At 45.2% G+C, this 140,039-nt stretch overlaps 1 protein-coding gene across 1 annotated transcript; it reads right to left on the minus strand.

The window, feature by feature from the left end:
- Positions 1-24,873: 24,873 nt before the first annotated feature.
- Positions 24,874-67,962, minus strand: LOC126519615 (chymosin-like). Its single transcript, XM_050168985.3, has 8 exons — positions 67,691-67,962; positions 44,951-45,050; positions 42,481-42,598; positions 37,981-38,162; positions 33,356-33,609; positions 32,834-32,972; positions 30,873-30,968; positions 24,874-25,150 (listed from the first exon to the last, which is right to left on the minus strand). Exons 1-8 carry the CDS (start codon positions 67,747-67,749, stop codon positions 24,992-24,994), a joined length of 1,107 nt encoding a protein of 368 aa, XP_050024942.3. The 5' UTR covers positions 67,750-67,962; the 3' UTR covers positions 24,874-24,991.
- Between the last annotated feature and the right edge of the window lie 72,077 nt (positions 67,963-140,039).

The raw sequence follows: 140,039 nt of genomic DNA on the forward strand, positions 1-140,039 counted from the left end.
CATAGCTTTCATGTCTCAATCTTGTATATGAGTACCACTGGTATCTTCGCAGTGAAAGGAAGTCACATTATTACCAGACTTATGGTGGGAAGCCATGTTTCTCTAGTTTAATGTTTTCTTTCTTGTGCTCCTATATCCTTGAGTTTTTTTTAAATAACGTGTGCTTGAAATAAGTACTCTATATTGCTCCTAAATTTATGCTGCACCAGAGCCCGTGTTATGTTACATTTATTGAACACATTGCAGTGCTGTAGATTATCAAAGGAAGAAAAAATGCTGTAAGTTTGCATTTTAGCCTTCTGTACAACAAGAATTAAGAACCTATCAATTACATCCACAAGTAGAAAAGAACTACGAGAAACGGGGCATAAAGACAGAGATACATTAAAATAGCAGGATTTGATGGTGAGAATTCTAAGAGAAAGGAACTAATAAAGACTAGGTACTAAAGACACACATGAATTATAATAACAGAAGTATTTGCAAAGAATTTTAAAGACAAATAGAATGGCTGTTCAAATCACTCCACCCCAACAATCATCCATGGTTTAATGAGTGACCACACCTGGTAATGCTGTTTTGATGGATGGATTCTGAGGTACAGCTGTGAAATAGGTGGAACATGTAGAGGGGTCACCAAGTGTTGCGCGCTGGTTGCACAGCAGGTTGCCTTGATCTCCGGACTCACTCGACACTGATGCGTCGAGCCTGGTTGTACGTCATTCGCAAGACGTCTGGCCCGAGTGTGTGGCATCGCATGGGTAAAATTTCGAGGCAGCCTGAAAAACACAGATCCATATATATAAGCACCAAAATATTCTGCACCATAGGGCAAATCTGAAGTTTGCCATTTGCACATAGCAGATGATGAAAACAGACACAGTCACCAGACTCAAGGTATATAAATGGGCAAAAGTGTAAATGATTGTGAAGAGCTCCTTATAGGATGGAATCCTTCATTTTCTCTTTTGTGGATCAATAATAGTATCTTAACATAAAGTCAAGTGTACATGACCCTCCCTATTTCTTTTTGAAAACTGAGGGCCCTTCAATATACAACAAATGTCAATTTCACGCAATACTTAAAGCAAAAAAAATTTTACTGGCGTAAACACTATGTCAAATTGTGTGTAACACATCAAACTATGCATGATAAATGGTATAGCCAAAAAAATTGGTTTTCAATAAGAGGGCCAAATTTTTAACGACAATGAAGAGAGGCCTTACACCACAAACTTAGATGCTTATTAGCCACTTCTCAGTTTATTATGGCTGAATAAAAATGGACAAAATGGCTTATTAACTTTATTTTCACAGAAGTGATGTACAGCAAAAGCTGCAAATTTATGTAATCCACGTGTTTAGGACTTGTGCTGTGTGCAAGAACTGGTTTCAAAAGGATACATTATGCAGCAGTGCAGAGGAGGATGAACTTGGAAAAGAAGTCAGTTTTGGTGTACGTTTATCGGCCTACTTACCATTGAGGCAGCCCTAGTAAATTTATGCCAAATACCATGTATGAGAGTACATTGTATTGTTTTTAAATTGGTAAAGCTTTATCAAAGTAGTTTTTGTTTTAAGCAAGAAAAGATATTGTACAAGTGGTCTCTTGTAGTTTCAAAATTTGCATCGTGTTTCGTCTAATACACATAGCCTCTTGGCGGCTAAGACAAAATGCATGGACTTCAGCATCCCTGCTCAGATAGCAGGGAGTCTAAACTGCTTCAAGGTTACTTCTTTTATTGCTGAGTGGCTGCAAGCCACTACACTCAAAAAGACGCCGCTAATTACAGGTATTTACCTGAATCTTTCTGTCGGCTTCCAGCCTGCTTGGCATCATCACTAAGGCTGCTAACCCTCTAGTGGACGTAGTCTGGACATGGTGGTGGCAGGACTCAGTGGCAGAGGCCGCCAAAGACTCCCAACTCCCTAGTGAACATAGTCAGGACAGGGTGGTGGTAGGACGCAGGGGTAGGGGCCGCCAGAGTGTACCTGCAACAAATTTGCACAAATGTTGTTAGTCCTACCATGTCACGATTTACAATAAAAATTGAGCTGCCTGTGTAACATGCCACCAATACAAATAAAGGCAAACAGTTAGGTCCTACGACACAACTAGAACCCCGACAAAAAAGAAACGGTACTTATCTTTATGAAAATCCAAACAATGAAAAAAAATGTGCAACCGATTTGCACATGGAAGCTCGGTTGAAACCTGAGCTCATACCATCAAGTGATCTGCTAGTCAACTGCAAGCCTGCCACCTCAAGATGTCATTGTAACTTTTTTCCATGCATTATTTTAAGCTTCATTAATACAAGTTCAAAATCTCTTAATATAAGTAAATCACCAAGCTAATTCAATTAACGAATTCCAGTGGTCGTTAATGCAACGAAGTGCAATCTCAGAATGAAGCTGGCCAAATTGGGCAGTGAAAAATAACAATGTGGTTCTCTACATCTTGTTTTTCTGGCTTTCGCTCTAGCATTGGAATATGCAAGAATTTTGACATTCCTGATATTTCACCCTGCTAATTTTTATTCCATAATGCATAATACTTCAGCAAGAGCAATAATGCTTTCTTTTAACCGTAAATAGTGATAGAGCGAGAAAATTCACTAGAGCCAACGTATTGAGAAGAAAAATCTCCTTCTCTTTATCGAAACATTGGCTCCAGCGATGCTCCTTGATTTACGGCTCTTCATCATTTCAAGTCTCTGTCTTCCTGTGTACCTCTGTACTTTCAATGTTATGTCAATGAAATCGTAATAACGGATCATTAGTAAATGTAGCTGATGAGAAACTTGGGCTGGTTGGTAGATAATGACAGAGTAACTGCGCAACATAGAGATACGCACAAAGCAGGCATGTCTCCCCTTTGGGCGATTGCTCCGTCTCAATGTAAAACTATTACCTTTTGCACAACAATACTAAAATGCATAAAGACAGGAAAGTGGACAGTGAGATATGCGATAGGGCCTGCTACGATTTGTCTCACCCATAACGTGCTGGATAAGATGGCGACTTTTGGCTGTTGCCATCTCTTGAATACCTAAAATAAAATACATTTCAAAATTATAAAAATACACAGGACAACAGCAGTAGCCGAGGACATAACGCATTGTTTAGTACAAGAAGGTAAACTAATCTGTGATACACGGCAGGCGATATTTACTTTATTAAGTTAGTAGAAAATACACCACACTTCATTTCATTCAATGCTGTTAGCGTTTCTTGGTACAAGAAAAAAGGTATTTCTGCATGGTAGCAGTAAAATAATAAATAGCCTTCTACTTTTACAAAATATGCTGCAGCGACTAAGACAACTACAGCTGTACAAACTTAAAATTGTTGTATGCACATCACAATAGCCAAGCCAGGATAAACTTGGGTTCATATGCAGCTCACTGGAAGGTAATATTTGCAATCAACTCATTTCTGCTTGACAAATATACGCACTAACATAAAACTACAAATAAAAGGACCCTTTCTTCATAAAACACCGGACTCAATATAGAAAATCCAGTAGCAATATTACAAATTCACCACATAACATACCCAGGTTTTGTAAGCCTAGTAGGATTTACTATATGAACGTTACAGCAAATTCATGCTTTCAAATATTTACAGCCGTGAAAATAAAGATTACGTAAAAAATAATACATTATATATATGCTTAGATTGTTAGCTGATGTGTTTTCTACTGACAGCCAAATGCACAGAAAATATTTTTCTGTTTCAGCGCTTTTAAAGCGCTGTGTCTGTTCCTTGTGCATGCAGCCGCTTTACCGCTCTGAAAATATCTGTGCTGCCACATTGCCTAACACTGCCATACAGCGTTGTAGCGCTTTTATTATTCGCGGTAATATACCTAAAGCGCTAGTAAATCTTCAGAATACACAAGCTATCTTTTCAACTATACCTGTCTTCGCCAGCGAAAGTCACACTGGTGCTAGTATGGTATCTGCACTTCAAGTTACGCAGTACTTGATATTCTACGGATTTTTCGATGCGACAGGCCACTCGTCACTAGAGTCGTTAAGAACGGTGTTTCTCCTGGCAGTACAGCCTTGCAATAATTTCAGATGCTCTCCTGAGGCTTCCGTCTGCCAGTAGTATTTTCGCATACATACGCGCACGCATGCCTAAGAAACGTCTGTGAACTGCCTAGAGAAACGTGGCGCAAAATGTAGCCATACCAGATGACACAGTACGCGCCGTTTGTAAACTCGGAACAAAAGCTGATATGCCTACCTGAGACGTTAAGAGAAATATGGCACAGGTGACTCCCCGCTGGTAGTCTTTCGTATGCGTCTGGTCGTCTCTGTCCGTTGCGATCTCCCCTATCACAATGAAATATGCAGTGCAAACCGCAACACTTGGGTGCTTGTGACGGTCCGGCAAGCTGCACATGCTCGATGTCGGCAAAGACGAAATCAGCGAGACGCTGCTGCTGGCGGCAGTCCCCCTGGTCGCAATCACACAGCACTGAAAGAAGTTCCCACCGTAACGTGCCGCAACGCCTGGTTGCAGTCGCGCCTAACGCAGCGCTTTCAGAACCACTCATCAACAACGCACTCGTGCATGAGGAAACGCAACTGCAAAATGGCGTCATGCTATAGACGGCTTCGGCTTTGGATAATTTTGTACGCGCACAACTGCGCAACATCCTAGTTTCGGTTTCCTTTCCTTGCGTTGAAATAAAAACTGTTTTGCTCGCTGATAATGTTGCGTCACGTAAGTAATCTTCATGGAATGAAACAGCCATGAATTTAACATGCGTCTTGAAGTACCCGCTACGTTCACTTCGCAGAAGCACAGTTTGCTCGTCCGAGTGTGGTTGTGCTTGAAATATCTATCGTTGGGCTGTCGGAGCGTACTCGAAGTGTGAAGACGCGGCGTAATTGTCCTTAATTTGCTTAGCTGCAACGGTGCGCCTGCTCTTGATTTCTGTCGAGTGCAGTTTGCTCTGATGTAAGGTAAAGCTACAAAGCCACCCATGTTACTGAATGATCTAGTGCACCTGAAGCTGCCAGAACTCCGGCATTTCCTCAACAAGTTCTTGCGACTGTGTGCCGTTGTCACGAAATGCGAGCGTAGTCCTTTGGTGGAGATTTAGCAACACATTTTCTAGAAATATCGTTCACCGCTCTATCACCACATGGAGAAGCAGAGTGGTTGGTCCTTAGTAAAATTTCCTATTTATTGCCAATTTTGCGATAGCAATTATATGGACACCACCACCGAAATATATCTGTCGGTGTTGCCGTGAGCTTATGTATGAAGTCAAGTGCGATAAGATCCTCTCCTGCGCCGTTGGCTGTGCGCGTTAAATGAAGTGTACGAGGGTGAGCCGAGCCGATCTTCTACTGTGGCAGAGATGTATAGTGCCTGGATGGGTGCCCCAAGTATCTGTAGGTGGTCACGTGATAGAACGCACGCAAGCCGGGGAAATGTGGCGCTGGTTTAGCACGCTTCTCCTTTGGCCATTGCTCTAGCCCGATCTGGCGCCACTCTCCCTCTGTCATGGAGATAATTTCTGATGGGTGCAAAGCTCGGGGGCGCTTAGATAGCGCCATTTCAACTTTCGGAGACGCTTAGAAGGACGAGGTAGCAGAAGCGTTCTGTCCGCTCTGTTAGCGCCCTTCAACACGCCGACGCTGTGACAGCGAGTGTTCGCGGTCATTTGAGTGAGATCTGTTCATGTTCCCACGTGCGCGCGTGACCCCGTGCTTGCTAATTTAAGGAGTAAGCGAATGTTTACTACACTTTATTCAGGCGATGAAACTACGAACCTTGGTTCGTGCAGTTAGTTGTTCGTGCAGTCGTTCATGCAGCATTGGGGGGAAACTGGTACATTTTTGTTTTTATATTTCTAGGGTGGTTCAAAAGCAGTGCTGCGTACGCTAATGTTTGTTTGTGGTCGCGGAACGCAACGCACTGCGGTAGCCCAGTGGCTTTGGTGTTGCGCTGCTGAGCTCGAGGTCACGCGTCCAATCACAACCGCTGCAGTTGCATTCCAACGGGGCCAGAATGCAAAAACGCTCGTACATCGTGCATTTCGTGCACGTTAAATAACCCGAGCCGCTGAAAATAAATCTGCAGTTCTTGATTACCGTGCGCATCATAACAATATCTTGATTTTGGAACCTAAATCCTCAAAATTTAAGTTTACGTTGCGGAATTACATTTACAATCGACACTGGTCAGTGCACCTACTGAACTTGTTATCTCGTTGCTGTGCTCTCTTTAGTAGCCAATACTATTTTTTTTAATATTTGCTTATGGTCAGAATCCAGTGTGACAAATCCGGGTCTTCCTTAGCATAGGAAACCAGCTATGGCTTAAGCGTGTGAGATATTAACAAACATGGTCAAGGAAAATCGATATTTAGAGTTCGATGTCATTGCAAAACATGACAAGGACGAAAGAATGATACACCGAATTACAACCAGGACAGGAACCCGAGGGCCTGCCTAAACCGAAGACGTTATCTGGTATTTTTTCTCCTGCATTTTAATCTTTCTCTCGCCAGACTCATCTCGAATATCAGAGGAGTCGCGATCTTGCACGAAGACTCTTCGCGTGCTATTGAGAGTTAAACGACCCGTACATAAATGTTGACTCTTGTTTTGTGACTCTACCCGCGCGAAAATGGGTCTTCGGAAGAAAAAAGAGAGTCAAGTTGCCGTGACTCACTTTTTACTCTCTTTTGTCTTAAAGTGTGAGAAATTCCGGGAGGGTGTCGCAAAGAAAGCTACGCCTTAAAAAGAGTAGATTTATAATGCAAAGAAAGTGGCATTATAAGAAAGAAACATGAAGGAATATTCCATAAATGAAAGGATGAGCATGAGGGCGCCGACATTAGGCATTACGGGCGTTTTTTTTTTTTTTTTACTCCACAATAAAACGGTGCAACCTTGGCCGAATCGGTTAACGGCGCAACGTCGCGCCGCGTCTTTGTAGCGTTTTGGTATGAGTAACGGGCTCGGGAATGAGTGGCGATCGCGCAGACGGGGAGGGGGGGGGGGGGTAATTTAATGCAGCGTCCCACAGCGTTAGCTGCCACGAGGCAAGTAAGGGACATACTGATACGTTCCCCGCTCGTGACGGAAGGATGAAAGACATTATTTTATTAGCCAAACGGGAGCAAGCGCGAAGACAAATGGTTTAGCTCTTGCTATATGTGGGAACGTGACCTACATCAACTTCCCACATAGCAGGAGCTGACCGACCGATCTGACTGAAGAGCCGCTGCGTGTTCTATAGAAAGAAAAAATTACTTGAAATAATCACGAACACATACTCTAAGGTCTGACGGTATTTGTACGAAATTATTGTACACTGTGTATTGATCGTCTCACTATGCATATTGTTTCCAATATGATTGTTGCTTTTTGTTAACAATCCGATTTTTATTATGTACAGTGCTTGCTAACTGTCGTGTTTGCTGCCATGAAGTGTGAGGAGACGGCGTCAATCAGGCTGGCTTTGACGCACCTATTAGGCCGCCTTCCTCACCACACCGCGTACATGCCTTGCACATGTTGCGGGAAATAAAGGCAAACTCAAACGTGACAATCGGGCCAATCGAACGCCTTTATAAATGAAGCGCTTGGTGGCTCCGAAATCCTTTGCTATACAGGTCACAACGCGCACACCAGCCGGGAAAGAGCTTCGTTGTGGAGGCTCTCCAGTGTATCTTGCATCGCCAATACAGAAGCAGGCTTATTGTGCCTGCAGCGTGAGTACCGAATACACTTCTGGTTCCAGTTCACCGCCATTAGAGCCAAACAATACACCCACAAGTATATACGCCATCGCTCAAAACCGCTGCAGTCACTCTGGCAATCTTTGTAGGCTTCTGCCAAATAGTTCCTCATGGTCTGATTAACGATAAAATTGGAAAACTCTTGGTGAGGCGGTTCGTTTCCAATGAAAGCCTCTTTACTCAATATCTAAAATGCGAATCCTTTAACGAACACAAACGTGATGCGAAGGACATATTTGGCAAGAACACAGCTCTGGAGAGCCGAAAGAAGTCGCAACGCCGGCGCCGACGCTCTCAGTTGCAAGCAAAACAACAACAAAAAAAACTTGGGGGACGCCTGAACATTTGCTCTTTTACTAGATGTCTGCGCAATGGCTCGTGCTCCCAACGGAACGGGCCAGTCTTCTGTGATATCAATGGTTCGTGGGCTAAGGGGCTGAACACAGTCAGAAAGACAAGCGAACGGAATTTTGGTTTATCTGCCGTATAATAGCGTGCGTGTGGCCGTTACAAGCAACAATACACATGAACACATAGCCAACCTGGAAAAAATTAAAGATGCCTTCGCGGCGCGTCACTAATCGTCCGTGGCTACGCACTAGAGTTCGTCGACTATGAGCGTCCGTTGTCACTCAGCCGGCGACCCACCCACCGGTAGTCCCACAGCGACTAAGTTTTCCTCATGAATATTTTGCCCACTTTTGTCCAGCAGACATCATCGAGGTTGTCGAGCAGTCCTCTGACGCCCCAGTGCAATATTTGTGCATCCATGTTTAATTTTGTTGCTGTGCTATGTGTTTAAGAAAGAGGAGTTAGCTTACAGAGCCCTTCCGGGCAACGCGAGGTTTTTCTCTTTTGCAGCGGACAAGAGATACGCGCCGCTTCTTCGCTGCTAAGGGCGCCGTCTGGATGGGTGTTGGGCGCATTGCCTCTTCAGAGGCTCTGGACACGCGCTCTTGCAAGTGGTGTATATTACGAGAAGGCCTTGTCTCAGGGGACGAGAGCTTTGAGGCTACCAAAACGGAGGTCAATGGCCCCTTCTGAGACGGCAGTGCAGCGCTACCTGCAGCCCACCCCCCCTTCCCGGGGGAGGGGGGGGGGCGGATGGCGTCATTGCCAGCCCATTGTGTGTGGGCCACAGAGACGCCATAGGCCGTAGTGGCGCTGCCCCCTTGGGCAAAGGTGTTATTTGGCAGGTAAGCTACACGCCTGCCTGCTTCTTTCAACGATATGTTTCCCTTGACTTTGAACGTTACTGTTTCTTTTTCCTTGTTCAGGATAGGCAGGACTGTGAGTATGCGGCGTGCTCCCCATCACAGTTCACGCAGTGTGGAGTTTTCTCGCAATTGTCACATGGGTGCTCATGGGTACTGGATTTAGCAAAGTCTGGCGGCCTCGGTAGTTCTGTGAATTGAAGTCAAATCATTGGCAATTACAGCCACGGATAGGATTGGGGATGTACGCTCTGACCAGGAGACTTACTCAGCTTCAACAGTCTTACACAAGATACTTGACGCCAAAGTTAAAATCACGTGCTTTGTTTCGATCTACTTTCCACCATGCCTCATGCTAATTCTCTTGACATTGATCACATTTTTATTACTCCTGCCCTCCAGTAGGGCAGCTTCAGTCAGCTCCACGAGATTAGCTTGCGAAATGGCTCCACGGGTGGTGTTCATAGTGCGGTACGGTCTGGCTCACTAGGAAGTTCACGAATGAGACTAGATTATACAGCTTTTCGAGTTGTTCCTTTTCGCGAAGTTCTAGAGGATCACCACTTGCCAACGTGGACATTTTATAACTTTGGAAAACAGCTTCAGTTAGTGTTTTTGCAACCAGACAATTTGAGATCATTCTCGGTGCCTTTTTTTTCTTTCTTCTCTTAATGTATTACATGAAATCGTATATAATTGTCAATCTTTCGACCAAAACTTCGAAGCCTCGTTTCTGAGAGCGATCACGAAGTTGGGGGAACTTGCTATACGTAACGGTAAATTGTTCGTGAGCAACGCCAGCCACCTAGTATGGAGCCCAAGGGGACACTGCAGGACCTGGAAAGGATAGGTCCTGCAAATACATGCTGCACGCCACCACTATAACCAAATGTGGTATAACCAAGGTTGGCTGCCCACACAAGGTAATCTCGATTCGCCCAGAAATTCTGAAGCGGGAAGGGAATAGAATACAGGAGAGATGAAAAAAAACGGGAGAGAAAGGCAAACATTGAAGAGGAGGACAGGAAAAGAAGGCGGCCGATTTCCTCCAGGTGGGTCAATCTGGAGGAGCCGTCTATGTGAAGCAGAGGCCGAAGAGGAGTGTTGCCTCCGCCGGGGGGCCTTAAAGGTCGTAACACTCGGCATCGGCGCATCGCCCAGTATCGCCCTTTCGCCAGACGCGGCTGAGCCGCGCACGGGTGCACGCGAGATGGTCCCATCCTCATGTGCTTTAGCACGTAGTGTCGCCACGCACCAAACGGCCGCTTACAAAGATGCCCATGCGGGGGTCGCCTGCACAGATGACATTGCAGTTACAGCTACATATACTATTTATACAGGGTACACAACTATACAAAGGAAGCGTAAATAAGAGAGAACACTCGCCTAAACATAGCGTCACATTGAACCACAAATATATTCACTGGCTCATCTTCATTTAGAGCACTCAGTTTATAATTGCAGTTAATACATAGGTGAGCTTTGAGAGTTTTACATGAATTCATAGCAATGGGTTCACCCAGATTTTGAACTGAGTAGGACGTGCATGTGTCCTTAGTACCAACACGCATCCGTTATTTCGGTGTCAAGCTAAAATCAAAACTACATTGAAATAATCCACGAATATCACAGATTCATCGCAACTAACACAACACTTTTCCTTCCTGTAGTTTTCTTTTGTAACGAAGACATAAACATAATCTAGTTAAAAGCCAAGCCCTCCACCCTAAAATATACGGCAACAGCGCCTCAACAGACTACAACAAAGAGACAACCGCTGGAACTCCAGCAGTGCAGAGTTCCCGGAGCTGGGCACATCGGCCACCAGCTCGAGCAGTGTCAGTGCGGCCAGCTCCCCCAGGCGCAGCAGCTCCAAGCGAACACTACAAAATACGTCGCGCTCGCGTTCTCGCTCTCGCTCCCACTCGGTCAAGCGCGGTAGCTATGCCGACGCGGTAAGCAGCTCGAGTGACTCGGGTGGTGCGAGAAGCTTGGACTCGTCGGCCGAAGCCGTTGGCGCTTATGTGTCTGTTTTCCGTGCCGCGAGTATCACTTTCATGCATTTGTTGCATGAGAGTAGTAGCTGCAACACGCTGCCTGGGCAGAATACAATAAAAGCAATTTTCATACTTTCATACCTACGCAATGTGACGTAACTAAATTTCCAGCGTTTTATTCGGAGCGCAAATATCCAGTATAGTTTAGTAGGAAACTCAAATTATATCTTAGCTTACTAGGCGTGAACAAGTGAAAGTCGCATTCCTTTTTGAATTGTTCGCCCAAACCGCACCGCCCGCAGATGCGTCATCGGGTATTTGACAGTAGTTTCGCTACGTGAGTTCTTTTATGCGCAAATATTGCCCGCTTAAGTGTCCTATTAATTTATGCCGACGCTCGTTCATATTAATTTTAAGCGATTACTGTCCCGACTACCGGACGATGGCAAACTTGTGAGGAGCAGCAAACGCGGGAAATTCAAAGTGGCGTGGCTGCAAGTTCCTGTTTTTACGTTTCTTGCATTCAAAGCCAACAGACACAGTATCAATGATTTATTTCCATTTCTGCTGTACTTGATCAATCTAATGTGACAATTGTATTTGCTCTTTAATGTTCTCCATTTATTGTGTATTCAGCTTGGTTGCCACAAAATGCTTGAATTTTTTTTTTTTCAGTATCCAAGTGACGGAATATTTCACTCATGGCCGTGTGTGAAACACACAAGATGACAAAACTGATAGCAAAATGATGAGATGGTTTCTTTTATAGCCTTTGGACTCAACTTTTGGTGAGGATGTCGATCGACCTTGAGCCTGGTAACAGCACACCGGACATGACCAAAGGGCAGCCTGTCAGTTGAGTGCCCCCGAATGAAGCATCAACATCGGAAAATGAAGCAGAGCCAGGTAGGGGCAATTTTCACTTTGGAACAGAATGCTTAAAGCTGCGTCTTTTTAAAGAACTAAATAACATATTTACAAAACAATCTTTTCTCTTTCTGCAGCCTACATAGAATTGTTTTTTGTTTGTTATACAGATCTTCAGAAAGCAGTTCTTCTGAACCCTTTTTGCATGCACAAATAAATAAAGAGTGCACTTTCTGAAGAAATTGATGCACTGAAATGTGCATTCGGCACACGCAGAGATGCAAAATAAACAACAACCTTAAAGCGGTAAAAAAACAGGTTTGAAAGTTCTAACATCCTAACCCGCCTTCGCCTACGGAACTAAATATAACAGCAACAGAGGTGCATGCAGAGAAGTGTTTGTAAATGTTTGCAAGAGATGGAGATTGTCTAAGAAATTGTTTTTATTTACTCGAAGCTTCTTGGTGGCATGGCAGCGCAGTAGGAGCTCAAGATGATGTACTGCTCCTAATAAAGCACCTTTACATTTTAAAATTAAATTAAGGGCTTTCACATTCCAAAGTCACAACCTGAAGTTTTGGGAACCTGGCCTTCTTTAATGTACACCTGAATCTAAGTGCATAAGCGTTATTGCATTTTACCCCCATTGGATTGCAGCTGTCATGACCTAGATTGAAGCTGTGACCAGCATGACTGAGCAGCATGGCATCATAGTAACTCGGCTATAACACCAGGTCAGAATGAGAAATACTGCTTAGAACTACGAACTTCTTGGCTCACAAGCACTTTGCATTAAGTTAAAGGAGTATGGAGTACTGACAGCGACCGTTTATGTACCAATTTCTTTTTAGGCTGTAGACTCCATTATTAGGGTGCGAAGCTTCAATTAGTCAAAACCAGCCTAAATTACAGACCGAGCTCAAAACACGCACCACGTATAGCTGGATTTGGACATGAAAAGGGAGTCAATTCATGTCGCCGAAAATGAAGGTGGCACTCACACTATTTCATGCATTTTGCCTAAAACATAGTGAATAATGATTAATTTCTAAAATATTCTTCTCAAAAAGTGTTTTAGAGAGTTTTAGTTTAGGGGACGCAAGGCGTTGGGGCCGGTAGCGTTTGGGTGCGTTTGCGTTTGCGTACGCAAGCAGAAACACGCTATAGGTTAGCGGCCCCAAACGCAAGCCGCAGTGAGCTCGCATGCGCTCGCACCGCCATAAACGTCTGATCTTTGCTTCGTTATCATTTTTTAAAGCATGAAATCAAGCATATGAAGTTAAGCACATAAAACTATTCTTATTAACTGCAGTTAACAGAGAGGTTTAGCGTGTCCGGTATTCGGGTAAACGCAGGCGGAGCAGGTTGGGGCGTTGGGGCGGAGCCGTAAACGTGAGCGGCCTGCATGGTGCAGCCACCTGGTGGCGCAAAGCTAAAACACAAAAACAGCTAATATTGCAGTAACCAAGTGTATATTACGCTGCTGCGGGTGTAAATGTTTGGCAGCAACACGATTACGCCCGTGCGAAAATTTACGCCAGCAGCTAAGTAGAATAGACTTGGGTACAGTAATATTAGCTGTTTGTGTCCGTTTGAGCTTTGCATCACCAGGTGGATGCACCATGGAGGCCACTCCCGTTTACTCCCCCGCCCCAACGCCCCAACCTGCTCCGCCTGCGTTTACCCGAATACCGGACACGGTAAACCTCTCTGATATATATAAAAACGATGTCTGTCGACACTTGGCGAATGATTTATCACATTATCTACCCGCTAGCTACTCTTAAGTTCTCGTACGCCGCGAGGGTCACGTAGGTAACATGACCGCGTAGGGGCAGCGATGTTTTCGGCCGCCCCAAGGACGCAAGTAGACGTAGCGGTCTGCGCATGCGCAGTGCCGTCGCCCCTAGTTCTTGCGTACGCAAGCCGCTTGCGTCCTCTAAACTAAAGCTCTTTTTTCTAGCATGAAAGAAGGAGCCAAATGGGGTTCAGGTGAACGAGTGGTTAGTTGCACAGCACTTCTTGCATATATTCACAGGCTTCTTCTTTAAAGCTTGAAAAAATATTTTTATTGCACCTGTTGAGCAGTAGAAAGCTGGATTGGGAGTATTTCAGTATGCTTTACAATTTTCACACTGACACTTTTACTTTGAATATAATATTTGAGCAGTTAAATATTCGTTAATAACTAATTACCTAATTAGGAAGAATGCAAAAATTGGTTTCACTTGCTAAAAACGATGGCAAACGACATTACCTTGGTTCTGTCCAGCTACGTGGCACTTGTAGATATATAAAGCTTGCACAAGTCAGACAGACCACCTCGTACGTACAAGGTATATATAGAAGCGGGTAAGTTGTGTGAGGCAGCCATGTGTAGCGAATCATGAGAAAGCCATGTTTCTATGACTTAAGGGCACGAGAAGATTTACATGCTCCATACCTTGTATCAATGTGTTCAAGGCCTGTTCGTAGTTTAGCTGCTACAGAAACAATATTTCTCCACATGTAAGGTCATATACATCTTTCTAGTATATTGCCTCGTGTTTCCAAAATAAACCATCCTCGCGCTTGCTTCATTATGTCTTCATTTGTTGCTGTGCAAAACTTTTAACATGCAACTGCACAAATTTTCATCTAGTTCATATATTCTCGTTGTTTGGTGGCTTTATTTCTGAACAAGTTGTTTTGTTTAAACCCTGTTGCACACAGCAGTACACAGCATTGCTGTCTAGAGCGGGAATTGTTTTTTTTTCAGATTTACATTAATACACCTTGCCTGGGCAATGTAAGGCTTTCTACGTAACACGGCCCTACAATAATGTTTTACATTCCATACCAGCATCATGCAAAGACTACTTACTTACCAGATGAGAATATATATATGTGTTGGAAGTAACAACTGGAAGAAGCCAGCAGATAGTGAGGCCAAGGAAAGCATACAGGAACATGTTTTAAGTTTTTCATATGAAGTATAGAAATGAAAAATTCTAGGGAAATGAAAGTGGATGAAAAGACATCCACCTGTGGGTGGGGAACGGACCCATAGAGAGAGAGAGAGAGAGAGAGAGAAAGCAAGGACAGGAAAGGCAGGGAGGTCAACCAGAAGAGTATCCGGTTTGCTACCCTACACTGGGGGTGGGGGAAAGGGGAATAGAAAAGGAGAAAGGGATAGAGTGAGCACTGAGTACGTGTGGGCGGGACACTATGCACAGGGACACTACAACCGGTCTCTTAAGCCGGTGTACCTCAAGTATTGCAGTAATGCACGATTCGCTTTTCGTGCCAGTGACGGGTGGGGCCACGGTCCGAGTATCTTTGACTCGGTGAAAGGTCGTAAGTCCAGTCGGTGCAAAGTTTCCCGCAGAGGGAGGCGTTGTACATCGTAGCGGAGGCAGGTACACAATAGGTGCTCGATGGTCTCCTCGCACCCACAGGAATCGCACATCGGGCTCTCGGCCATTCCCAAACGAAAGGAATATGAGTTTGTGAACGCTACTCCCAGCCACAAGCGGTACAGCAAGGTTGCTTCACCGCGGGAAAGGCTAGATGACACTTGTAGCCGTAGCGTGGGGTCCAGTTTATATAATCGGCAGTTGAAGGCACCTGAACTCCAGAGATCTTGCGACTTTTTGCGTGCATGTAGGCGAAGTTCCCTGGCAGCGTCCGACCTCGCCAAAGGTATTGAACGCGTCTGGGTATCTTCGTGGGCAGACCGGGCAGCCTTGTCTGCTAGGTTGTTGCCGACAATGCCACAGTGAGCAGGAATCCATTGAAATGTAATGGTGTGCCCTCTTTCCAGAGCATGGCGGTGCACTTCCCTGATGTCAGATATCATCTGCTCGTATATTCTGTGACGTAATGCAGACTTGATGCTGTGAAGGGCTGCCTTAGGGTCACAAAATACGACTCACAAAACGAACCCATAACGTTCATATTACGCATGTGATATACGAACCACTCTGGTACTACGGCCGCGTTCGAGCGTCAACAATCTGAGGGGCCATTGTGAACGGTTGAATGCTGCCTTGGTAGCACAGTGGTTAGTGCATCGCATGCCTAATGCAAAGGTTGTAAGTTCTTTCTCCACCCATGGCTGTTTTCTTACCATTTTCATTTGGCTTTATCATTTCTACATTTAAATAGAAGATTACAAATAAGTTTCCACGTGCCTTCCCTGGCATCTCCCAGCTGTGATTAAGAAAAATTTTGACCCTCAGTTCCCTTTCTTCTCGTTTGGAAGAACAGGAGCTTCATTTTAAATATAATGAGTCCACCTTGTACAGCATCTCAATGTGGTGGTCTCAAAGAAATCTTATCACAGCATGAGTGATAAGATAAGTGGTTTTTGTTAAGATGATGATATAGCATGGGACCTAATTAGTAGTCTTTGTGTACAGAGATCTGACTAGTATAATAAATAGGAGGATTTTAAGAAGCACTTCTAACATGGTGTGATCATGTGTTTAAAAAGAACTGTAATCTAACATGATTTCATGCATAACTGTTGCCCCTGAAAAATATGTAGATCATATGCGTTGGCATTGTTTTTAGGGAGCACCAATACTGCGTTGATTGAAGTAGCCTCGTGGAACATGAAGCATCGCTTCTTGCTGAGTCAAGGAAATATTTGCATATTTGAGGTGCATGTGTCACATGTTCGCATGCTGTTTAAAGGCTGCTAATAAGAAAATTACTTCACTAGCCTTCCAGAGATTGCTGAGATTGCTTCAGTAGTCTATGCTACTCGATCATAAACAATTTACCAGAGTGAACTTTCATCACAGTTGGGTTGGCTTTGTAATGTTTATGCGAAATACCACAGTTGCCTACTAGACGTGTGACTGCACTAAAACTTGGAATTAATGACCAGTACGTAAGATCGTACCACCATGGAAATGATGGGAAGCACATGGATTTGTCTTATCTTCGTGCTTGTGAATTCAGACGTTCGTGTGGCTTTGTATATTATACGCTATATACATGTTATTGTCGTAATTTTCAGCGCAGTCTATACTCTTCGAAGTGCAGAAGACGCCGCCAACACGCATAATTGCTATGAATTGCAACGATTGAGCTTGTCCAGGTGGCCAAATCGAAACGCGCCAAGCGTCTCAAGGCACCGGTATGCCAGCGATAAATTCATCAGGGCGTTGCACTCGCTTGTCGTGACATGCCTCCGTGGCTTAATGATTTCAATATCAGACTTCTGTTCTAGAGTTCCTGTGTTCGAATCCTGTTGTCGAACGATTTCAATTATGTTTATTTATTTATTACACAGTATATTGTTGAAACTGGCTAGTTTACAAAGTCACAAAGCCGTTTTAAGTCAAACAGACGAAGTTTAGGCAAATCCATATACTTCCCATAATTCCCATGCTGGTACAACCGTTCTTGTTTCATCTCCTGTAGACACCAGCGTCAGAGTTCCCTCTAGTAATTATTGTATGAAACTCTATGATTTCTGCACCTCGCTTGTGCAGAAGTGGCACCACACTTGCTGCACAAACATGCGCTACCTTTCGGCCAAGTCCAGGGAATGCTGTGAACTCGCCCTGTACAAAACCTGCACTAAGTAAAACAAATCACAATTTGCAGTTGCTGCCATGTTGAACTGGTGGAACGAGTAGTGAAATGCAGCACCTCCTGAACTAGTTCAGAAAGTGCAACTTAATCGAGTGGAGATTATATAGTAACAGAAGTTGAGTGATACTGCATTACATTCACAAAATATACTTCATGATACCTTTCCCTTTATTTCTTCACTTATTAAGAATCCCTTTTGCATTGTTGGACAAAACTACAGAATTCCAACGTATTTTCTAGCATTCACTTGTAGCAAACCATGTCAAAACTTGTTCTAGTTTCTGGATTGCCGCTTTACCCGTTAACCCCCAAGTTAATTCCGGAAAAATGTAGCAAATTTTCCAAATTTTTACGTACTAATTTTTTCGGTGTCATTCTCATTCTAAAAATATATTACTTCATTGGTTTCTGTTTAGAAATAATACAAAAATAAAAGCTGCTCATGAGGGCAGCTTTCCCTCAATGCCGACTGTACCTCATCTTTGACAATAAGAGCAGCATAACGTCGGGCAGAAAGAGTGCAACTCGTCATTGGCGATATTGGTACTACCTCCAGTCACTAGTACAGCTCGGGATCAAGGGTTAAAGGTTGCGAATTCATTGCTGTCCCATTTTAATTCTGCAGCGGTTACACTTGTGTGTGGAGTCTACACTTGTGTGGAGTATATTTATATGTTTTTCGTTTCAATAAAAATTTAGTTGAAAGTAAGTGCTCGTCCTGTCTACTTCTAGTCTGTGTCCGTGTCACTTTGGGCTACAATGCAATATCATGTTACCGCACCAACTCGCCCAACTTTCTATCCTTTTGTTCACATAGACACACTCAGACTTGTTCTTCTTATGTGGCGGGTTATTTTCGTACTTTATGATAAGATGCAGTGCTTTTCGAATGAAAACATGTGATAGTCCGTAGTGAGGTTATTTTTAAAAAACTTTTCTGCTGAAAATTTATTTGAACAAGCCTGTGCCATTATTCAGTGCTTATGTCTTTGTATTGGTATGGTTTTACTCGTTATCTTCCTTTTTACATTTAAAATGTGCAAACATTATTATGTAACCATTTCTCTTTAATGAAATTATAAATGCTTTTCTTCTGACATTCCGTCACAAATTTTACGATGATATTGTTCAGTTCAACCTTAGACTAGCTGATTGTTATTCGGGTAGCTTAAGTTACCATGCCTGTGGGATAGTCAGTGCAAGCGCTTGATGAAAAATAAACTAAAGTATTGGGTATAAGCAGTTCACTGGCAGTAAATGGAGCATACATAAATTTCCTGAAATAGTGCATGCTTATATATTAAACAGCACGAACAGTTACACATGCAGTTTTGTTCGTAAATGCTGAAACATTATTCTAAGTGGAATCGCTTTGTTGCACTTTGTTCTTCGGCTTTCAGTGCTACCTTTAGGTCATTATATATGTGAAAGTACTAGTAGAAGCATCCCGCGGAGATAAATGACAACTTTTCTGAATAGAGGTATTAAATATGCGCTTAAAACGGCAAAAAACTGCTTGACAGGCAAACGTATGCTTCTGTAGTACTACACTGGTTACCGTCGCCAATCCATGCATTGCTTGTGCTCTATTGCCTTCAACATGAGCTACAAAAACGAGCTGTGGTGGCTTTCCCTCCTGGTCAAGCTGGTGTTGATGTGAAAATTTTTTACCAAGATGGTTTTTAATTATTTCAGAAATGCATGTAACATCATGCTTTTGGTTGTGTGCGGTTTCCATGGAGTAATAAGTACTGGTGCACCAAGATGCGGGAGATCCTGTGCCCTTTGTGCAGCGTGCGTTGTTATTGCACTCTGCATCCTGCCGGCAGTGTACTATCACTGCAGAGGAAGATGACGAAAAGCATAGGGTGTGTGCATTGCTGCGGTCGTGAAACCAATTTCTTTCCTGAAAGGGTCACACTTTATATATACTACCACATGACAGACCAGAATCGGGATATGACGCCTCACACATTCTGGCTCATACTCAACAAGTTAGTATCATAGCTAAGGCTAGGCAGCATTCACAACAGCTAGTCTGTCCATTAACTACATGGCTGTGGTGAACGCTAAAATACTTGCAGGGATAACACCCTTTTGGAAGGGTGTTGTCCATGCTACACCCATATTGAAAGGGTGGTGTCTGTTTTACACCCATAGGCAAGGTGACGTCATATTACCTTTTCCTTTGCGGGGTGTTAATTTACACCTCTTTGCTTGGAGTGTAGGAATACACCCAAAAAAGGCGTGACCCACGGGGCAAGTCATTTACACCCTTAAGGGTGGTAAAATTTTTAGACTGTACAAAAGCACCGCAGGCGAGAGCGTTCTTCTATGCACCTCTGTCTGATGGTGGCACTTGTGCTTATCGCCAACAAAACAACAAAGCGAAATTTCACCTTTGCGGACACAAACGCGATTTCACAGCCCATGTTGGCCGACTTCACGCTGACTAGGCCGTAAACTGCACACAGCCGTAAACTGCACAGATCGAAGTACGTTCCAGCACTTTTTTCCAGCACGGGAAAGGCCGGACTCTCCGAGCGCAGCTCGTTTCGCTGACGCACGCGTCACGTGATGCGCTATCCCCTTCACAAATCCCTGCTCCTTCCCGTCGTGTGAATCCGCTTTTAAAGGGCCCCTCACTAGGTATGGCAATCTGGGCTGACAAGCGCTGTGCTTAGAATCTGCGATAACGATCGTGTCTGCTAAGTATCACGTCGCTACGCGCCACGGAAAGAGCAAAAAATTCAAACCAAACGACGTTTGCCCTTCTCCTCGAAGGCGCCGCGCTCCCGGCCGGAGATGTGACGTATATGCGCAAGTGCGTCTACGTATATGTCTGTGCTGTGACGTCGCTCGTAGCGAACACGTCACTTCAAGAATTATTCATGGCAACATCAGTTTGTTAAGTTTAGAGAAATAATAACACAGAAATGTTTAGAGAAATAATAACATAAACAAACTGAATGTCCGTGTGTATTTGCTTTACTTTGAACCGTAGCACGAGAAAAGTGCTTCCGTGTCGTCTGCTTGTTCCCACACCCGCCGTGGTTGCTTATTGGCTATGGTGTTGGGCTGCTAAGCGCGACGTAGCGGGATCGAGTCCCGGTCGTAGCGGCCGCATTTCGATGGGGGCGGAATGCGGAAACAGCCGTGTACTTAGATTTAGGTGCACGTTAAAGAACCCCAGATGGTCCAAATTTCCGGAGCTCCCCTCTACGGAGTGCCTCATAATCAGAAAGTGCTTTGGCACGTAAAACCCCATAATTTTTTTGCTTGTTCCCACGTCATGCAGTCACGGGCGCTGAAAACGAAACTATGGCATTTTCTACCGTGTTCCACGTGTGATAACGCTCTGTGATCAGCTCAGTGCTCGTGTAGCACTGACTTATACAATTAGTCAGGTGTTCTCGGCCACAGCTGCGCGAAACGAGACAAAGTTTACCTCGCGCAAGACACCCTCGTCGGAAGTGCCCCGCGCAACAAAAAAGCGAAGGAAAGATGAAGGCGGGGCACGTGACGCATGTGTATTGCAGAACGCGGGGAAGGAAATTCACTGGCACAGGCTAGACGGAGCATGTTCATAGGGTTAAGCAGCGTAACTCGGACAAAGGATGAATGATGTAAATGATACGAGCGCAATATGGCGGTCCTTGTCCGTATCGTCCATTTCCTTTGTCCTCCGCCCGGGTTGCGCTGCCCACACCTAGAAACGTGTTCAATTAAGGCTCATTCACACCGGCTACTGTCATCGGTCACGTGACCAAGCGGCCGCAAATCGATTAGTCGCAAATGGCCGCAAACGTTCGCTTTTCTCAAAAAGTTACCGTTAAGGGTCAGTCGCTCATTGATCCATTTTTCACTCGCGTGACACTGGTCGAAACACTGCTAATTCAATCAGCGGCGCGCCAAAAGTTAAGTTATCATGTGTTTTAATCGGCGTCCTACCGCGTCGCACCACATACAAAGTCCGCGCCACCATGGCAGACTACAGGAATGCAATTAGTGTCTTTCCTCGTAGTGCTGGGGCGCAGCATTTCCAGCAACGTTTCAAATGTACGCGGTAGCCCTCGCAGGAAGCGGAGCAGCACCAAGAGAAAGCTTAAAAATTATGCTTTGGCTCCCACGCAACGGGAACTAGAAATTACAACTTATTTTAGATATTCCTCCTGAGGACGTAATGCGCGCCGAGTTCGGGCAGGAGGCGAGATGCGTGGTCGGCCACTCGTAGTGAACGGGGCCGCGGGCGCACCCACCAGTGTCGCTTTTGCGTCGGAGGCATCCGCGCTGCCACCACGCACGGCAGAGTACATCAGCACAGTGACGACGTCTTATTGCTCGCTCGAATCAGAATCTGTGACTGTTGCCTGAACGCGAAAGCAGCGAAGTGCGCGCGAACTGCGTAGATCCCTAGAGGAGGAGGAGGAGGAAAAACGTTTATTTAGCTCTAGAAAATTCTATGAATTTCGCGGAGTCAGATGGTGTCTTCCATCTTGTTGGCAATGGCCGTCTGCCCCTAGTCCAGGGCTCCGCTGGATGCCGCTGCCAGCTGGGCCCGTCGGATCAGCCCTAGTTGGACGTCCTGACGGTCGCTGGAGAGCATTCCTTCCCATTGCTCCGCACTCGGGTTTGGTATTATTGGTGCCGCATTTGTTTTCTGGCAGGCCCACGTTATATGGTAGAGCGTGGGTGTGTCCTGGCACCATGGGCATTTGTCACTGTATTGTGTGGGTTGTATTTTGCTGAGGGTGTTTAAGTTCGGATATGCACCCGTCTGTAGCAGCCTCCAAGCTACGGAGTCCTCTCTAGTGAGAGACCTATGCGGTGAGGGGTACCGCTTCCTGCTGCCCTTATAGTGATTCAGGATAGCCGAGTATTCTCTGGGGACTGGCTCGGTTTCCTCGAGGTCATTGGCGGGTGCTCGGTATGCAGTGTATCCTCGGGCTACCCTGTCGACCTCACGGTTGCCTTCCACGTCCGTGTGACCCGGCGTCCACATTATCGTGTGTCTAATTGGTTGTTCTTTTTCTGGGTTTTTTGTGTGGGGATCTTCTGAGCGGAGTATGCGGAGCGCTCTGTGACCTATTCTGCCGAACATGTAGTTTCGGCATGCTGTTTGGGAGTCGGTTAGTATTGTTAAGGGTTCTCGCTGACAACGATAAGCTACGGGATTGCGACTTGCAGGTCGTGGTCACCCGGGCTTGCCGGTGCCAGCATTTGTCCATATACGTTTCCCTGTGATTGGTCGCCTTCAGTCGCTTTTCGCAAATGGTCGCGCGACCTCATGAAGTCACGGGTGGGACTCAGCCTTTACGAACTCGCCCGTCTTGCTGCGAGGCTAGAAGGGGCAAGTGACGGGTGTCTGTATTAGCGGCGAAACTCGGCTCCCAAAATCATGGGTTCGCGGCAATGAAATATTTGTATCTCGGCTATTAGTTAGCCACTCTTAACAGTTCTTACGGTAGAACACTCCATAGAGGGCATCTAACACATTCCTGCCTAAAATTTAAATTTTGTGTGTGGCCTGCTGAGGAAACCTTTGAGGGGTGTCCACATGGGGTAGAAAACCCGGCTTTCGGCGCGGAGAGTGCGCGTTACGTAACATCGACGTCACAGTTTTAGGATATGACGTGCTGCCGCCGCGTATCCCCGGGGAGAGGGGAACTTCTGTCCGGACTGAACAAAAGATCCGCGCTTGGCGGGAGAGGAAGCGGAATTTTGTGCTGTGTTCAGAAGACATTTACCAATTTGGCTGCTGAATAGGGTTGCAACGGTATCACAAGTTCTTCCTTGAAGAGGTTGGCAGTCCCATCACAATTGCAAAGGTTCCACGTGTGGCAGGGCGACGGTTAAGTTAAGTGACGATGCCCTTCAAGTTTTTCTTTTTTTTTTTTTGCGGGGGGGGGGGGGGGTGGGGGGTTGCGGCAGGTTTATCATTTTCCGTGTATTGGGGACACTACATATGAAGCGTGCAACAAAGTGTATATGAAGCAAGGAAGAGTGCTGTCGAGAGAAGAAGCCGCCAGACTAGTCTGCCAACACTGATCTCTCTCCCCGGTAGCCTCGCCCGTGCGAGCGGGGCACGTCTACGGGGAATTTGTCGCGCCGGCTGACGTCGCTCCACCCACATCACCCTTAAAAATTTCCCTCTTACGTATACTCCTTTATAGACGCTGTGCCGTTTTGGTGTGCTGAAGGGAATTCCTCCCTCACGTAGGCGCTGTTACTTTTGCAGAATGGCACGATGCATCACGATCAGGCCCAGCACTCGGCTTTCTTAAGAGTGAATGGTCTCGAACATAAACCTGGCGCCATAAAAATCCCTTCAAACCACCTGGAGTCTACGTAGAAATATGCCACCTACATGTACCGCCTGGCTATTGAATGCGTGCGTCCAACGCATGCAAGATGAGCTCATTGGCGCAACTCGTCGAGACATCATGTGCGCATTGCTGGGAAAATTTAATTACCGCTGTCGCTGCCAGGTGAATTTTAGAAAAAAAGTTTTTTTGCACCGAGGGTCACTGATCACAATTTTTTTCGGGAAGTTATGCGTGTGTGGCCTACAGATTGTTATATAATGGCAAGCTTAACGATTCCTATTATTCTGCTAGTTGTTTCCCCGATAGGTAAGGGTTTCACACTTTCTGTTGATTTTTTTTCTGATAGGCGTTCCATCAGATTTAGCATAGGTGACGTTCCATAATCTGTTCAGGCTGCCTTCTATCTTCTCTTTTAGATCGAAGCCAAAATTATTGACGTCGCTATAACGAACTGCAAGCGTATTCGTTTGAAATTTTGGAATGCACTTTTTGGAAAAGTTATTACATCGCGTGTAAAGCTTTATGTGCCTGGTAAGAGCGTTTTAGGTCCGCGATAACCCGCGTCCCGGGATGCCGGCGATTGGTAGCATAGGCTGAATACGTCGTCGGAACGCATGCATGAGTGGGAGAGAAACCGAGTCAAGCTGTATCGCGTAATGCGACGTTTTCGGATGCTCAACATCTGAAACAAAAGTGACATTGCACAATGTGACCGCGCGTGCCCCACTGGAGCTAGAAGGATAAAATTGATTTTTAGGACAGATGAAACATGTGTAAACTTGATACGCGGCCTCCAAATACCACGCCTTGTAGGACGGTCGGCCTGTGGGGTGCGTTGTGGGCGGATAAGTCCACACGCTAACGAAACGTCATGTGTAAAGTTTGGTACGATTTTGTGGTACCTCGCCGTCAGCGCCACGGCAGCGTGATCATTAAATTTGCGTGAAAAGTTTCAGTGGTTCAGATGACTATTTTTTTCACGGCCTGCCACACGCATGTTAAAATGGACGACCTCTGCTTCATGATCTTAGAAGAAAGGTTTAAGAACAGTTCATGCGAACCGCTGTAATCTGTTTTAAGACAAATATTCTCAAACAGACCACGACAAAATAAACGTTTTTATTCGAGGGCGCCATATTCTGAGCAGCTCGCCATTTTCTTGGATACAAATGCCTACTTGGTAAGTTATGAAATCAAGTTATTATTTGAGGGCTATAGGCGAAGTGGTGCTTAGTTGCTTGGTTTCCGGATGTGTCCAATGGCGATTTCCTTTTGGTGCTCGAATCCTCCTTGCTCGAAGAACATATATACAGAGCGAAGGTAGTTCTGCCCCACAAGCCAGACTCCTTCTTGTCCTACAACGAAACCGCTGTAGCACACAGTGCCAACCTGCGATAACCATGCGAAGTTGTACGGAGTCAGACACATCGGTTAAGCCTCTTGTGTTGAGTGTTACATATACTATAGCTTCTTCTTGGAAAATTCTCCACCTCTGGTCTTCAGTATACATTATCCCAAATTGTGAATGGTTGTTAATGGCAACAGAATTATACAAAGCCGTGATATAGAAAACAATATGGGAACTCTTCTTGAATGAGCACGGAGATTTTCTGCTGTTTTCCATTTTTTTTCTTTTTCTTACACTATTTTGTCAGTAAGAGTAGTATGACTCCCAAAAAGAACACGAATACACTCGATGCCACTGTGCTTGTGGGTCTGCTTTTCCTTCCGTCTTTCTCTTTTAGCCAAATCTAGCTTGTTGATCTCCACCAATTTATGTCCATTTAATTATGTTCGGTACGGTTCAAGCGTTCCAGAGAGGTGCGGATGACAACAATACTTGATGAAGTCAGAGGGGTAAAAAATATCCAGTTGTTTAATATGGGTGGCTGCAAATAAATGGACAAATTTTGCAAATATGTACGACACACTACTTATAACGCTGTGGTCTGGCAAAATGTAGAAGCGTACCGCCCTTATCTACAGTACGCCTAGGTTGTATACAGAAAAAATAATAGATAACATTTATAAAGTTTTCGACAACATTCTTCTCATTCAGCACTCAGACCTGTCCTTTCAATTATTAGTACAATGAACGAGAAGAAAAGAAACCAAGCGCTCGATATTTCTATTAGTCATATCACAAGAAGCCACAAAACAAAGCCACCAGGGACAGCGTAGGAGAAATTACATGTACTTCGTAATTGAAGTAAAGAAATGATAAAGAAATGGAAATGAAAGTTGATGAAAAAAGGACTGGCCGCAGAAGGGGCACGAACACATGACTTCGCATTACGCCTGCGATGCTCTTACCAACTGAGTGACCGTGGCGCTGTTTTCCCAATACGATGTACTGGGAAGACACTACGATAACATTCAATGCATTACTGGATCTGATAAAAGAAACTTGCACGACGGTGCATTTAGGCATGTTGCGATTCATTGCAGATGCTGAGAACTCGTGGTGTAGTTCACCCCTTTACCGAGATGCGTTGCACGTTACAAGCCAGGTCGTTATCATCAGCCTGGCTATGCCCACTGTAGGAAAAAGGCCTCTCCCATACTGCTCCAACTACCCCGGTCATGTACTAATTCTGGCCATGTTGTCCCTGCAAACTTCTTAATCTCATCCGCCCACCTAACTTCCTGCCGCCCCCTGCTACGCTTCCTTTCCTTGGAATCTTGTCCGTAACCCTTAAATACCATCGGTTATCTTCCCTCCTCATTACATGTCCTGCCCATTTCTTTTTCTTGATTTCAACTAAGATGTCATTAACTCGCGTTTGTTACCTCACCCAATCTGCTCTTTCCTTATCCCTTAACCTAACACTCATCATTCTTCTATCCATAGCTCGTTGCGTCGTCCTCAATTTAAGTAGAACCCTTTTCGTATGCCTCCAGGTTACTGCCCCGTACGTCAGTACTGGTAAGACAAAGCTCTTATGCATTTTTCTCTTGACGGATAATGGCAACCTGGCAGTCCATTGCCTATACAGTATTTACTAAGGTAATTGCAAATAGAATCAGGAACACCTTGGACTTCTGTCAACCAAAGGACCAGGCAGGATTCCGTAAAGGCTACTCAACAATAGACCATATTCACACTATCAATCAGGTGATAGAAAAATGTGCGGAATATAACCAACCTTTATATATAGCTTTCATTGATTACGAGAAAGCGTTTGATTCAGTCTAAACCTCAGCAGTCATGGAGGCATTGCGTAATCAGGGTGTAGACGAGCCGTATGTAAAAATACTGAAAGATATCTATAGCGGCTCCACAGCCACTGTAGTCCTCCATAAAGAAAGCAACAAAATCCCAATAAAGAAAGGCGTCAGGCAGGGAGATACGATCTCTCCGATGTTATTCACAGTATGTTTATAGGAGGTATTCAGAGACCTGGATTGGGAAGAATTGGGGATAACAGTTAATGGAGAATACCTTAGTAACTTCTGATTCGCTGATGATATTGCCTTGCTTAGTAACTCAGGGGACCAACTGCAATGCATGCTCACTGACCTCGAGAGGCAAAGCCGAAGGGTGGGTCTAAAAATTAATCTGCAGTAAACTAAAGTAATGTTTAAGAGTCTCGGAAGGGAACAGCAGTTTACAATAGGTAGTGACGCACTGGAAGTGGTAAAGGAATACAGGAATAAAGGGAGTGGTAAAGGAATATACTTAGGACAGGTAGTGACTGCAGATCCGGATCATGAGACTGAAATAATCAGAAGAATAAAAATGGGCTGGGGTGCGTTTGGCAGGCATTCTCAGATCATGAACAGCAGGTTGCCATTATCCCTCAAGGGAAAAGTTTATAACAGCTGTGTCTTAGCAGTACTCACGTACGGTACAGAAACCTGGAGGCTTACGAAAAGGCTTCTACTTAAATTGAGGACGACGCAACGAGCTATGGAAAGAATGATTGGTATAACGTTAAGGGATAAGAAAAGAGCAGATTGGGTGAGGGAACAAACGCGAGTTAATGATATCTTAGTTGAAATCAAGAAAACGAAATGGGCATGGGCAGGACACGTAATGAGGAGGGAAGATAACCGATGGTCATTAAGAGCTACGGATTGGATTCCAAGGGAAGGAAAGCGTAGCAGAGGGCGGCAGAAAGTTAGGTGGGCGGATGAGATTAAGAAGTTTGCAGGGACAACATGGCCACAATTAGTACATGACCGGGGTACTTGGAGAAGTATGGGAGAGGCCTTTGCCCTGCAGTGGGCATAACCAGGCTGATGATGATGATGATGGCAACCTGCTGTTCATGATCTGAGAATGCCTCCAAAACGCACCCCAGCCCATTCTTATTCCTCTGATTATTTCAGCCTCATAGTCCGAATCCGCGGTCACCACCTGCGCTAAGTAGATGCAATCCCTTACCACTTCCAGTGCCTCGCTACATATTGTAAATTGTTGTTCTCTTCCGAGACTGTTAAACATTACTTTAGTTTCCTGCAGATTAATTTTTAGAACCACCCTTCTGCTTTGCCTCTCCGGGCCAGTTAGCATGCATTGCAATTGGTCCCCTGAGTTACTAAGCAAGGCAATATCATCAGCGAATCGCAAGTTACTAAGGTATTCTCCATTAACTCTTATCCCCAATGCTTCCCAATTGAAGTCTCTGAATACCTTATGTAAACATGCTGTGAATAGCATTGGAGATATCGTATCTCCCTGCTTGACGCCCTTCTTTATGGAGGACTACGGAGGCTGTGGAGCCGCATTAGATATTGTTCAGTATTTTTACATACGGCTCGTCTACACCCTGATACCGTAATGTCTTCATGACAGCTGAGGTTTCGACTGAATCAAACGCTTTCTCGTAATCAATGAACGCTATATATAGGGGTTGGTTATATTCCGCACATTTCTCTATCACCTGATTGATAGTGTGAATATGCTCTATTGTTGAGTAGCCTTTACAAAATCCTGCCTAGTCCTTTGGTTGACAGAAGTCTAAGGTGTGCCTGATTCTATTTACGATTACCTTAGTAAATACTTTGTAGGCAACGGACAGTAAGCTGATCGGCCTATAATTTTTCAAGTCTTTGGCGTCCCCTTTCTTACAGATTAGGATTATGTTACCGTTCTTCCAAGATCCCGCTAAGCTGGAAGTCATGAGGCATTGCGTATACAGGGTAACCAGTTTTTCTAGACCAATCTGCCCACCATCCATCAAAATATCTGCTGTTACCTGGTCCTCCCCAGCTGCCTTCCACCTTTGCATAGCTTCCAATGCTTACTTTACTTGTTCCGGCGTTACTTGTGGAATGTCAAATCCCTCTAGACTATTCCCTCTTCCATTATCGTCGTGGGTGCCACTGGTACTGTATAAATCTCTGTAGAACTCCTCAGCCACTTGAACTATCTCATCCATATTAGTAATGATATTGCCGGCTTTGTCTCTTAACGCTTACATCTGCTTCTTGCCTATTCCTCGTTTCTTGTTCACTGCTTTTAGGCTTCCTCCGTTCCTGAGAGCGTGTTCAATTCTATCCATATTATACTTCCTTATGTCAGCTGTCTTACGCTTACTGGCTAAATTGGAAAGTTGCGCCAGTTCTATTCTAGCTGTTGGGTTAGATGCTTTCATACTTTGGCGTTTCTTAATCAGATCTTTCGTCTCCTGCGATTGCTTACAGGTTACGGAGTTACTACCGACTTCTATTGAACACTCCTTAATGATGCCCATAAGACTGTCGTTCATTGCTTCAGCATTAAGGTCATCTTTCTTAGTTAAAGCAGAATACCTGTTCTGTAGCTTGATCCGGAATTCCTCTATTTTCCCTCTTACCGCTAACTCATTGATCGGCTTCTTATGTACCAGCTGATTCCGTTCGCTCCTCAAGTCTAGGCAAATTCGCTATCTTACCATCCAATGGTCACTCCAGCGCACCTTGCCGAGCACGCCCACATCTTATATAATGCCAGGGTTAGCGCAGAGTAGGAAGTCTATATCATTTCTAGTCTCGCCGTTCGGGCTCCTGCACGTCCACTTTCGGCTAACGGGCTTGCGGAATAAGGGATTCAGTACCCGCATATTATTCTGTTCCGGAAGCTCTACTAATAACTCTCCCCTGCTATTCCTAGAACCTATGCGATATTCTCCCACTGCCTTGCCTCCAGTCTGCTTCTTGCCTACCCTCGCATTGAAGTCGCTCATCAGTAGTGTGCATTTTGTTTTGACTTTACTCATCGCCAATGCCACGTCTTCATAGAAGCTTTCGACTTCCTGGTCATCGTGACTGAATGTGGGGGCGTATACCTGTACGACCTTCAATTTGTACCTCTTATTAAATGTCACAACAAGACCTGCCACCCTCTCGTCAATGCTATAGAATTCCGCTATGTTACCAGCTTTATCCTCATTAATCAGGAATCCGACTCCTAGTTCTCGTCTCTCCGCTAAACCCCGGTAGCACAGGACGTGCCCGCTTGTTAGCACTGTATATGCTTCTTTCGTCCTCCTAACCTCACTGAGTCCGATTATATCCCAAACCAGGTACGCAATGACAAAATTAGGAGGGCGCCACAGATATTTAGCGAAAGAAAACTGCGCACTGTGCTGTGTCGACTTGTTTTCTGAACAAGAAAACGTCTATATCTCCGTGCACGACGCTTGTGGGGCGCGTATTTCTTGAGAGACAGTTTGTGTCCATATAATATGTGGGCACTTTTCCTTAAAATAAGAACAGAAAGGAGCACATACATACAATCACCATCAAATACTGTCACCACGCAGCTCTCCCCAGCATAGGGTAACAAACCGGATCTACCCATCTGGTTAACCTCCCTGCCTTCCCTCTTTCTTTTTTCTCTCTCTGTCTCTTTTCTTTAAAATAATTTCTTTTTTTTCATGCATTTAGATTGCCAAATCTAAATTGTGCGCAAAGATTTCTAAATTGGAACTTGCACGTAGCGTACTAATACGCTCGTCTTTTTTTTTTCTTATTGGTGGAAAATAAGTTGAAACAGCTTGACTGGCGAAGACGTGGGGGTGCGCATATTCATCAGTTCTAGTTTGTGGCTATTTCAAGAAATAAACAGACAAAAAGTTATAGTTACAACAACAAACCCTAAAGCAACAAATTAACAAGTTACTACCTTAACAACGTAGTCCTCGGGACCCAGTTTCATCCAAGCACCGATATCAAGTCCGATAATAGGCAGCTCTGGAACTCTATCGCAGTCTACTGTGTACTGTAATGAAAAAGAAGAAAAATAAAAAAAAGTCGAATTACATTTGTCGCAGCGCCGCGCACAGGAAGCTAACTTTGTTGTTCATCTTACGCCATACCGCTATTCACCAATGCGGTTAGATCCTATTCTAGGTAAACTCCCTAGAATTTCTGCTTTCTTTTAGGTAGCGACATCTACATCCTCTCCCGACCCCTTTCACTCGCAGCCGGCGTCAGGCGCCATGTTCTTCCTTACCTCCAGAAGCGGAGTCTCCGCCGCATTTACCGACGCGTCGCCACTGCGGCCCAAATCGTGTACGCGCGTTATAGGAACTGAAGATGCTATGTGCTGCATCGGAAAACTGCGCTTCGCGTCAATCAAAGGTGCCAAAAGCCGGCTGCAGGAGATATATGGATATGAAAATCTTAAATGTGGAAAAACTGAGGCGCTTACTAGGAAGTGCGCACAGCCGAAAATGCAAAACGCTGTGATGCGTGTCACCGGGTTCGATGCACTGCAACACGGCGTTTTGCAGACTGGTCGCACCAACCACGGGATATCCTTCGCACAGGGAAAAAACACTAAAAGATAAACGCGCACTAAACATTGCTCAATATGATGGGTCACCAGCCTGTCCTGAAGTTCGCTCGCAGCAGCGTTAGCAAGTCACTGCGGGAGGGGAACAGCGTTAGGAAGAACATGGCTGCCCGACATGACCGCCACCCAATGAGATTCGTCGGCGGCGCTTCGAAGCTTCACGCTACAATAAAGAAAGCAAAAATATCTGGGGACTCTAACTGTAGGCGGAGATAATGATCTGCTCCATGTGCGTTCACGGGCGCGAGCCCGTGCTAACCAATCACGTGATTTATTCAAAAAGAGCCGCTGAAGGCTTAAAATCAACACTGACTTAGCCATCGTTAACGACCCAATAAGATATGCACTTGTCTTTAGACTTGTTTTTATAGATGTCTTCCAGATTTTTTTTTGCCGGTAGCTGTGTTTCTATTTTTTTGCCGCGGGAAAGAACATGACCGGGCAGTGCGTGTCAAGCGTTATATTTGTTGCCCCTAAGGTGACAAGCAATGGTTATTTAACTAAGAGAATCTAGAGAGAGAAATTTAAGCCCATACACCTAAACGCTGATGACCGACAAAACTGACGTTTACTTCGTTGTCCTAGATTATGTTACTCTTCCCGGCTTCTCTGTGCAGCCATGACCGAGCGTGGCTTTATGGTGCACTACCGATTCGGATACCTTTGTCAAGCATGCAAATGTGATTTCGCAACAGATAATTTCAGAGTTTTATACTGCCGAAAAGCAAACTTGTGTCATTAACCAAATAGCGCATAACAATATCTTGCTGTTGCACCAAAGACAATGAAGTAAAGCACATTGGCAGAGAGTAGCAGGTATATCTGCGCTAAATCAACGTGTCCGGGTCGATACGTAATCATTCCCGTATTTAAATAAGTATTTGCTTTAGTGTACTGTTTCGTTTGTATGTACTACCTAATTCTTGTGCCGAGTCATCAAGTTCATACTTCAATGGTATCCTTCTTTCTGGCTCACTGGCAGTAAATCTTAATTTTGAAGGATATGTCTTTTCTCTGCAATATAATAGCTGCAATTACGCATATTCGTTGGCGCTATCAAATACGATATTCTGCATGTTTCATTTGACATTCCTTCATGCTTGTGACCGGGTTGAAATTTCTTGCAGTGATTAATTACGATATTCTGTGTTGCTTAGTCATAGTCAAGTCAAGCGAATGGCTTTAAATTTATCTTATGGACTTGCACTGACATGATGCCTAATACCATTTGCTTTTTTATTGCCCATTTTCATGGTGAATCTAATAATTATACTGCACGACATACGAACCTCGCCTTGACCGCTTCGTGTTGCTCCAAGGGCCTGGTGGATATCATTAATGTATTTCTCTGGCCCATAGATGAATGGCAGGGCGGAAGCAGGCTTGGCAGTGAATTTCTCCCATATAGACTTCCCTCCGATTGTTATGCTGAGTATGAGATGCAAGGCACAAGTGATTCAGGAAGGGGTTCCATAGAAGGTGAAAACTGAGGAGCTATGAATAATTAAAGCGCTGGATGTCACCTTTAATGGCACTGATTAAGATCAGTAGAACTTATTGCCCATCTTAGACGCCCCATACCTTTAGCTCCCTTTACTTTTGCACAGTTTATTTGCCTAAGCTGGGATGGTATGCATCTTCTGTAGCCTCAAGCATTACCTGAAGGGCAATAATTTAATATTTAATTTAATATTATCTCACACATGCACAAAGGAAATTGCAAGAAATTGGTATAACAATAAATGACCCTGGTAGAGCAATTTCTGCAATGACGTAGCGCGCACACAGTATGGCACCACGCACGTACTTACTAGTACATGGGAATGGACCAGTCTTGTCCAGGAAGACGCACCAAAGCTAGACTTCCTTGATAATGAGCCCGGTCATAGTCCCCAAACTTAATCTCTCCATCTGCGCCGTCGCGTGTCTTATAAAGGTAAATGGCGAATAGAGGCATATACAGCAGGTGTCGCTGGTTCATCGTGTCGAAGACGGACCAGTGCTCAGGAAGTTGCGGCTCAGTTCCAAGCCCTACGACACCATCAAACGGTAGACCGTTGTATATCTGTAATATGGAGCCAGAAGTGCAATAAAAGATTAGCATCCTTCCGCCTCTTGTGCGTCTGTGACCCCAATTACTGCAATATGGATGCTGCGCCGACTCCCGCCAGTGCTCACGAATGTGTGCATAACGCATGTACACAAACTCCTCAAGTTTTAGCACACAAAGACTACAAGACGCCCAAAGCGACAGCGGCACAGTTCCCACACGAGCACACGGCTGGCGACGGCTTCATTACAACGTGGACACGAGGCAGGAAAATCACAGCGAAACGCCTACATACGGAAGCAAACTCTCTCGCGACCTCTGAATTGCTTGTTCTATTACCGTCGTTTGTTATTTTACGGGAACTTGGCAAAACAGACTATGGCCGCACATGCCAAACCTCTGAAATAAACCCACGGACTTAGAAATATCAATACAGAAAGGCAGACGTCACTGTAAATTGTTTATTGAAGTATCCGCTACTTTCACCAGGCACGGAACCTTTGTAGATGTTTCCGAATGTATTTACGTAGGCCTTTGGACTCCTTGATTACGCATTGCCTCTGACTGCTCATACCTCTCCTAACTAAAATAATTTTTCGTAATCTAAGAAAGTAATATCGAAAAGTTTATTGTACTGCGCAGACTTCTCGATTACCTGAGTGGCGGCGTAGATGTGATTTATTGTTGAGTATCCCTTCCGGATGCCAGCCCGTTCTCATGGTTGATCGAATTCATGTGTTGCCCTTATGCTAGTGGAAAGTATCTTAGTGAATATTTTATGCAACACTGAAAACAAGGTAGTGGGCGCGTAGTCCTACAATTCTCTAAAGTCTCCCTTCTTATGGATTAGTTTCATGCTGGCATTCTTCTAGTTCTCTGCTACACTTGAAGTCATGAGTCATTGCGCATACGGGTCGCAAGCTTTCCCAGTAATAGCTCTCCTCCATCTTCGATGAAATATTCAATCTGTGTTATTCACTCTGCTGCTGACGCTTTTCCCTTAGTCATGTCTTGCAAGGTCCTTCTAATTTTAACACTAGTTATAGAAGGAGTCTCAGTATCCTGTTCATCACTCCTTTGAATGAAGGTATCGTGGCTACTCTACAGATCTACAGGTACAGGTCAGTATGGAATTTTTCTGGTTTTATTATATCATCGAAATTGCTTATGACGTTATCTTGCTTATCGTTCAGTGCATTCATCTTGCTTTGTCCTATTTCAAGTTTTCTTATCACTGATTTCACGCTGCTGCCAATATTGACTGCTTCCTCAAACGTTCCTGCGTTATCAGTTTGAATATTCCTTACTTTCTTCTCGTTGACCAGTTTCAACAGTTCGGCGAACTATATTGGGTCTCATGAGTTGGTCAATTTTATGCTTTGTTGTTTCTTTATTACGTCATTCGTTACTTCGGAGAGTGCACCTACTGGTCGCCTTGTTGCTCTACCTTACACCTCAATTTCTGTTTATAAAATCAGTCTATTTACGGTTTCATTAATTAGCTCTTACAGTCTTCATCATCCTGTTCTAAAACTGCACATATGTTTACGAACACCAGCCTGAAGTGGTCTGCTTTTGCCCTTACTACGTTTAGGTAGGTCTTTTTCTTCTCGACTAATATTGCTGTTTATCTCTTTATACTGAGAAACATTCTAGTCCTCACTAACCTATGGTAACTGCTTGTTTCTCCACTAGTGCTTGGCCAGGTCGACATCCTTTTACTGCGCTTCCTGAAGAAGCTATTCATTATTCGGAGTATATTCCTATCTCTTAATTCTACCAACCTCTCGCACAGTGTACCTAGAATATACGAGGTATTTCCCAATGCTTGTTCCCCAGCTTGCTTTTTCATGAGTTTTGCATTCATGTCGCCCATGATTACAGTATTCTAAGTTTGCACGCTTTTTCAAGGCTCAGTGAAAGTCTTCATAAAACTTCCATTTCTTCATCATCATGACTAGAGGTTGCAACGTAAGCTCCTGGCAATACTTTTATACTGCACCTGCTATTCAGCTTTATAACGATGACTACTACCCTCTATTTATTGTTCTATAATTAATCAATGTTGCCTGCTGTGTTCTTATGGATTACAATCCCAGACCAATTTCCCTTCGTATCTTTAAAATCTCTGTTGCAGAGAACACGGCGGTTAGTCACTACTGTATAAGCCTCACCAGTTCTAACCTCATTAGGGCCGATAATATCCCAAGGAATGCCTGATAATTACTCAAACAGCCCTGCTAAGCCAGCCTCACTCGAGAAGGGTTACGTGTTAAACGTTACCATGGTTTCCAGTAGCAGTCTGTCTGAATACAGAGATCCTTAGCACCCTCTACCGCACCACAGGTCTGACCGCCGCATTGGTCGGGTGCTAAGAAGCTGCCAGGGACTGACGGCCATGGGTTAATTGGCGGAGTCATGAGGGAGCCATTGGCCGAATTCTGCACCAGGGACGCCGATTCTTGTTCGGGTGAGGGAGTGCCTTTGTTGAACCTTGGTTGAAGCTAATTTGGTTGCACCTGGACTAGTATAGCCCCATTGGCTCTCGACAATTTTGTTGCCGGTGTCAGGCGCTGCTGCAAGCCTGAAAATACAGTGCACTGGAGCAGAATTCGGACTTATGACCTTCAGATTAGGGGCACGCTGTTCTACCTCTGTTCGCCGCCACCATGATTAGACCAAGGTTTTACTAAAAGGAGGGCTCCGCTTCTTCGACATTGTGATAATGCTTCCAAAGCAGCAGGCCTGCCGGAGATATAACACCAGGTCAGAGAAAATACTGCTGTCATTCTCGTCGACTCACTCGAAGGTCGTTACGTGAGGCATACAAATTGCTGCTCTTAATAATGCCCTAGTCCCTCCATGCCTGCATCACACACAACGCAGTTTTTATTGAAGCAGGATTTGCAGAGCGTTTTCTTGGCAACCCGGCAGACGCGCTAGAGAGAAAAAAGGGGAGAGGTGCACCTAATTTAAATTTTTTTTAATTATGGGGTTTTACGTGCCAAAGCCACTTTCTGATTATGAGGCACGCCGTAGCGGGGGACTCCGGAAATTTCGACCACCTGGAGTTCTTTAACGTGTACCTAAATCTAAGTACACGGGTGTTTTCGCATTTCGCCCCCTTCGAAATGCGGCCGCCGTGGCCGGGATTCGATCCCGCGACCTCGTGCTGAGCAGTCTAACACCATAGCCACTGAGCAAACACGGCAGGTAGAGGTGCATCTAGACAGAAGACAAGAAGCCCGCTGTTTTGATTCCATGTGTGCACAAGGTGTCCTTCAAGCCTAAGAGGACGGCTGGCCGCGCAGGGGTGCATGTGGTTTATTTCACATCCAACAAATAGAATAATGTACATAATAGCAGATAGGGATGTCCCAAAAGCCAAATTATGCATCAAGATATGCCGGAATCTGTACGACGCCTGCACTACAGGAGTCGTACATCCCTCGTCTAGGACAGCCCTTTAGCGTGCGGCCAGTTTTACATCGCACAACATCGGGTGCTGCTCCGAGAGGCTGCGGCAGCACGAAAATTATTTAATATCTATCGCCAGCAACCGCTCTAATCGTTTGAAAAAATGTGGTTGCCTTCGTGGTTTGAGTACACATTGCGACCCTGCAAAAGTACACATGGAAACGGACAATGTAAATCTGTGAAGCCTGCAGGATTGCCGCGAAAGGGCAGATTATGTAAGCGAAAATTCAATCAGTTTGTTAGTAAGCAGATTGAGCACATAGACTGCCTACGTTTGAAGGCGAGCCCTGGCAAACCATAGGATTTATCTTGCATTGCGTCATAACAGCCTCCTCCTGCTAGGACAGAACTTTTTAGCGCTAATGGCGCAATAAACATTGGCGCAAGGGATCGCTGTCACGTTGTTGCTTCTCCTTCATTCCGTTGCGCTGCTTCAGACTGCTACTACGTGTCAGCTACCCCGAGCAACAATCTTAGTTCTACATCACTATAGCCACTTAGTCCCTGCAACCGCTTAATAGGCGGCTTTATACATGTTCACTTGGAGAAACCGGTACCTTAAATTAAGTCTTGAGCTCGGGATACAATGTCGCTATGCCAGTCGTAAACTGAAATGACCCTCCATGAAATATAATCATGTAATGATGGCCCAAAGTACTAGGCACCAACTACATGTGAAGGAACCCCAGATGGTAAAAAATAAATTTGGGGTTCCCCGCTGTGGCATGCCACATAATCATATTGCCTATCTGGCACGTAAACCTAAGAAACAAAATTGAACTAAATTCTTAGGCTGAAATATTTTTTCAAGCGTTTTTCGGCCGTCAGAGATGTCAATATCTATTTCTGCCCAGACTATTGAAGTGGCCGACCCAGAGGGAAATAGTTCGTTCCAAAAGAATAACAAACCTTAGGGTCGATGACGGTTGCTTCAACGAAAAGTTGGTCCGTGAGCTTGATACCACCGATTTCAATGGTCTCACGCGCCGCCGTTCCTTTGATGCCGTTGCCAGCGAAAGACGGGACCTCAACCCATATTCCGTAGTGAGAGTACGAAGAGGACTTTCGGTTGTCGTACAGCTTGCGATCGCCTAAATTTGGGGGTAAGGGAAGCTCGTTGAAGCATTGCATTAAGAGAATGTTTATCAAAATGTTCATAACAAATTTTAATAATGCTGCATCACAAAATATTGTCAAGTCACCGTCAAAACAGAGTAGCAAACGTGTGAGTGACGAAACCAACCTTTACTAGGCGAAGTTGTGCTCGCAAAAGCAGCTTACACTCAAAGCACAATGACAGCAGCGGACACATTCAGCGATTGCCAGAATCTGATCAGCGGGTCAAACGCGTCGGCTTTTATACATGACTCATCGAATTTTCCGTAGTAATCACTGGTGCCCGCAAGTCATCCAGAACGTTCTACACAATTCGCGTCGCGCATGCATGCAATCAGATTACACAAGGTTCGGCAACAACAGGCCGTGGTAGAACCACCGATAACATTCGAGAAACTTTGTGGACATGTACGCATGTCCCGCGCTGAGCGATACGAATCGTTAGACAGTGAAACGTGGTTGCTTGATAAAGATAAAGAAGTACACGTGTCCATTCCCCCTCTGAAGTAACATCGTACCCGTGCTACAAAGAAACACAAATGCTAAAACAAAACCACCCATAACCAAAAACGACCGATAATGACAAAATAAAAAAGAAATTAAGTCCTTAAGTTCTTCAGCGGGCGTAGGAAGTCTTAAAAGCATTACGTGGATGACTTGAAGTCGTGCGCACCACCACTGTGATTGCGAAATGCCGTCTCGCACGACCTCATAGTCCAGTGCGCCAATGCGTCGGATGATCTTGTAGGGTCTGAAATAGAGGCGTAACAGTTTCTCGCTGAGTCCTACTCAGCGTTTAGGTGTCCAGACCCAAACACGGTCGCTGGGCAGATACTCGATGCCGTGGTACCGAGGATTGTAGTGTCAGATGTGGGTCCTCTGCTGGTTTTTGATGCGCAGGCGGGCGACCTGTCAGGCTCCTTTGGCGCGCTGGTGATAGGCGACGACATCAAGATTCTCTTGGTCAGTGACGTGTGACAGCATAATTTCAGGAGTCGTAGTCGGGTTCCGGTCGTAAACAAGCCTGAACGGAGTGACCTGCGTTTATTTCACTGCCGCGTTGTAAGCGAAGGTTACGTAGGCCAGTGCGGCATTCCGCCTCTTGTGCTCGACGTCGACTAATATGAACGCACTAGTACCTCCACCAGATGTCCCATGGTAGTGACCGTCATTCGCAGTTTTGCTACTGTGTTTTGGACGGTCTGGTGGAGGTACTACTGCGTTGATGCACCAAAAGCCCCACCAAAGCTGTGATGCAAGCGTGAACTTCGAAGACAACACGAACGTGGCCAAGGAGCAGCGAGCTAGCCGAAGGAGCAACGAGCTAGCCACTTTCGGAGTATACTTCTATTCGTGTCGACATTATTGATGCCATTGTTATCATATGGAAGAGAAAAAGAGTTCATTATCGGTTTTGCTAACGATATCGTCCCGGAGGCGGTTCCATTATTGCGTTGTTCTTACAAAGAACACACTAGAAAAAGTGTGTGTTTTGAACGGGTATTCTAATATTTTCGGGAGTTATCTCGACGAAGCGAGACGTACGTCGGTTCTGAGAGGTATTGGTGGGAAATAATGACTTTATTATTATAATAGGTACTATGAAGAAATTTAAGCCGAAGTTGCTTTCTTTTTATTGTTAAGGGCTCTCCATCCCAACGTACTTTTTATTTCGGAAATACTGGAAAACGAATTATACTTATTACTTACAAATCTAGCACCTTGATTTTGCACTTTTCCCATTCTTTCAATTAGGTACTGCTGATGAGAGTCCCAAATAACACAATCATATTCTAGAATGTATCTTACATACAAACAGTAAAGGGCTTGTTTTACGGTTGATGAAGCCGGCTTAAAGTTCCTTCATACAGAATATACCATGTTACTTGTCCTTGTCACTAAAACCTCTAAGTGCTTATTCCACTTAAGGCCGCCAGAATCATTGAATTGGTTATGGCGTAGCTTGTTTCTAATTTATGGATACGGTTGGTGAATGCTATGCAGCAACATCTGCGGACGTTCAGGCTCATTTTCCTCGCGAAGTTGTGCGCAAGTCTCTCTGCAATCTTTCAGCATCTCTCCGCGATTTAATCGCAGAGGTGATACCTTCAACGATGCTATTAATGGAAATTGAGAACAACAGCGGTCTGAATAGGCTGCCTTGTGGCTCACCAGAGGTCACGGTTACCGCAGATCATTTTGAGGCGTTAAGAACTACACTTCATTGCCAACCGTGCTAGTAATTTTTTATCCAAATAATAACTTTAAGGTTTACTTTTGCAGAAAGCATCGCAAATTCTAATAGGCTATGTGGTACGGTGTTGAAAACTTTACGGAAACCGTGAAACATTGCATCTGCATGGGAATTAGTGTCTATAGAATGTAAAGCGTAATGTTCAAATTCGACTAGCCACGTAATGCATTAAGGACACTTGATTTCCTAGCCACGTAAGGACACTCGATTTCCTAACCAGATGATATTCCGGGTTGATCGAAAGCCTCCTGCAGAAGCTAAAACACGGGCAAAAGGGCAGGAGCCAAAGAAAAACATGAATACGCACGTAGTTAGTCAGTTAAATGGGGGTTTAATGGCGCAAAAGCGGCTAAGGCTATGCTGCGCCAAGCACGTAATACCGCATGTAATACCGCACGTATATACGCACGTAATACTGTACGTACATAAGCTGTCGCACAATGTAAAGAAGGTCGCAGTCAGATACAATATGCGCATTGTGTTTTCCACTCCGTGCAAAGTGGCGAAGATTTGCCCTTTGATGGCAAATAAGCTGCCGGGTACATGCTTGAAGAAGCCCGCCACACTGATTGTGTTAGTGATGTGGTTTACAATATTTCCCCACGCTGGGGCAGGGTGTAAATTGGGTAAGCCAAACGATGCTTCTACGATCGTACGAGAGAACACCGGTTTGCGGTTAACAGCAACATGGGTGGGCACTTGGGAGACTACTGCAAGCGCTGTGGTTGTGTGCCAGTCCTGGACCAAACGATCTTTCTAAGGAAAGCAAGAAACCACACTAAAATCGAGGTAATCGATGCGTTATTAAGAAAAAGAGAAGGCAATAAGTTCGTTAGCACGTCATCACTAGCAGTAACGAACAATCGCATGTAATTATTGAAAGGTAGCCTGTAATCACCGCAAAGATTAGAACGTGCAGCTGCTCCATTTGGTTTTCTACTCGGTTTGCGCCTGTAATTCACATGCGACTGCTTTGGTAGTTAAGTTCAGATCACTGCAGTTACGTTGTTATCCACTCTGGTAATCACAGCCTTAAGAGTGGATGTTAGCTCCTACCACCCTTATTAGCTGATTTTTTACTGTGATTATTTTGCACCTTGGTTTCATGTATGAAATCGCGTGGTTTCTGGCGAATAAACAGTTGGAAGTTGGTACCCCTACATCTTGTGTTTGTCGCATTGCATCTTCGTCTGCTTAGCGCCGCACCTGTTGTCCTTAAGTCAGGGGTGTATCGACAGGAACAGGATCCCTAATGGACACGTATACGGAATGCAATGTCTCGACACTAATCACCTGCCTCGTCCGACAGCGTCATAATGCAGTTTGGCATGAACCCCCGGCGAGTAGCGGCAGGCTTTGATCTCACGGCCGAGTTGCGTGATTGGAAGGTAACTTCAGCGCTCGCCGTGGTTCCGACCAACAGCACATGACAGACGAAACGCGCCTGTCGCATCGTTCTCTGTTCTAAACAGGCGCGCACATTTCTGCCCAGACATTATAGAGGGAAACTTGGGAGTGCATCCCGGTCAATACACGCATTATGCACGGTGCGTTATGGCGGTTGCAATAGAGCGTGTCGTTACATTGTCTCAACGGCAACTGCAGTAACGTCGCCATTCATCGGGAGATGGGTTCCGCCAGTTTTTTTGCTTATCAAGGTGCAAACATTTTCCCGAGTGCGCACAATATTGTGCACAAACAATTTATTCGCATCTGCTAGCTACCGAGAGTTGCTGTATTAAGAAAAGAAATATCCGTGGTAACCACAACTGCTGCAGAATGACTGTTAGAGGAAGCAGCATTGCTCATTGTATGATCTCGAGCTCCGGAACGAAGCTAGCTCTTTCTTTCGAAAATGTATTTTGTTGAAGAAGATTCAAGCAGTGCGAGCGCCGCCAATTCATAAAGCTCCCTAAGCGTACTTGTACAGTTCAGCTACAACCGGTCGTATGTGAAAGAACGTAGCCATTATAAAAAAAAGCAATGACAAAATATTTGTTTAGGCGTATTGTTTTAACGCTGCAGCAGAATATACTTACCACATTGTGCCTTGCTGCAGCCAACTGAAGGCAGCCATGTAACATTCGAATTGGTGTCGAAGACAACATTGAAGGTTTGCGGTGGTGTGCCGATACTGATGACACCGTAGTATTGATTCTGTAAAGTGTGGCAAAAGAACTTTTCAATTATTTATGTGAACACAATATTAAACTCTAAATGGATTATACATTGCCTTCGCGTTAGTCTCCTTTGATCATATATTACAAGTTTGAAGATTTTGATAAAATTTAACGTTTGCGATGATTCTGTGCCCAAAACTACTGGGAAACCTTCGACGATATTGCAATATAACTTGCGGATGAGTCGCGATTTCTTCAGAAACACAATTTATGCACCCCATGAATATCATGGACAGGAAAATCCTTCATAATATTATGCGACACTTTGTGAGTGCTTTTAAACTCAATACAAGGACATAATGTGACATTCCTGCTTTACTCCCGAACGAAATTGCGCTAACTTCTTTCACTGAGGGTTTTCGCACATTGCAGTTTTGAATCTTCCTCCCAACTCCAGAATGTTTTCTCGTCAAATTTCCCATTTTTGAGAGCAGTTCCTGTACCACCGCAATAACATGTTTGATGGTCACAAGTGCCTCTTTTGGATAGCCCCCAACATGCATGCCGAAATCTACGCTGGTTTTGACGCCGACCTTCGCAGCGCTCACGCCGCCGGGCTACAGACGTACGCCTGCCTGCGTCCAAGATACTACTGGTGCGGAACCTATGACTTCGTGTGCAAGTTCGTGTTCGTACCACTTGCCAATAATGGAAGGCTCCACGCGACGCGCTACCGCCGGACGTCTGCGTGGACGTTGCACTGGTCGTACTTCAGACCAGGTCGGCGTTGACCTCTATGCACGGCTTCCTGCCACCGCTCCTCAGAGCAGGAGATTCTCCGTTATCCTCAGCCAGCTCACGCGCCACGCCGAGAGTGCAGCTCTAACCGCACCAACAGCGAGAGAAGTTGCTTTCTTCATGCCATGCAACTTAGTTTTTCGGCAGGATGTTCCCCCTGAACTTTTGAGCTACAAAGAGCGTATGTTCTTGTCCTATGGTATTCAAGCATTGAACGTCAACCGTATGCAAGCCCTGTACGTCAACCACATATTTCATGGCACGTCAACCATGCACCATCAATAAACTAGGTGTTCACCGGAACGCTTCAATCCACACACTTGACAATGTGCACCGCATCAGACCAGACAAACTGGCAAACCGTCCTCCCTTTCGTTACATACGTGTACAACCCCCCCCCCCCCCCCCCCCCCTACGCAAGCGACCAGCCGCTCCTTGCTTTTTTCGTATTGTGCGAAGGCGAGCAATCGTGCCTACTGGATACTTTGCTTCCGTACACGCCTGACTCCACATCATTGCACACCTATTGCTGTGGCTCCTAGTAAGCCCAGTTCTGTGCACATCTCACCCGTTCATTAACGAGAGACAACAATGGTCGACAAGAGCTGTGACACGACGGTGACCGGCCTCCTCCTGCTTCTCTACGTGCGCCCGCGCTTGGCTTTGTGTTTAACCGGACAGTGCTCCGCTTTCTAGTAAACTGCTTGGCAGATATTGAGGGCCTTACCACATAGTCACCCGCTCTTCGCCCGTCAAATAGGAGGTCCAGCCTATGACACCAAGCCCACATCTACTTCGTGGAGGACGAAAGATTCTCCTCGTAAGTCGCCTTAAGCCGGACTACGACCCAGTTATACTAACTACGCGTTGATCCAACAGGATTTATTTATTTATTTATTTATTTATTTATTTATTTATTTATTTATTTATTTATTTATTTATTTATTCATATACCCTAAAGGCCCATTCGGGCATTACATAGGGGGGGGGGAGCCAGTTAGAATTACAAACGTGTAAAAAAAAGAACATTGGTAAGATACAGTGACATAATTATATACAGAATGAAGAACATACGCAAGTAAGCACTCAACACAGAAATATTCACACATTTAGAAAAAGCTTCAACTTGTTAACAAAAAAATCATGGTTAATGGCAGATACAACGTCCGTCGGTAGTTTATTCCAATGATTTATTGCCAAAAGTAATGGTGAATGACGGTACAGATTAGTGCGAGCAAAAAGGTGTTGCACATTAAATGGGTGATCAAAACGCTGAAAAATAGTATGAGCTGCATTGATGTAAGATTCGAGGAACGGGGATCTATTATGATAAAGCGCGCGAAATTGTGATAACAGTGTTATAACAATGATGGCTCCCCTTTTCCCCGTGTGCCAGTGTAGAGAAGAAAGTGGCGGAACCCGCTTTGGTGGGCGCTACGCGCAACGATGAAGCTCGTGCTCGCTTGGATTCAGACTGGCTTGTGAGGTCCTTTCACCAATTTGTAATGTAATCCGCATGTAATCCGTGTAATACAAGAAACAAAGTAAGTCTCAATAGCGCGTGAGTGAAGTGCACTTTATGTATACTCACATTGCTGATTTTGAGAGGTACAGTCATGACGGCACCAGGGTTCCATTGGTTCGCGCTGTAGTTATGGCCACTGATTATTACTTCGTTGCTCTGTCGTGGCCTGGGGACGAAGGCAAATATTATACAAATGATGTTATGTCTTTACAGAGTTTATCGCAGGCGATGTGAAGCGGAATCGTAGAATAAAAAGGTTTAGTTATTTATTATTTACTTCATTATGTAGCGATTTCTAACGTTTGTTTGCGATTGTAGCTTCTGAGAAATGACAGCTTGCGGTTAAACATGGTGAAAGAAGAAAATTGGCACGACGAGCACAAAGGTGAGATAAAGCACCCAAAAGAACATTTGTACCACCTCACGTAATCACATATACGTATCACGAGGTTGGGATTGGATGGTGCTCTTACTCACGAGAAACTGCTAGATATAAAAATGTGTGTGCCTGTGTGTGTGTGTGTCCCGGGACATATGGCTGGGCGAATAGATAAGAACGAAGAAGAGGTCAGGCGGTTGCAAGGAACGATCGGCACCCGTGTCGTGAATCAAAACGGCGTAATTGGTTCCGCAAACATTTCAGTGTTGCAGAATGATGGCTGAGGTGGGAGAGCGAATGTTACGTAGTGTGAAGGGAGCGAAATTTTAAGTCTGATTAGATGCATACTCGAAATCTGCAGCCGTCAGCATTACAAGCTGCTAAAGAAGCTTCTTCGAGACTTTTCATGTTGTGCGCTCCCGACCTTTCATATAACTGAGAACGTCAATGTCGGCACACAAGACAAAGCAGTAAAAACTTTGACGAGACGTCTCGTAATAATCTTGGTATTTGGAACACGTACAAGGAACCTTTAAACTACAAGCGCTGATAGTGTCGGAAGGGTGCACACAAGCATCACGGTGTTTCTTGTTCCGGAAACTCATGGCAATTTCTCGTAGATTTCGGAAATTTCTATGGCAGTGGATATGCGTTGTTTTCTTCCCAATCGTTCAGATTGCAGCAACGCTGTGGAGACGTGAAGCTACTGCAGTCGTCTCGATCTCTCAACCCATGTGAACACTGCACCAGAGCAGTGTGTGCCGGGTGCGTTTGCGACTTTGTAATGCCTGTACATGAGATAGATGATAGTGGTATGTCCCAATATGGACATTTCAATTATTTTTTCTGGCAGTGTTGTGGAATGGAGTATGCTTACCAAGCCAGCGTTTATTATGCTTTGCATTTCAGCCCGGTTATTCTTAGTCTCATGCGGTGTCTCCCGCAAGTAAGACGAACCACAAGACTTCCTCAGCATTGTAATAACAGGCTCATGGAATTTATTCCTTGCAAATAAATCACCGGGCACGGTGTACTAAGCTCCGTTATCGTGCTATCGTAGGCTTTCCGTAGGAGCGGGTGAAAGATGCTGTGCATAAGAAGAACGCGCGGCTGGATTAATAAAGGGGTTCGAAGACGGGCAATCATGAATCGAATGCATTGACGTAAGCAAGATAGTTTTCACGTGCGTCATTTCCGGTGGCTTCCGCGACCGCGTTCGCCATTACTGGGCACCACACGATCTGGAAAGGAAGCTAAGCACGTACTGCGTTCGCGTGATAGCACATTTCTTGTTCGTGCGCAATGGGTTCTATACGTGCATATTTGGTTGCGGAAAGAGAATCAGCTCTGATGGGAGCTGCAAAGAACCGGACGTAGGTATGAATTCTTCGCGCGAAGTTTGCTCACTTGCCAATCAGAAAAAAACGAGAATTCTCTCCGAAAAGCGCCGGAGTCTCTGAGTCGCCCGGATAAATTGGAAAGATTAGAATAGCCTTGACAACGTCCGTGTCTGCTTTCACCCTTTCATTGAAGGTTAAGGAAGAAGAATATCAATACAACATGGAAAAATAGATGCTTTATTATTATTATACTAGCCGATATCGACAAGCCGTGCAGTGGATTACGCTGCACGCCTACAGTTTTCGACAACTGTTTGCTTACGCTGCTCGGTCCTTCCACTGCCCTTACTGTGTGGTTTTGTAAACATGTTGTCTGTGTGTCCTAAACGTGTACCGGAAAGGCAAAATATAATGCTGCTTGGAATCAGGCTCTTCTAAGTTGCGTAGGTTTTATGATTTCATTGCTAGGCTTTGTGTTGCCGGGGTAAATGGTTTTGACACCTAAACGTTCACTTGTTTATGCGAATGCGAGAAATAAATTCAAACGGTCCCTGGAACGGTTCGGGCAGATATTGTAGAAGCGTAGGGTATAGCTACACTAAAACATGAGCCCCAAAATTTAGGTGTAGTATCTCATATCAAGAGAGCTACGGGTGATTTTACCAGTTACCCTTCTCCCTAGTCATGCTTTTCATCCTCAACTCCTTCGCCGAGTGATCGGGGCTAAGCTCTGTCTTCCTTGGCTCTGCGTCATGATGTGACGGCGTGTCGTCTGCTTCCGGTTGTCTAGGAGCGAGCGCACGAAGCCTCTCCGCCCTCTCCGCTCGCCGCTTGGTCATTGATCCCCAGCGCGAGCTATCGAAGCAGCTGACGCTTCGAGTGTTCTGTCGCAGCGACGAACGTGCCCTTTATTTCGGGAATCACCGACGAGTTGGCCGTTTGGACGGATGGTAGGAGCAGAGATGTGGGCGGTTGAAAACAAAACGGTTGAAAATTACGGAAAATAGCAGGCTCTTTTTAAAACCCAAATAAAATTGAAATATAAGCAACAGAGCTTCCACGCAGAATTCTGTTTCGACGCGACACCTTTCGACGTATCTAAAGGTTTGGTCAAAAAAAAAAAGAGCTTGGGAGTCGGCGAAGCCGCTGGATCCATCCGCGTGATCGCAAAAACTTTTCTTCAACGAACCCTTGAGCCTCGTCGCCTGTCGCGTACTGCAGATTCGCCCTCCTTCTGCGACATGTGAACGAAACTGGCCCGAGTTGGGAAATGCGCACGCCAACCAACGCGACAGGCTCGCACGTGATGGCATGCAAAAACTTATGTACGTGCACTCAGACCTCAGTGTCCGGAAGGCTTCGTCCGCTAGACAGCGAAGCGTTGACGTGTCAAGCGGGAATGCATCGGACACAGATTGATACAAATGTCAGTCTTGACGCTTTTATGTGAAACCAATGCCTCGACGTGAAATCGTGCCTAGAATTTCAAACGTGAAGCTCTGCTCGGAATTTCGCGATGCCACATTGTACCAATTATATCCTTTGCAGTGTTAGAAAAATAAATGTGTCGGGTATTTTTATCGTCTTTTTAAAATGTTTCCTATTTTACTGAAAGAAATATATGAAAGCAACCAGTATTTTTAACACCCGTCAAAATTTCATGAAATTATAAATCTCTATGGTGGAGATGTAAACTAAAGCCCCTCCATACTACTACTGCTGTGATGAAAGAACTTTAGCGTAGACGTACATGCTTGTGCGACCTGATCGGCCACATGGTGCCTCAGAGCTTAACCAGCCAAAATGAGAGCTAATATTGTTGTAACCACGAATAAAACATTTTAAACATTTAAGAACATTTTCTTCACAATTAGGCTGCAGCTTAAAGCTCACAGAAGCAGCCAAAGTAGAATACACTTGGTTACTGCTACCTCCGCTCATCCCTCATAACGCGCAGTCTACTTGCGCTTCCGTTTACCCGAATATCGCAAACTTTGCAGTCTATTGTCCTAGTAATCATTCGGCGTGAACGGACGGTCGAGAAGGCGTAGGTACCGGGGCCGACCGGACACCGCCAGCCCCATGCGCTGCAGCTACTCAGTTCGCCTGTTTCCCTGCAGAGGGAAACGGTGTCGCAGCTTGATGTGTCGTCGATCGCTACATTTGCAGCCCACAACCTAACGAGGGTGATTGATCTATGATGCTCGTGAAGCAAAGCTTGAGACTAACGCTGTTCGCACAGCTGGAGTGAACGTGGAGGACGTTGTAACACAACGAGGCGGCACTTTCTGTGTGCCGGAAGAGCTTGAGTGTAACAAATTGGATTGGTTTCTACGCTGTCTGTTGCTCACTTATTGTGCACATAAATTAACCAATATTCGAATTATTGCGAAGAACAGTTGTCCATACTAATGTTGGGAACATGATCGATGACGCGACCTGAGTAGCCAATCAAGTAGATCACCCGAATGACGTCAGTGGGGCCAAACGCGTCAATTGGCATGGTGCGGCTGAAAACTCAGCGGAGTGTTTCCGCAGCGATCGGTAGCAATGCACAGTTTTAGAGCTTTGTAATAAATTACGTGCTTCACGCGGAGCGCTTAAACTTGTCCCATAACGATCAGAACGACCTACCCTAAGGACTCAGTACGTTTGTACAAGTTCATCAAGATCGTTTCAGGGTAACCTTAGTGTCTGTTGGCTTGGTTAGTATATTGGTGGGTAGATAGCCATATCAATCAAGCACGAAAAATAGGGTAGGTGACAAAGGTTGCCCCACCATTAGATTTATTGCTCAGTTGGACACAAACTCAACCGAGAAGCTACTCCCGCCCATGTGGCGAATCGACTGCACGTGAGGGTAGCCGTAGAATAGAACCGATATACTTGAGCTCTTGTTTTCACTTGCTGGTTCGCAATAAATCATTAGTTGTTAAATCGCCGCGCTGTGTAGGGAGACAAGATCCGATTGTAGCCACACTGCTACATTATTCTTAACTCAGTCGCTTCTGATGTAGTTGTGAGCATTCTGACTTTATCGGTCTTCCTCTGGCTACATGGCTAGGCAGCACATTGAAAAGTCCTCGTAATAAATTATGTACAGTTGCATTGTGCGTGGCCTTAACTTCGCACCAACAGTGGCATCTGCGCCAACTCTTAGCCGGGAAGGGTCGACGCTGTCGCATATTTGCGTCCTGGGTATTTAGCTTGCGCGCGTAGAATCTAGAAACCCACCAAAATGCGACGACCAACAATCGCAAGACTTGAGTTTCAGCTTCAGTATATTCTTTAAATGCATTGAATTGGTAAGAGACACTATACAGACGAGGGTCCCAAAGTCAGACTGCAACGGGACTCTGGGTTAATAATAACATAGAAGAGATGTAATAAAGAAGAGCAAGGTAACTAAAAGAAAAACACTCAATCGCGAAAATACAACATAGAAAATAAAAGTAACGAAAACAAATTGTCCGTATACAAGCCTATAATGCATAAAAAATTTCAATACATACACATGGCAAATGTAGTATAATAAATGACGTAAACTTAGATATACATATAAAACAGCTTAAGGGTATGACTAAATGTATGAAAGGATGAAGATGTAATGCTGATGTATAAAACATAGTTTTATAGCAGCGAATTATGATGTCATTTTTCCACAGAATGAACCACAGGTAGAAGAAAATTTGAGTTATGTGCAAACTTGGTATTATTTTATTGATGAGATGCTTGTAATCAATGAATTTGTATGAGAGCTGTTTGGTAAGTAACTTAATAAACATAATTATTATATAACAGTTGAACAGTTTCGTTACTAGGATGCTATTTTCACGAAGTAATAAGGCAGCACTCGTGACAAACCCACTCTTAGTGATAATGCTTGTTGCTTGGTTTTGTAAGTGCTGTATAGACGAGATATGACAGTTATATGTGTTTCCCCAGGAAACAATGCCGTAATGAATGTGACTGTGAATGAAGGCAAAGTGTAATGCTAATAATGCATCTTTGGATAAATATGCTCTTGATTTGATTAATGCTCTAATACCGGAGGTACACTTTTGCCTAATGAAGGCAACGTGTTCAGGAAACTTTACGTTGGAATCCAATTTGATGCCCAAAAATGATACACAGTCGGAGACGGGAATGTGATGACCATCAAGAGTTATCTCAGGCAAGCCAGGTAGTATTCTTTGGTTAGAACGGAAAATCATGAATTGAGTTTTATAAGGATCGATAATGAAATGATTGGAAGAACACCATGCAACAATATGGTCAAGCTCATTGTTTCGTTTAAGGATTAAGGCTTTTAAACAATTGTCACGCAACGAGGTTATAGTATCGTCTGTGCATCTGCGTATAGTATATAATATGCCGATTTAAGACGCGTGGGTAAATCATTAATATTATTGATAATAATTGGGGACCTAGTATGGTGCCTTGTATTACACCTTGGTTAATAACTTTAGAATCAGAATAAGCACCTCAAAAGAAACTGTTTGTTCTCTATCATGCAGGTAACGTTTTAGGAGTTTTAGTACTAGACCGGTAAATCCCAGGGCTTGTAGTTTAGTAAAACGTATGTTATTATTAATTGTATGAAAAGCTTTAGTGAAGTCGAAGAATACCGAACCAACGAAGTTGTCCGTACCAATCCAGTGACGAATGTAGTCGGTTGGAGATAATAAAGCTAAGTTAGTCGAACTGGCAGCGCGAAAACCGAATTGAGAAGATTACAAAAAATTAATTTTGTAAGCAAATATTTAGGCCCTCACAAATGAAGAATGTAAAACTTGTTGCACCACTTATTTCTGATACACTTTGTATTATAATTAATGATATTTTTAAATGTGGTGTTTTGCCCACTTCGCTTAAAAGGGCTAAGAATATTCCTGTACATCAGAAAAATGATAAAACGGAGGTATTTAACTATCGTCCTATTTCTATTCTATCGCCGATTAGTAAAGTGTTAGCTCAATTGGTAGAGCATCGCACGCGAAATGCGAATGTTGTGGGCTCGGTTCCCACCTGCGGCAGGTTGTTTTCTCATCCAATTTAATTTCCATTAATTTATCGTTTTTTATTTCATTTATTAAGCACAAGTAATATCCTATTTGTTGTCCTTGGTGTCAGTGTTTGTTGGCTTCTTATGATATCACTAATAAAAATCGGGCCCCTCAGTTAACCCCTTTTCTTACAGTTTTTAATAAGGTATTATTGCGTGCAGGTCTGATTACTTTCTTGAGTATTCTCACAGCTTCTATGACGTGGTATATTTTTCAAAGGTTAAATGGACAAGCTTCAAAAATGCACGTTTTAATCTGAGTATCACGGCATTTCTTATATAAAAAATTATGCCTGCGTTTTACTGGAGTTGTCAAACTATGCATAAGTATACCCCGAAATTTGAGCGGGCCCATATCCAAGTCTCAGTTGGCCGACCCTCACATTTCACTTCCCTCACCCTAAAAATTTCCAGTTCACCCACCTCCAAATTTAGGTTAACTCACCCTCAAAATTCAAATTAGCCCACCTCCAAATTTAGGTTAGTCTAGCTCAAATTTCAACATGGCCAAGCACCAATTTCAGGTTGGCCAACCCTTTCTTCTAGCTTTCCCATACATTGTCAATTGGGCGCTATGTATCTTATGGATAATGTTTCCGATGATCTTTATCTTCTTGGTTTCAGTTGTTCGTTATCGCTTATATGGCTGCCAATCGTCTACATTTACACTATTATAACGATTAAAGTCTTCACAAATTACCCATTTTTCTGAAGATGTACTGCTTCAAACGTTACGCGTCACGGACAAATTTTCCTGTAGTATTCTCCGAAGAATGTTTATGCTGTAGCAAAAAGTATGCACTGCGGCTCCGGGAAGAAAAACTGCGTTGACATCGTGCGCAACGAAAGAAGACACGACATCCGCGGTGCGAAAGCTTGAGAATAAATACCTTCGATGCAGTGTATTACTTTCAAGCATCGTAGTTACCTCACAAAGACGCCAGGAAGGCGGTCCGTCGAAGTTTACGCGACCAATCCGGTGCATCAATATCTATATTCGCTCCACATCATGCGTGTCAGTCAGCAGCGTAAAAAAAAAAGCCTTTTTCCTTCTCTGAAGCGATTAAGACAACTGTAGTCACAGCGAATTATCGCACAGATTAAAAACAGCACCAAGCAAGCGCGCTGTTCTTACCGACGCGCTGACGACGGAAGTTATCGTCGCCGTATAAACCACGTGCACTACGGAGCGTATTCATTCATTTGCATCGAAAATGGCGCCGGAAATGTTCTGAAAGCGCGCGCTTTTCTCTCGAATAGAAAATCAAACAAAATGGAAAGCGCGCGCTGTCACGTGACAATGGTAGTCCAATCGGAGAAGTGGTTTGTCGAGAGAAAGGAAAGGTTGGTGCTATCGTCTGCAACCCTTGCAGAAACATTGCTCACAGCGGCGGCGGCTGTCGCGGGTAAGGGGGAAAGGCGGAGAGCTCGCGCAGTGGCGGAAAAAATTCAAGGAATGATTCTACTTTTAAAAATTGAGGGGTTTTAGTAATGACGGCCGAAGGGGCGAACGGCGGACGCGACGTCACATGTAAAATACGCATAAAAGGGTAATAGTAGAACCCACACCGAAATACTCCCTTTATATATACTGGGTGCCCTAACTAACACAGGCGAAGATAGCCAAAAAAGGACCTGTAGTAGGCTAGGGCATCAGAACGATGTTGTGTTTAGCGGTCGCTCTGTGTAAACTGCGCAATCCTATTTTGTAATATTGTGTAGCTTACTAGTCAAAACTACACTCTAAATAAGTCCAGGCTAACGTCATGCGAAACTTCGATTTCAGGGGTGTTACACACGCAGATGTAGTGTCGACATTTTTCTGCCACGTGATATAATCAATAACGCGCTAGACACACTTCCCCCTAAGCTTGAGAGCAATCACTCTATGCGAATATCTGTACTGCTCCGGTGGCCCCACACTATGGTCCAAGCGTGAGGAACGCCACACACAAACATAGGTTCTCGCTAACGTGCGCATTTGTTTTCAAGACATGGTGTTAGTCGATTTCAGACAGCTTAGGCATATCTGGGATCTGGATCTCTTGTAAGCACTTCTAGAAAGGAACAGTCGGTTACAAGATTTGTAGACGCCGTAATAGCATAATAACGGTATAAAATGAGATGTTGGGAACCGAAACCTCGTAGCAATAGCCAGTAACTAAGGGTATGATAAAGAACGTGTGTAAGTAGCGGTGAACATGGTTCGAAGAGAGCGTCTGTGTTACTGATGCCGCCAAGTGTAATCTAACTTCACTACCACTCTATGCGCCGGATAACGAGGAGTGCCCTCCCTTCCGCCCATACAGTTACTATAACCAACTAACCCAGGGAGCACACGAAGTCTTGAAAACTTCGTATTAAGGGATTCAACGTGTGAAACGGATTTTTGACCAAAATCGACGCATCAAAGGAGTTCGAAACAAGATAGCTTAAAAACGAGGGGTGAATACGTTTTGATAACGTTGGAAGCCAGACAGCTTAAAAATGAGGGGTGAATATGTTCTGAAAACGACCTCACATGACTGGCTCTATCTCTTCAATTATCAAACCTACCGGGTACATTTTCGACAGCGCCGTTTTTGGCAGGAGAATTCCTCGCTTGTCAAACAGCACTCGTCTTGTCAATTGCTCCTCTATTCGACCTACATCAGAATAAGTGCGGCAAGAAAAATTATTTTTTTTTTGTGGTATTAACCTCACGTCAGAAGAGACGAAGGATTGCAAATGAAGTTTGCATCCCAACGGGAAGTGTTTTGGACCAGGAGGAAGTGGAGCGTGAGTACAGAAACATCGAAGCCGCCTTTACGGCAATGGTAGCCGGCCGAGCCTTCAGCAGGAAGAAAGATCTGTATGACTACCGCTTCCTTGCAGTGTTTTTGGCATATCAAAGGTTTCATCACTAAATGTGACAACGAGCTCCTGGAAAATGAGCAGCGTCACATGCAAATGCTTCAAAATTCCCGCTGGACAAGGCAGCTTTGCCGTGTTTCCTCTTATTCACAATGCAGTGATGTGAATACCTTAGCGCTGAACTGATCTTTTTTTAACTGCTGAGGCACGAGTGCTGCACAGTTTTCGTGCGTAGAAAGCTAGCATTTTGTGTCCAATCGTCTGAATAGTGAGAACTGCGGTTTTATTATAAACAGTAGCTTCATTTTATTTCCTCCTTGTGGAATATAAAGAAGAGAACGCAGTAAACGTTTTCAGTATTCTAGCATGTACAAGTTCACACTGCTTTGCATAGGTACGTATGCAGTAAACCATTATATATATATATATATATATATATATATATATATATATATATATATATATATATATATAATGTGTGTGTGCACATGTTTTATTCCATGTGAAATTTTAGGTGATATCTTATGCATATGCAATATAGTAACCATACATTATTCATCAAATAACGCGCTTCCCCCTGGGACCCATGAACAACTTGGAGCTTGGCTCCAGCGCGCTAAATCATGAAAGTCACATGCAGCACAAATAAAAATATCGCGTTAATAAGCGAACATCACATTTGGTACCAATGGAGGGACACATCGGTACAGTCGTTTCTAGTAACGGTGCTTCGTAGGAAGTGTGGCAACGAATTCTATACTGTGAGCAGGATGTACATAAAAAATTTGCAGAAACCATCGTCGATGATTGTTAAGGCAAGCGATTAGTCCGAGCGAGCGAACAAAACAACGCGAGAGAAAGCGAGCGAGAGGAGAGCGAAATATAGTTAACGTGAGAGCGAACGTACGAACGCGCGAGCGTCTTCCTTGCAAATCAACAGTCCGACGACCGACCACCCACTAACGAACAACTACGAAAACATCCGACGGAGAAGAGACAGAAAGCTATTCGCTTTATTATTTCTGAAACTCGTCGTTATGGGCTCGCCACACTTGGGCGCAGAGCGTGGTGTGATCGCACTTTTATAGAAGCGCCAATTGTTTTTTACCATGCTGTAACCACAATGACGCGGCACTGAAAGCGGAAAGCGTCCGAAATAAGAGAGGAAACTGAAAGGCCTTGCGGATCGCCCACTGTGGCAACTTCCAGCTCGCCACTCTTGCTGCAGGTGGAGTGGCGAAAGAACAACGGTAGAGCGCGCGGCGTCTGGCTCTGCGCAACATGATTCACGGGTCGAGAACTACAAAAGCGCAATGAGCACGACACACAAGACGCGCATACCAAGGCGACACGCCACGGCGCGTCAGCCTCTTTAGCGGCTTCTACAATATTCAACAACCCATTAACGCGATCCATCCATGCGCAAGGTGGCGATACCGTCGTCCCATCATGTGACCAAGTCGACCACGTGATTCGTGATGCCGGGCAGCCGGGCGAGCCGGGCATAGTTGCGTCACCACACTCGCATTGCGCTGTGGTTTGTTTGCGGCTGTTCTGAATGTGCTGCCGCGGCCCTTTGTCATGTAAGTGTTGCAGTGTTTTGCTGTCAAGAAAACGATATTCTGTGATTAGTTTGGGTGATGCGATATGTTTGTGTGGTTTTAATTTGGAAATCAGTAGTCTTTTAAATTGGCATGTGACCAAGGCGGCCACGTTGTTCGTGAAGCCGGGCATAGTTGCGTTATCGCACTCGCATGGCACTATAGTCTGTTTGCGATGTTCTGAATGCGCTGCCGCTGCCCTTTGTCATGTAAGTGTTGCAGTGTTTTGCCGCCAAGAAAACGATATTCTGTGATTAGTTTGGGTTGTGCGATATGTTTGTGTGGTTTTAATTTGGAAATCAGTAGTGTTTTCAATTGGAGGGTGCCAAGTGGAGGGCACTAATCAGCTCTTCAATTTCATTGTCATATTATGTGAGGCGTCTTTTCACTGACGCTGCAATTAAGGCGTTAAGGGCAGTATAAGGACGAAAGTTAGATGGACGAAATCGTGCCTGTGTTTCCCTACCGTCGAGATCGGCCGCTTTGCGTGATCCTAACAAGAAAGCATTTTGCAGAATGCGAAGAAAGGCGGCAAAATTGCTGTCTCTGCGCACCTTGCCGATCTCCACAATAGAGCCGTCATCGCGGTATTTTAGTCTCCCGTTTAGCAAGAGTGTTGTAGACATGAGAAATGGTACAAACGGGCTTTTTTTTTTAATGATTCAGTACGGTAAGAGGTGAGGTCAAGTGCCCGCCCTATTTTCTTCCCTCGCGCTACAGCGCACTGACAGGATCTTGCGTGCACCATACCGTGCTTTTATCGTTTGCGCTTTAGGTTCCTGATTGTGTTTTCGCCCCCTTGACCCACGAGATGGGTATTTCATGGTCTTACGGGGGACTTGTTTCCAATATATGAAACGGCCAAATTCGATTTTATTTGACGCCTCAAATGGTAGTAATGTATTAAGCCCCTTGTAGCTTTGTGCTTTTTATTAATTTTTCTACTTGGTCAATGGATACAGCATGTACGCTGCATAACTCGCGTGTGGATACTGCGTACGTGAGTGGGGTATGCCCTTGGTATAAAATAACTTGTATGCTTTAGGTAGCACGATTGTTTGGAGTTTGGGACATGTGTCGAATGTACGCTGTGCGCCCGTCGCGCTTTACTTAGTCGGCCGCCTGCCGAGTTCGTGAGGGTCCCATGTGTGCGCATGGAGTTTGCAAAGCGCTCGCGCGTTTTTTTTTTTTCGATTTGTGTTCTGTTCGCGCACTTCACACAACAGGGCATGCCGCAGTTCTTTGTCCTTGTGTAACACATTTTCCTGGCGTACATCTGTGATTTATTTGATACCGGTTTCACACGGGGCCCTTTTGACCGCGATCCACTCCGTTACAAATTAAATTTCTCGGTCGTGATTAGCTCCTTTGAGCAAGCTGCGCGAGTGAGCCAATCGCATCGATAACTTCGATCCGGATCGGGCTTGATCGCGATCGAGAGTGGCCGTGTGATACCGGTATAACACGTGGCTCCCACATAGGGAACACTTTAAATTCAATGCTACTGAGTGAAGAGCAAGTGCATATATATGTCAGTGGTGGTATGTGGGCAAGTCTTTCTGATGAAGTCAATGCTTGTGCATTCAAAACATTTCAACTACCAGCGTAGTGCATCAATGTGTCTACTTCGACAAAATGGAGCACCACTGCAGATATCTGAGCATACCTATCCAGGGCAGCAAGTGTGTCTACATTGAAACCACTACCAGCATGTGCGGCTGTTCTATTTCCAGCGGGACTGAATAATAATCAGCAGTGTGCTCTCAAGCTGTTCATCTCTGAAGCTCTGCCTGGACTGCGAGCCAATATTTTTGGACGTGAAAGTGGGGATGAATTGGTAAACATCAGTGCAACTGTGCCTGGACTCCGTGGCAAATATTTTTGAATATGAAAGTGTGGGCGAACTGGCAAAGAATTTCCTCTGGGCTACATGTGTTAAACCTTTTTCTCATTCAGAGTGTTTTTTTACTTTAGGAGACTGGAGATGTGCGCAAAGTGTGACATGTCAGTGTGCTAATTAATGTATTTGCTGGTTTGCAAATTATTCGTCGCAACTTTGTTTTTGCCAGAGTGGTACAACTTTGCCTCTTCTACAGGGCTTTTTAGATAAACCAATTACTATTTATTATGACCATTGCTTCCTTTGTTACACAAATGCCGCTTACAGTGCATTCCAGTTTATTTCCATGTTTATGTAAGTTTCTAATATAAGGGTTGCATATTCATTTCTCACGTTCTGGAGTGGCAAGATGCAGCATTACTGTCTCATTGTTCGCTGTACTACAGTACTGCTCACTTGTTGCACTGAATCTCCCGTTTCGGTATTCTATACTAATTTCACTTTATTGCTTTTTTGTTGTATGGTTCTTTTTCTCGTCATTACATTCTTTCATATATCCGCAAGGCAATATTTCCAATTTTGCAATGTTCCCATTTTTTATTTTTGTCACAGGATTGTTTTATGACGGTATGCGGTGGTATTTCTTTTTGTGCTGTTTTCAAGCTTCTAGCTGTTGGGTAACATTCCTTGGAGGCAGTTACCATCCTTTCAACTCTGCAAGGATACAACCTTGCATCCTTGCAAGAGTTGCGAATGCAACTCTTGCATATTTCAGTCTACTTCTATTCGCTCCGATGTCACTTCTGGATAACTCTAGTCTATCTAATAGCACGTGCTCTTTACTATGATAAATAAGAAACGTTAGTACTCTCCATGTTCTTCTGTTCATTTTTGTATGTGTACTTAGAATTTTGCTTATGTACTAGTGAATGTTCACTTTTGAGTTCATTACGAATCCTTTCTGTGACTTTTGTCATTGTTGATATGCTTTTACTGCTATTTCATTTCTCACACATTTTGCTCTAACCTTACATAAGCATTACATTTTAATAAAGTGTAACTCTTGGCATGAAAGGTTTGGTCTGGCCGCCTGCAGAGACGTGACGATTTGTTCTTTGCAGGATGTAATTCCCATTCTGGTTGTAAGCATCGTAGCTTACTAAAGGCGGCGTTAAGGATTCATTATTCCTAACAGGCTCATTTTCTTGTGACTTGGCAGAGGATGCGCCGGCCATGCGGGGCACAGTGCTTGGTACTGCGCCATGGCTCTTTCCGTCAACACCGACGCTTCTACTCATCTGGGGCGCGATTGGAGATCGTTGTTTGAAACGCCCGATCAGTTTCGCCTCACGCGATTGGCCTAGGCCATGCCGACGCGTGCGCTGACGTCGTCGGCGCGGCATAGGCCAGTCGCGTGAGGCGAAACTGAACGCGCGTTTTGAACAACGATGTCCGATCGCGTCCCTGGCACTCGCGAAAATTCGCTTCAGATGATCGTAAAACTTTCAAGACCACTTCTAGACCAGCTTTTTGATAAAGTCCCAGAAACGTTTAGAAATTGGTTACGAATATTTTTGGCAAAGGGAATACTTGTGTCTTTCCCAATCCTATTTCTAGACCAGCTTTCCGTATACCTCCTGCAGACCTGTTCTAGATCGTCTCAAGAGAGTAGTTAAGTCGGACATTAGCAGACATATACGACGTTTTCCCACCGAAGTTCTCTCATTCGTGTCTTCTTTAACCCGTTTTTATCGTCTTGCATAAACGCTACGAAAACGTTACGTATCTGTTTTGTGCTACCTGGGATAGAGGAAAAGCTCCACATAGCGCCCCTGCATTGAAATCGGTAACCTGGTAACCGCAAGGCCACCGCCAAGTTACTCCTCTGTGCACACGCCCAGGCGCAGGCGACGACATGCAACATAGACGAGACGCGGATTGTTATGAGTCAAAAGGCCAAGGGCATTAATTAGACGTTTGCCACGAGGCAAGCCCACCCATACCTCAGCGCCTATCCAGAAGTCAGCGCCAGCTTCTGTAGACACCAACTGCTGATGGGTCCAAAAATAGGCCCTCTACCGCTACCTGCCAGCCTGAACTAATGATCAAAAGGCCCAACGTCGAATGCTACCGTGGGAATGGCTTCTACCTTGGATCTCCCAGGTTGCTGTACGGTCGCATATTCCGTATCATCGCAGGCGGGAGTGCGGCGGAACGGTGCGATGTAATGTGTGGGCTATTGCGACCAATTTTAATATTGTGAGTGCCCGCGATATAATCACCAAATTTCCTAGTCGAGTCCCCTAAGGAAGACCACGTTATTAAAAGCGGATACCTTTCGTGCAGCGGGTTGACGTGTCGTGATGTAAACTCACATGTCTAACAGGCTCCTGCATGGAGTGTGTCTCCGTAACAGGAGCCGTGTAAATAATGTCAAATAAACCCCTTTTCCCTCCTTCTTACTACATGACGTACTTGTTGATGGGCTTGCTAGATTCCAGGCCCAAATGACGCCACGTCGACACGGAACAAACTGGTTGACAGCGGTGAGATGAGTAAGGCAGTCCTCACGATCTGGAATCGATGGACCTGCGAACCTTTGCAAGCTTAAGTTAAACTGCTGACGGAACAGCCGCATCTGCGCATCGGGGTTCAGGAGATCTATTCTTCGTGGCTCAGGGAGACACAGCCGTCGCTGTAGTGGGGTGTAGTCTTGGACAACTCGAGGCAACTTTAAGGAAGACCAGCAGAAAGAAAGCAGTCTTCACGATCTGGTATCGGTGGACCTGTGAACGTGGCTCCGGGAGACACGAACTTCGCAAGCTCGAGGTAAACTGCGGACGGAGGCGCAACTCGTGGGGATCGGGGATCAGTAGATCTCCTTTTCGTTGCTCACAGACGCAACCGTTGCAATGGTGTCTTGCAGGTTTTGAGGAAACTGGAAGGTAGAGCAGCAGAAGGTAGTTCCACGGTCTGGGATCGGCGGACTTGGGTACATGGCTCCAAGAGGCACGACCTTCGCAGGGTCGAGGGTGTGTGAGTGTTTGAGCGACTACGTTTTACTGGACAAGGACAGGGTTGAATCGGGCAAATTAGTTGTGATTGATCGCCATCGGGTGTGGGGTCAATACTGAGGAAGTTGTCGTAAACTCTCGGAAAAGTATGGATGTCCACGTGTTAAAGAAAGAGGAACTGTTCCTTTGGGCAGCAGAGCTAGGTACGGATATTAACCATTAGTTGAGGAAGCCCGAAACTTGTACGCCGATTGAAAAGTTGGTTTCGATGAAGGCGACTTCACGGATGCCTGCGAAAAGATATGTCGCGAGAGGGAAAAAAAACTGTGCAAGAGAAAGAGCGGCAGGAAGATATGGAACAAATACAGGCAGAAATTGAGCTCGTGAAAATAAGACGAGAGCAAGCGAAATAAGCGCGCATGGCGGATGTGGCGTCGCCACAAATGGGAAGCGTGGTCAATTTTCAACGGATTTGTGATAACCGCAGCATTTCACCAGGACACATGGCTGGAGAGGCTGCTTGATTCGCTGCCGGGAGAAGCCAGACAAGTGGTAACACTACTGAGTGCAGCTGAGGCAGGCATGTACAGTTCAACGAAGTCAAGTTTGCTCGCAAAACACAGGCTCTCAGTAGAAAATCAAGAAAGCAGCTGACAGATGGAATAGCACACTGTGGTATAAAGTTTGTAAACAGGGATAAGGTACCTCAGAAAGGCTGGCTCGTCATCATCGGCATGTTAGCTTTAAAGGCCTAGTGCAGCGACATCACGTGCGAGTGTTGTCGCTGATGGCTGGTTATAAGGGGAAAGACTTTAGAGGTAATGAGCGCTGTCATCCGACGTCCGTGAGCTTCGTTCCCAAGACGAAGGGACAAGAGCGGGAGAGTGGGAAGGCCTTCCCACTCCGCCTTCCACTCCGCCTTTGCTTCCCCGCCTTGCAGTGCATTTCGAGTGCAGTGCCAAAAAGGCAGGTGGACAGTACATAAGGTATCGGGGGCCTGCAGCGAGGGAAATGGCCTACGTGCCCTTTGAATTCCCTGCGTGACAAGTTTTACAAGAGCTTGAGGACAGCGCTCGCGTCGAGTACGGTTTAAAGGGATGGCGCATCCGTACGCTATTCAGAACGAATTACGGTGGCAAAGGTTCTGGAAACAACAGTCTGGTCGTTTCTTTATTTTTTATAGTTTGGATAGATGTTTTGAGATCTCCGAGACTAATAAGCAAGTTTTAAGCTTTGATCAGACTGTTTGTTTTAGAAACTCACAGATATTCTGAAAGAGTATCAAGGCTTGCGCGCTCATAAAATTTGACACTTTGCTTTTTCAATATGTAGTTCTTTCTTTTTAGCAGATTGGCTTCATTTTTGTTAGATACGCTTGCCGCGCGAAGCCTTGGTTCGATTGGAACCTGTACTAGCGCGTCTTGAGAATCAGCTCACTTTTCGAAGTGGACGCAACAGTTTTTTTTAGAAGAAGAACGCTTTATTTAGCGGGTGAGTTGTTAACCCGCACAACTTGGAGAGTGCTTTTACTGTACCTTTAAGGCCCGCCTAGCTCGGACACCAAGAAGCAAAGTGTTGATGTGTGTCTTGCACATCTATTCGTCAGACAGCAGCGTTTTAGTATGGCTTTGAGCGGGCGTGGCAGTAATAGAAATAAGCTCGAATCTTCGTGTAGATTAAAGCACACAATTTACGGAACAATTCTTGTTGTGTTTTTTAGTGCGGGTCCTTTGTGGAAAAGAGAAAAGAAATGCTAGTGCGTGAGTCGCACAGAGGTGGAAGATTCGCGGAACGTTATTCAGAATATGCGGATAGTTTTGTGAAGAAGGATTTGTCTTCACGGACTGTGCTTGTCTCGCCAGACTTTTGCAGAGAATGCATTATCTGGTGTGACGTCAGCAACCGTGGTCTAGGTGTCGTCTTTGCCCAATTTAGCGGACGTGGTGCAGAGCATCCCGTGATGTACATCAGTCGAAAACTGACCCCGCTAGAACTGGCGTTTAGCATGTCGGTGAATGAGTGTTTGTGCATGGTATGGACCATTCAAAATCTAGGGTGCTATATCCAAGGCACGAAATTCACGGTCGAGAGCGACCATTACCCTCTTGCATGGCTGAAGCAAATGCGAGGAAAGAAAACGGGAGACTGCTGAGATGGAGTCTCATTTGGAGGAATACAACTTCGAGGTGAAGTATAGGAAAAGGAGGCAGAATGAAAAGCCAGAGGGTCTGAGGCGGGGATTTTAAGCAACGAACTCAGGGTATTTTTTCAGCATGTTTTGTGCGTATTGCTAGCGAAGTTATTGAGATAGTCAACTTATTTCTGTCACACCGAGGGCTGACCACGACAATAACAAGAGCGAGAAAGTGACAGAGCGATGGGTAGACCTTGAAAAACGATGCGGAGATCATAGCTCCCTGTCCAGTGCCCGGAAAACTAACCGGTGCAGTGTCGGGAGGGACAGGTACTGGTGCACGAACTGTTATAATCCCTCCTCAGCGCCTGTCAAACATGTTAGCGGTGTATCTGGGAGGCTTGCGCTTATTGGCTTTGCGTGACGCGGGAGCTTTCGAGCGAGCGCAGCAAGGAGTTTCTCTCAAACACGCTTGATGAAGTTCTCCGAGGTTGCAACACAGTGGACAAGACAACCTCCGGCTACCAACTCCAAACTAATGCTCTGACAGAGCGATTTCATCCCAGGCTTAGTGATATGCTATCCATGTACATCTAACCTGGCCATCGTAACTGGGATGCCATTCTCTCCTTTGTGACATTTGCTTACAACACCGCTGTCCAGCGCACCCGAGCTTACTCTCCGTACTTTTTGGCCTACAGCTGGCATCCAAGCTCCGCCCTCGACATTTCTTTCTTTTCTGGCACTGTCAACACTTATTCATTTGCGACCAATTTATGTTTCATCTTGCCCAATGTGGCCACCATGCTTGCATAAACGCCGGGGCCAGCCAAGAACGCCGCAAGAGTCGTTACGATGCCAACCACCGTGTTGTTTTCTACCTCCCTGACGACGACGTACTGCTTTATGTTGTAGTTCGGGAAAGGGAAAACCGAAAGCCAGTGTCACTAGAGACATCATTCTTCTGCAATAATTAATGTTACTTTATTTATCTATAACGGAGACTAAAGCTCTCATTTAATGCTTTTGACATCGAAACAGGGCAAACGTTCATAGCGTGATAGGCTCCAAATTCACTGCTTTAGGCTCCGATGCATAGGCTAAATAATAACTTCTGCTGTGCATTTGAGGATCAATTATGTTTTAAGGAACACTGACCAACCAAGTTCCTGTTTTGTTCTGTTCGTCTTTATTATCCAATAAAACAGCGTATGGCAAGTTGCGAAGGCTCCAAGACTTATTTGAAATCTAGTACATCTACACACCACGGAAAAAGTTGCAGAAGCTGTGACAAACAAACACCACCTCAATATTTTCGGGGTTATTGTAGGGTCTTTTTTTTTTACTAAATATTAGCTTCTAAGCAAAAAATGAGTGCTGAACGTCCTCCGAAGTTAGCGGCGCTTAGTTGTTCTTCGAAACGTTCATCGATGCAATGCCCTCTGAAAATGCTGAATTTTCATCATTCAGAACTTCTGACAGCCCTTTCAGTACCTGAAACTTGGGATTCTGATCCGACACCGCTTGAATCTTTGACCTCACACTGTGAGCAACAGGTCCATTTGGCGATGTAACTGAGCCTTTCTTAAACGTCCGAAATGAGATCCACATTACAGGTGAATGTTGCGCCCGAGCATTGAAGCTTCTCGATATGTCACGTAAAAATGTGAAGAGAGCGCTCTAGGTGCACTAAGACACCTTCAATATACCGGCGCGTTGAACTTCAGCCTGTGTCACTGCGGCCTCAGCTCTACTGCAATAGTGTTAATAGCGTCTGTTACGCCAGAAAAGTATTTGTGGTAATAATCGGCGTGCATTAGCCATCTTCCCAGGCAGGGGACGACATTCAAAAGCAAAATAAAGCTAGAACAAAACAGGGGAAAAAGCATATTTAGGGTATGAAAATCCAGCATATGCACCAAAATCAAGATAGGGATTTATCGGCACAATAAATGTTCCGCCAACGTGTTTCTAGACAGAATTATTTGTGTTTATAAGCTATATAAGTACAACAAACACGTAAGAAAAAATAAGCATTTTGCCTTAGGTTCCTGTATCCCACACTAAAGTTCTCCATCCTGTAATGAGCAGCAAGGATTGAACTACCAATCGACAGCCCTCCCAATGAATGTCGGGAATTCCTGATGAACGCCGACTGTCCTTAATTATATTTGGCGGGGCTCTCATCAGGCCCCATTGAAAAAAAAATTTGGAGGACGCTTAAGCTTCGCCTTCAAGAGTGGAACGCGATAGCATTATCGCACCCCGTTCCCACCGCCTACTCAAACGCGCTCCGCCAGCCAAACGTCGCGATCGGCACAGATAGCCGGGCCCCGACGCGCCATGACGGCGGACGCAATCATGGGGCGAGTGGCGCGCCACGTATCGGGGCAGCGCCGTACATTGCGAGGAGAGGTCTTCTGTGTTTTCCGCAAGATGGCTCTGCGCGCGCGCAGAGCGCAGAAGAAATGTAGCGGAAAGGTACTTCGCTACTCGTGAAACTGCGACTTCTGTAAGTTACGTGGTCATAATTACCGATATATACCACAGTATAACTTTCTACGGCACGTTTCTAAGGCAACACCGCGTTCACTAGAGGCGATTTTGTCCCGTTTTGAAGGAGCGAACTCGTGGCTGTGTGGTAGCGTTTCACACTCCGGAGACCCTGGTTCGATTCCCACCAGCGATGTTATTTATCAAATGCCTTCTGGTATTTATCGTTCACGGCCAACGCCGCCGACGCCGACGACACCGGCTTTTCTGCGACACGAGCTCCTTAACGCTGTCGCGTTAATATCGGTTGACATGTCGAAAGCTTTGGACGCTACGTCGATGTGCCCGTTGCCATGCTGCCAGGAGGCAAGCTTCACTGCCAACATAAATACTGTCTTTTTTGCCTCGACAAGCGTTTGCATGCTACATTCTTTTCCTACCTTCTCACGTACCACACCTGACAGACTGCGTCAAATTTACGTCACGAGCCCTGCCTCCTTTTCTTTTTCTTTTCATCCACGTGACACTTGCAGTGGCGGTTGAGCTGTTGTGCATTGGATAACTTGGTAAGTCACGTGCCATAATTGTTGGCGCTGCAGGCAATGCTTCTGACAAAGAGGGTTTTTCATTTGTCCATAATTTCCGAGTAGAACGCACAGCTCCTTCTAGAGAAAGGGGTTACAGTCTTTCATATAAAGTTGCATCGTATATCTTACCGTGAAGCTAGCGGTTTGATCCTGCGCAGGCAGCATTGTCAGGGTGTGGTGCAAGCACCAAGCTTCTCTGTTAGCTTACAATACGCCGACCTGGTGAAAGGCCATTTTCAAAGAAGTAGGAGAAATTAAAAAAATAAACCGATTTCATAGTTAAATCCAACAGCTCCACGTTCTGCATAATAAGAAGTTAGAAGTTGTATGCCAGGCAAGTGAAGTGAAGGCAATTTAGATCAACATTTCTTTGGCACAAAAATGGAAGAATGATAGGGGAAGCACTAACAGATGCTAAGCTAGTGCTCGAGTGGCCTCTTGCCCCATCAGTTTGCACAAGCAATAGGCATAGAAAAACACATTTGAGTAACTAGCAAAATGTATAATCTCAGATTTTAAATAATCAAGTAACAAAGAAACTAAACGAAAAGCACATCATATAAAATAATCAGAAATCTATTAGCAACTTTTCTGCTGTAATAAGCCACTGTAGACTACCATAAACTTCAGAACACAGAACATTAGCGTAGAGAAATCGCAATGCACATCATATAACATAATAAGAAACCTCACTACAAGGGCAAAACCTTTCTCTATAAACACGCCTAAAAAGGCATAACAAATATGTCTGTTTGAAGAGCACAGGCTGTTCTGGAATTGTCCTCCATTTCGCGTACGATAAGTTATGCCAATATCATCATTTTCCACGTCATCGACAAGAGTAGCTATACGCAATTTTAACCTGTTTCTTAATTAAACGCCGTGTTCTTGAAAAGCTCGTCAGCCACCTGCTTCTGTTTCCGAATGTATACGGAATGTCGGATGGTTCTGTGAAGGCACCTTTGTTTTTTGCTTTTTGTTTTTTTATTGCCATAAAGACTTGCCCTTAAGGCACCTAATGTAAGGAAGGTTTTTGTTCCGGGTGCTTAAGACTCTTCATGCATTTTATTGTAGATGCAAGTCATAGGAATTATGCCATATTTTAAAAATGGGTCTTTTGTTTGCGCATTGTGTTTTACATTCGCTATATGACGTAGTGTCATTTTCTGTAGAATCTTCTCAACGTTCCTACATTATTTGAAATACTCCTACAGGAAACAGTTCCCCATATAAGAGTGCAATATTTAATCGGAGGTGCAAGCAGAGCGTTATGAAGAAATAATTTAATCTTGTCTGTCAGAACACGACGAAGCCAATAAAAGCACACCACACGTTCGTGATAGATCAAGGAGCTCATGCAAGAACCTTCAGCGTGCTCAACGTTTCTTTGGCCGCATTCACGAGAAATGCGTACGTGATTCAAAAGCACAACAGTTCTGTGGTTTCACGAAACCCATCAAATTATAAAACAAATCTTCGATTGAAAGTTAAGCAACTTACCTCGTATCACCGGATGCCGCACCGAAGAGCGCGAGGAACGTTACGGCATAGAAATTCATTGCGTCAATGACAAGCTGCTCCGAGATCTCGTTGATTTCTTTTCACGGAGAGTGTACTTTCTTGTGCGAAGTTGTTGAGCCTCTGTGTGCAAGTATGAGCGCGCGAAGGTGGCGCGCTATTGGGCAGACGCTGACCAGGCGCTTAGGTCTGCGTAGATAGCACTGGCTTCGTTCGCAGCTTGGAAAAAGTGGACGGCAGGGCGGCACGGAAGATCGTACCTAACGGCAACAGCTCCACAACAGCAAGGTGTTGACTACGCGCTTTTATGCTTCTCGTGGCCCAATGTATAAATGACGGTTGACGTCATTTCCTACAGCGGAGGGGTCAACAAGGCGCTGTTTTTAGACACATACCGAAGTCAACGGCATAGTGTGCGGATCACGACATGACAGGTGTCAGGAATGGAGTAGACAGGATTACATTTGGCGATGTAATAAAAAGGGCACGTCTATTCACCTGTAGCACCTGTGACCTCAGGCATGCATTATTTCACCCTACTTCTGTGAAAACAATAAAACAAAATTGACTTAAAATCCTTTGCCATCAGGCTCGACTAAGAAGAGTAGATAGCAATCCGTAAAACTGGATAAAGTATTGATAAGGATATACTAAGAATATACTAGGGCAGCAGTGTGTTATTTAAGTAACGTTTCTTAGAGTCAGTATTGGTCCTTACGAGAATTCCGTTGCTTCAACTACATGTGACGTACAGTGAATATTCCGAGGCTTCCTTGCCCTTGCTACCTGGAACGCGCGCCATCGGCGGTATCCCTCCCCTTTGATAAAGCAGTCGCTTGCTAAGGTCGCCTTTGAGCGTAAATACAACGCAGTGACTAATATAGAACGACAGACGCAGTGCGACAACGAAGGCATGACGATACTGACATAACAATGCTTGAAATTAGGTATTTCTTTATTTATCAATACTGCGGTATTGAACGCTGTGTTGAGCACACAGTTATTTGCGTAGCAGAGTCATGTGCAATTTTTGCTATGTCGTCGATTACCTTATTCGTCTTATCCTGAGCGGTGACGTGGAGCTTAGCGCCGACCCTAGGCGACCGGCGTCGAAAACTGGCAAACCTGACGAATCCCAAGGAAGCGTATTTAACGCCCTTGAGCTGGCAATGTCTAGTTGTGACAACCCTTCTCTTGTGAAGGTTCTTTGCAATTGAGTTGCTTCTCAAAAAAATATGTCGCGAGACATATCTGAAAGCAAAAATGCTGTGAATACACGTTTCGATGCCTTGGAATTACTTGTGGCTGCTCTCAAAACCTCATGTTCGAAGTCACTGTCGGATCAAGACTCTGATTAGCTTCGTTCTCAGGCGGTTTGCCTGAAGCGCACTGTTGCCGAACTAACTGCTAAATATGACGTCTCAAAACCGTTCACGAAGAAATCCCATAATCCTTCATGGCATACAGAGGATACCAACGAGAATCTTAACACCAAGGTTGCGAACGTTTTCAGTAGGCTTTCCCTTGACTGTCCGCCTATTGGACGCTTCCGTAGGTTAGGCAGAATGCGGCCTGGGCTTTCTCCCCTATCATTTTGGGAATGTTTGACTTCAGCGACAAGCGAGTGATGCTGAAAAACGCTTATACGCCGGAAAATTCCGGCCTGAAACTTTCCGAAGATTTTTCATCCAGAGTGCGCGCAGTACGTAAAAAGCTGCGGGTCGCTTTGGTTAAACAGCGGAACGACGGCTCATATAATAAAATGAGGTTCGATAATTTATTTAGAGGTAACGTTCACTACAACTGGGACAGTGCCTCAAATAGTTTATTACTATCTCCTGGTTTTGATTCTAGCGCAATATTTCCGAAACTATTATCTTCACTAGGTTGACAATCTGATCACTCTGCCACAGATCTTCCGTTTCTGTAAGAAGCATAACTAAAAATTTTCGCAGTTACTCTCGCTAGTTTCATCATGTTCGTCTCATGTTATATGCATCACAGAAACATGGCATCATGAAGATATTCACGACTCATAATTCACGTCTCCTGGTTACATTGCTGTCCGGTATGACCATCAGAATAAGAAAGGCTGTGGTGCTGCCTTGCTTTTACATTCAGATTTAAACTTTCCATATCCACCAAGCCCTCCCAATGTAGAATCTATTTCGTGCAAGTTACTAATGCATAAGCAGAATTTAACAATTGGTTATATTTATAGCTCCCCCCTCCCCTGATAGCCCTACTGACTTGTTCGATAATACTCCGCATTTTATACATGGCCATAGCCTTGAGAGTTCTAAATTAATCGTTCTTGGTGAGATTACCGTTCCCGCATTCACTGGCCTTCCCTTACATATTCCGTCCCTATTGCCTATATTTGTAGTTTTAATAACGTTTTCTTAGTCCCATAACCTGATACAATAAGTTTATAAGGATACGCGGCAGAACTCCATACTTCACTTAGTGTTTATCAGTGACAGCCTTGTTCACTTACGTTTTTAATATTATATCCTGGAATGAATTTCAGATCATAACGCAGTTCTCATACACATTAACTGTCCTATCCCACATGAACTCTTTAGCTATTCCACATTTCGAAATTTTAACAAGGCTGACGATATGTCTATGACTGATACTTTGGCAAATAACTTTGAACATTTTTTGTTACTCAGTACCGGATGTCATGTTGACAGTCTTGTTCATTGTTTAGAGACATTAGTGAAATCTTGCACTAGTAATTACGTTCCTTTAAAAAAAAGATATATGATAAAATTCCTTGGAATAACCGGGATATCTTGCACATGTCACGCCGTGTAGGTAGACCACGTAAATCAAAACATTCTAATCCTGCGCTTTGTGTTCTTTTTGAAAGAAGCCAACGAGGAATTTTTGACTCGTACTAAAAATGCTAAAGATTTCTATTTTTCAGTGCAACTACCTACACTCTTAAATCAAATCCTCACAGATTCCGGCATCAATTTTACCTAGCCCAACGTGCAGTACCTTTTTGAAGATTAATGACGCTATTACTAACGACCCCACCGTAGTTTCGAATGCTTTTAACTAGTAGTTCCAATCTGGTTTCACCCTCGATAGCCATGTAGTTCCAAAGTTTAGTTATCATGCAGAAGTTAATAAATTAGGCAATATGGTAATAAGTTTTGATCGTCTCTTAAATCTAATCTTGAAGCTCCATACTAAAGAGTGTACGGGTTCAGGTGGTATCCCAAATTACTTCTTTGTAAGGTACTCCCTAATCTAATGTATATATTTCCCACTCCTGCTATAGCCCTATATTAGACTGTAGTATATGTAAATAAATAAGTAAATAGATAAATAAATAAATAAATAAAGACCTGGGCAGGTGGCTTTACATATTTTTACAGTGACAAATGGAGGCAGAAATGAAATACATTCAGGCAAAGGCTTCAACAACACATATACATAGCAGAAAATTGTTCAGCAATATTATCACGCGCAAGATCTTAGCACAATATCAATTTCAATACAGGATTTACAAGCACCGAATCTGGCTCGACACGCACAGACAAAATAAAAGCACTAATTATTGAATGTGCACCTCAAACAGTAACAATGAATTCTGCGTTACTCCACTATCACCGAAGTTGTTCCAGTCGGTTATGATTCTAGAAAAATAGTAATATTTGTAACAGTTAGTTCTTGCTAATAATGATTTTAATGACAGAGAACGTCACATGCGTGTAGCGTAACCACTGGAATAACTAATTATTTGCAAAGTGTCAATATTGTAGTGCCCATTCACCTACAAGAAGAAAAATTTCAAGCGACAAATACCATTCCTATGTGTAACTAACGGTAAACCGCTTCTTGTTAGAAGGACTGTGATTGACGTATGTTCATAGGAATTATGGATAAATCTCACTGTTTCTTTTAACCTGTTACAATTTGTAAATGTTAGTTTTAGTGAAGGGCTCCAAGATTATCACAACGTATTCTAAGAGTGGTCACACAACAGCTTCATAAGCAAGTAGGCAAGTCTCAGGAGTAGGACGCCGTAATGGCCGCCTTAAAAAGAACTATTTACTAAGAACATTAGCGGAGGGGTTATCAATGCGTCTACTCCAAGAAATGTAATAAAAAATTCAGTGGCCCAGATGCTTGTAGCATGCGACTCCGGAAAGTGGATGATCAGTAATACCATGCTGGTAACGGCTGATGACGATGGTATAGCGACATCATGACGATCATACGTTCAGAACAATGGGATGACAATAAGTGTATGACGACTATTCATGACGACGACGACATGACGAAACCCAGGTGACGAAGCTGGAATGATGGCCATGGCAAGACGACGATGGCATAACAACTGTATGAGATGGATGCACGACAGTGGCTGTATGACGACGGCTCAATGCCGGCGATGCCATAACATGAGTGGCATAACCACGAATGAATGGCGACAACCTAATTATGATAGAGCCACGAATAAGCAACGTCGTCGATGGAACCACAAATGCGGTATGACGGTGATGGCATGATGACAATGCGGCACCATTTCTGAAATGATAATGGTGGTAAAACGACAGTGTGACGATGACGTCATGACGACAATCACGTGACGAATAGGGCACGAAGTTAGATGACAATTTATGGATTTCATTGGTGCACGGGCCACGTATGGCCAAAGAGCGCCATTGAACCGACAATGACTTAATTCTCAATGGTAAAACGTGACAAATGTCCGAGTTCTGAAACTGAATAGCGTATCACAGATGTAACTTGATTGTAGAGGGGCTTAAAATTAAGTTGCTGAAAAGTGCGCAAAATATACAGGTGTTAAAATACTGACAACGACTAATGATGCATCCTATTAGCATAAAACTCCTATTACAAAGAAATGATGATCAAACGTGTGAGTAAAGGTAGCCCTCCTGCCTCACCAGTGAGCCTTTCAACGCAGGTGCTGGGAGGGAGGTTCTTTCGAGAAATGCAATCGCAAAAGTGGCCTCAAATGAGAGGATGTGCTACGCATACCTTGGGCTGATAACATGCAATGTGCCACTAGCTCCTAAAAACGTTAAAATTAGCTTATTTCCAAAGAGTCGAGAAATATTAATGGGTGGAAGGCAATGTGTTTTTTACATGCCAGGGTAAAGTTTTTTTTTTTTCGAGCTTCTACTTCTCGACACTACGAAAACGTGCACGACCATTAGCGTCTCGCCACATTTATCTCAGACAGCAGGATCATTACCGGTCACAAGGTAGGAGCGGGTGCGGTAGGTGTGGCTTATTCCAAGACGGCAGAAAACAACCTTAGTTTATCGTGTTTGCAATATTAGTGGCCAATTTACGATGCTTGGCTTAATAACTTAGAGTTTAATGATTCAACACTGTCCCAGGGAAGTTGCCGATGGTCCCTCACTTTCTTACTAAGGAAGGGATTTAAAGCCATGAAAGCGGCAGTTATAGAATAATTTAGCCAATTTTCGTATTTACTGATGTGGCTATACATTTGGCAAGTTATTACCGTTGATGGATTGTGGACAGGTACCCAGCATATTATATGTTGCTGAGATACGTATAAAGCGCAATAGGCATTGAGTGAAGTTCAGTAACGACAGGATTTTTATTCTTTAGAAAAATTTAGTTTTGACGATGCTTAATAAACCTGTACGGTTCATTCTCTCCTCTAGTTTTATTTCTTTGACGTGTCTAACAGCCGACAATAGCATGTAGGCTTCCGCCATAAAGGTGCTTGTTTCCTGATACAAGCAACCGGATCAGTGTGAGTATCAGTGACAGTGACAGTATCACTGACAGTATCAGTGACAGTGAGCAGTGACAGTATCAGTGTAATAAAATTCTTGGCACAAGTACATTGACTGAAGTTCTAGGAAATGCGTTTTTATTCGTATTTATAGGGCGTTCTTTGTAAATTTTACGAACGGCGTGTCACAATCTATGAGTTGCCACAGCCACGTTGGTACCAGGATGGCTGGAGCCATAAGTGGGCTTTCAATAAGTGGAACAGTTATTGCACTGCTGAGGCTTCTCGCACGCAGTGAAGAGAGTTCTCCGACTGTTGGACGACTGTGAAAAATTGTGGCACTGGTCATATCATTTACCGTTTTGTTACAAGGATGTTCACTGCTAAAGTGTGCCTTCAGGGAAAAAATAACACTGGACAACGAGCTTTGCAGCTTGAGTGACCACTCATTGAATTCTACATTGAGACTTTGTACCAGGCTAGTCCGGAAAGCTCCTTTGGCCAGCGGTATGGGTAAACGATGAACAAGATTAAGCATTTTAGGACACTCATTGTAGTAGACTGATACGCCACAGTACAGTAGTCTAAAAGCGATCTTATCAAAGTTTTCTAGAGGTTCATTAAGCATCTACTCTCAATACCCCAATTTGTGTGCGAGACAATGACGCCCAAGAATTTGCGTTCTCTGTTCACAGGGATGTGCCGTACTGGCAGTGCGGTAGTTAGATCAGTGAGCAGTCGTCTTCTTGAAAGGAGGACGCAGGAGCTTCTATGTGGATTGGCCTTGAACCCAATTCAGGGGCTCAAGCTCCGAAACATCTTTGCGCTTCTCTACTTAACAGCCCGTTTTCCCAATCATTCTGCACAGCAAATCTCAGTGACTATCCATCTTAGCCATCTGTAAACTTTCTAGCGATGGATCCCATTACCCTCGAGCCAGCAGGCATCCAAGCCAGAATTTCCAAGATAAAGCGGTCATCGTCGTGTGGCATTGGTGGTATTAATTCTGGGTTCCTCCAGAACCCTGCAGAGTACAGCTCCATCATACTTACCCTTATTTTTTACTAGATCACATAAAGACAGTGCCCTACCCATTGACTGGAAAACCGGTAAAGTGATACCGCTTTTTAAATAGGGGAAATCACATAACCCACTCAATTACAGACCTATTTTTTAAACTCGGTAACTTGCAAAATCGTTGAACATATAATTTTCACTCACCTTGCAAATTTGCTTGAATTTAATAATTTTTTTAGTTGTTGTCAACGCGGGTTCAGGAAGTCATATTCTTGTGAAGCACAACTACTAACATTTACTAATTACTTGCATGGGTTTTTGGATTCGGGTTTTGCGACGGACTATCTTTTTAGACTTTCTAAAGCTTTTAATAAAGTTAATCAGCAGCTGATTGTCTTCTAATCTTTCTAAATCCTTCTAAATATTGACCCTTTAATATTCAAATGGATTTGTAGCTTTTTTTCTAGTCGTTCTCAGTATGTAACTATTTGTGACAATTACTCACCAGAGGTGCAAGTGCAATCGGGTGTACCTCAAGGCTCAGTGTTGGTGCCTCTACTTTTCCTGATTTATAATAATGACCTGCCTAATCAAATCACCAATTATGTTTGTTTATTTGCCGATGATTGCGTAATTTACAGGAAGGTAACTAATGATTCTGGCATGGTTACACTACAATGATATTTGAATAACGTAACAACCTGGGGCTCTCGCTGGCATATGAATCTTAACGCCTCAAAATGCAAGTTCATGAGAATATCACGTCACCAAGTAACTTCCCCTGATTACTACGTTAACAACATGTCACTCGAATCACTATCATGTTATAATTACCTCGGAGTGCACATTACAAATCACCTATCATAGATGCGACTTATTGAACATATTACATCCAAAGCTAATCGCTTGCCGGGCTACCTGAAGCGCAATTTCCCGCTGGCACCTCCTTCTCTAAAGCAACAGCTATACGTTACCTACATTCTACCTAATCTAGAATACGCATCATAAATATGGGACCCTCATCAATAAACACTAATTAACACCTTAGAAGCTGTACAGAATCGTTCCGTTCGTTTTAATCTTAATAATTACCAGCGAACAGCAAGCGTAACTAGCATGAAAGGTGCCCTGAATATATATCCCCTCACTAAACGCAGAAAAATCGCTCGCCTTTCTTTGTTCCAATAAATATACCACTCAATTCCTACGCTTAAATCACGCTATATCAAACCAACCTCTTTTGCTTCTGCACGCTTGGACCATAGTAATAAAGTGAACATCCCATCCCACAGAACGTCTAACTACGGTAACTCGTTTCATCCAAAAACATGCCAGGGATGGAATCACCTACCGGATACACTAGTCTGTATTACAAACACCGACGACTTCCGTAAGCACTTACTAACCTTATCTAGTATACCTTCACTTTAACATTTACATATATATAATATATACATATGTATATTATATTACATATAATATACATATATTATTTCCATTGTAGTACCTACCTAATCTACTAACATTACACTTTTTGCAATTATTTATATATATATCGGTATGTGCATCATTGTCTCACTATAACTTTAATTGTGTACACCACGCATTTATATTTAGTCTGTATTATACGTCTGTATATTGTGTATGTATTTTTATGATATGCTTATGTGTCGCTCTAACTTGGGTTATTTTCACATTGTACTACGCACTGTTACCTGATTATTGTGCTTTCTTTTTCTGTATAGTTATCTGCATCTATTAGCCCCTCTCCTCTTTAATGCTTTATGTAAGGCCTTAGGGTACTATAAATAAATAATTAAATAAATAAATAAGTGAACCCATTTTCGTCTGTCCATTTGGATATTTTCTTCAGCGCGAACTTAACTTGCCTCTCGAAGATTGCAAGGCTATAGGCTTTAAAACCTATATCTACGTCGTCTACGTAAATTGAATAGAAAGCGGCTGGAGGTAGCGAATAGAACATTTTTCCGCTTCAATATAACAAGCGTACAGCTCAGGACGCCTCCCTGAGGTATTATTTTATTTATTTATTTATTTATACATACTGCAGCACAATTTGCGCTATAGCAGGAGTGGGTTAAGAAAAGGTACAAAAAGTACATCGGAGTATACAGCGGTAAACACAAGTGAACACTTTTAAAGAGCACTGATGAAATGAAAATACACAAATAAACACAAGTGAACACTTCTACAAAAGAGCACTGACGAAAGAAAATGAAAGAAAAATACAGAAGAAGTTATACAAATGCTGCCAGGCATGGGTGAGCACGATTATGCCTCTGGGATGGCGATACCCCAGTTTCTTCCTTGAATGCACATGAGATTGTGTTGCCTATTTTTAAGCGGGAAGTACGTTGACAGAGCTGGCTCGCAATAACATTTAGTATGTTTCCCCCTCAATCCCGTTAGTAATAGCTCTCTGAGGACTCTATAGCACCACGTGGTGTCTCAAGCCTTTTCCATGTCAAAAAATAATTATAAAAAGAGCTGTTTACGAACAAAGGCATCATGAGTAGCCTCGACATAGCCTCAGCAGGCATGAGGTGTTTGGTTGTTGACCGACCTTCTCTTAATCAGCATTGGCGCAGATCAAGCATTTTGTTTGATACTGTAAAAAGAGATGATTTACCACTTTGTTTTTTGAACAACTTGCAGAGACAACTTGTTAGCGCTATCGGGTGATCGGTTGTTACTGAGCCGGAATCGTAACCCTATTTCAACACAGGCACCACAATATCTTATTTCAAAGAGGGTGGAAGATGTCCGGAGAGCATGAAAGAGTGCGAGTAGGGTGATTTCTCTTTCTCGGTGAAAGTGTTTAATCATCTCGTGCATAACTTTGTCGGGACCCGGAGGAGAGTTATGACATGTGTTTTGGCAGCGCAGAAAGGATAGTTAAAAGGTTCGTTTGGGCTACATTTACGGTCGAGTGATTTCCGTTCCTTTGTTTCTTTGAATTTAAAAAAAAAACACTAGTAATAAAGCATAGAGCTAGAAATCCACACAAAGTGGCCACAAAGAGCGTCGGCCTGGTCCTTCAGACTGTTTCTTTGTTCATTTACCAAGGGAAGCGGATGGATTTGCTGCCCCTTCAGCCTACGCAGCTCATGCCAGACACTCACTACCTGTGTGTAAGAATTATTACCGCACATAAACCTTACACACCTTGCGCTCTTTGCTCGCCTTCGCGTCCTCCTTCCTGCGATTTATTACATTTAAAAACAGTAAGGTTCTCCGCACTATGATATCGACGGAGAATGCCCCGCGCTTTCTGTTTCTCACGCGTTTGTCCACAGTCATCAATCCACCAAGGAACTATTCTTTTTCATAAGTGGCTACTTCTCTATGGAATGCCTTTTCATGCTGCGTCTACTATAAACGCGGTAAAATACGCTTCGACGTCGTCAGTGCCATGTGTACTCAAAAAAATCGTGTGATCAATAACTTAGTTTTTTAAAATAATCCGAGTCAGCCGATGAAAATTTCCAGCAAGGATGATTTCGAAGGCATTCGTGTTGCTGTATCAGCTTTAGCGGCATAAGGAAGTGATCGCTTCCAAAGGGATTTTTTTTTTCAGAGGAATTTTTCTTTATACTTTATTCTAAGTATATAAAGATGGTCGCAGAGCTGATTGCTAAATCTATGGAGGCCTAACAATTATCTTGCATTTTATAGCACGCAGGCTCTTTTTTTTTTTTTTTTTTTTTTTTAGAGACACGCACCAGAGGATGCAAGAATGTTTTCTATGAGGCGGTCTCTGGTGTCGTACTGGTGGTCTCCCCATATTGTGTGATGAGCATTAACGGTGCCGGTGATCATGTATTGTTCTGGGAGCTGGTGAATGAGACTGCAAAATTGGGTTTTAGCGAGTTCATAATTGGGTGGCATAGAAATGGCGCAAGTTGTTATGACCTTTGAAAATAATACTGCTCGCAGGTACACGGCCTAAAGAGGCGTTTGAGAAGCTATATCTTGGCAAGCGACAGACTTGTCGACAATAATTGCCCCCCCCCCCCCCCCCCCCCAGACGAGGCAACAGCGTTGTCGTGGACTTTGTAAAATATTGCGTACTGCCAGGGAAAATTCACTTGTCTCGAATTTAAATGTCTCTCCAGGAAATCTAACACCTTTGGCTCATATCAAGATAATAATTCAGTTGTGTCGTCTGGATTACGGATGAGTGTCCTGGCATTTCATTCTGCATACCCATTGTAGTGTTGTGAAATAAGTATTCTGTGAGTTAAGGAGAAATGCAAATTTATATTCCTGTGTCCTTGTCTGTGCGCATGGTCTTTTGTTTTTATTTTTGGCGCTGGCCAGAAAACTACGCTGCTATTTCGCCACCTGCGGCACCGATGTAGTATTTATTGCCTCCCGGGAGGGCTGGATACCCGCCCGTTGCAGTTGCCTAGTTCGTATTTCACGCCTCGGCTGGTTCATCAGTGGCCGAGCTAGTTTGCTGGGTCGATGGAGTAATGCTGGGGAAAGCACAAGAAGCTGCTAAGCTAGTGCTTGAGTGGCCTCTTGCCCCATTAATTTAGAGAAACAAAGACAATGAAAAATAAATTTTGGTGACTGCCAAAGAAATATTTATTTACACATTTTAAATGGTCAAGTAAAGAAAGAATAGAAACACGAAGCACATGTAAAATACACAAAAGCCTGTAAGCTACTGTTCTGCTATAGTAAACCAGTATAGACTACCATGAAATTTATCCCACAGAACAGTAGCCTTGGGAAAACGCAAAGCACATTATATAAAATACTCAGAAACCTCATTACAGAAGCAATAAACGTGTCTAAACAAATCTAAAAAGATATATAAATATTTCCATTCGATGTAATATTCTTTCCATATTTAGCAGCCTTAGTGTGTCTAAGAGCAGCAGCTGTGTTGCAATTGTCTCCCATTCTTTGGAGGATAAGTATTTTATGGCAGTATTTTCATTTTCGAGGTAAGCTAAAAGTGTAGCTATACGCAATTTTAACCTTTCTTCGGGAAGCTATTCTGGAAACGGGAGTGAGTCAAGTACTTCTATTTCTGAGTGTATGAAACGTCGGATGATTCTGCTGCGAAACATAATGTAATCAAGATCTTTTTTCCAGTTCCTTATGCTGTTCATGTATTTTATAACTACATTCAAGTCATATAATATGTTCAAGGAATGATGCCCTGTTTTAAAAATGTTTTTTTTTTTTTTTGTTTGCGCATCGTGTTTTACATTCGCTATATGACGTAGTGTCATTTTCTGTAGAAATGTCTGAATGTTCCTAGATTTTTGGGAATGGTACTAATGAAACAGCTCCACATGTAAGAGTACATTGCTTATTGGGAGGTGCAAGCGGAGCTTTATAAAGAAATAATTGAATCCTGCCCGTCAGAACATGACGAAGCCAATAAGCACAGCACACGATAGTGACAAATCAAGTTTCTCACACTAGAACCTTCGGCGTGCTCGACGTTCGTTTGGCCGTATTGACGAGAAATACGCATGTGATTGAAAGGCACAAAAGTTATGTGGCTTCATGAAATGCATTAAATTATAAAAAACCTTCCATTTAAGGTTAGCAAGTTATCTTATACCACCGGATGGCCCGCTAAAGAGCGCGAAAAACAGTACGGCTTAGAAATTCGTTAGGTCAATGACAAGCTGCTCCGAGATCGGATTGATTTCGTTTCACGGAGAGTGTACTTGCTTGTGCAGAGAGATTCAGCCTCTGCGTGCAAGTATGAGCTCTCGATGGTGGCGCGCTATTGGGCAGACGCTGACCAGGCGCTTAGGTCTGCGTAGATACCACTGGGTTCGTCAGCAGTTTGAAAAAAGCGGGAAGGAGGGCGGCGCAGATTACACCTAACGGCAACAGCTCCACGACAGCAGAGCATTGACGTCGCACTTTTATGCTTCTCGCGGCCCAGTGTATAAATGGCGATTGACCTCATTTCCTGCAGTGGAGGTGGTCAGCAAGGGGCTCTTTTTAGACATATAGGAATGTCAACGGCCTAATATGCGGATAACAACATGACAGGTGTCAGGAACGGAATAAACAGAATGACATTTTGCGATGCGATGAAACACTGCATGTCTGTTTACCTGTAGCGGCAGTCACCATACTTCTGCGAACACGATAAAAATTAGACTTGAACTCATTTGCTACCAGGTTCGACTAAATTGAGTAGATATCAATCCGTAGAACGGGATCACTACTGGCAAGAGTATCGGTACGTGTGGAAAGACACAGACGAAAGGGGCTATTTATAGGCTATATACACTGGAGCCAGGCCGCCAGGCCGACACTCACTCGCTCCAAGGGCACCGACCAACTTCATCGTCGTTCTCGCGGCGGCTCGTCTATTTATATCGTAATACTACCCCCCCCCCCCCCCCCCCCCCCTGCGGCGGCAAAAGCGCCGTCACGGTGCTGTTAAATATCCGAGGCGCGTGGAGAGTTGTAGGGCTTGAGTCAGGCGACGTGGACAATGTCTGTGGTTGTCACAGTGGAGGACGTAGCGAGCGTGGCTAGAACGATTTCATAGGTGACATCGGTCACTTTGCGGAGCACGCCATATGGACCTCTGCAACAAGAAAGCAGTTTTTCACAAAGGCTAACGTTACGCGATGGTGACCAAAGCAACACAAGGGTGCTGGACACGAAATGGACATCACGGTGACGGAGGTCGTAGCATTGCTTCTGTTTGTCTTGAGACACTTGTAGACGAGCGCGCGCAAGTTGGCGAGCATGGTCAGCATGGGCGATTGCATCATGGGCATAATCGCTAGTTGAAGATCTGGCAGACGGAAGCACAGTGTCCAGTGGTAGCGTCGGTTCGCGGCCATACAAGAGGTAAAACGGGGAAGAGCCAGCAGTTTCGAGACGGGAAGAGTTGTACGCAAAGGTAAAGTAAGGTAGTTCCAGGTCCCAGTAACGGTGGTCGTCTAGTCCTCAGTATTTGGATAGCATCTCTGTAAGGGTGTGGTTCAAACGCTCAGTGAGGCCGTTCGTTTGGAGGTGGTAGCGGGTGGTAAATTTAGGCTGTACTGAGCAGGCGTGCATAATGTCATCGATGACGCTGGCCAAACACGTACGGCCACGGTCTGTTAGCGATTGACGCGAAGCACCATGAATCAAAATAATATCATGCATGAGGAAGTCCGCAACATCAGTTGCGCAACTGGTCGGAAGAGCACGGGTTACGGCGTAGCCTCGCTTAGTAGCCGCGACTGCAACCCACTTGTTCCGGGGTCCAAGAGGCATCGGAGAATGTTCCAGGTCTTGGACATTCCTATCTGCCTTTCCATCAAGTCGCACGTGGCTTCCCATTTTTCTTGGTTTAACCTATTTGCATATATGCCAATTTCCTTGTTTAATTCCACAATTCTCTTCCTTAATTTCCGATTATGTTTTTGCTTTTTCCATCTTTTCAGCATGCTACCTTTCTCTATAGAGCAAAAGCTTTGACTACAGTTGGGACAACCAGGGTACACACCCGTCTAAATCCTACTGAGGAAGCCCCGCAACGGGAAAGATCCCCTCTCCAACATTCTGAGAATAGCTAACTGACCTCTACTGAGCTCCGGCTGAGGACGAGGGAAATCACTCCGGCGAAGATGGTATTGTTTTGTAATTTCATTAAACGTGATAGGTGGATCGTTCTGCTGAGTCCCTTCCTGCCCTTCGTTCTGCACTTCTCGCACACGGTCGCGGCCAGCTCGTTGAGGCTTGGGAAGCCCTCGAGAACGTTTGTCCCCATGTGTGCGAGGAACTATATAACGCCTTTTTCTATTTGCTCCTATTGGCAAACGTAATTATCTGAGCTGCCGTACCGCCACAAGATTGACAACGAAATAGAGCACGCTTCGCGTGGATTAGTGGCGTCACCACGCAAAAAAAAAAGAGAAGACCGCGATGAAGCTCGTGCCAGCGGAAACTTACACTGTTCTTGGTACACATTCGCAAGAGAGAGTATGGAAACATTGACGTCACTGGTCCACTATTTCCTATATCTTTTGGTAGTGCCATAGTGAGCCACCCGCCGTGACAAAGTACTGCTGGCTCTAGCACCCAAGGCAATTTTGCTTAGAGAATAACTTTTTGTTTAGCAAGTAATATAAATTTGGCTCTTCAATTCCCGAATTGCAATGTTTCCTCTATATTTGCTAATAAGGCAGTTATTTAGCTTATCCTGATTAATTATCGGTCATATTTTGCACGATACCGTGTTCCTCGTGGTCACGAAGAAGCATAACCGATAGAATATCAGAAAATAACCTCACAAAATTCACCCTTTTATCATATTCTGTGCAGCTGAAACACCACACTGTATTGGTGACATGATGTCACAAAACAACAAAATTATACACAGACGGTCAGCTGGGACTAGGAGACAGTGATATTATCCAACACCACGAAACTGATAAAAAATTATACAAACAATACAACACTGCAAAGTGGCGCACTGTCTACATACTGATGACAGAAATCATTCAGCGAATTAAATTTTTTAGCCCGCATATTCGTGCAATTATTATGTAGGATGTTGATAAAGCTGCTGCCGATAATTCTACGGAACTACACATAGGGTACATGAGCTCGTGCGGCTGGTTACCGGAGCATTGTTTAGCATTTACGCCTTGTCCGGCCGGACTCGCCGTGGTTGCTCCGTGTCTAGGGTGTTGGGCTACTGAGCACGAGGTCGTGGGATCGAATCCTGGCCACGACGGCCGCATTTCGATGGGGGCGATATGCGAAAACACCTGCGTACTTAGATTTAGGTGCACGTTAAGGAACCCCAGGTGGTCGAAATTTACGGAGTCCTCCACTACTGCGGGCCTTATAATCGGAAATGGGCTTTGGCACGTCACACCAATTATTTAGTCTTTTAGTGAGGCCGGCGGTAACAGGGGGAAGCGGTCATCACACATATGTGACACCCCCCCCCCCCCCCCACGTTACTACACCGATGGCTGTTGTTCCCAGAAAACTTATTTTATCATCGCATACCTATCTTATCGTACTGTTGATCGGCAGTATCGCAGATCGGCAGTGATCGGTTACGGCAGGTAGTGACGGTGGGTCCGGATCATGAGACGGAAACAATTAGAAGAATAAGAATGGGCTGGGGTGCGTTTGGCAGGCATTCTCAGATCATGAAGAGCAGGTTGCCATTATCCCTCAAGAGAAAAGTGTTTAATAGCTGTGTCTTACCAGTACTCACCTACGGGGCAGAAGAAACCTGGAGGCTTACGAAAAGGGTTCTGCTTAAATTGAGGACGACGCAACGAGCTATGGAAAGAAGAATGATGGGTGTAACGTTAAGGGATAAGAAAAGAGCAGATTGGGTGAGGGAACAAACGCGAGTTAATGACATCTTAGCGGAAATCAAGAAAAAGAAATGGACATGGGCAGGACATGTAATGAGGAGGAAAGATAACCGATGGTCATTAAGGGTTGCGGACTGGATTCCAAGGGAAGGGAAGCGTAGCAGGGGGCGGCAGAAAGTTAGGTGGGCGGATGAAATTAAGCAGTTTGCAGGGACGACATGGCCACAATTAGTACATGACCGGGGTGGTTGGAGAAGTATGGGAGAGGCCTTTGCCCTGCAGTGGGCGTAACCAGGCTGATGATGATGGCTGTTGATATCCATATGGTAGGCATCCTATTGTGTTAAGGAAAAACATGATCATGTTGCTTCTTACCGCACATAGGAATTTAATTTGAAGTTAGAAGTTAATTGTTTTAGGCAATACAATCGTACTGCTCAATATGAAGCCTAAAAGTAAAGCCAGTCTCCTGACTCGTGGAACAACCTTCCCGCTTGAATAACATCTATTGGTGATAGTGCCTGTTTTCGCAATTCACTAACCAGTATATTGTGCTAATATTATATGTTCTTTTTTCATTATTATTATTACTCACTGGATGTTGTTGTTTTCTATAGTTTCTATTTTTTACCCACACCCCTCTGTATTTGCCTTGGCTTTCAGGGTGGCATACATACGTTAAATAACTTTCCAGATGTGGTAGGTGATGGCCCCTATATGCGTCTTTAATAAAAGCAAGCGAAAATGTATAGTTTTGGGTCATCACGTACCAAAGCATAGCCACAATGCTTTACTTGTGCAGAAAACGCGGTTGTTTCGCAGATGGCGACGGTTGTTTTCCTTACGCAATCTCCCCTTTGTTCCACTGCACATTCAGCTTCTATGACGAGCCGTGTCATGTCGACAGTCGCTGACCAGATCGCCGCAACACAGCACTCCAGATTTGGTTTTTTTTTTCAAGAGTGCTCTTGAAATAATATATTTTCTATTTATACTTCTTATAACCTAGCAATACGTTAATCATGCGCTAAGTCATCGTTCTTATAATCACATTTTATTGGACAACATAACTACAAGCACGGGCATGTCTGTATGTTACGTAAAAAAAGAACTTTTGTGCCTTGTAGCAAGAAATGCACCTATAACGCAAAAACCTCCCTGAAATCAGAGAGGCCTCTCTAATTGTGTCACAGAGAGGAAATAAATTTTGTTTGCTTTAAAAACAAACTATTGGTTTTATAGCATAAACATTTTTGGTGCGCACCCTAGCAAAATCTGTTCGTCACGCGAAATGTCTAATGCTTTGTGTCTCCACAAAAATGCCTAGGTTGCTAAGTTAGCACGTTTAATTGTTATAATGTTGTAAATCTAGATGACTGGTAGCTTGATAAGCAATAAGGAACATTTGAAAACAATTACCAGCTCCACATCTATGCCAAAGTTGCTATGATAGTATGTAAGCTACTCCTTTATAACCAACTTAGTAGAAGTAAAATTTAGTTGCAGGTAGACTTTCTACGGGATATAAAGCTGGATATATTTCGTTTCGAGTTCCTCGAAGCGATCTCGACACCTCAGGCCTGATGGTGTGGGAGTCACAGCTGTCTAGAGACCCGAACGCTTTTGCGCACGTCTCCCGCAGGCTCCCAGATGTAGATATCCTTAAACGAGTACTGAACATTGAGATGTGCTTAGTGGTTGCTCTCATGACTAATGATAATGAGCTTGACAACCAGCTGCCTAAGATTTAGTATGCTGCCGAGAAGAACAAAATGGCTATTCTTATTGGGTTGTTCTGGGGGACGCGTCTAAGACTTTCGGCTATCCTCAATGCGCACACAGGATACTTTGTAAATGTAGCTGTTCACATCATTATACATCGGCCACCTCAGCATGCTGACATTAATATCGCGAGTGACGTCTTCGTAAGTACCTTTGATATCACGTAACAAAGTAGCAAAGAGGCGTTCAAAGCTTCCTTTTTCTGCGTGTCGGTTACTCTGGGTACAATGTGATGGTGTATGTGCAACTAGAAACCTGAGTCTGTACGTGTCTGGCTGAGTCTCTGTATGTGTTCACTCATGAAGCGTTGCAAAGGTTTGGGGAGATATGATAAGAGTTGAGCGGCACGGACAGAGCAAGCAGGCTACTACTCCTACGCTGGAGAACCACGCTGCCCTGCTCTGATTGCCCCTCCCGAACTTCAATTCTTTCTGAGGTGAACATTCATCCAAATAAGGAATGCATCAACTAGGCGAAGAGGTGCAGTGTCTGCATTAATTGCCACTGTTAGCGTGTTGCCTGAATTCGTGTAGTATGAATGCGTAGCTGCGGAGATAAAAAACGCGCTTGACTAAATCTGCCGTGCCATGTTTGCCCTAGTCGATGTATATAAAAGCACAGTTTGGCTAGCTGCTGCCATTGAGGATCAACATATTGTGTCCTTCGTATGGTGCAATAGTTTCTTTTTGGGGGGGATGCGGTACGTGACGGTGGGCAGTCACTGTGTATTTAAGCTGTTGCTTTGCACGAGTGTTTAACTTCGACCGCTGGATCTGCTGGCTAGGCTGGTAGCCGTGGAAGGGTCTGCGAAAGATCATACTCCTTGTGGATACCGGGTGGGTTTGTTATAGCTGAAGATGGAGTAACAAATTGAGGGCGGCAGTAAGACGTGGGTAATTTGGTGTCATTTAAAAATGGCGATCACCCACAGGAGTCAGAAGGTGGAGTATATGGGCCCCCAATGTTCTAGCGATACCTTTTCCGGTGAAATTCCCTTTATCACGTTTCTAGTGGAAGCGATGCTTCTTGCGCGTTATCAATGGGACCAGCGGGCTGTGAATGGTGGAGGACAAGATTGGCACAGAATCGAGCGCAAAGCGTTTGTTCGTTGGTAATAACTTTATTGAATTGTCCTGCAGGATTATGGCCACCCAGGCTCAGGTCACCCATCACGGGAGGTCAAGTTCTTGTCTCAACGCCACCTCGTGGGCCTGCTGGGCCGCCCAGACTTGGTCGCCGAAGTCGGATCTTCGAAGAGCGGCGGCCCACTTCAGCGATAGGGTCTCGGAGTTCAACTAGTTCTTGCGTTGGGCATTACGCTTCCGTTGCATGTGTTTGAGGGTAGCTGTGTCCTGCTTGCATATCTTCTATGTGTCTTCTTTATGCAATTCAGGGAACATCCGTTTGAGTTTAAATGGGTCCGAAATGTATTTGTTTGTAGTTGGCTTAGGGCCAACTACAAACTTGTGCCTTGTTTAGGTCTTTGTGTGGTGGTGGGAATGTTCTTCTGGCTTGGTATATTTTTGTGATGTCGTTGTAACTGGTGAGTCTGTCTCGTTTGGCTCGGGGGTCCACCGGAGAGGCTGGTAGGGCGCTGTCCGTCCTCTTTCGCGTTCTGCGGTGAGCTGCCTCGTTGAGGTTCGGGGATGCCCGGTCGCCCGTATTGGCGTGGGGACCACATCAATACTGGTATAAGAATTGCGTCACCGTGAGTGCCTGCTTTGAGATGACGAGGGGTACTCATATTGCTACACTAACGCTCGCGCGCTCTATTATGCTGCACGTTCACACCATCATAATTTTGTCGGCAGCAAGAACACCCAGCAGGTGTGGCATGTCAGTTTTAATGCAACACTTTCTTCGCGCCTTTACAAAAGACTACGGTAGGTAGGTTCCAGTCTCGCCTAGCATGGAGACTGTTCAATAAAACAGAAAATTTTTACAGAGGTGAGATTAGAACGATCATCTGTTAGCTTACAGCCGGATGCTCTACCGATGAAGTCATATACGCCGACATACACTGAGCCAATATTTCTAAGGGCCAAACAATGAAATCTTCCTTACCTCAGTAAAGAAGCCTTCATTGCGATGAGGCTACCGTATGTCACTCTGAAAGCTTCCCTACTGAGGGGCCCTCGGTGAAGGCTTCCTTGGTGCTTCCTCGGCATAAGGTAGGTCCAAAGCTACCTTCATGCGTCCCTACGCCGCTCCTGACCCTGAACGAGCGCGTCACCTCACTGGTTAACCACGTGGCGTTTGCTTGCGCATGCGCGCTGTCGCCTACATGCGGAGAAGTGCGAGCACAGTACGTCTTGCCAGGCATGTTCGTTTCAGTCACGCGCTCGGCATGAAAGCGTTGATAGGCGGTGCATGACGCCGACGTGCCAGCGTTGATGGAGCACATCAAGTTTTGCACTGGAATGCGCTACTTTTTTAACTTTAGTAAACAAAACTAGAAGAAAGCGTCCACGCTTCTCTATATTAGCTCTTCAATTTAAAGATTGTGCGACGATACAACATTTTTTTTTTATAGTAAAATGGTGTTCGCGTAAAGATTTTAAGAGATAATCTCGAACCCAGGCATGCGGCAACCGCTCCTTACGTGAGGACGGGTGAAGGGAGCTTTCAGAGTATGCTTGCTTCCTCCATCGATCCTTCGCTGTAAGTAGGGCTCACGTAAGGTTAGGAAGTGCTCGAAGGAAAGGAACGTTTCATTGTTTGGGCCTAAATGTTATGCTTCGCACAGCACTGACTCCCCCTGTGAAAGGAGTCAGCGCATCTTTCTCATTAGTTTTCAATGTTCAATTCGTAGCAACTATGATACAGGGAACGCTTGACTAAGTGCTGCCCGTCAGCCGCTATACAATTCTTAAACCATTATTGTCCCAATTATCACTAGCAATATCGGCGGTGTTTGATTGAATCAGAAGTTCGATGGCATTCCAGATATTGCAGCGGAACATTCCTACACGTGTCATGACAATTTACCTATGACTAGTGCCTTCACTAAGACAAGTGAATCGAAGATAATTGTGCCAGAAGTGCGATCTTATATTCCCACTCAGAATCTCATTCTTCGAGTCTTTCCCTCTACACTTTCGTTGTAGGTATGGCGTTGCGTGCGTTTATTCAGAGCTTCTATCTTATTCGACGTAGTTGATGGGGGCGAAATGCGAAGACACTCGTATAGTTAGATTTAGGTACACGTTAAAGAAACCCAGGGGGTCTAAATTTCCCCCCACTACGGCGTGCCTCATAATCAGATCGTGGTTCAGGCACGTAAAACCCTATAATTAATTAATTAACATTACTTAAGGATGTTTTTGGCAGTCGCACAACTCTTGAGTACAAGTAATTGTCAGGAATTGAGACCGAGGTCTTTATATTAGTAGCTTTTTTGGCCTTCGATATTTGCGACTACATTACGGCTATATTATAAAGGCGGAACGTCAACATGGTAGGCGATATGGAGAACAGACAAATCCCGTATATATAACTGCCAAATAATTTTAAATAATAATCTTCCTTCACGCACGTGCAAACCATGACAGGAGAATACATTGAGAAGTAACTGCAAGCACTCTATATGTCATGCCCAAAGGTGTACCTGGCCCAGTGACCAGTAAATGTGACGTAATAGTGCGAGTAGCTTCGGCCATAGCGTGCTAACAGACGACGACACAGAGACAGTGTGCTCAATTCTTGTGCCGTGCCTTTTGGTTCAAGGTGCAAAACCAACTTGTCCATGGATCCATCTTAATACTTCAGCACACCTCAATTTGCAGGTGCTGCAGTAGCCAGTGAATACGAATAGCAAAGTCGCTAGAGAAATAATTGGGGGAAGCTTAACGAAATCAACAGGTCAAAATCAAAAGCCGTCCACGACGGAGTCTCTCGTACATGCTGTACGATGTTCGGACGCTAAGAATGTTTGCCGACTGAACAAAGCTTGCCGCGGAGTGCTTCCGACGATTACCCTAGTTTGTTTACTCCCTAGCATCAAAAAAAGAAAGAAAGAAAGAAGCCGTGGATGCCTATTGGCAGGCGTATCGAATGACCAGAATCAATCGTCGCTTGTCGCGACTAAAGGCTCTTAAGATAAGTCATCTCCAGTCGACAAGCGGGTACGCCTTCTCAAGAAGACTGATAGCGCCAGCGGGACAAGTATTGTAGCGAAGTTCAGGGCACAGGGATTGCTTTTAATTATTTTATTTTTGTTATGTTGGCGTCATCCCTACGTGATCGCGAGACGTTTTAAATTTTTAAGGTCAGTACGCCACGTGGTGGCACTCATGCGAACTAAACCCTGGTGTCCAGAAAAGCTGGATACGCGCCAACGCGCACTCAAGCCCTGTCGGGCACAAAGCGAACGCTGCTGCATACGCACTACAGCTGCATGTAGCTGCAGTCTGCTACGTAGCGTAGGTAACACGGCCGCCGCGTGGTGCCGTGACGAGTTTGCTCGCGGACCGCACTACGGTTCGATGAGGCAACCGCGTTTGTCTCGTCGTAGGCGCCAAAATCTGTCGGAGTGACGTCTACGTGAACATGCAGAAACAAATTTGAAGTGTGCGCCACGGTGACGCTCTGTAGGTGGAGGATAGTGAGCGAGCCGCTGCCGTAGCCTTCTCAGTACAAGGCATTGAAGAGGCAGCGGGAGCACAGCGAAGGGGATCGCAGACAATATTTGCTAGCCAATGACTCCGCTTCTGCTGAGCGCATTGAAGTAATTTTTGCTGCAAAGTACATCTGAGATAGTCCATAGTAAGGTACGACTTTAGAAAACGTGAGAGGCCCCGCCCACATGATCGAAGCGCGGCAGCCCATTGCCTCCCCAACTATAGAAATGCAACCGCCCAAAAAATCGCGTTTCTAAAACGCGTAATTCTTGGCATAAATAAGACTTTTGAATCTTGCTGACTGGTTTCCTAGAGCTCTCGTGATAGAAATGCTACAGCACATGCCAGATCGCGAGGAAGAAACAACCCCGTGATTTCTAAAATGTCTGCTTTTCAGCTTCGTTGCAAGGAAAAAAGTACAAAGAGCAGCAATGCACTTTTGCACTGGTTTATATGTTCATGTAACATTTGCTACTCGTATTCCGAGCTTAAAATGAATCCATTGCTATTTTGCAAGTACTTAAGGAAAACAAAGCATTGATCGAAACCATTACAAACTTGGGGCGAGAAGACGATTTAGGCAGGGAAAGTACAGAAATGCTTCATTCACCGTTTGAAATAAATACACGGATGCTTGTCTCTTGGTTCGAAACAGCGTAAGATTCAAATTTTGTGGTTTTGTTTTTTCACAAACTTATTTACTAGAATGAATTAGGCACTCTTTTTATTTTCGTTCGCTTTCACGCTTTCATTTTTGCATGCCTACAATCTCGCGACTTGTCGCGCGGCGTTCCGTGTGAGTTTAGCGCCATGAAGCACAGCGAGGTGACATCAGAATGCTATCCTTTGTTCCCGAAAGAACCTTATGTCACCTCGATGCCCACCACTAAGGAGTCTCGGGAAGGAGAACAAGAGCGGCCACATCCTGAACAGCGATTCTCGCAACATAATCTTCCACTGCTGTATTGGCGTAACATGGAGCCTGAACGTAGCGTGGAGGCCATGAGCAAGTTTCCCGCCGAGATGCTCGGTGTCAGCGAAAGCACCATGTTCAGGCTGAGGAGGGAAATCCAAGCTTCGCCGATTTCGGATGGCAAACTGTCGACGCACTCGAGGAAGCGCCCACGAAATGCGGAGAAAAGAAGACGCAGCACGAAGTATAACGGCTTCACGTTGTGCGCGCTCAGGTCAGGTGCGCACGATTTCTTTCGCCGCAACGAGATACCGACGGTCGAGCACATAACTAATGAGTTGTCTAACCGTATGGATCTCTCATCACTAAAGGAGTGTACTGTGTGTCACACAGTACACTGCTTCAGACTGCACTTGAGCACACTGTGTGTTGAAGTGCAGTCTGCACTTCAAAGCGCAGCCATGTCGTAGCGGTTATTCATATTATTTATCTGATTGGGCAAGTAACGCAAATGCAAGCATTATTGCTAGCGCTGCAATAAGCTGCTGGCATTTTTTTTTCATTTCTTACGTCGAAAAATGCTGAGCAATGTTGAAAGTGTTTTCTTCAGGCACATTGTTCATTGCACAAGCCGTAGCAAAGTGACGGCCATATTCAGACAATGAAATTGGTGAAATAATAAATGGTGAATGTTAGAAAAGCTCTCAGTGCACTCCTGTACTGGGCTCCATTCACTGAAAGATGCCTTTGTGATGTTGAAAGCGTCAGACAGAAAATGACACTTCACTACACATTGTAATCTGTTACACTACACACTACACAGTGTAACCACCATTTGAGATGGCCAGCGAAACCGTCTGTTTACTAAGACTGGAAACATGAAAAAGGCAGAACATGGTCAGGTGTTGATTCACAATATAGCAACCTTTCACGTGCAGTTTTTGCGAGCTGCCACATGCACTGATGGATTAACACGTGAGCAGAAGTAAGCGGCGAAGTTACTGTGCAAACCACGTGATGCTTTTAACATAAGGTAAACGTAAACTATTGTGATGCCATAGCTGATAGAACTTTCTTTCGTGCGAGTTGGCTAATCAAATTGGGGCAACGATACAAGAAGCAAGGGCAGGATAGAGGAGAAAGTACAGCGAGAAGACAGATTGAGAAAAGAAGGTAAACGAGAGGAGGAAAGCCTTAATTAGTTCCAAGAGGCCAGCTCGGCTATTCACAGGAATTGGTACTTGAAATGAGACGAGTCAATGAAATTGTGAGAAAGAAAAACGTAGCTGAGTGAAAGCATACAAAAACAAACGCAAACATAAGAAAGGACAGGAATAACAATAAACACAAACACGCACACAAGCACGCACATATTCACTACAGTTGCACACTAACGCGAAATCGAAAACTAAAAACTTCAGATATAAAAGAAAATTGGTGGAAATAAAGAAATACGCCCAAACATGCAAGGAAGCAAGCACACTCATATACAGACATATGGGGGTAGAGGTATTCGGAACAGTTTATAAGCTGCTGTGTCTACCTTGTATGTTTTTTTTTCTTTACAGCAAAGCTGTATATAGTACTTTCCGGCGGTGGTCAATGTCCGTCGGTCTACGCGTCGCATCGACACGAATAAATTTTCGTCTCCAGTTTGTCGCGTATACTTTGTAGCTCACAATCTGATGTAGGTACCTTCGAAAACTTTGCGCAGAAATTGGCCGCTAAGAGGACTTTATCATTACACCGAGCTTCATTTACTTGTCATAATTAGTTAGTTCGCAGTGAAGTTGTAAACCCCACAAAATTCCCCGTGTGCTGTCAATACATGGCCGTCTACGGAGCGAGTATGCTTACAGAAAACGGCTGCACCTCTTGTTATGTAGCAACTATCCCGAAACAAATTATGTGACAATTAGCGGCTAAGACGACTGTAGCATTACGGTGAGCTTCATCTTATTTTCGTGATTGCGTAGCTCACAGTGAAGTTATAAACATTGTCAGCCATGCGGCGCTGCTTGCACACCCCACTACTTCATAAATGAATAAGAATAAATCACTCCCCAGTTAAAATATGTATTCTGCGTGTGTGTCCTTCAATATTAATAATAATAATAATAATAATAATAATAATGATAATAATAATAATAATAATACCTATTTATTCATAGATGTGTCGATTGAAGTAAAAAACAGCACAGCTTCGCTGTTCGTCTTCACAGATTGGAAGGGCTGATGAATTTTTTCGCACCGTTTGCCTTACATTGTCATAGGAATATTTAGTACCAACATATCAGGACAATCTAAAAGCAGGAAACAGCTGTTTTGTCGAAAAGCATATCGAGCGCTACAGCACACCTCATACCTGATCGTGTCACAGCAGGCATTCTACAGCTGGTGCGTGCCGTGAGCAAAGAGTAAGCCCAAAGCAGCACAGTGTCGCCAATTTATGCCAAGATCTCTTGTAAAGGCACCAGATTAAAGGTCATAATTTTATACAACTTTGTACTGAGGCTAACTATAAAGAAACAAACACTGCGAGCAAACATCTAACCGTTACTAATTCAATGACATTCGCTCAACCGCCGCGTGTTGGTCACTGCTTCTTCGCATTGGTGGTTAGAATTCAATCGACGGTGCTACAGAACGCTCAAACTACGCTGCTAGGCGCTCGGCTATCTTATAACACTGCTGCCAGCGATCGTTCGTGCTGAGCTGCCAGCAACGAATATTTGCGTTCGAGGATGCTCTCGCAAATCGTTTTTATTGAGGTACTCGTAGGTTTGTTTCATTCGGGTACGCTCTTCTCATTGCTCGTGAGAATGGTTTTGCTCCATCACTTCACCGCGTCCAACGAAAAACACAGCAGCACAGTGCACGAACACACCCGCCGCTAACAGCAGCTACCAGACATTTTCTAACTTACCTCGTCGTAACTTCACTTTGGAACAAATCAAAACACATTGAATAAGCCCCCTGGTTGTTTTGTTTGCAGTGATGTGTCGCTGCTGGGTCCTGTTTTCACCCGAAGAATAGCGCAGCTTCCCTGATGCTCGCTGCAATCGCTGCCTGATCAGAGCTGAGACCATACGCACGCGGCTCAAATGGAGCATTGTAAGCGAGCAGTAATATTTCCGCCATGAGAGACCACCACAAACAGTTTTGGAATTCACTCTGACGAGGGGTCGACGCACAGAACTGACGCAAGAACCCAAATGGGTTGAGCTGGACTTGTTTTTGTTTTTTCGACCCAATTTCGCGACGCAGGGCTTTATGGCACGTTCGGCGTCTGTACACTACTTGCGTAGTGTACAGACGCCGTAAATTCGTGTAGTGTACACTACTTGACCACCGCGCCACCAGAACGCGATACAGAGACATCTGCGTACAATACGCTCATCTCCAAGCAAGCGCGGGATATAACAAATGTCCCGGCAACACGAAACTTTACTCGCGGCTAATTATCTGTGGCTGTGAAAGGAAAGCTGCGCGGCCGGAGGTTCTGCACATGTGTTGCCGCGCCAAGTACTCCGCCAGTGTTTCACAGTGCTTTTGGTGGCTCGGAATAGACCCTGAATCGCGCATCTTCCCCGCCCATACTGCGCCATTGCAGCAGCTCATTGGCGCTGCGGGAAGCCACAGTCCCGATCATTGGCAACCGGAAGCCTACGCTTAAAACGCTCTAACCCTCGCGGTTTACCACAATGCTACACCTTGCTTCCACGGGTGACGCTGCATGCACCAGCGGCCGCGCACTCGCATTGTCGCCTTTCAATCAGTGATCACTGCACGCTGACCTTGTCTACTTTAGCCCCGGCATTTGGTCGACACTTTTCTTTATTTTCGATTACGCATATGGAAATTAGAACTAATTGGTTCTACACGGTCGGCTGCATGCCCTTCTGTTGGCGTTTGTTCAACGGTTCCTCAGTTGAACAGGTGCTCGCGTGATTTTTGGATGGAAATAAATCTGGCGCGGAGCTTTCTAGCTAATCTGTCATAGCGTCATATACTGTCATAGCGATATGTCCCGTTGTCTTCTCTTGTGTTCTGTGTGTTATTCTTTGGCACCTTAAATAGTTATAATAAATTGATACCAACTTTCTCAACAAGATATTCCCTTACTCGGTCACAGCTTGCTTGGCAACTGGCAGCCATATTTATTTGGGCTTGATGACAGCGCTTTGTTGAAGCAATCTACAAGATTACTCGTTATGTATTTGGTGCCATGCATAGCATGCAAAATGCAAACGTTGCGGACACAGCCGCTGTGACTATGAAGAGTTCTTGCACGATACAGAGCCAACCGCCCCGTAGGGGAAGTTCTGGTTTGTTGGTTGATCTTCTGCAAATTTTTCCAAGCCTCTTCACGTCGTCTGGAATATATGTAGGTAAGCTGTCCGTTGCTTTCTGCAGTCTTCTTTTTCTAAAGGCGCGCTTTCTTAATTTTCTAAGTACAGATGCGAATAATTTTTTCAATGTGATATCATTGTATCTCTCGTGCTTATGTATTCAAATGCAGGTACACATTTACAAAGCAAATGTCATACGGAAAGACGTCCCAAATAAAAACCATCTGGAAGACCTCCTGTCAGAACATCTATCAAATATCACACGTGTAAGATGGCAGCTAAGCTTAAAGCAGCAGAAATATACAAATCAACATTTTAGAGACAATTAAACACATGAGGTAGTTTAATATTACAGGACAATGAGCAAGGTGTCGTTGATGGATTAGGCATTTGAGTACAATGAATTTAAAGAAATTAGTACCATAATAGTTGTATAAAAACATGAGTACATGAAAACACAGCAAATATACATATAGGGTGATTATACAGGAACAGTCATTTTCTAGTAACAATGAGAGATACACAAGTATTACTTTAAATCGGGTAATGTACCTTGTCATCTAAAACTGTTTTTTAAGCCGTCAGAAGAACCATTACGATGGGAATGATGTAATGGTCAATGGGAGAAAATTCCAAGTGAAATGGCTCAGAAGAGGGCTGTCAATTCAGCTTTGTTTGTGTTTACTTTTCGTAGTAAAAAGTTGGTGAAAAGCAGGTGTTCGTATTTTATAGTTGCGTTAAGGTTAATACCTCAGCGGAAATGTCACCATTATAGCAACGAAATAAAGAAAGACCTAGCTTAAGTTTAAATGTGCACGTAGTTGGTAAATTTTCAAGATTGAGATAGACGGGTGGTGCGGATTCCATGTGCGGACTATGAGCAATTATACGAACTGCCCTGTTCTCAAGTTGGATGGATGTTGACAGGAATGTCTGGTACATGTTACCCCATAATGAAACACAGTAGATGAGGTTAATAAAAGCGTAGTAAAGCGATCTCTATATATGTTGCTGGAAGCAAAGCATCGTTCGAATGAGTAAACAGATGCAACCTTATTATTAACAGATTTTACGCGAGCTTAAATCTGAGCTGAGGATCTAGTACAACGCCAGGGACTGTGACAGAATTTGATAAGCCAATCGCGCAACTGTTTACGCATGAATCAGGAATTATTGTAGAAGTTTTATTGGACGATTTAAATAAGATAAAGCTTGTTTTAACGGGGTTAATTTTCAGCGTTGTTCTTACACCATGAGGTTACATTCGCAACTTCAGCGTTTAGAATTGTTGGTAAACAGGAATCTTTTTTTTTTTTTGCCAAAGCGGATGAAATCGTAGGAATCGTAGGAATTCGATGCAATCGTAGATGCAATTAAATGCAATGCGTCAGACGCAATCGTAAGAATTAGGCGATCGTGGTAACGCATTGATATATATATATATATATATGTATATATATATATATATATATATATATATATATATATATATATATATATATATATATATATATATATATATATATGGCGCAGCAGGGACGCCGGAAATGAACCTCGGGGCATGCTTTGGCTAGTTGTTATATCGCACGAGAAAACATCTCCATAGCTAACAACTTGACATCTGTCAATATGAGAGTATCGGAAAAGTGCTAAGAGAGGCCCGAATGTTCTCAGAGATTCAAGTTTAACTTACAGTATGACGTGGTTAATGGTGTCAAAAGCTTTATTTAAGTTAGTGAATACAGCCCCTGCCCATACCGCCATTTTCAATAAACTGTTTTATGCTGTCAGTAAATTTTATGAGCTCTAATTTTGTTGATAATGTAGGGCAAAAACCAAATTGCTTAGGTGTAAAAATGGTTTATTTTGTTGGAAAGTGCATTAGGCGGTTATTAATAAGCTTCTCGAATTATTTAGTAAAGTATGGGAGGATGGCTATCGGGGGATAATAGACACCACATCATTTTTTTAAATACGAACGTTACCTTGGCTGAGACTCGTTGGAATAAACGTCTGAGCAAAATGCAGTGTTAAGACAGAAGGGACAAAATGTTTGCCAGCAACAATGTTAATTTTCAATACATGAATTAAACCAAAGCCACTGTCTGGGGCCTCAAGACTTACGATAGTGCTACGAGCTTCTCCAAGTGGTGTGTGTTAAAAAAAGGGGGAGTGGGGGATACGTGAAAGCGTACAAGGCGTAATATCAACTTAATTGTGCAGTTGTTCATCAAGCGTTAAGCTTAACTTTGTCACTTACGAAATTGGCGCTTGCAGTACTGTTCGCAGTGGTAACCACGCTAATTCGATGAATGTGAGCTGTGAAAATGATATTTCTGCATATCCAGTAATTATAGCTGTGGAACACTCTTGACTCTTCGCTGAACTTGTCCGCAGTATCGTGTCGTAGGTGTTTCCGCGCTTCCGTTCATTTCTCAGCCGGCTGCATGGACGTTGCTTAAGGAGTGCTTATTGATTTTTTTTTTTCATTTAACTGTGTACGCTGCGCTTGTACCCGCATTCGGTGGCTGACGAAGTTGTGTGTGTTTTGTCTTTCCTCGTGTTGTGCTGCTTGTGGTAGTTTACGACATAGGGTGTTTGAGCTTACACAAGCAAAGCGTAGAAAAATCTATGTATATGTTATGCTCACGGTCCTCTAGAGCAACAAAAGTTATAATATACTATTAGTTTCGGGAATTCATAAACAATAATTATTAACGAACTTCTAAAGTATCAAACGCAAAATCTTCGGTGGGGAAGCTGTGAAGCCAAATGAGAAAGTCACATTTATTTACCTCTTAGTGGCTGGCGTAGTTTTAGTTTTCTCGGCTGCAAATAGAGCGTGCGACATGAAAAAAAGTACCACGTGACGGTGATAATGCGCAACGGCATTAGTACGATGAAACATTCTGCGAACATTTTTTAAAATAAAATGATAATGTTTTGCGTCCCAAAACCAAAATCTGATTACGAGCCACGCCATTGTGCTTGATTGCGGAAAGTGACCACCTGGGGTTCTTTAACGCGCACCTTAATCTAAGTACACCAGTGCTTTCCCATTTCACCCCCGTCGAAAAAATTATGGGGTTTAACGAGCCAAAACCACGTTCTGATTATGAGGCACGCCGTAGTGGAGGACCCCGGAAATTTAGACCACCTGGGGTTCCTTAACGTGCACCTAAATCTAAGTACACGGGTGTTTTCGCATTTCGCCCCCATCTAAATGCGGCCGGGATTCAATCCCGCGACCTCACGCTTAGTAGCCCAGCACCATAGCCACTCAGCAACCGCGGCGGGTGAAATTTACTTGAAAGGCAGTCATGATGCACGAGTATTAACTTACGTTTACTCCACCTCTTGTCTTTCTTTTTTTTTACTGTCTAGTTTGGTGTGACTGTTACTGACACTGGTGTTGCATTTTCGTTTAATGTTTAAAAATATATTATTTATACTTAGTTTTATGTTGTATGCACCCCCACTACAATACTTCCCACTGTCAGGATGTATTGTTAATAAACAGATAAAACACAATAGCCATAAAACATGCTCTTATTATGCTTCTCTACAGCCGTAATCCACCATACATCGCCACGCGGTTGCTTACTCATAGAAGCAGGCAACAGCTGCTACTGTTCGCTGTTGTTGTTGTTTGACATGTTTTCACGGATGTCATGTCAGCCATTGTTCACGCTTTGCGGCCGTACCATTGAAACATGAAAAAAATATCAAGGAAATGAAATCGCGACTTGGAAAATGTTGATTATGAAGTTTTCAAATGTGATGCATAATGTCAAATTCAGGATCACACAATTACGCGAGTAGGTATTAATTTATATGATTACGTTTTGGCAATTAGCTAATGAACGACATGAAAAACTTATCTAGTTTGAGGAGTGCGACAGCTTACGAGACACCATTGATCGCATCACTGTACCTCGAAGCCCATATATTATAGTTACGTTGCAATGCATTATGATGGAACACCTTGTATATATATATATATATATATATATATATATATATATATATATATATATATATATATATATATATATATATATATTACTGCCACAACAATTCGAAGTGCATGCAACACATAACAAAATACTTATTTACCTTTCTAGATAATTGCTTTACCGCACCAGGATGTTAAAGAAGAAATATCAGAACCCATGAGACTATTCAGACTACATTGCCATACGAATGAAAAAGGCACCACTGCAAAAGCCAGTGTATGACAAGCATATTTAAGCCAGAACCATAAGGTTTAACACGTGGTAGCTAAAAACGTTGACACCACCTTCAAGGAACAAGAAACCCACATAACGAAGGAACGAAATCGTTACAACTAATGGTTCTGGATATATATCCACTACCTGCAACAAAAACAGACCACACCATAACTGCTGCAAACACTACCTAGAGACATCTCTTGACAACGCAAGAAGGGATAGAAACTTACCTGAAATCGCACTTCATAACATTACAAGAAAACCCACTGGATCCCACACCCACTGATACGATGAACCGGACGAAGCAGGAACATGGTATATTGAGCCGAAAATCCACAACAAAGTTGAAGCGAAGCATTGCCAAAAAGCAAAATCAGCAGGCCCCAATGATGTCGCCTACCAATTCATAAAAGCACCGAACACAAACCCAAGAAAAAGACTGCGACACTACTTCCACATTCTTGATTAGAGCCAAATCACGTCAGTATGGAAAGAGGCAAAAGTGACGCTATTACGTACGGGCCGAGGAAAAGCACTTCAACAACAAAGTGCCTCCCATCCGATATCTGTATTGAGCAACGCCGAAAAACTGTTCAGCGCAACCCTTAACGGAATACTAGCAAAGGTCTGTGAATCAAACACCACATTCACAGAATTTCAAAACGGCTTCAGACCAAGCCGCAGAACAAGTGACCAGATATTCACTCTGACCCAGGCTCTAGAAATGAAAAATAAGGTAGAATCAACGTTATGTTTGGCTCTCCTTGGTAATGGAAAAGTTTATGACGATGTCCCCCACTCGAGGCTTTGGCGAAAACTACGGGACATCAGACTAGAGTGCACTATCATAGACCGGCTCAAAGACGTATGCACGGCTTGCACAGCAATGTACACGCTCCACGAACTTAGGTCGAAGAAATTCCACCAAAAGATAGACGTTAAACAAGGATGTCCTTTGTCCCTGTGACGCAGGTTCGTTTTCTTTAACTGCTGCAGACGGTTCCCTGAGGCCACGCCTGCGAGAATTCAATTGAGGACAAAGTCGTTTCCTGCATAACACACACAAAACTTTTAATGCAACTAGTGTGGAGACAAACACATAAAATAGAAACTCAACGAAACGTTCACAACAATAAATAACATAGGCTCAGAGCTATGAATCTACCAGTAGCGCTTCAGTTTACCGGCCCAGACTACCTGTACTGGCTCCACTAAGCATCTCCCGTAATTGTTATGTGTGCCACCCGCATTTCCTTTGCCGATCGCTCTACTATCGGTCTCTGTCCTCTACTATCGCCCACTGTCCCCACTGCATTATTATCGGCCTGGACTTCCTCTCAGTGCATTCCGCTTTGATAGACGGTTCAGCCGGTACTCTCCGCCTTGACTTGCCTGTTCTGGACCACCCTGAACAACCCCACAGTCGCCTCAGTTCCGTAGACTTCATTCGATTGCCACCTTCAGCACTGACTTACGTTGAGTTTGTGTCATCACCGCCTGTGCCCGACGGTCAGTACACTGCGCCTCCCATGTAAGACGTTCTCCTTTTACACGGTATCCCGGTACATCATACGGTTTTATCTATTACGAGCAATTGCGTCTTTCTACCAGTTGTCGATTTGGGCTTGACGACAAAAGTGCTGCCACGCGCAATGTCTCTGGCCCCGCTTTGCCAATTCGAGGATCACGCAATAACATGTGTTGTAGCAGACGGCAGCTCAACCAACCGTACTCTACAATCGCAGTCTGCAACATGCACAGTCGCCAACTTAAAGAGAATGGTTGCGCCTGACTTGCCGTCCGAACACGCTGATGGGCTCTACAGCTTTCTGTTTTTATACCGAGATATTTTGGACATTAATTATCGTCCCTTGGCTCAAACAACAGCTGTAAGACATCGCATAAACACCGGTGATGCTCCTCTGATTCATCGCCGCCCGTCCCGAGTATTGCCTGCTGAGCGTCAAGTTATCCATGACGTTCGCGAAATGCTTGCCAAGAACATTATTGAGCCACCCTGTAGTCCTTGGGCGTCACGTGTTGTCCTGGTGAAAAATAAAGATGGCTCATAGCGATTTTCCGTCGATTAGGGCCACCTTAACAGAGTTACAGAAAGGACGTGTATCCTCTACATTGCACTGATGACGGCATTGACTGCCTCCACGGTGCTCGCTATTTCTATTCTATTAACCTTCGTTCCGGCTACCGGCAGATTGCCGTGGATGCTCGAGACCACGAAAGGACAACGTTTGTAACACCCGATGGTAAATATCAATTCAAAGTGATGCCGTTTGGTATATGTAACGCTCCACTCACATTGAAGTGCATGCTGGACTCTCTTCTTCACTGTGTCAAATGGTCCACATGCCTGTGCTTCTTAGTCGACGTTATAGTATTCTGCCCCACATTCGCCACGCACCTCGAGCGCCTCTCAGCAGTGCTGGACGTTTTTTCACCGAGCAGGTTCTGCAACCAAACACATCAATGTGCCACTTTGGCTGTCGCCAGATTACAGTGTTTAGACACCTCATTGATGTGAACGGAGTGCAACCGAACCCAGGCAAAATCCATGTTTTACGCACTTCCCTGTTCTGAAGTGTATCAAGGATGTCCGCAACTTTATCGGCCTATGCTCGTACTCTCGCCGTTTTGAGCAAAATTTCCTGGCCATCGCACGACCTCTTAGCGAGCTTTTGAAGAAAGAGTGTGGCGATAACGAGGCCTCAAGCGTTTCGATAACGAGGCCTCTAGTGGGGCGATAACGAGGCCTCTGCGTTCTTGCATATAATCAAACTTATCACCACGCTGCCCATTCTTGTCCATTTTGATCTTTCTGCACTTACCGAACTCGGTACTGGTACAAGCGACCATGGAATCGACGAAGTACTAGCACAACTTCAGCGCGGGAACGACAGTGTTATTGCTTACGCCAGCAGGGTCCTCTGAACCTCCGAGCGCAACTATTCCATCACTGATCGTGAGTGTCTGGCACTTGTGTGGGTGGTTGCGAAGTTGCACCCATAAATATATGGCTGACCCTTTTCACTCGTCACATACCAACACGCGATTTGCTAGTCGTGCTCACTGAAAGATCCTACAGGACGACTTGGTCATACGAACATACGAAACTGGCCGTCTCCTCAAGGACGCCGATTGCCTGTGCCGCTACCCGGTCGGCCAGCCTGACGATACGGACAGTCGCACCGCCAACGACTTTCTCTGTCCGCCTTTGCTAACATCGCCGATGAGCAGTACCAGGACCCATCGCTGCGAGCACTAATCAAGCGTCTGCACTCTTCACCCAACTACGCCTGTGTTCACCGATATGTCCTCCAGGGCACCACTCTGTACGCAAGGAACTTCTTCCCCCAATAATCTGATCTTCTTGTCGTGCCCAAACATGTACGACGGACTGCACTCTTCGAGCTCCAAGACGCACCCACGGCAGGAAACCTTCACGTATCTCGCACGTACAACTGCGTTCACCGCTGCTTCTATTGGCCTGGTCTAGCTTGCTCATTCAGACACTACGTTGCTGCCTGTGATTCCTGCCAGCATCAAAAAACGCCTCAGCTGTTGCCTGCTAGTCATCTCCATCCGATCACCATCCCCGTGGAACCGTTTACCCGTGCCGGATTAGATCTCCTCTGCCCCCTTTTCCCACATCATCCTTTGGCAACAAATGGGTATCCGTTGTAACCGTGACGTCGACCGATACGCCATTGCACAAGCTATCCCGACCACTTCCGCCACTGACGTCACGGACTTCCTCTTGCACGATATCATCTTGCGTCATGGCGCCCCACGACTGCTGCTTACTGATCGTGGTCGAAAGTTTTTCTCGAAAGTTATCACAGACATTGTAGGTTCCTGCTCCACTCAACACCTCATACCATCCTCAAACCAATGGACTGACGGAGCAGCTGAACCGTAACCTCACATAAATACTTTCCATGTGTGTTTCGAAACACCACAGTGACTGGGACATTGCCCTTCCATACGTGACGTTTGCCTACAACTTTTCTGCCCACGACACTGCGGGATTCTCTCCATTTTATCTATCATATGGTCCCGAACCGACATTGCGATTGATACTTCACTTCTTCCTGCTGCGACCTCAACAAGCGAGTATGCGCGCGGCGCAATCACCCTGGCCGGCCATGCACGCGAGCTTGCACGTACTCGATTGACGGCCTCGCAAACAACTTAGCAGCGTCTGTACGACGCCTGCCACCGTGACGTAGTTTTTGTCTGGTGCGCTCGTGCTCCTGTGGCCACCCTATCGTCATGTGGGACTTTCAAAGAAGCTCCTTTCCCGGTACACGGGCCCCTATCGCCTGCTGCACCAGGGGACGCCAGTCACGTATGAAATTCCTTCGGTGAATATTAGCCCCCCTATGCCCTAGCATGCAGTGATGTTGTGCACATCAGTAGGCCCAAGGCCTACTACACTGCTTCCCAGCCTGGCCCTTATCTGCTCCGGGAAGGCACGTTTGCCGCCGGGGATAGTGCTACGGACCAGTATTCCCGACGTCCAATAACGAAGAGGTAAGTGGTGCCAAGACGTCAACGACGATTAACGGCTAGCCCGGGCTATTGCCTTTTTGGCGACGTGTAGCGTATTTATCTGTAAATATACGCGTATATAGTGTTACGTCTGAGTCTTCCCACGTAACAATATATTTGTTTAGGTGTGTTATCAGTTCTGTTCGCGTTTTCTAAGAATTGTTACTGTTAACTAAGTGTCATTATTTGCCAGTATGATGCAAGGAGACGTTAAATAAATCCGTGGTTTGACATTAGGACCTGGTTTGTTAAGGACACATTCACTGTTATTTAAGGTGAACCAATGCATATACATGGGTGCATATTGTCACGTAGTAGTAACGGTAAAGAACACAGTAGCAATACTGCGAATACTGCGAACTGCCAATACTTCGATACTGCAAACTAACTTTTATCGGGCTGACCTGTACCCACAAAAGGAGGCTACAGATAAAGCCCTAGCGATAGCGGTGAACACAGTCGGTGATCGTGGAAACAGAGAAAGAGATTCAACAAGAGCGGACACTCCCATAGAACCCAGCAGCCGAGTAAAGACCCTCAATAATTTAAAAGTACCGAAAGGCTTTGATCCAGCCGACGACGCCAGCGATAGGCCGATCGGTGACATGTGACCTTGCTCCACCCCTTTGCCGCCATAAAAGTTCCTGCGCACCGAGCGAAGTGCGCGCACCCGCCGTAGTTGCTCAGTGGCTATGGTGTTGGGCTGCTGAGCACGAGGTCGCGGGATCGAATCCTGGCCACGGCGGCCGCATTTCGATGGGGGCGAAATTCGGAAACACCCGTGTGCTTAGATTTAAGTGCACGTTAAAGAACCCCAGGTGGTCGAAATTTCCGGATTCCTCCACTACGGCGTGCCTCATAATCAGAAAGTGGTTTTGGCGCGTAAAACCCCAGAAATTAATTTTTTTTAGGTGCGCGCGTTTCGCCTGTTGGGCTATGCTCATTGCTGCGATAATTTCGATCCGGCAGGTCCGAAATGGGTTGTTGCTGTGCGGTTGGGTGCCGAAACCTGACGAAGGATGGCAAGAAGTTATTTTGCATCCCGCGCGGCAACCAGAACCTAACCAGAAGAAAAGTATGGTGGCACAGAATTTGGGGACGGACGCACTTTAAACCGTCGGTAACTGCACGACTATGCGAGTTAAGTAACATACAACGATACGAAGGTGCGACAAAAAGTATACACGTGTGTGCGTCGAGCTGCGATAGTATTTCATTCGCGCGCATGAATGTTGGCGGCCGAAGTTCGTGGAGATTATTGATTTTAGCGCATTATGAGCCTGTTGACTTAACAAGGGCAGTATGACCTAGCATGGAAGTAAACAGTGGGGCAGAAGCGCATTAACTCGCTGATAAATATCCGTATTGCGTTACGTGCGATAAAAAATAACAAATTTCAGCAGCGAATTCTCCTTTTACACTTTCCTGTGTTTGTGCGCGCGTTGTTAAATGCGCTTTACAATATGTCCAAAAAGTCATTTCCAATATCCTAATCGTATTTTGCGCATTGCATATGCAAATAAATTTATTCCTAAGTGCCTGTATTACTCTGCTTTTAAACACAATTATGCTGCATAGCCACTGCTACTAATACAATATATCAAAATACATTACATTCAACTGCGACCTCGTTCTTTCCAAGTTTCCCTTACACTCGAAGATGTTTCAGTAATCGGCGATGCCATTTTGCTGATGAAAAACACAACTGCAAATCATCAGAAAAACGCCAGAAGCGATACACGGATTGCCACCAAAACACAGTGCGGTAATAGCTATGCCAATCCGCGTGCATTTCGTATAAGGGCCCCCTAATTCTTACGGGGCTTTAGCGGTGCACGGAGACGGAAGGCATAAACACAACAATGCACGTCATGATTCACGTTTACGAAGCCACGTAGCACGGTTCACGAGAACAGTCAACCGCATTCACACACGCGCATACACTACGCTCGATGTTGGTGTACCGCGAGATTAGATCGCGCCGACACAATCCAAACCGCCGCTTCAGAATGTCACGACAGTTACACTGGCTCGCAGCACTGAACCAAAAACACAACAGTCATCGTGTAATCGCTACACGACAAACACACTCAGCGCTAAGAAGACTGTTGACACACACACACACACACACGCACACGCACACACACACACACACGCACACACACACACACACATACACACACACACACACACGCACGCACGCACACACACACGCACGCACACGCACACACACGCGCACACGCACACTCAGGATGTTGTTGAGTTGCCGTGAGGGTCGTACGTTTGAGCGACGTTATGTCGAAAGTTTTTCGGTCCAAGCGACTGTCAGCCTCCTTTTTTACACGAATTCTTCGTTCAAGGTAACCGCTATGTGTAGGCAGCGCACAAAGATGCGGGTCGTCGAACAGACGAACTTCACATGCGCAGCCGGCCACGCTCTATTCGCTGGCATGTCTGGCGCATGACGCATCATATGGCGCGTCTGGCGTGCCGGAAGCTTGTTGGTAGGTAACGTAAGAAAACAAGGACGCGAAGTTTAAGTTTATTATACGGAAAACGTTTTAGTTTTAGCGGCAAAGAATAGAAAAAAAAATTAACATCTGTAAGTTCATTTCCCATTAAATTTTTCCTCTCTTTTTCCGATGCTCGCGTCAACTAACGGATTGAATTAACACTGGGCTTCACGTGCTTCCGGTCGGCACTTTTTGCCGAGTGTCCCCTCTTGTTCTATTTCTGTCTCTATGGTCGAAATCTGATCCGCCGCTCAAGCGCTTCGGCTTTTATGCACGAGCCATACAAGAGTTTCAGAGTAATCGCTGGTGTCCGCGTGTCTTCCAGAAAAATCTACACAAGTCACGTCGCACATTTACTGAGATTTCACAAACTTCGGTGACAACAGAAAACGAGTAGAAACATCGATAACATTTGAGAAATTTTCGATACGAGCGGGCGCCTAACGCGCTGAGTGATAACATTTCTTGTTCGGTGAAAATCGGTCGCCCGATACAGATAAACAAGTAGACTCGTCAATATTCAATCACCACATGTTTGTCGTGCAGAAAATTCAGCTACCCACGCACGGTTTTTTTACAGCGAAGCTGTATACCTCTACAGTCAAAGGAAACTTTCGTTTCGTAGGCGTGGTAAGCCAAAAACTCCTCATAGATAGTGCAATGCCGGGCCAACCCGCGGTGGAGGTGAAGCAGGCGTCAAGGACGCCCCATACATGGGCCGATCCCGAAGATAGTGCAATGCTGGGCCGACCCGCGGCGGAGGTGCAGTTCGCATTAAGGGGCCCACATACACAGCTTCGCTGGTCATCCTTCTTCACAGAGTGGAAGGGCACTGAGTTTCTTAAGTGTAGTACGTCGGCAGAATAGAAATTTATATTTCTCTAGCCTAAGCTTAAATGATTGGTTTCAAAAAAGCGAACATTGATGGAAGATTAAGAGTTTACCTTCTGATAGCAAACTAAAATTTTTCTAATTTGTATACGATAATCTCTGCATTGGACGAGCTCGTTGCTGTCTTGCTTTCGTAGCCTTACTGAGGAAGTGTTATGAACGACTCTGTAGCTTTTGCATAATGCATTTATACTTGCAGTCAGCATCTGTATGCTGTGCAATGGAGAAAAGCAACACGACAATCAGGCAAACTAACACGTGAAACACTTTAAAGATTCTCGATTAGGATGAGTTAGTAGTTTATAGTGCAAGAAATACACGGTAAAGGAATGCTGGCTTTCACCGTTTCTTGTTTCATATTTTCATGCATATTTAACATGAAATGGCAACGGGAAAACTATTAAATGCATAAACTGTCAAGCAAATATAAATTTCAGGGTTCGCAGTGCTGTCACTTCCACTCTTAAAAAGTTTACACCATTTGGGTCGCATCTTGTCCCACAACAATAATAGTCCTCTGCCTTGCCCACATTTCCTTTTTTTTTTAACGCCGCGAGCCTGGTACTTCCATGTCACAAACGGCATGTGCGTTATCAGCGTGACAAAGCATTCTCGACAGGAAAGTAGCGTGCGCCGAGACAGGGTACGACCCAAAGGGCATAAACTTCTTTAAGGGTGCGTTTCCTGCTGACTGCATTGTTATGCTTTGCTATAAATTTTGTGCAATTACATTTGATTGGTCATTGACAAAAACATGCCTTGTTTTATAGCTCGAGGTACATTAGGCAACATCAAAGTTACGTCCTCAGGACGTTGTAGTGATGTTATAACAATGTCATAATTGTGGTGCTCCACGCTGCCATAAGGTTAATCGCAACGTTGTCTGTTCATCAAAAAATTTGACATTACCAGCATGTAGGCAACGTTATAAGCCAACATTTGGGCACATTGAGAGAACGTTACGTTCACATATTGCGTTACCAGAATCAGTCCTTGCAAAGGCGATTACGATAGATGTGGTCTCTCCCAGGCGACGAGCGGCTACGACACAAACTACGGGGGCGTACTACAGGAGATCGTCGTAGATTTCCGACGGCGTCTCATTCCAGGAGGCATTGTAGATGATGCCACGTACGGACAATATAGGCGGCCTTGATACACGTTTGCTCACCTAATGGGACAGATTTCAAGGTAACCTAGATGAGTACCCTCGACTTTAATGGTGTGCTGATAGTGAAAGTATTGTTTGGTAGGGTCACTACGGATGCGATCTCGGGCGGCCACATCTTGTAGCGGGGGGATGATGCCGGGACATACTGCGCCGAGGTTGGCTGGTGAGCTGATCGTGCGGAGTGAGAGACCACGTGGCCGTACGACAACCATATATTCAATACCAGGGAGGCGGACGAGAGGCGGTTGTTTACGGGGAATCTGCAGCATAGGCTGCGTTAGCATGGACGCTGACTTAGCTGCAGCGACGTGGCTCTTACCTTGTTTGAGACGCGGCTGCGGCGTTTTGTTTAGCGGGTCTGACAGAGCCGGATCGTTCGTAGCGGTCGCTAAGCTTGGTTACCAGTTCCCTATTTTGGTCAGTCAGCTGACTCGCCTACAACGGCGTATTCCATGGTGGCATAGTTGGCTGTTCGCCAGTGCAGGTGGCGAGTGGCCCGTAAATGGGTTGTGCGGGCGCGTATTGGTCCAGACGTGGTATCGGAATGCGCGGTGCACGTTCATTGACTTTGGGCATTGTGGACGATAAAAAATCACCGAAAACAGACGAAGAAGTAGGATGCCATGGGAAACGCGTCCGCCTGGAAAGGCCCCGTAGCGGCGATCCCCCTGTTAACTGGTACCACAAGCAGCGTTTCACACGGAGGGTTGGTTGATTAGTTCGGGTTTAATGGTGCAAACGTGACTAAGCCCATGCTGCGCCAGTCACAAGACAATAGAAACGCAACGTTAAAGTACGTAAACCTGTATTGCATTACATTTGGTGAAAATAACCATTTGTCTCTAAAAAGCCGATGTTAGTAGATGGCGAAAGTGGGTCATGTGCCAGTAATAGGGCAAGGTGTAAAGGTATATGTAAATTATACAGGTTTTGTAAAAGCTGTCGTCGTGTTTTGACATGTGCACGTGTCATAAGAATGCATATCACTGTAACAATATTGTGAGAAGTTACCGACAAAGCCAGCAAGGACAACATAGGGGAAATTACTTGTACTTATTACCTGAATTAAAGACATTATAAACGAGTGGCAGTAGAAGGGGATGGAAAAACAACTTGCGGCAGGTGGGGACCATCCCACGTCTTCGCATTACGCGTGCGATGCTCTAACCAATTCAGCTACCGCGTCGCCGTTTTCCCACACACTTTCCGGGGTATTTATGTGTTGCTACAAGAAGTAACCCTGGGAGTGTTAGCCAGCGCCACCACCTAGAAACCTTGGCGGCGGATGGGGAACATCCTTTCTGCCGCATGCGTCAGGAGTACGTGATCTTTTTTGGATGATGGCGACTGGTCAATACAAAATCACGTACTCGGCACGTCTGCAGCAGAAAGGATGTTGTACATCCGCCGCCAAGTTTTGTGAAAGTTGGCGATGGCTGGTACTCCCAGGGTTACTTCTAGTAGCAACACGTAAATACCCCGGAAAGTGTGTAGGAAAACGGCGCCATGGTAGCTCCAGTGGTTAGAGCATCGCACGCGTTATGCGAAGAACTGGGATCATTCGCAACCTGCGGCAAGTTGTTTTTTCATCCCCTCTCAATTACATTAATTTGTTATTTCTTTATTTCAATTAGTAAGTACAAGTAATTTCCACTGCGTTGTCCTTAGTGTCTTCGTTTGTTGGCATCTCATGAATAATGAAAATCGGACCCCTCAGTTACCCCCGTTTCCACTCGTTCATTACGCAACGAGAGTCTCCGATCGGGCAACATTCATGCCTTCAGGTAGCATGTGTGGATTTATTGACCAGTTGCCGTCACCCAGAAACATCACGCACTCATGACGCCTGCGGCAGAAAGGATGTCCCCCATCCACCGCCAAGGATTGTGAGTGGTGGCTCTGGCTAACTCTGCCACGGTTAATTCTAGTAGCAACAGACAAGTACCATGAAAGTGGATGGGAAGACAGCGCCATGGTAGCACAGTTGGTTAGAGCATCGCACTCATAATGCGAAGACGTGGGATCGTTCCCTACAGGCGGCCAGTTGCTTTTTCGTCTACTTTCATTCCCATTCATTTATCTTATCTTTCATTCAGGTAATAAATACAAGTAAATTCCCCTTTGTTGTCTTCACTGTCTTGTTTGTTGGTTTCTCATTATATTGTCACGAACAGGGGCGAAGACGAAAATATTGTAGTGGGGCGGGGTCAGAGTCTCGCCTGTCTGACTGAAAGACCTGCTAAAACCTGTGTGTCGTGTTCATTCTTGACTAGCCAAGTGCTAGCCGTTTAATGTTGAGTGATTCATTCCTTTCTTTTCTTTCTTCTTCTCCGCCCTTAAACTGGCTCTCTTAAATGTACTACACGCAGAGACAAAGAAACAGCGCGCGCATGCGATCCCATAGATGAGCTGAATATATATATATATATATATATTAATATATATATATATAGTCATAGCTCTCGTAGTATAGCGCTCTGGGCCGTTTCCTTTTTTTTTCGAAAGTAGTCCTATTAAGGTTATTATAATTACACGAAGGTATTTCGCCCTCATCAGCAGCAGCCCTTGGTATAGTTATTCTGGCGGCTAGCTTCCCACGCTATGCGTGCCGCCATCGCACCTGGTTAAGCTTTTCCTAGACGCTAGAGTTATGTTTTGTCCGCGCAACCTTGAGCGATCGGAAAGCGCGTTTCCCCCTCTTGGCCGGCGGAGAAGGGAGGCTTCGTTCCGGCCGCGAAGCTCTCCACATCTCTGTAAGGTGCCTTGTGGATGTCTCGTGCTGACGATGCCCTCTCGGTGAGCGCATATTTCACCCCTCATCTTTTAAGAGGTTCAATACATACAAGCATTTGTCTAGCAAACCAGATTTTTTTCAAGGAAATTTTCCACGTCTCAGTAATTTCTCTCGTCGTATTCGAGTGCTGATTGCCGTGTTATAGTTTGTTAACGAAGCCTTCCCTCAAGTCTAAATATTTTAAGGCAGTTTTCCTAGCCTCTAAAGCCGCTCGAGTTCGCTCTTCTCCTCGAGCAACCACTTTTTCCTAGAAAGTATGCCTTCCAACCACTCCGCCCTTAAACTGGCTCTCTCAACTACTACACGCAGAGACAAAGCAACAGCGCGCGCATTAGATCCCATAGATGAGATGAATATTTACAATTAGTATTAGGGTTATAATTATATTCGAGTGCTGATTGCTGTGCTATCGTTTGTTACCGAAGCTTTCCCTCAAGTCTAAATATTTTAAGGCAGTTTGTCGTGTGCGTATCATGGCTACGCACGCTTATATCGCATTCCGTTTCTCTACCACGGGTGCGCTTTAAAACCACGTCGCTGCAGTTTTTGCTTTTCTTTTCTTTCTTCTTCTCCGCCCTTAAACTGGCTCTCTTAACTGTACTACACGCAGAGACGAAGAAACAGCGCGCGCATGCGATCCCATAGATGAGCTGAATATATATATATATATATATATATATATATATATATATATATATATATATATATATATATATATATATATATATATATATATATAGAAAACTATCAGTCATAGCTCTCGTAGTATAGCCCTCTGGGCCGTTTCCTTTTTTTTTCGAAAGTAGTCCTATTAAAGTTATTATAATTACACGAAGGTATTTCGCCCTCATCAGCAGCAGCCCTTGGTATAGTTATTCTGGCGGCTAGCTTCCCACGCTATGCGTGCCGCCATCGCTCCTGGTTAAGCTTTTCCTAGACGCTAGAGTTATGTTTTGTCCGCGCAACCTTGAGCGATCGGAAAGCGGGTTTCCCCCTCTTGGCCGGCGGAGAAGGGAGGCTTCGTTCCGGCCGCGAAGCTCTCCACATCTCTGTAAGGTGCCTTGTGGATGTCTCGTGCTGACGATGCCCTCTCGGTGAGCGCATATTTCACCCCTCATCTTTTAAGAGGTTCAATACATACAAGCATTTGTCTAGCAAACCAGATTTTTTTCAAGGGAATTTTCCACGTCTCAGTAATTTCTCTCGTCGTATTCGAGTGCTGATTGCCGTGTTATAGTTTGTTAACGAAGCCTTCCCTCAAGTCTAAATATTTTAAGGCAGTTTTCCTAGCCTCTAAAGCCGCTCGAGTTCGCTCTTCTCCTCGAGCGGCCATTTTTCCTAGAAAGTATGCCTTCCAACCACTCCGCCCTTAAACTGGCTCTCTCAACTACTACACGCAGAGACAAAGCAACAGCGCGCGCATTAGATCCCATAGATGAGATGAATATTTACAATTAGTATTAGGGTTATAATTATATTCGAGTGCTGATTGCTGTGCTATCGTTTGTTACCGAAGCTTTCCCTCAAGTCTAAATATTTTAAGGCAGTTTGTCGTGTGCGTATCATGGCTACGCGCGCTTATATCGCATTCCGTTTCTCTACCACGGGTGCGCTTTAAAACCACGTCGCTGCAGTTTTTGCTTTTCTTTTCTTTCTTCTTCTCCGCCCTCACACTGGCTCTCTTAACTGTACTACACGCAGAGACAAAGAAACAGCGCGCGCATGCGATCCCATAGATGAGCTGAATATATATATATATATATATATATATATATATATATATATATATATAGAAAACTATCAGTCATAGCTCTCGTAGTATAGCCCTCTGGGCCGTTTCCTTTTTTTTTCGAAAGTAGTCCTATTAAGGTTATTATAATTACACGAAGGTATTTCGCCCTCATCAGCAGCAGCCCTTGGTATAGTTATTCTGGCGGCTAGCTTCCCACGCTATGCGTGCCGCCATCGCACCTGGTTAACCCTTTCAGCCCTGGAAGTTTTATTTTCACCGCAGATTTTTCCCCTTGCATTTTCTTCAATTTGAAGGTCCAAATGATACGCTCACAAAATATAAAGCTCGTGCGTGAAGTAATGACCGATTTGGCTTCATGTCCTCAAAAAAGGACATCAGGGCTCAGTGGGTGTAGGAATGAAAAAAATGTTCACTTTATTTCATGCGGCTCTTACAACAAAAACTAAGCAGAAGATTGATTATTTCATTGTGTGAAAGTCCTTGAAGCAATTCCTGGACTTCGTCAAGCACAGATGCACTTTGCGCTTTTCACAAAAGAACTCGAACTTTCCCTGTGCAACCGTCCATTTTACACCGCTGTGCCCTAGCGTCGGTGTGAGTTGGCGTTCACACCCCAAGGGTGAGGCTTGCCCTTCACATATTGCGTTATGTCAAACGGCCCTTGAAAGGGCCAATCTGCTCATCAATGCACAGATGCTCCTGTACCTCGAGATCGTGGTACCTTGCTTGAAAATTCTTGAGCAGAGATCTCACGTTCCAAAGTCTGTCATTGATGTCTGGCTTGTTCGCATCAACAATGTGAAGAGTGTTGCGCAGCTTCTTGAAGCCGTTGCGCGAGATCTCGCATGATGCAATGAGAGCAGTTCTCTTGTAGGCTTTCAATATAGGAGCAACCTTGGATATTTCAGGACACCCATTATCAGATGGAGAGCCACCAGTCGGCTGATTTCATCTTCATCAGTGCTTACACACGTGCCATAATGAAAAACAGAGTACTGATTAGTTTTCTCAGCAAGCTCAGTAAGGACGCTCTTCGGGACATAACGGCTAAAAGAACCAAATGGTGATAATGTCCCCTTCGATGTGAAGGTCTTCGTGAGCTGACCCTTTGAATATGGCTTCTGGCACCTTGAAAGGCTTTCTCGCCCATCTGCTTGCCGTTGGTTGTGGGCTATCATCTTTCGAATCAGCTTCTGAACTGTCAATCGCACTCTCCGCCGGGGTTCCAAGCGCGTCGTCCCCCTCGTCACCGCTGCCGCAGACTCGTCGCACTCGACTTCCACGTCTGATAAATTACCGTCGTCCAGTTCTCCAAAGACACTATCCGTGCATTCTTGCAGGCGTGGTGAGCGTTGACCATGGCACGAGTAAAATAAGGCCGCCAGTATCGATGCACCTAAAAAATATAAAAGACAATACGGCTAAAACGACGAACGCATGACTTACAACCACTAAGCCCTGATGTCCTCAAAAGTGGACATGTAAACTAAGGGCCACTACAGAAAACTAATGCAGGTTAGGCGTACAATTTTTCGCATGCCGCCTACGCTAACAGTAGCAAATAAATATAAAAAATATCAGCTACAAATACTCGAGACTTCAAAAGTTATAGATTGTGAAAGTTGACACTTACCCGAAGGCTGCTCAGCCATGGTACGAAGGAACACTTCGTCGTCGTCTTCGCATGAACGTCCACAAAACGCTCCGCTACTGATGGCAGTGACGATAGGGCTCTCGGAGGAACACCCCACAAAAAGATTATTAGTTTCAGTTTTGGTTTTACACGTGAAAATTACGCTTTACTTTGTGGGATCAATTGACGACGCCAGGGCCGAAAGGGTTAAGCTTTTCCTAGACGCTAGAGTTATGTTTTGTCCGCGCATCCTTGAGCGATCGGAAAGCGCGTTTCCCCCTCTTGGCCGGCGGAGAGGGGAGGCTTCGTTCCGGCCGCGAAGCTCTCCACATCTCTGTAAGGGGCCTTGTGGATGTCTCGTGCTGAAGATGCCCTCTCGGTGAGCGCATATTTCACCCCTCATCTTTTAAGAGGTTCAATACATACAAGCATTTGTCTAGCAAACCAGATTTTTTTCAAGGGAATTTTCCACGTCTCAGTAATTTCTCTCGTCGTATTCGAGTGCTGATTGCCGTGTTATAGTTTGTTAACGAAGCCTTCCCTCAAGACTATCGCGGACAACATGAGTATCTTTCCACGTAAGTGTGAGGCTCGGAGCAGGAGCTGTGGCGCTTGAAATTTGCCTGGGGCCTGACGAACCAACCGACTGAGCTATCTTTCCGGCCAACCTCGAAGGGTCACGAGTTCAAATCACCTGTTATGTTCCTTTTTTTTTCCGCCCCTTTTTCTTTCTTTTTTTTTCCTTTCTTTTAATGTCTTCTCCTTTATTTTATCACTGTACGGGAACCCTCCTGAAAAAAAAAAGAAAAGAAAAAAAAGATATATATCTTTAAATATGTAGGGCCTCACACTCACATGTGCAGGTCATAAATACCAGGTTCTCTAGCCGAGTGCCATCCATGCGGTATAACCGAGCTCAGATTGGTCCACCTTGACTGACCAAGTAGGGCACCACTGTAGGTTAAATGAGGCGTACAACTCCTGCGGGACCCGCCGTGGTTGCTCAGTGGTTATGGTGTTAGACTGCTGAGCACGAGGTCGCGGGATCGGACCCCGACCACGGCGGCCGCATTTCGATGGGGGCGAAATGCGAAAACACCCGTGTACTTAGAATTAGGTGCACGTTAAAGAACCCCAGGTGGTCGAAATTTTCGGAGTCCTCCACTACGGCGTGCATAATCAGAAAGTGGTTTTGTCACGTAAAACCCCATAAATTAAAATTTTAATTTAACTCCTACGGGGACGGTAGAGTATCCGTCTCCAGTGCAAGAGGACCGTGATTCAAATCCCGGTGCCGCGCTATTCTCCACCGGAAAATACAAAAAAAAAAACCGTGTGTTGAGAAAATTGCACAAACAGGCCTGGAGTGCGGCCTGATCCCGGTGACCAGAACCGGTAGCGCACTCTCTCACCAGAGCAGGATTGGCCACCCTGGTGCAGTACTTGGCCACAACCTCCTATATGAATACAACAATCGAACCCCGGCCCTCAGTCCCCAGCAGCCGCGAAGCAACTGACCACGGCGGCGGTCAGATCTGTGACGCTGCAGAGGGTGCTAAGAATACCTGGCTCCGGACAGGCCGCCATTGGAATCTGAACCTGGCAACGTTTAACGTTAGAACGCTATCTAGTGAGGCGAGTCTAGCAGTGTTATTGGAGGAATTAGAGGGTAGTAAATGGGATATAATAGGGCTCAGTGAGGTTAGGAGGACAAAAGAAGCATATACAGTGCTAAAAAGCGGGCATGTACTGTGTTACCGGGGTTTAGCGGAGAGACGAGAACTAGGAGTCGGATTCCTGATTAATAAGGAAATAGCTGGTAACATACAGGAATTCTATAGCATTAACGAGAGGGTGGCATGTCTTGTTGTGAAACTTAATAAGAGGTACAAAATGAAGGTTGTACAGGTCTACGCTCCTACATCTAGTCATGATGACCAGGAAGTCGAAAGCTTTTATGAAGACGTAGAATCGGCGATGGATAAAGTCAAAACAAAATACACTATACTGATGGGCGACTGCAATACCAGGGTAGGCAAGAAGCAGGCTGGAGACAAGTCAGTGGGGGAATATGGCATAGGCTCTAGGAATAGCAGAGGAGAATTATTAGTAGAGTTTGCAGAACAGAATAATATGCGGATAATGAATACCTTTTTCCGCAAGCGGGTTAGCCGAAAGTGGACGTGGAGGAGCCCGAATGGGGAGACTAGAAATGAAATCGACTTCATACTCTGCGCGAACCCTGGCATCATTCAAGATGTAGACGTGCTCGGCAAGGTACGCTGCAGTGACCACAGGATGGTAAGAACTCGAATTAGCCTAGACTTGAGGAGGGAACGAAAGAAACTGGTACACAAGAAGCCAATCAATGAGTTAGCGGTAAGAGGGAAACTAGAGGAATTCCGGATCAAACTACAGAACAGGTATTCGGCTTTAACTCAGGAAGAGGACCTTAGTGTTGAAGCAATGAACGACAATCTCATGGGCATCATTATGGAGTGCGCAATAGAAGTCGGTGGTAACGCCGTTAGACAGGAAACCAGTAAGCTATCGCAGGAGACGAAAGATCTGATCAAGAAACGCCAATGTATGAAAGCCTCTAATCCTACAGCTAGAATAGAACTGGCAGAACTTTCTAAGTTAATCAACAAGCGTAAGACAGTGAACATCAGGAACTATAATATGGATAGAATTGAACAGGCTCTCAGGAACGGAGGAAGCCTAAAAACAGTGAAGAAGAAACTAGGAATAGGCAAGAATCAGATGTGTGCGTTAAGAGACAAAGCCGGCAATATCGTTACTAATATGGACGAGATAGTTCAAGTGGCTGAGGAGTTCTATAGAGATTTATACAGTACCAGTGGCACCCACGACGATAGTGGAAGAGAGAATAGCCTAGAGGAATTCGAAATCCCACAGGTAACGCCAGAAGAAGTAAAGAAAGCCTTAGGAGCTATGCAAAGGGGGAAGGCAGCTGGGGAGGATCAGGTAACAGCAGATTTGTTGAAGGATGGTGGTCAGATTGTTCTAGAGAAACTGGCCACCCTGTATACGCAATGCCTCATAACCTCGAGCGTACCGGAATCTTGGAAGAACGCTAACATAATCCTAATCCATAAGAAAGGGGACGCCAAAGACTTGAAAAATTATAGACCGATCAGCTTACTGTCCGTTGCCTACAAAGTATTTACTAAGGTAATCGCAAATAGAATCAGGAACACGTTAGACTTCTGTCAACCAAAGGACCAGGCAGGATTCCGTAAAGGCTACTCAACAATAGACCATATTCACACTATCAATCAAGTGATAGAGAAATGTGCAGAATATAACCAACCCTTATATATAGCTTTCATTGATTACGAGAAAGCGTTTGATTCAGTCGAAACCTCAGCAGTCATGGAGGCATTACGGAATCAGGGTGTAGATGAGCCATATGTAAAAATACTGGAAGATATCTATAGCGGCTCCACAGCCACCGTAGTCCTCCACAAAGAAAGCAACAAAATCCCTATAAAGAAAGGCGTCAGACAGGGAGATACGATATCTCCAATGCTATTCACAGCATGTTTACAGGAGGTATTCAGAGGCCTGGAGAGGGAAGAATTGGGGATAAAAGTTGATGGAGAATACCTTAGCAACTTGCGATTCGCTGATGATATTGCCTTGCTTAGTAACTCAGGAGACCAATTGCAATGCATGCTCACTGACCTGGAGAGGCAAAGCAGAAGGGTGGGTCTGAAAATTAATCTGCAGAAAACTAAAGTACTGTTTAACAGTCTCGGAAGAGAACAGCAGTTTACGATAGGTAGCGAAACACTGGAAGTGGTAAGGGAATACATCTACTTAGGGCAGGTAGTGACCACGGATCCGGATCATGAGACTGAAATAACCAGAAGAATAAGAATGGGTTGGGGTGCGTTTGGCAGGCATTCTCAAATCATGAACAGCAGGTTGCCACTATCCCTCAAAAGGAAAGTGTACAACAGCTGTGTGTTACCAGTACTCACATATGGGGTAGAAACCTGCAGGCTTACGAAAAGGGTTCTGCTGAAATTGAGAACGACGCAATGAGCTATGGAAAGAAGAATGATGGGTGTAACGTTAAGGGATAAGAAAAGAGCAGATTGGGTGAGGCAACAAACGCGGGTAAACGACATCTTAGTTGAAATCAAGAAAAAGAAATGGGCATGGGCCGGACATGTAATGAGGAGGGAAGATAACCGATGGTCACTAAGAGCTACGGACTGGATTCCAAGAGAAGGGATGCGTAGCAGGGGACGGCAGAAAGTTAGGTTAGCAGATGACATTAAGACGTTTGCAGGGACAACATGGCCACAATTAGTACATGACCGGGGTAGTTGGAGAAGTATGGGAGAGGCCTTTGCCCTGCAGTGGGCGTAACTAGGCTGATGATGATGATGATTCATTCCCGTAATAATGTGAATAATAAAAATGGAGCCGCTCGGTTAACCCCCTTTCTTCTCGTTCCTACATGACGAGAGTGTTGAAGCTGGCAAGAATGGTGCCTTCAGGCAGCATTTGCGGGTTTATTGACCAGTTGCCTTCACCGAGAAAGATCACGTAATCGTGACTTCTGTGGCAGAAAGGATGTTCCACATCCGCCGCCAAGGTTTGTGAGGGGTAGCGCTGGCTAACATTTATGGATTAGGATTATGTTAGCGTTCTTCCAAGATTCCGGTACGCTCGAGGTTATGAGGCATTGCGTATACAGGGTGGCCAGTTTCTCTAGAACAATCTGACCACCATCCTTCAACAAATCTGCTGTTACCTGATCCTCCCCAGCTGCCTTCCCCCTTTGCAGAGCTCCTAAGGCTTTCTTTACTTCTTCTGGCGTTACCTGTGGGATTTCGAATTCCTCTAGGCTATTCTCTCTTCCACTATCGTCGTGGGTGCCACTGGTACTGTATAAATCTCTATAGAACTCCTCAGCCACTTGAACTATCTCGTCCATATTAGTAACGATATTGCCGGCTTTGTCTCTTAACGCACACATCTGATCCTTGCCTATTCCTAGTTTCTTCTTCACTGTTTTTAGGCTTCCTCCGTTCCTGAGAGCCTGTTCAATTCTATCCATATTATAGTTCCTGATGTCCGCTGTCTTACGCTTGTTGATTAACTTAGAAAGTTCTGCCAGTTCTATTCTAGCTGTAGGATTAGAGGCTTTCATACATTGGCGTTTCTTGATCAGATCTTTTGTCTCCTGCGATAGCTTACTGGTTTCCTGTCTAACGGCGTTACCACCGACTTCTATTGCGCACTCCTTAATGATGCCCATGAGATTGTCGTTCATTGCTTCAACACTAAGGTCCTCTTCCTGAGTTAAAGCCGAATACCTGTTCTGTAGTTTGATCCGGAATTCCTCTAGTTTCCCTCTTACCGCTAACTCATTGATTGGCTTCTTGTGTACCAGTTTCTTTCGTTCCCTCCTCAAGTCTAGGCTAATTCGAGTTCTTACCATCCTGTGGTCACTGCAGCGTACCTTGCCGAGCACGTCTACATCTTGAATGATGCCAGGGTTCGCGCAGAGTATGAAGTCGATTTCATTTCTAGTCTCACCATTCGGGCTCCTCCACGTCCACTTTCGGCTAACCCGCTTGCGGAAAAAGGTATTCATTATACGCATATTATTCTGTTCTGCAAACTCTACTAATAATTCTCCTCTGCTATTCCTAGAGCCTATGCCATATTCCCCCACTGACTTGTCTCCAGCCTGCTTCTTGCCTACCCTGGCATTGAAGTCGCCCATCAGTATAGTGTATTTTGTTTTGACTTTACCCATCGCCGATTCTACGTCTTCATAAAAGCTTTCGACTTCCTGGTCATCATGACTAGATGTAGGAGCGTAGACCTGTACAACCTTCATTTTGTACCTCTTATTAAGTTTCACAACAAGACATGCCACCCTCTCGTTAATGCTATAGAATTCCTGTATGTTACCAGCTATTTCCTTATTAATCAGGAATCCGACTCCTAGTTCTCGTCTCTCCGCTAAGCCCCGGTAACACAGTACATGCCCGCTTTTTAGCACTGTATATGCTTCTTTTGTCCTCCTAACCTCACTGAGCCCTATTATATCCCATTTACTACCCTCTAATTCCTCCAATAACACTGCTAGACTCGCCTCACTAGATAGTGTTCTAACGTTAAACGTTGCCAGGCTCAGATTCCAATGGCGGCCTGTCCGGAGCCAGGTATTCTTAGCACCCTCTGCAGCGTCACAGATCTGACCGCCGCCGTGGTCAGTTGCTTCGCGGCTGCTGGGGACTGAGGGCCGGGGTTCGATTGTTGTATTCATATAGGAGGTTGTGGCCAAGTACTGCACCAGGGTGGCCAATCCTGCTCTGGTGAGAGAGTGCGTTACCGGTTCTGGTCACCGGGATCAGGCCGCACTCCAGGCCTGTTTGTGCAATTTTCTCAACACACGGTTTTTTTTTTTTTTTTTTTATTTTCCGGTGGAGAATAGCGCGGCACCGGGATTTGAATCACGGTCCTCTGGCACTGGAGACGGATAGTCTACCGTCCCCGTAGGAGTTAAATTAAAAATTAATTTATGGGGTTTTACGTAACAAAACCACTTTCTGATTATGCACGCCGTAGTGGAGGACTCCGAAAATTTCGACCACCTGGGGTTGTTTAACGTGCACCTAATTCTAAGTACACGGGTGTTTTCGCATTTCGCCCCCATCGAAATGCGGCCGCCGTGGTCGGGGTCCGATCCGGCGACCTCGTGCTCAGCAGTCTAACACCATAACCACTGAGCAACCACGGCGGGTCCCGCAGGAGTTGTACGCCTCATTTAACCTACAGTGGTGCCCTACTTGGTCAGTCAAGGTGGACCAATCTGAGCTCGGTTATACCGCATGGATGGCACTCGGCTAGAGAACCTGGTATTTATGACCTGCACATGTGAGTGTGAGGCCATACATATTTGAAGATATATATCTTTCTTTTTTTTTTAGGAGGGTTCCCGTACAGTGATAAAATAAAGGAAAAGACATTAAAAGAAAGAAAAAAAAAGAAAGAAAAAGGGACGGAAAAAAAAAAAGGAACATAACAGGTGATTTGAACTCGTGACCCTTCGATGTTGCCCGGAAAGATAGCTCAGTCGGTTGGTTCGTCAGGCCCCAGGCTACTTTCAAGCGCCACAGCTCCTGCTCCGAGCCTCACACTTACGTGAAAAGAGACTCATGTTGTCCGCGGTAGTCGGTTTTAATAATTATAACTCTAATAATAATTGTAAATATTCATCTCATCTATGGGATCTAATGCGCGCGCTGTTTCTTTGTCTCTGCGTGTAGTACAGTTAAGAGAGCCAGTTTAAGGGCGGAGAAGAAGAAAGAAGAGAAAAGCAAAAACTGCAGCGCCGTGGTTTTAAAGCGCACCCGTGGTAGAGAAACGGAATGCGATATAAGCGTGCGTAGCCATGATACGCACACGACAAACTGCCTTAAAATATTTAGACTTGAGGGAAAGCTTCGTTAGCAAACGATAGCACGGCAATCAGCACTCGAATATAATTATAACCCTAATACTAATTGTAAATATTCATCTCATCTATGGGATCTAATGCGCGCGCTGTTGCTCTGTCTCTGCGTGTAGTAGTTGAGAGAGCCAGTTTAAGGGCGGAGTAGTTGGAAGGCATATTTTCTAGGAAAAATGGCCGCTCAAGGAGAAGAGCGAACTCGAGCGGCTTTAGAGGCTAGGAAAACTGCCTTAAAATATTTAGACTTGAGGGAAAGCTTCGTTAACAAACTATAACACGGCAATCAGCACTCGAATACGACGAGAGAAATTACTGAGACGTGGAAAATTCCCTTGAAAAAAAATCTGGTTTGCTAGACAAATGCTTGTATGTATTGAACCTCTTAAAAGATGAGGGGTGAAATATGCGCTCACCGAGAGGGCATCTTCAGCACGAGACATCCACAAGGCCCCTTACAGAGATGTGGAGAGCTTCGCGGCCGGAACGAAGCCTCCCCTCTCCGCCGGCCAAGAGGGGGAAACGCGCTTTCCGATCGCTCAAGGTTGCGCGGACAAAGCATAACTCTAGCGTCTAGGAAAAGCTTAACCAGGTGCGATGGCGGCACGCATAGCGTGGGAAGCTAGCCGCCAGAATAACTATACCAAGGACTGCTGCTGATGAGGGCGAAAAAGCTTCGTGTAATTATAATAACCCTAATAGGACTACTTTCGAAAAAAAAAAGGAAACGGCCCAGAGGGCTATACTACGAGAGCTATGACTGATAGTTTTCTATATATATATATATATATATATATATATATATATATATATATATATATATTCATCTCATCTATGGGATCGCATGCGCGCGCTGTTTCTTTGTCTCTGCGTGTAGTACAGTTAAGAGAGCCAGTTTAAGGGCGGAGAAGAAGAAAGAAGAGAAAAGCAAAAACTGCAGCGCCGTGGTTTTAAAGCGCACCCGTGGTAGAGAAACGGAATGCGATATAAGCGTGCGTAGCCATGATACGCACACGACAAACTGCCTTAAAATATTTAGACTTGAGGGAAAGCTTCGTTAGCAAACGATAGCACGGCAATCAGCCCTCGAATATAATTATAACTCTAATAATAATTGTAAATATTCATCTCATCTATGGGATCTAATGCGCGCGCTGTTTCTTTGTCTCTGCGTGTAGTACAGTTAAGAGAGCCAGTTTAAGGGCGGAGAAGAAGAAAGAAGAGAATAGCAAAAACTGCAGCGCCGTGGTTTTAAAGCGCACCCGTGGTAGAGAAACGGAATGCGATATAAGCGTGCGTAGCCATGATACGCACACGACAAACTGCCTTAAAATATTTAGACTTGAGGGAAAGCTTCGTTAGCAAACGATAGCACGGCAATCAGCACTCGAATATAATTATAACCCTAATACTAATTGTAAATATTCATCTCATCTATGGGATCTAATGCGCGCGCTGTTGCTTTGTCTCTGCGTGTAGTAGTTGAGAGAGCCAGTTTAAGGGCGGAGTAGTTGGAAGGCATACTTTCTAGGAAAAATGGCCGCTCAAGGAGAAGAGCGAACTCGAGCGGCTTTAGAAGCTAGGAAAACTGCCTTAAAATATTTAGACTTGAGGGAAAGCTTCGTTAACAAACTATAACACGGCAATCAGCACTCGAATACGACGAGAGAAATTACTGAGACGTGGAAAATTCCCTTGAAAAAAAATCTGGTTTGCTAGACAAATGCTTGTATGTATTGAACCTCTTAAAAGATGAGGGGTGAAATATGCGTTCACCGAGAGGGCATCTTCAGCACGAGACATCCACAAGGCCCCTTACAGAGATGTCTAGTTCTAGTAGTAGTAGTTCTAGTAGTAACCCAAGAAAGTGGATGGGGAAACCGCGCCACTGTAGCTCAGTTGGTTAGAGCATCGCACGCGTAATCCGAAGTCGTGGGGTCGTTTGCCACGTGCGGCAAGTAATTTTTTATCCACTTTCATATCAATTAGCTTAAATTTCTTGAATTCAGTTAGTAAGTACAAGTAATTTCCTCTATGTTGTCCTTGTGTCTTTGTTGGCTTCTCATGATATGACTAATAAAAATCGGGACCCATGGTTAGCCCCCTTTCTTCTCGTTCGTATCACTCTAAGAGTTTCATGGCCCTTTTCGCATGTTAGCGAGTTTTCTTTTCGAGGGAGAAAATTGCGTACAAGATGTGTGATTCCAATCTGAAGCTGACATAAGGTCATTTATTAGAACTATTGCTACTGACTGCATGACTTGCACTCGTTAATTACGGATTTAGTAAGATGTAGCTGGTTGCTTATACAACGCTCCCCTTCCTGTTGCCATTTCGACCTCAAGGTCTTCCGAATCGCACTGATACATCTTTATATGAAAGTGGTGTGTTATGTCTTTGTACGCTGCCATTGATGCGCATCTGCGCTCTGCTTCATTAGCCGGTAACCCAAAATGGATTTCTACCCAGCAAAACCTAACTGATCTGCTGTATTTGTTTGACCTCACCCTCTTTTTACTTTACCCGAGGTTCACATTCAGATTTCACGTGTATAGTTTTCAATTTGCTCAGTGAATCAGTGTATATGGACACGTTGCAAGTGCTAGGCGGCGCCCTGTCTTTCCGACCCCTAGCGCCATCTGACGAATAGTTGCGCGAATGTGGTAGGATTACTCACGGGCGTCAGCAGCCCGCGCTGCGTGTTTGGCGTCCTGTCAAACGGCAGCGATGGCGCGAAACAGCGTGCCGATATTAATTTTAACCGGGTTTCGGGAATTACAAGATCTTCATAGCTTTTTTAGGGAAATGAATTTAGAGAAAGGAAGTCGTCTATTTGAAGTGGGGCACGTCTACGGCGTGAGCGAAGTGCTGAAATCGCACTGATCGGAAGTGACTGCTAGGTTTATTCCGCAAACGAAAAATAACGCACCAGCGAGATGCGTGTAGCTCAGCTTAAGTTACTTCGTTATCTATGGTGTTGACGCATGAAATTATAGGCGACATTGATTCTTGAAGACAGCAGACAGCAGACAAATCCTAGCGGGGAGCTGCGATTGCCGTGCTGGTATCGCAGGGAAGTGCAAGGACGCCGCGGTAGTTTCCCTGTACATACAGGACGGCAAATACGAATCCAAAACATCTCATCCAAGAACGTGGGGCGTACGAACGACTCGTAAGACCTACCAGAGGTATTCTAACGTTGCTCTCCCCAAACACAAAAAAAGGGGATGAACTTACCACTTGTTAGACTACGCTGGGAAAATATTTTCGCCCAAGTTACTGGAAGTGCGATACTTTTATGTTGCGATTTTTCAGTGCGTGCAAAGGAGGTTCCAATAAACCACGTTGTCAAACATTTTGGTGATCTCATCTGCCCCTTCGTTGATATGCTGGGCGCAGAAGGCTGTATGCCAGCTCAGCCGGCTGCAACCCCTCCTTAAATCTCTCAGCAAGCCCTAGCGCTGTTTGAATTGGAGAGGATTGGGAAAGAGTTCCACAGCGTTACTGCGGTATAGTGTGGGAACAAACTACTTTGTTTGCTGCATATCCCGGTACGCACTGTAAGCAGTGACGTAGCAACGGGGGGGGGGGGGGGGGGGCGTGGGCTCCGGGTGCAAGGGGCCAGTGGGGGGGCAGTGTCATATACGTCTGGAGACACGCGGAAATTGTTGATATCCTCGCCTTCCTCGAATAAACCAGGGGGAGGGGGGGAGGGGACAGAAGACCTATGGGCCCCGGGTGCCAGACGACCTAGCTACGCCACTGACTACAGGTGTCCCGTTGCTGCCATCATTGCTGTAAAACAAAGAATTCAGCGTTATAACGCACTTGGCATAACGCCGGAACATAAAACAGCTTATGCCGTCGGACGAGCGCTATCCAGTGTTGACGCCGCTCTGGTTCATATGGTCGGCTTGGAAACCTGTAAAACTTTGTTCCTCGTGAGTTGGTGTACGTGCTGTTGCAGCCCACTACTCAACAGCTCGGGCTGCACTTCGGCATTGGTCAGAAAAGGCAACAGCTACGCGCGAAACAGTGCACATACAGGCTTTCCGAACGCTAGCGAGCCGGTCGTATCCTGCCGGTTCCGCGCTCGCCGCCGCGAGGGGCGCCCTAGTAGGCGCGGGAACTACGTTCGCAACCTGCCTATGACCGTGTTTTTATGTTTGTCAGCGTTGATCTTTTGAAGTACAGTCCATATTGCGTAGACTTCGGCCATGTAGACATAAGCATGCTGTGGTAATCGGAATACTTCTTTCCCTGTTTTTTGTCACGGCCCTCACACCCACGTGTGCGTTTGTTTTAGGGCTATCAGTGTAATATTCCATGCAGTTTGATATTTGTCCTCAAGAGCGCAGAACTCTTGTTAAATGTGTTCGTCAGGCGTGTCACTTTCTTTAGAGGTACCAGTGCCCAATCACATAACAGTATCAACTCGCACCACGGAGATAATCGTTGTGACCTTTTAGCAACCTGAAGCACCTCATGAGCAATTTCGTAATCATGACAGTATTCCTCATATCGCAAAAGAAGATGTCTAATTATGCTCAGTTTATATTGCAGTGTACGCGTGAGAGCCACTGCGTGGCGATGTTGCAGCATACGTGTTGTGGTGAAGACTGGATTCTGAGTATGTAAGAAAAAGTAGCTCTCTGCGCCCATGTAAAGGAGGCTGATAACAGTGAAAGTATAAACTCTGGATAGATGATGTTCTGTAAGCACTCTTGCAAGTCGTAGTTCAAGGTTATGGACTGGGTCAAGCCATCGGATACAAGACTGCCTGGCTAGAGCATATGTGATGGTACCATAGTCTAATGTGCTGCTACCAAAGTTCCGTAGATGTTTATCAGGCATTTATGGCCAGAGCCCCAGAACTTCGGGGACAGGACTTCGATGGTGTTAAATACAATATTCATTTTAATTTTAAGAATATTTATGTGCGTGAAAAAGTTCAACTTTTTATCAGACGGAGCACCAAGAAACTTGTGTTCTTCTTTTACCGGTCGTGCGGCTTTCTGTAGCTTAAGGATGGAATCTGGTGACAGGCCTCTTTTTTGTGAAAAAACAACACTAATAGTATTTTAAGTTGAGAAACGAAAGCCGTTTTGAGATGTCCCGTGCGCGAGTTTGTTTAATGCAAGTTCAATTTGCCGTTCGCAGGTTGCCAAGTGTGATGCCCGACAAGCAATTTGTAGGTCATCCACATATAAGGAGTTCATTAGAGAGGATGGAATTACATTCTTCACTGAGTTTATTTTCACCACAAAGAGTGTTGTACTTATGCACATCCCTGTGGCCCACCATTTCCCTGAATGAATACGCATGATAGCACCGTTCCTAAACACACTTGGAATGTTAGGTCGCACATGAAAGCGCCTTGCCATTGGAGTATTCTATTGCGAATTTCTAAATCCGCTAAGTCCCTTAAAATAGCAAACCTCCATGTTGTGTCGTAAGCCTTTCCTAGACCGACGAAAACGGTGAGACAGTATTGCGTGTTTAGAAAGTTAGCACGTTTTTCGTGTTCTAGCCTGACTAGATTATCTTGTACCCACACTGATGGTTGTCCAGTGGGTTTTCGGATTCAAGGACATATGTCAATCTTACGTTGATTATGATTTCATATGTCTTTGCAAGGCAGCTTGTGGGTGCTATAGGTCTGTAGCTGTTTGCTGCTTTAGGATGCCTTCCAGCTTTAAAGGGATTACATAGCTTTCTTCCACTAGTTCGGCGTTTTTGCCATTTTCCAGATTACGTTGAAAAAGAAGCAAGTTCTCAAATACTTTAGGGGATAGGTGAGCCAGCATTGTGTAATGTACTCTGCCTGGACCAGGTGTGCTGCTTTTGTGTGCCTAGTGAGTACTCGGCTGATTTCCGTGAGTGTTAAGGGGGTATTGTATGATCTCTCGGAACTTCCTGTTGTCGGAAACCTTAGCTTTTCTGCTGACTGCTTATATCTTGTACTGTCGCAGGATAGTTTACTGAGCTTGATATGTCACGGAAACGCTGCCATAATGTGTCTGCTTATTCTTTCAAATTCGCTTGCGTGCCTGAGGGTGAGAGAACAGAAATCGTGTAAGGAGCGTAGTGGCCTCCAGACTTACGAAGCTTATCCAACTTACTTTTGGATGTTATCAAGCTATTTACCGTTTTTCGGAGACTGTGTTTCAGCTTGTCCCCGTGTGTACCCGACTTTCGCTTTTTTGAAAGAAAGGGCGTTATTTTGCGTTGGGTATCGCCGAAAGCTACCCCACGCTTTGTTTTGGAGTATTTAATTTTTCTACAATCATTCGTCCACCAGGGACGTATCTTTTTCCTAAGAAGCCTGAAGATTACGAAATAGTCTGTTCTGCTGCGGCAAGTATAGAAGTAGTATTATTTTCATTCATTTAATGTATCGTCAAGTCAGCTGATATGTCGTCCAGACTGGCCTCTTCGGTGAAGAGAGGCCAGTATGCTAGATGGAGATTCCAACCCGGTGGTCTCGATAGCGTTTTAGGGAAAGGAGATGTTCTTTTTTTATCAAGGCATATGGTCACTACCATAGGGATGATGAATAACACTCCATTGAAAATCAATAAAAAGAGATGGCGAGCACAGTGCCAGATATAGACAGCTCATAGCTCCTGTATTGGGGAGGAGTAGGTCGCAACACCAGTGTTTAAACGGCATATGTCATTCGTCAGAATAAAATGTTTCAGTTTTTCTCCCCTGATGTGGGTTCTTTACTGCCCAATAACATGTTATGTGCATATATATAACCTACTAATAATAAAGTTCTAGGTGCGTGGTTTAAAAGTAACGGCGAAAGCGGTGAAATGTATATTTATTTAATCAATTATTTATTTTAGTACCCTCAAGGCCCGTACTAAGTACCCTCAGTACCCTCAAGGCTCAAAGGCGTTAGGCAGGGGGTGGGTAGAATGCGAAAACAGAAACAGATACAGAAATACAGAGTGCAGATTTCTATACAAATATATTGGTGCTATTACAGAACATAAAACCAAATACAAATGTACAGAGCGCAAGTTTTTTAACAGTAGTAGTGATGTTATTTCATCAGGTAGTCAAAAAGCGCTGATGAAAGATGGCACGTTCACAGCTGAGCCAATGGAAGGGAGAAAGCGTGTCCACTCGCTGCAAGTTTGTGGCAGGAATGAGTCGAAGAAAGAGAGAGAGAGAGAGAGAATAATGCAGAGAAAGGCAGGGAGGTTAACCAGAGGTAGTTCCGGTTGGCTACCCTGCGCAGGGGGAAGGGTTAAGAGGGATAAAAAGAGAAACAGAGTGGAAGGGGGAGATAGAAAGAAAGGAAGACAAGCACGAACAAAGCGCGTACACTACAGAACGGTAGGGGGCGGCATTCTTAGAGTCTATCGTGAAGCCCCGTAGACCGCAAGAACGTTAATAGCGCGAGTAAGGCCTTCAACGCGGATGTTCTTTCGGAGCATAAAAAGCATTAGTGTGACAATACCAGATGCCGACCTCGAACTGGTGGTCAGTGCGAGATGATACGTAGGAAGGCTGGAAAAGAAGGTCGCTTTTTATGATGGGCAAAAAAAGATTTAATCAAACAAGCATAGGCGAGAAACTTTTCGCCGGAGAAGTAAATCTGGCAGTCTAACGAGCGGAATGGTTTTGCTCGGATTCGATGAGGTAATTAAGTCGTGTTCAGCTGGATCCCATATTGCCGACGCGTATTCAAGTTTAGGCCTGACTAGAGTTTGGTAAAGTAACAGTTTAAATGTAAAGGGACTTGAGCAAAATTGCGATGCAAGCATCTGAGAGTATGATTTGCGTTGGCGGTGATGAAGTGAATGTGCAAGTTTCGTGAGAAATTACTGGTTATGTGCACATCAATATATTTGTAGGATGAAACTTGATCAAGCTGATCTTAGTTAATAATGTAACCAGAACTAACAGGAGTGTTAGAATGACGCGAAATTGTCATGCTTTTACATTTGTTAGTTGTTGAAGTGATTAGCCATTTATTACACGAATTGCAGATAGCGTTAAGGTTAGATTGGGGAATACAAGAATCGTTTGAACTTATTACTCGATATAAAACACAGTCGGCAGCAAATAATTTAATAGGAGAGCTAATGTTAACAGGAAGGTTATTATTGTATACAAGAAACAATAAGGGACCTGAAACAGAGCCTTGCTGAACGCCGGATGCTACCCTACAAAGAGGTGAGGTGCAGTCATTGGCTAGCACAAACTGAGAAAGGTTAGCAAGGAAGGGTTCGATGCACCTAAGGATGCGAGGATCTACATTTGATGTGCTAATTTTATTTACAAGCAATAGATGGGGAACTTTGTCGAAGGCTTTAGCGAAATGTAAGAAAATGCAGTCAATAATAGATGCGATGTCTAAGGCAGAATAAATACTGTGGGTGAAAACAATAGTTGCGTTCCGCAAGAGAAGAAATTGTGGAAACCATGATAGGAGGGACTAAAGAAAGAATTTGTTTCGAGAAAAGACACACGACTTGAATAGCGAACATGTTCTGGTAGTTTGCAAGGAATGGACGTTAAGAATATCGGTCTTTAGTTAACAGAGATTTGGGGTTACTTGATTTAAACATCGGGACCACCTTCCCCACTTTCCAATCTAACGGAAGTGTAAAAGACTGAATAGAATGGATGGAAATGTCTGACAAAATATGGATGAGTACAAATCTGTCTTTTTAGAAACTTCGAGTTATTTCATCAACACCGCAGCATGAAGACAATTTCAGTTCCCTTATTTGGCTTATTATTCCCACGTAATCAATCGCAATCGTATCCCTTGGAAAAAATGGCGAATACGTACATACGGCATCCCACATGAAGTTGGATGCGAAAAAGATGAAACAAATGCAATATTTAACACAGTACAACATTCTTCAGGTCTCATGAAGTCATCGTTTGGGCCCTTTAATTATATGACGTCTCTTTTGATCGGCTCAAGGATTTTCCAAAACATTGTCGGCTTACTGGAGACAAATGATGGCAGCGTATTATTTAGGAATGCATGCTTGGCTTCCCTAACAGCAGTGCGATAAGAGGAGAACGTGTCTCACTACGCGTACCAATGAGCAGGTATTCAACAATGGGGTCGGTTTTGTATGCTGAGACGGAAACAGCAACAGTTTCTACGTGACTGTTAATGATAACTTTTCTAGCTGCGATACTGCGCTGCAGGACAATGGCTGTACCACCTGAAAGCTGGCTCACCTAAGTACTTTCGCACCATACCACAGTGAAGCATTCTAACAATTTTATGTTTTTCGCCTAAGTTTGTTTCCGTAAGCACAAGGCCATAGGAGAGAAGTTACTCTCTCTGAGGTGCTGTAGAGCCGTGGGTTGGGCGCCGAGACGAGTGTCTCGGAACTTGGGGTTTTGTTGCTTTTAGGGACCTGCGGGACTAGTGTCTGCAGGCCCTTCGAAGAGAATGGAGCAGCACGAAGTGCTTCCATCACGGGGTGGGAGGGGTCACTGCTGGACCACTGTGCGTTGATCGGAGGACCCCTGAGGCCTCCATGACGCTGCCCCCATCTGCGTCACATCGGCATAACTTCTTGTCGAAAGGTAGAACAATTGCTTTCCTGCTTCAAAGAACGAGATTTTTTTTTTCACAGCTAGTGCAATTACTTCCTTTTTTTTCAGCAAGGGAAGGCCTCGAGTAAGCTGCATGGTTTCCATTGCGGTTCACACTACGTGGGGGAGAAGTGCAATTGTCAGATTGATGATTATTGGAGGTTATTTGTCTTCGGCATGCGTGTAAAGCATATCCAAACTTTCTAGATTTGAAACCTTATCTAGGGTTCGCAATATGTTGTCCGACATTTACGTTTATGTAACCTGCATCCAGCGAGGTAGGCATTACCTCATTTCAATGGAGACTATAACATGTCTTGTGGGATTCTTGCGAATGACAATTCTTTGTACTGTGGTCACGTTTTGTTCCTGGATACCCTCCAGAAGTTTCTCATCGCTCAAGCAAAGAAAGCCTTTCTCTTATATCACACCCCGGCTAATATTTAGTGTTCTGTGTCGTGAAATTGTCACCGTCGCGTCGCAAATACTGGCATGTTCTGAGACGTTTTGTGCTTGATCTTTGTCATTTAGTTAGGAGGTCCGCGCAGGACATTTTTTAGGCTTTGTATCCCGGTCCAATTTTGTCTTTGAGGCGTTTGACCACTGGGAACGGTGGGAGCTTTCTTATTGGTATGTTGCCTTCGCTGTGGACTACATAGTATTTGAGCAATGATGGGGCGTTGCTCCGAATGCAGAACTGGAACGATGCTTCGGTGCGGCATCTTTTCAGACGCTGATCATCGACAACAGAAGTCTGCGCTGCTATAAGAAAATTTGTACGTTCTGCAACAGCGCCGACCGCCCCACACGGAGCCTAACGTGGGGACGCGGCAGGCTTGCATAGAAGATTGTATGGCGCCAGTCGTACGCCACTACTGTAAGCAAATATGGCGTACCCAAGGTAGGATAGTCACACAGGGTAACCCTTACTGCCAGGGAGAAAGGAAGTAAATGGAAGAGAGTAGACGACAGGAAAGGCCAAAAAAAGAGAGAAAAAGACTAAGGCTCGAGGGAGAGAGAGACAGAAAAAGTCAACTACCGATTTCCCCAGGTTGGGTGAGTCCGGTGGTGCGTCTACATCATGTAGAAGCTAAAGTGGTGTGTTGGTTCTGCTGGGGGTCCTAACGGTTCGAACACCCTGCTATGACAGAACCTCCAGGATCCCCCATTCCGCCGACACGGCGAAGCCGCGCACGGATATACGCGGGAGGGTCCACCCCTCATTTGTTCTGGTACGTGGTGTTGAAGCGCGCCAAAAGCCTGCTGGCGCAGATGCCTCTGTGGCGCGTTTCACATGGAGTACAACACGACGCGGCCGCCTTTGTCGTTGGTCCGGCGGAAAAAGGCTACTCCTCCACCTACACTAGTTCAGGGTAATCATCGCAACGTGCAGAGGGTCAAAGATAAAGGCTCGAGCTCACCCAATCCCAAACTACACGAACGCTTGCCGGCATGCTAAAGCTCGAGCTTGCACCTTGGGTTTGCCGCGTCTCGCGAGGAATGGTAGTTTCAACATGCAACACGCGCACCCGCGGGTGCCCATTTGGCGCAGTGTTTCCGCTTTGGTAGACGTCGTTTCGTTTTTTCTGTGGCAACAAGAGCGCAGATATTCGTTGGCGAAGATGTCCTTGATATCGCTGTGCTCCGGCTGGCACAATCTGTACCGCAATATCTGCGCATGCGCAAGCGTGGGCTCAAGCTTTCGCGCATTGGCATCCGTAGGCGTGGTTTGGCCTTGCCTTCCGTATTCAGAAATCGATCTTAACTTGGAGCCTGTGCTTGACTTCATCTAACTGACGCCTATCTTGAACATGTGAAAGAAAACGACATGTGCATCCTCTGCAAGTGCATGCAAGGCGTCATTTAGGCGAAGTCCAGCGTGGGCTTCAAGACACATTCCTGAATATGGGGGCTAGAGTATCCTGTGACATTCTTTGGCAACGTTATCGATAAAAATACTGTCACGTGGTAGTGACGGTGAAGAAAGCAGCAATACGGTGGAATACAAAACTAGCTTTTATTGGGCGAACCTGTGCCCACAAAAACAGGCTACACTTATAGCACAACGATAGCGGCGAACACGGTTGGCGATCGTCGGAAATCTGATCAGCGGGTCAAGCGCGTCGGCTTTTATAGAGCAGTCGTCGAATGTTCCAGACTAATCGTTCGGACCCGCGTGCCTTCCACAAAGTTCTACACCATTCGCGTCAGGTGATGAAATCAGATAACGTAAGGTTCGGCGACAACAGACAACGGATAGAAGCATCGATAACTTTCCAGAAACTTCGCATACATGCAGGCGCGTCTCACGCTGTGCGAATGCATTTGTTAGGCGGCGAAACGTGGTTGCCCCATAAAGGTAAGTACAAGTGTCAATACCCCCCCCCCCCCCCCCCTTAAAAAAGCATTGTCCCAATGCTACAAATATAAGAGAGTGAAACACAAAAGGACACTTATTAAACATAGGTAACAAAACAAAGAAAAGAAACAAAGTCCAAAGGGCAGTTACGCGAAGCCCCAAAGTTCATTAACGCTGGTAGTACGGCTTGAGTCGCACAGCGTGGACTATTTCAGGTAGTGAGCGGCGCCCCTGTGATAGCGAAATGCCGTCTGGCACGACCTCATAGCCCAGTGCGCCAATACGTCGGATGATCTTGTACGGTCCGAAATCGCGACGCAAAAGCTTCTCGCTCAGTCGTCGTCGGCGTATAGGGGTCCAAACCCAAACACGGTCACCGGGCTGGTATTCGACGAAGCGTCGTCGGAAGTTCTAGAGTCGGCTGTCGGTCCTCTGCTGGTTCTCGATTCGCAGGCGGGCGAGCTGTCGGGCTTCTTCGGCGCGCTGGAGATAGGTAGCGACGTCAAGATTTTCCTCGTCAGTGACGTGCGGCAGTATGGCGTCGCGCGTCGTCGTCGGGTTCCTGCCGTAAACCAGCTTAAATGGCGTGATCTGTGTTGTTCCTTGCACCGCCGTGTTGTAAGCGAATGTTACGCACGGCGGGACCGCATCCCACGTCTTGCGCTCGACGTCAACGTACATTGCTAGCATGTCGGCGAGGGTCTTGTTCAGGCGCTCCTTGAGGCCATTCGTCTGCGAATGGTAGGCAGTTGTCCTCCTGTGACTTGTCTGGCTGTATTGCAGAATGGATTGCGTGAGCTCTGCTGTAAAAGCCGTTCCTCTGTCGGTGATGACGACTTCTGGAGCACGATGTCGCAGCAGGATGTTCTCGACGAAAAATTTCGCCACTTCAGCTGCGCTGCCTTTCGGTAGAGCTTTAGTTTCAGCGAAGCGGGTGAGATAGTCCGTCGCCACGACAATCCACTTATTTCCGGATGTTGATGTCGGAAACGGTCCTAACAAATCCATCCTGATCTGCTGAAAAGGTCAATAAGGAGGCTTGAACGGCTGTAGTAATCCCGCTGGCCTTGTCGGTGGTGTCTTGCGTCGCTGACAGTCTCGGCATGTCTTGACGTAACGGGCGACATCGGCGGTTAGGTGCGGCCAGTAATACTTTTCTTGTATCCTCGACAGCGTCCGGGAGAAACCGAGGTGCGCAGCGGTCGGATCGCCATGTAGGGCGTGCAGCACTTCTGGACGCGGTGCCGACGGAACAAGAAGGTAATTGGCGCGGACTGGTGAGAAGTTATCCTTCACGAGTAGGTTGTTTTGAAGTGTGAACGAAGATAATCCCCGCTTAAATGCCCTAGGCACAACGTCGGTGTGCCCTTCCAAATACTCGACTAGGGCTTTTAGCTCCGGGTCCCTTCGTTGTTGTTCGGCGAAGACTTCCGCGCTAATTATGCCAAGGAAGGCGTCGTCATCCTCGTCATCTTGCGGCGGTGGGTCAATGGGGGCGCGTCATAGGCAATCGGCATCTGAGTGTTTTTGTCCGGACTTGTATGTTACAGTGATGTCGTATTTTTGTAGTCTGAGGCTCCACCGAGCCAGCCGTCCTGAAGGGTCCTGTAAGTTAGCTAGCCAACACAACGCGTGATGGTCGCTGACCACATTGCATGGCCTGCCATAGAGGTAAGGGCGAAATTTCGCTGTAGCCCAAACGATGGCGAGGCATTCCTTTTCGGTTGTAGAATTGCCTTCCGCTTTTGACAACGACCGGCTAGCGTAAGCTATCACGTGTTCATGTCCATCTTTTCTCTGGACTAGGACGGCACCGAGGCCTAGGCTACTGGCGTCAGTGTGTATTTCGGTATCGGCGTGCTCGTCGAAGTGCGCAAGTACGGGCGGCGACTGCATGCGTCGTTCGAGTTCTTGAAATGCGTCGGCCTGCGGCGTTTTCCCACTTGAACTCGGCGTCACACTTAGTTACCTTTGTCAGCGGCTCAGCGATGCGTGAAAAGTCCTTGACAAATCGCCTGTAGTAGGCACACATGCCAAGAAATCTACGCACTGCCTTCTTGTCGATGGGCTGCGGGAACTTTGCAATGGCAGCTGTCTTCTGCGGGTCGGGGCGGACTCCAGACTTGCTGATGACGTGGCATAGGAACAGAAGCTCATCGTAAGCGAAGCGGCACTTTTCTGGCTTCAGAGTAAGCCCTGATGACTTGATGGCCTCTAGTACTGTTGCAAGCCGCCTAAGGTGATCGTCGAAATATCCGGTGAAGACAACGACGTCATCCAAGTAAACAAGACAGGTCTGCCACTTCAACCCGGCTAAAACCGTGTCGATCACGCGTTGGAACGTTGCAGGCGCCGAGCACAGTCCAAATGGCATAACCTTGAACTCGTAGAGGCCGTCTGGGGTGATGAAGGCGGTCTTTTCGCGATCTCTTTCCTCGACTTCTATTTGCCAATAGCCGGACTTCAGGTCCATCGACGAGAAGTATTTAGCGTTGCAGAGCCGATCCAATGCGTCGTCTATCCGTGGGAGGGGGTATACGTCCTTCTTCGTGATCTTATTCAGACGACGATAATCGACGCAGAAACGCAGGGTTCCGTCCTTTTTCTTCACCAGGACAACAGGGGATGCCCACGGGCTTTTCGACGGCTGGATGATGTCGTCGCGCAGCATTTCGTCGACTTGTTCTCTTATAGCTTTACGTTCTCGCGGCGAAACTCGTTAAGGGCTCTGGCGGAGTGCTCGAGCGCACTCCTCGGTGATTATGCAATGCTTGGCGACTGGTGTTTTTTGAATCCTCGATGATGTGGAAAAGCAGCCTTTGTATCGTCGGAGCAGACTTCTCAGCTGCTGTCGCTTAATCACGGGGAGACTTGGATTAATGTCGTAGTCTGGTTCGGGAACCATCGTCGTCGAGAGGTATCCGAGAGGATAAACGCATTGCTGGTTTCCAGAATTTTCTCGATGTGCGCGATCGTCGTGCCCTTGTTGATGTGCTTGAACTCCCGGCTGAAGTTTGTCAGCAACACTTCGGTTTTCCCTCGATGCAGTCGAGCGATCCCTCTTGCGACGCAAATTTCGTGGTCTAGCAGTAGACGTTGGTCTTCGATGACGCCTTCTACGTCAGCGGGTGTTTCGGTGCTGACCGAAATAACAATGCTGGAGCGAGGCGGGATGCTCACTTGATCTTCGAGCACACTCAAGGTATGGTGACTACGAGGGCCCTCCGGCGACATCGCTTTATCTTCCGACAGCGTTATTGACTTCGACTTCAGGTTGATGATTGCGCCGTGTTGGACCAGGAAGTCCATACCGAGAATGACGTCTCGTGAACACTGTTGGAGGAAAACGAAGGTGGCAGGGTAAGTCCGGTCAAGAATGGTTATTCTTGCCGTGCAGATTCCAGTCGGCGTGATGAGGTGTCCTCCAGCGGTCCGAATTTGATGGCCTTCCCATGCAGCTTTAACTTTCTTCAACTGCGCGGCAATGGGTCCACTCATGACGGAGTAATCGGCTCCTGTGTCCACTAAAGCGGGGACTGCGTGGCCGTCGAGAAGCACGTCGAGGTCGGTGGCTCTTCGTCTGGCATTGCAATTAGGTCTTGGCGTCGGATCGCGGCTGCGTCGTGTTGAACTGAAAACTGGAACGTCGTGTCGTCAAATAGTCTTTCGTCGGTGTAGTCTTGGCTTCCTGACTTCGTCGGGACGGCGGCGTGTCGTTATTATGTCGTCGATATGGCCTCTTCGTCGTCTTCGGCAGCGGCGGAGGATCTTCGTCAGTTCGACGAGCAGCAACCGCACCTCCATCGGTTGCTGCTTTTAGTTTTCCGGATATGGGCTCGCTGACCGGCCCCGGGCTGGGCCAGTGTATGGTCGGCGCTGCGGCGACAGTTAGCGGCCTGGTGACGGCGAACGGGACGGTCGTCGGGGTCTCCAATGAGTAGCGGCGAGGTAGTCGGCGATGTCACAAGGGCGTTCACCTTCCCGAGGGCGCGCTACATCGACGGCGAACCCTCGCAATCCCAGGTTGCGTCATGGGCATCGGCGGTATACAGGGCCGGCTTCGCCGCAGTGGTAGCAGAGCGGGCAGTGGTCGGGGGCTCGCCAAATGTCCGTCTTCCTCGCGTAGCTGCGCTGGGCGACGGGTGGGCGTGCTGGCGGCGGCGGCGGTGGCGACGGCGGCGGCGGCTGCGGCGGTGGACGACGGAATTGCGGCGTTACAGGGCCCTGGCGTTGTCGCGGAGGGGTACCTTGACGGCGGGCGACGGCGGCGTAAGTCATCGCTTCCGGCTGAGGTTGCGGTGATCGTGGTTGCACCTGAGGGACTCCAAGCGATCGCTGAACTTCTTCTTTGACGATTTCAGCGATTGAATCCACTTGGGACTGCGTCCTTGGGTAGAACTGCAGCTCCTCCCGTACGACCGCTCTGATAATCTAGCGTAGATCGTCGGTAGCCAGTGATTGAACCCCGGCGTAGTTTGTAGAGTTCGTGCGGCGATCGAATTGCCGGTTTCGGATCTCGAGTGTCTTCTCAATGTTCGTCGCCTCACGAAGAAACTCTTCGACGGTCTTCGATGGGCTTCTTACCATTCCGGCGAAAAGTTCCTCCTTTACACCACGCATCAGTAGGCGGACTTTCTTCTCCTCGGCCATATCCGGGTCGGCGTGGCGGAACAAACGGCTCATTTCTTCCGTAAAGATGGCAACGTTCTCGTTTGGTAGCTGCACTCGGGCGTCCAGCATTTCTTCAGCCCTTTCTTGCGCACGACGCTTGTAAAGGTGCGCAGGAAGCCGTTACGGAACAGTTCCCACGTAGTCAAGGTCGATTCCCTGTTCTCAAACCAAGTTCTGGCGGCGTCTTCTAAGGCGAAGTAGACATGCCGCAGCTTGTCGTCGGAGTCCCAGTTGTTGAATGTCGCGATTCGTTCGTAGGTCTCCAGCCATGATTCCGGGTCTTCAGTCGCTGCTCCATGAAAGGTTGGTGGGTCCCGAGGTTGTTGTAGGATAACGGGGGACGCTGGGGCAGCCATTGGGGTTGTCTTGACCATGATCTTCTTTGTCGTCTCAGGTAGAAGTCCGTGCTCTGGGGGCAGTACTTGCAGTCTGCGGCTGGCACGCTGGTCTCGGGCGATGTTGGTTCTGTCCTCGGGCTTCGGGCTTGGATCGCGGCTTTGCGGGGGCGTTCGGTACATGAACGCACAAGCACCTCCACCAGATGTCACGTGGTAGTGACGGTGAAGAAAGCAGCAATACGGTGGAATACAAAACTAGCTTTTATTGGGCGAACCTGTGCCCACAAAACAGGCTACACTTACAGCACAACGATAGCGGCGAACACGGTCGGCGATCGTCGGAAATCTGATCAGCGGGTCAAGCGCGTCGGCTTTTATAGAGCAGTCGTCGAATGTTCCAGACTAATTGTTCGGACCCGCGTGACTTCCACAAAGTTCTACTCCATTCGCGTCAGGTGATGAAATCAGATAACATAAGGTTTGGCAACAACAGACAACGGATAGAAGCATCGATAACTTTCCAGAAACTTCGGATACATGCAGGCGCGTCC

This window comes from Dermacentor andersoni, chromosome 10 (assembly GCF_023375885.2).
Source record: "Dermacentor andersoni chromosome 10, qqDerAnde1_hic_scaffold, whole genome shotgun sequence".
NCBI lineage: Eukaryota > Metazoa > Arthropoda > Arachnida > Ixodida > Ixodidae > Dermacentor > Dermacentor andersoni.

Excerpts from the sequence above, each read along its gene's own strand:
- LOC126519615 (XM_050168985.3), bottom strand. The coding sequence starts at position 67,749 with ATGAATTTCTATGCCGTAACGTTCCTCGCGCTCTTCGGTGCGGCATCC. Across the intron at positions 38,163-42,480 it reads CTGCAGCAAGGCACAATGTG|GCGATCGCAAGCTGTACGAC; the intron begins GTAAGTATATTC and ends CCCCAAATTTAG. Across the intron at positions 33,610-37,980 it reads CAACCGTCATCGACCCTAAG|ATATACAACGGTCTACCGTT; the intron begins GTTTGTTATTCT and ends TCCATATTACAG.